This window comes from Lepeophtheirus salmonis, chromosome 12 (assembly GCF_016086655.4).
Source record: "Lepeophtheirus salmonis chromosome 12, UVic_Lsal_1.4, whole genome shotgun sequence".
Taxonomy (NCBI): Eukaryota; Metazoa; Arthropoda; class Copepoda; order Siphonostomatoida; family Caligidae; genus Lepeophtheirus; species Lepeophtheirus salmonis.
In genome coordinates this window covers 8,829,860-8,972,924 of record NC_052142.2, presented here as the reverse complement: position 1 = coordinate 8,972,924, position 143,065 = coordinate 8,829,860, and the positions used below count along the sequence as shown (strand labels likewise).

Sequence of the window (143,065 nt, the reverse complement as noted above, 5' to 3'; positions counted from 1 at the left end):
AACGTATAGTTCCCTAGCACATATCTAAAAATGAAGAAAATCGGAGAACCTTGGTTCAAAGCCCTTGTTGATTTGACATGGATTTACTGAAAGGATAAAACACAGAGATAACATAGTCTGAGGAAGCACGTTTTGCATACAAAATATGATTAGCCTATGTAATAGCTGCATTAATAATCTTCTACTTTTTTCCAGAGTTTAAGGGTAAGACATCATCCTTCTTCGATTTATAAAAACAAAATACTCCTTTAAAAGTTCACCGATGGCGATATTGGACAAAGCGTCTTGCATTCAAGGAAAAAATGATCGCTGATCTCGTCTTTGGTCTGACAAAAGCCACATTTACGTTTTTCTCCGTAGAAAAATTTTGCCCTTACTTTCAGAGTTCTGGAAATTATTCAAATACTATAGCCATTTCTCTGATGAAGATAGTAAGGAATTTTTCAAAACACTCAAGCTTTTCCTTAGTATTCAATTTATGATCATAATATTTCATTCAGTTCAAGACAATATTTTAAATATCATGATTGATAATTATCAAATATTGTGTAATAAATATCTTATTCTCTTTGTGAAAAAATGTTGACCAGTGGAAGTTTTATTGATTATGAATGGTCTATTTTAAATGATAAACTAGTTTTAGATGTGCTAATATTTTATGTAGCCATTTTATAATTTATCTTATTTTAAACATCTATATGTTGGTTAGTTTGAGTATTTGTTTGTTTTAGATGGTAGTTATGTTGCTGTTACTTTTATGTGTTTATTTTGAGGAGAATAATTCGCCGTAACTCCGGGGCAAGAAGAAAAAAAAAGATTTATTGTGCTGAAGTTATCATTAAAATAACTATTGTCACAAAATTAATATGTTCCCATAATTATGACTGTTAAGATCCATTTGTGATTGAGAAAAGTCTTCGGTGTACTCAGAATCTCAGTATCTAATGATTGGAGTATTAAATTAAAAAATTGGAAGTATTGTCCTTTAAATGTATTCGGAACATTTCAAAATCACAAAACCTACTCATTTGAAAATTCCCGTATACCGGAAACTTTCCACCTCTTTGCAACTCTAGTTCTGACCAAAGTGAAAGTATACGTAAACTCCCGATCCATGAGTTTGGATACAATAGGGGAATCTGTAATGAGATTCATTTTCGGTACGGACACTAGAAGGGGCTCCATGAACACACTTAGGGCTTGACTTGAGGCTAATTTAAATTGTACTGCTTATTTTTCCAAACCTAATTTCAAAAGATATAACGTGATATAGGTATTGAAATCAGGTGACTATATTTTGACTACCAACATATAGGACACTTGGTTTGTGATTGAGAGGGTTTAACATTTTTAAATTAATAAATTCAAGAATAAGGGATTATTGATTCCTGGTTTTTTTATACAAAATATTTTGTATCTTATTTTTTTTCAATATTGGATTTGGTTTTGAAAAATGAAATCAATGTTTAACATGCATATTTATAATCTACAATATTATAGTAAGAACATTAATCCAAGAAATGCAATTGATTTACGAAATTTTGAATTTTTTATGTATATAATTCTGCATTTTATAGCTGCTATTTATTATAATGTGACTCATTACTATAACTCTGCAATCTAAGAGTGATCTAAATAATGGTTGCAGTGTTAAAAAATTATCAAATCCATAGTTAAAACCTCTACAGATTATTATAAGGTTGTAAAATTAGTATATATCCATTTTTTTTTTTTCATAAATAATTTATAGGATAAATTATAATTATTAATCAAAAGTGATCTTATAACCAATGTGAAAGCAAATATGTATTTCATGGACTTTTTATCGTAATTCCTCACAATTTGGATTAGCATATAACTAAGGGTGATAATTTTGGTCAGGATACAAAAGCGTGCGAGGAGAAGAGAAAAAATACTTACGGTATCATTGATTAAATAATATACATCTTCTTCTATCAATCAAGAACGTTGTCATTCCCGCCTTTATTATTCAATATTAATATTATATTAAATGCTGATAGTCGATAAAGAACTGAATAAAATGCCTAAAATAACGTCGCCTTCTGTCTGGATTTCTAAAAATGAAAGCCCAGGAATTTGGAAAATACTTACCGGATGAGAAACAGACGATTTGTCGGATTTAACGATATAAATGTGCCTTTAGTCCCCTTTCTAGAATTACACGCCAATCATTATCCTCACATCAAGAGCATGGATATTCATCTAAAAAATCAAGTTAATGATGCATACATTAAGTCAGACTTTAACTATGATCTCACAAAGATGCTTATTGCATGTATATACCCTTACCCATTGCTAATCATCTACGTTCAAAAAATTTATGGAGAAATACACGGGTAAACATATCCCTTCCCGAGGAACCATCATTAAATTAATGGAGGATGTTGGTACTGATATCATTTATATAAATACATATAAAAATGTTTTGAGTCATCCACACCAAATGACGATCAAGTTATCAGTAAAAAGTATAAAATATTTACTAATTTCGAAATGGAACTCTGAATTTTGTACTATCTAACAGTAAGTATTTAATTTTTTGTAAATCTAACCCTTAAAAATAATTCTATTTTAGCCAAAATTATCAATTATTATCAATTATCACAACTCATTCAAAAAAAAAGTGCTTAAATTGTCACAACAACGGTGGTAGTAGCTTTGGATGGTTCGCAACTAATTGTTTGAAACTAGTTTCTTCACTTAAAGACTTGGGTATGATAATTAGGTTTTCCAATATTACATAGTCAATAAATATTACTTTTGTATCACTTAAGGATTAGCTATGGTTGATAAGCCCCAAGAAATGATGTTCAGAAAACTCATAAAAGGCAAAAACAACTGCTTAAATGGTCACAACAACGGGGGTAGTTACATTGTGTGTAGCATTATAATTAGCAATTTTGCATATCCTTCATGATAATAGTATGTTGTTATATAAGCATAAATAACGGGGAAAATATCTTTTTTGATGCTCTTAATAAGGAGTAATATCGCCGGACATTACTACATAATTAGCTTTTGCTCTAAATCTTTAAGATGGATTTATTTCTAACCTGTTTTTATTAGTATATTTATTGTCTACTTTTATGATTTTGACATTTACTTTATTATTAATAATTAGTTAGATCTCATCGGTAGAGATATATCTATCCTGTGCACAATTGTATATAGCAACTTCCACATGAAGAAGAGGGGTGATTATCTTTTTGATTAAACTCCACGTCTCGCTTGTGTTTTGCAATCTAAAGTTATGACATATTTAACTGGATTCTGGTGTCAGAACAAGAAAACATTATTTGTTAAATACCAATGATAAATATGGGTATCTGCCAGTACGTAAAAATACTGTTGCATGGTGTAATATGATATATCCCTTATCACTGTCCTCCAAGGATAAATGATCCTAGACTCTTCCATATAGATGCACATAAGGATTTGGAGCAATTTGCTTGAGACAATTTGACTTTTTTATCATCTTGCAAACTAATTGATAACTCTCGTCCTCTATCACAGCTTTGTAAACGACTTCGATGCTGATGTCTTATGCTCCTTTGCTCTCTATATAACTATATTTAAATTTGAATTGCCTCCTCTTTTGGCTTATTCAGAGGAGCCCTATACAATGAGACTTGCGTTTGAACCAATTGATTTCAAATGTTAAGGGAGTTAATTTTTTCATTAACCTCTATAATCTAGGTTTATCAATAGCACCAATATATTTACTGTTAATGTATTCAGATTAATGGTTTATGATCAGTAAAACTTTGAAAAGTTTCCCTATTAGTTTTCTACATAGTTTTCCCCGCAATATATATTCTATTCTACTAATTAATAAATGTATTTCTTTATAAAAATGTATCATTTCATTTTGAATATGTATAACTTACATTTGTAGCCAATAATTTGTTGAATCTATTTCTTTCATTTTATATTAATCACTTATACATCTTGTCATTTTTAATTTTTCTGATTCTCCGTATATAACTTCTTTAAAAAATTTTAATTAATACTTCTTTCTTAAAATTTTTTGTTTTTTTTCATTTTTATATATACCCATACTTATTTAACTTTCTTCAAAAATATACGTTATAACCCTTTAATTTATCAATTAACTAGGAATTTACTGCTATTGGTTGTGATAATCATTATTTTTTCATTGTGAAATTGTTTGATTTTCTCCCAAAACCTAAATTCTTATTAATATTTTAAAAATAGTTCATCGTTTTGTTTAGTTCTGTTTTTGTTTAACCATTTAGATAGAACATGGAGTAACTCAAAATTTCTGTTGAGTACGCTTTTTGAGGTCCAATTTTATAACACTTGGAGATCAAAGGGCGAACCTCCGAAATTGCCATTATTATAAATTATATTTATTAATTGTATTATGGCTCAGACTAAGAAGGTAGAAGCTTATTATTTAAAGAATAGTTATTTATTATTATATACAATGTCCGTAGGACTTTTTTTTTTGGAGGGGGGAGGGCTTTCATTTTTTTACCATAACGAATCATCTTTTTTTTAGAAAAAAGTTCCTAAAAAATTTTAATGACCTTGTCATTTTTTAAAATTTCTCCATTTGGGGGCTATAGTCCCTCCAGCCCCCTCCCCCCCTGCTCTTTTTCCTTCATTTAACTATTTCCCTTTTTTCATTCGTATATAATATACGTTCTCTCTTCTACCCTTTGTAAAATAATTCATTTTTTTTAAATCTTTATTTATTTTTTTTTCTACATTTTTGAATCTATAACCCATACCTTTAAAAAAAATGGAACATGGGGAATTAATCTTATTTTATTATAAAAATCAACTTATTTATGAAAAAAAACTTTACCTCAATAGCCCAATAATTTGGTATGATCAGAATAGACATGTACTTAACTCAGAATTTTGAACAATTATTATTTTATGTCTTAAGTCTATATTGTTTATCCAAACGGACGAACAGAAATCAGACACACGCATAAATTATTTTAATACTATGTAGAAAAAGAAGTGTTACAATCATCCGGTTTAAGACAAGTATGCCTTGTTCTTTTCGATAACTTGTTGCTGAAAGAGGCCTACTTCATAATATCCTTCTCGTAGAACCCCTTGTCCCCATTGGAAAAAAATTCGGACAACTAATTTTCACAGGCATTAGTTGAGGTCAAATTTTTACCCCCAAACGCGTTGGCTATAGAACAAGTAACAGATAGTAGTACTTGTCTGCATAAGATCTTTCCATCCAAGCTCCCTGAGCTTTTGGTGTGTTATGAAAGATAGGCAGGGCCAGGTGTTTTCTTGATGATATCTTGTTGTCTCCTATTCATCCATACTCGCCGCTTTTGCTCAATAACTAGCTTCAAACAGTCGAATTATTCACAGTAGAGGACATAATTGAGAGTAAAAAAAATATTGCTGAACCACTGTTGTGCAACAAGAACGGAAAGATTATCGGCCCTGTATACTTCACAAATATTCTTGGTATCTCTCAACGATTTTTCCCTTTCAGGCAGTAAAAATGTAGAATATGGCGAAGTTTTTCCTATAAGACCTACATACTAGACACATCATAAATCACAAACTATTGAACTGTTCAAGAGCAAGTGTTTTTACATATATTCACACCTTTATTACACCTTATCGTATGGTCCGATGTCCCCTGTACTTAACTTTTTTAAACGGCAGGAAATACAAAATTAATGTTCCACCAACTTAATATACTAAAAAATTATTAATTACAGTGTACATTGATTCTTTTCTATAAAATTTCTTAGAGTATACAATTTACAAACCACTGGACTATGGAATGGTTGTGTATGAAATAGGTATTCTAGGTTAGATAGGGGTGCAATTTTATACAAACCATTAGCTTCTTATTTTTATTGCTGAGTATTTCATTTCAATCTAGATTTTATTTAAGAAAAGATCGTGAATATAGTATAAAATCAACCAAATTTAAGGGAATGCATGTAAACACGCAAGGCTGCAATTTCATGGGGCCTTAAAGTAATTGATCACAGATTATGTATCAACAGAATAGTGATATAAGGACCAAAAAATGGGTAATAAATATTGTTTTGATATTTTGAAACAACATAACAAAATATTATTGATTCTTCCACTTCCCATTAGACGTGGACTGAAATATCGGATCGAAATCGGAAACCCGATATATCGGGCAAAATATCGATTATCCGCATTGTATGGGTATTGTATAAAATTCTTTTAAATTTCAATATTCACTCCAATTTTTTATATATGATGTAATCAGAAAAACAGAGGAAATGGAAAATAAATTGTCGTTCATTTTTTTTCCAGAGAATGTTTTATACATAGAGTAGTCACACTTAGATGAATGCATCTGTTGTGATTTATATACTTCTTACTAGTATAAGCCTGCCCGTTTCACGGACGCATAGGGCGGGGACGCATTTGAACACAAAATGGAGGTTGTCAAATAATATAAAAATTCAAATAAATATTGTTATTCCTAACTTATGTTGTCTATTTGAATCGAATATTAAAGTACCTAATTTATTCCAGAACAACAATGAAAAAAACCAAAGAACGAAGAGAAAAAAAAATGTTAGCCTCCTGGGATTGATAAAAAAAAAGTTCTGTTCGACAGAATTCCGTCCAACCAGGTATTGCATTCGGCCATACGCCTACATTTACGCATGCTTTGTAGACAACCCAAGAAATTGCAAAGATATCAAATAATCACTAATAATAGACAATCAACAAATAGCTACGTAACAATCCTCTCAGTATGTAGCTGAATAAAATTTATCCTTAATAATTTTTTGTTGATGTTTTTTTATATCAAAGATAAGAAGTTTTTTATAATAACCTTTGTAAATTAAACCATGTTCAACCCCATGTCAATAAATGTTACTAGAACAAGGTTAGGCAACAAGAAAAGGGCTGGGCAAGTATAACAGATTTATTAAAAAAATCTCTCTCTCTTTTTATTTCTGGTGACGTCATTGGGACGAGCCTTGGTTATTAGCTATTCATTCTATTACATAAATTTAAAAAGTAAAAATTTAAATAATTGTTGTTATTATCATAGTAGTGGCTATTTTTCCAAACCCAAGAGGCCTTTCATACCACCGATTCCCGAAAGACCGTGCAAGAATGAAGGCTGAACTGATTTTGGCTTGTCGAAGAAAAGACAAATTCAATACTGATGAAGCCAGAATTTGTGCTCATCATTTTGATCTTTTGTGTTTCAAAAGAGACTTGAGGATTAAGCTTTTAGGACTCAAACTAAAAAAGTTTTGGGAACCTAATACAATTCCAACCTGTCACTTTGAAAAAGAATATGTAAGCCTAAAAAAAGATAGGGTTAACAGAGTTGCCGATGGAAGAAGGAAAAAAGGATGTACTGGGGCTTATAAATTCTATCATTCTGTCAAATAAGATACCAGAGTCTGAAGATTTGAATAAAAAAGCTGCCCTAGATAATAAAAAAGAAGTATTTCTTAATGACAATAACATTCAGTGTAACATTATACAGCCTAATTCAATATATATATATATGAAAGCTATATTTCAAATTTGTGTAAGGAAAACAGGTATATGAAAAGTAAGAAACATGAGATATTTATTTTTAAAAAATACATTGGTAGCAAGCTTGACCCCTCAATGACAAAACGTATATTATCAGATAAGATTACCAAGTTCAATCGAGGTTATAAAAGTGATCAAATTATATCTACTCTTGTTCTAAGATGTATGAGCTTCAAAAATTTTGAATATCTGAGGAAAAATAATTCTTTAGCTCTTCCAAGCCGACAAACTCAAGAGAAATGGCTTCAACGATTTTACTGCTCGTGTGGATTTCAATATGACAGTATTAGAGCCTTGAAAGAGATGCTCCTGATTTCTGAAGATAATGAAAAATTAGCTATCTTAGCCTTTGATGAGATGGATATCAAGAAAAGATAGGAAATGCATATTAAGAAACAGCAAATAGTTGGTCCTTGCAAGAAATAGCAGATGGTAATTATGCGCGGCTTAGTCAGTCTCGGGAAGCAGCCAATCTTCTTTGATCTTGATAAGACCATGACAAAGGAGTCACTTATTTCTATAATGAATGAAACGGAGAAGCATGGGTTTAGTATTCGAGGAATCACGATGGACATGGGAAATGTGTCTCTAATATCTCAACTGTCATTAAATGACAAAAGTTACTGGTTTGTGAATCCATATGATCCCTCACGCAATGTTTATGTATTTCCTGATTCATGCCATTTATTGAAGAGAGTTCGTGATCATTTGCTAGATAAAGGATTTGTTACATTTTCAAGGGATGGACACGTTCAGCTGAGCTTAAGAAGTCGGATTTTAAAAACCTCTAATTCAAGATGGCAGTGAGCTTAAGATAGCACATAAACTCAGTGGCATTCATTTAAATTGGAAGGGAAATGCTAGAGAGTGTGTTTCATATAAAGCTCAATTACTATCAAGAACAACTGCTAAAGCAATATCTTTTACATTAATGAAAATTGATAAAGAAGACACGAAACTAAAAGAAGAATTAATTCTTGCATTTGACTCTTGGTTCGATGTTTTAAATTCCAGTAGAACATTCGATAAGAATAAAATGTGATGTAGGTTTGGAATACATTGGGAAGAACAGCGATACGTATTAGAAAAAATGGAAGTTCTCATTCATTCTATGAAAATTATAAGTAAGTCTTGTGATGGATATTTAAAAAGTTATCTTCCATCGCAAAAAGGCATACTAATGTCAATCAAATCTTTAAAATCCTTATATACTGACTTAGTAGAAAATGGTCCTCTTAATTATATTTTTACTGCCAGATTAAATCAAGATTGAGTGGAGAGTTTCTTTAGTCGGTAATTTAAGACGAATTTACTCTAACACATACATACTTAAAGTAAAATATTTCTTAATTTACTCAATTTTTCTCCATTTAATTAATTATTTTTTATGAAATAACTATAACTTAATTTTTAATACTAATAATAATAAAGGTTTAACTATTCTTCAGAATTTGTGGTATATCCGGTGATCATTCCCAACCAGGACCAGTCGAAATTCAATCAAGGATACAAATTTTATTACTTGTAAAAAATGTACAGTTTTATGTGCAAGATCCTTCAGTAAAAATGGAAGAAAAAAATGATAATGGTCCTTGTTTTACTGCCAAGATATTTGAAAGTGTTGGGATAACGTCGGAGTCCATAGATGTACATATGGATCAGCTGAGCCCCCAGATTGATTCATGGAAATTTCAAATGATTTTGAACTTATAAAAGCATGTCAAGTATCAAAATCATTTGAAAATTCTGAGAATGCAAAGTGGGATTGCAATATTCAAGGACTGAGCTATGTAGCTGGGTATATTGCAAGAAAATTTAATGAAAAATATCCAGCACTTGGTAGCATTTCCTCGCAAGTACATCGTGATGAAGCATTGCTTTCACCCTGGTTAATGCACCTCTCAATGGGTGGTCTAATGGTCCCAGAAGATTTTTTTTTAATTACTGTAAGCTTTATAATAAAGATTTTTGTCATTTTCATAATGATCTAGATCGTGACTCTAATGTCATCCGCCGATTTGGCTCATATTTAACACAAAAGTATGGAAAAATATTTCCAGAAGAAGTGCTTGTGTTTTTTTCTAAAGTGCGAACATTTATTAGAATTTAATAACTCAATTAGAATTTAAGAGTGCAAGAAGCTAATACTAAAGCTAGAAGGCTAAAACAAATAGCACAATTTAGTTTTTAAAGTTTAATTATTATCAATTTAGATAATCCCTCATTCATAATTTTTTATGCTTTATATTATTAAGCTATATCACTCTAAATAAACCTTAATAACTCTCTGAAATAAGACTAAGTTTTTCTAAATATGATTTTTGGGTATCTCAAATCCTTCCCTACAAAATGATATTTAACATTGTTAGTCTTTGAAAGATAAATTCATAGAGTTTTCATCATGTGTTCAGTAAGTCGAAAAAGCTTGTCCGTTTCCGTAATATCCGTAAGGCTGAGTATTTTGTCACTTATCTGAAAATCCAAATTTTTAAAACATTTCATATTGCAGGCTCATCTTTATACCAATATGTGTAACTAAAATATATATATTCAATTTTCTAATTCAAATCAATAACTTGTTATTGATGAGCTTATTTTCCAAATTTCTCTCTGAATGTAACGTCCATAACGCTGGATTTGGCCACATGTTTATATCTTCAACTTATTTTATTATTTAAATAGACTTACAAAATAAAACTGAACTAAAATAATTTAAAATATTGAATAGAAGTGGACAAATTTCAAAGAATATTAGTAGATTAAAGTATATCACTTTTTTATAAAGCTAAAAATTGTATGTTCCTTCTTTTATTAGACTTAAACTGTCGCCCTGTTGCTCTTGTTGGTGGTATTATCATATTGGGATCACTAGCCCTTTTTTGTGAGTTTCATGCACTCCTAACGTTTCGAAAGCCCTCGCCCCTCCAGCAAGAAAACAGTATGGAAGCCAGCATCGCTCCTGTACGTGAGTATTGGGAACCCAACAAACATCATGTCTAGTAGCCCAATGATAAGAGGGAGATTTATCTATACCATAAATCGATAATTAACTAATTATAAAAATGACAGATTTGGCTCCAAATTATTGAAAGGATATCTTTGACAATAAAGTCACCCATATGTATTACTGTTATCTCTAGTGTTGCTCATTTTCCCCAATAAATTGCCCAGTCAGACTGGATGATATCCTGGTACCAACACTATTCTTAATTGTCATCAATAATCTCTACGAAAATAATACATAAATAATTTGAATATTAATTTAATAAAAACGGACTACTTATTTTTTAAGAGTCTTATCTATGCCAATGACTTGTCTTTAATCATTTTGGGAATTAATGGTATGGCAAGAAATTCAATCAAAGCACTTTTATCAGTTCTAAAGTAATTCAAGAATTATACAGGTTTAACAATCGACGCCAAGAAGTCGATAATAATGTCCACGATTACTAGATTCCCAAACTTAGAATACTCTACAATTTCCAAATTAATTGGTATTCACATATCCATTCCATGAGTTTGACCAATTTGCATTTTAAATCAAAATGATCATTGAAAATATTGATTCCGACCAGAAATAACTCTAAATTTAAGAAATAATTTTTTTTTATTGAAATTTATTTGGGGCCATTTTTTTTTTCAGTACTTTTTATGAGGACAAGTGATCCAGGAGACGGATGTACATAAATGTATTATCCGAAATATTAATTCCTTAAATCTCCAAAACCCGGACTAGATGACTAGTACTAGTAGGAGTATGGATAAAACCGACGACAAAATTAAAAATATGTAGATGTTTAAGTAAAAATATAATTTGAAAGTTTAATTAGTCAAAAATCATCTTTGGTATTGTTCTGTTCTAATATAAATTATTAAATCCTCACTAAATCTATCCTAGCTGTAAGGAAGCCCGCCCAAATAAATTTTGATATAAAAACTTCGCCATGTCGAGCCTTGCTAAAAAAATCTTCGATATAGGAAGCAGACATCATCAAAGATATATCGTAATCCATATATAAGGTTGATAATTTTGGTAAGAATACAAAAGCGTGCGGGGAAAAGGGAAAAAATACTTATGGCATCATTGATTAAATAATATAAATCTTCTTCTATCAAGAACGTTATCAATTCCAGCCTTTATTATTCAATATTAATATAATATTGGATGCTGACAGTCGATAGAGAACTGATGAAATGCCTAGAATAACGTAGCCTTCCGTCTGGATTTCTGGAAATGGAGGCCCAGGAATTTGGAAATACTTACCGGCCGACAAACAGATGGATTGTCGGGTTTGTCAATATAAATGTACCTTTAGTCCCCTCTCTAGAATTACACGCCCCTCATTCTTCTCATCTCATATAAAATTGTTTAATTTTGTATATTTATATTTTTAGTATGTAGATTATATTTAATTTCAGCCCCCTTTTTAAACTTGGAACTTCAAATATATTTCAAAATACTCTACTTTGTCGTTTTCATTAGTTATTATTCTGAGAATATGGTTCATAATTAATTATAATTTCATGGAGTGTGACGTTTTCAAATCTACTGTAACAGATAAAAAAACGTCGTAGTATATCTTCATTAAACATTTTGCTAATAAATACTTTCGTTATACCCTCAAAAATCACAATAAAGCAGGCAGCTGATAATCACATCAGTATTTTAAACAATGATAGCAGAAGTCTTTCTCCCCCCTTCTCCTTACACGCGTTTTCCTTTTTTAGCTTTTCCTCACGTGGCTGGCAAATATTTCTTGATGTTAAAGACTAATTTTTTGACAAGGTTCTCAGGAACTATTTAGATATTTTTCCTGAGTCGTGTTTTATGTCGATTCAATGGATCATTAAGAACTTTTAATTCATATAAATAGCTGTAACGCTGATGTTCCATTTTGACAATTATTTACTTTGTTGAAACTGAATAAGTAACGGTCCAGTTGTTAACTAATACGCAATTAAAGTATTCCCAATCATAAGTTGCAATAAAGTTCTTGCCCTCGTTTATTTTCCTAACTAATTCATCTTGACCTAGCTACATCCCCCCTGTGTATTAAACTCCTACAGTATATATAAATATAAAAAATATTTCAACCTATACACATATAACTATTAAATTTTTTAAACTGGTTCCTAAAAATTGTAGATATTTTATATTTATCAACACTTAAGGCCAATGTAGTTTAAATATATATTGCCATAATTCTATATTAATTCTCTTTTCTAATATTTTAAACAAGTTTTTTACATCACCTTCCTGGTATTTCACTTATAGGGTTGATCCAAATTTGGATATAGCCCCAAAAACTTTTTGTAATTATTAAAAAATATGTTCACGGCTATTTCATGAAAATTTGAAGTATAATAAGTTTGAAAATTTTAAGGTCAAAGATTTGACCTCGTGACCTTAAGGTCAATCAGGCATTTTATTGGGTAATAATATAAATACGGAATAAAAAATCTGTAAATATATATCCAATTACGTTAAATTAAATCAATAAATAAAAACACAAGAGAAATAGCTATTTTAAAACATGGGTGCTGACCTCGAGGATGGAATTTTAGGAGCCTCTAACTCCTGTGATGGAGGTCATGGGATACTAAAATTTTCGATTTTGGAATTTTTATTGAATATTAAGCTATATAACAAATTTCAAATAAACTTCAGATGGTGCTGTCTGCCAAGTGATCGATTTGACGTAGAATGACCCATTATTGGAATTGTTTCTGATATGGGACCCAAAAATATCCTCCTTTTGACAGAATTAGTATTATCTACTGATAACACATACTTTTACAATCCCTTCAACAAAGATAAACATGTATATGCGTTTGCATATGTCCTTCATCTACTGAAGTTACTGATTAATCATTTCATTACTCAGGGCTTTAGGGGATGAAACTTTCATTTTAATCGAGACAATTACAAAACTATTAAATAAGGATAATGAGGAGCTTTGAACATGTCATAAATTAATTTCTTATCGTTCAAATGTAGTTGGAAATGCAGACAACGGGTTCGGCTAGCCACTTAATTATTCAACATACAACAGCTAGTGTCATTCGACTTTTAAATGATGAGGACCAATCAAAACATAAATTTGCTTATTTGATCGAACTTGTAGATAAATTGTTTGATGTCATGAACAGTTTGCAACCTATAATACATAAAACTTTTGGATGTGGTCATGGGGTTAATTTGGTTATTTTAACGAAGTCGATGATTGCGTTGTGAGAAGATTTAAAAAAAAGAAATTCAGCTTCTCTATGTTTTGACATCTCGCCTGAATCCGGATTGCCTTGAATTTTTTTTTTCTAGAATAAGATATATTGGATGAACTAACTCTCATCCTAATATTATAGAATCAATAGATCGTTTTCATATTACTGTAATCAGTGGTTCTGAAAAAATTATTGTTGAAAATGCTCATGTTAATTTTAAAATTTCGATCACTCTTATTTCATGATTCAACAAGTCACAAGGAGTATATTGAATGAAAAAGATTGAAGAAAAAATCACGAATATATAACAGAGGAAAAGTTCGAAGACATTGAAGATTTTGATTTTACATTTTTTTTAAGAGCAAGAAGAACAAAATGATCCAGAATCTGGTAGTCAAGATGAAAATATAAACTACAATGTAGGAGATTTTGCAAGTATTTCCAACAAATCAACTGTCACGAAGAGGGATTTATATACGTTGTTGGGTATGTAGCCAAAACTATCCTCCCTAAATTCCCAAAATTAGGAATACATACCTCATATATAAACGTTCTGCCTAGTCCATGGCTACAAACTCTATGAAGATGGGGATTAATTCAACCTTCTACAGAATTTATAAACTTTTCAAAGAAAATGGCAGACAAATTTAATAAATTCCACCGCAACTATGTAGATACTAAATCATTTGTTATGGATTGACTGATAAAAATTATTCATAATAAATAGCATAATGAACCTCATCATATTATCAAAAAAAATTATACGTACTCCAACATTTATTCGACTCAAATATATTAATAAATTAATTAAGAGCCGTATAAAAAATAAATTAGCTAGAAAAATAAAGAAGATTACTCATTTTGTCTCATAACTTTTAAACTTATTAAATATCAAATTTTTATCATACTCAAATTTATTTTTATTGCACGTTTTAAAGTAATTATGTATTTTTCTGTGTTTTCGAAATATAGATTATTTCCCTATATAAAATTATATTTCTAGGCAATGGTAGTATAATAATGATGGCTCATCTTCTTGTTGCAGCATTTAAAACCCAAAAAGTAAAGAAGTCTTTGGTGACGTCATCGAAACTACAAATTTCGATCTTTTCATATTATATGTATATTTAAAAAAAAAAAAAAAAAAAACTTACGTACACTCACAAATGAAAATCAAATAATGAGGACAAAAAGAATTCAATTTTATAGGCTTAACAATATTCATAACTATAGTAAAAATATCAGAATTACAACAAAATAGTCCAAAAATTGATGGTGGTATTAAAAACATCCATTTTATAGTTAAAAGAAATATCTTTATCATTAGGCGATATTGAATTTTTCGGATATAACAATTTTCGATGATCGCACCATACATCAGTATGAAGGGGCTCAGAAAACACCACAGTATGTTATTTCAAATTCAATTTCCGAAATGGTGGGCGAGTCTTTGGAGACCAGGCCTAAGGCTGTTGGTATGATAGAGGGTGGATCAAGCCAGAGAGACGTTGCTCGAAGGTTACAGATTCCTCTCAGGACTATTGAGAATTGTTGTAAGAAAAGTAAGGATGGACAAACACTTGCAAATCAGAAGGGTCGAGGAAGGAAGAAAAGAATTAGCAAAGTTCTCAAACTGGTGATTTCAAAATCTTTGAGCAAAAAAAGGCAATCCACAAGGAAACTTGCAGCAAGATTTACTTCAAAGGACTATCCCATATCCAAGTCATCTGTCCACAACTACCTCAGGCACTCCTTGAATGCTTTGCCATACATATCTTGTCTGCACCCCCAACTTCCAGAAAACCAAAGGAATGCCCGGCTTCAGTTCTGTCGTGAGCGGAAACGCTGGACTGCAGATGACTTATCTTAGATATAAAAATAAGACTCATTTATAACTGATAAGACAATTCAGGCAACTATTCTTGACCTAATGTAGATTTCTAACATGACATCGTAAAGATTTAGAGCAAAAGCTAATTATGTAGTAATGTCCGGCGATATTACTCCTTATTAAGAACATCAAAAAAAGATTTCCCCCGGTTATTTATGCTTGTATAACAACATACCTATCATAACATATCATAAAGGATACGCACAATTTCTAATTATAATGCTACACCAAATGCAACTACCCCCCTTATTCTGACAATGTAAGCCGTTGTTTTTGCCTTTTTATGAGTTTTCTGAACACCATTTCTTGGAGCTTATGAACCATAGCTAATCCTTAAGGGACAAAAAAGTAATATTTATTGACTATGTAATATAGGAAAACCTAATGATCATACCCAAGTCTTTAAGAGAAGAAACTAGTATCAGACAAACTAGTTGCTAACCATCCAAAGCTACTATCACCATTGCTGTGACCATTTAAGCAGTTGTGTTTGCCTTTTATGAGTTTTCTGAACACCATTTCTTGGAGCTTATGAACCATAGCTAAGCCTTAAGTGAAGAAACTAGTGTCAGACAATCTAGTTCCGAACCATCTAAAGCTACTACTCCCGTTGTTGTGACCATTTAAGCAGTTGTTTTTTGCCATTTAATGAGTTGTGTATCATAATTCTTAATATGTTTAGCTAAAATAGAATCGTATTGTATGGTTAGATTTACAAAAAATTGAATACTTACTGTTACATAGTACAAAATTCAGAGTTCCATTTCGAAATTAGTAAATATTTTTTACTTTTTACCGATGACTTAATCTTATTTTGGTGTAGATGACTCAAGACATAATGAAAATTATCTCAACTTCACAATTTACAATGGGGGTATTTCTATAAAAGACATCATTACCAACATTCTCCATTAATTTAATGATGGTTCCTCGGCAAGGGACGGGTTTACCCATGAATTTCTCCATAAATTTTTCGAACGTAGGATGATTAGCAATGGATAAGGTTATATAACATACAATAAGTATTTTTGTGAGGTCAAAGTTAAAGTCTGACTTGATGTATTCATCATTAACTTGATTTTTTAGAAGAATATCCATGCTCTTGATATGAGGATAATGATTGGCGTTTAATTCAAGACAGGGGACTAAAGGCACATTGATATCGACAAATCTGACAAACCATGTGTTTTCATCCGGTAAGTATTTTCCAAATTCCTGGGCCTCCATTTTTATAAATCCAGACAGAAGGCGATGTTATTTTAGGCATTTTATTCACTTTTCTATCGACTATCAGCATCTAATATTATATTAATATTGAATAATAAAGGTGGGAATGATAACGTTCTTGATTGATAGAAGAAGATGTATATTATTTAATCAATGATGCCATGCGTATTTATTCCTTTCTCCTCGCACGCTTTTCTATTCTTACCAAAATTATCACCCTTACTTATGAGATTTAAATCTGTTCAATAATTTTTCAGGTAGTAACATGAACGGGAGACTTAATTTATCAGTTAATTAGTCTGGAATTGCTGCAATTCAAATAAACACAAATAAGAATTTAATCTGTTCAATAAATCCAAATAGTGACATTGTATAACTAATTTGGCATATTACTTAGGTAATATTTTGGCGTGCCTATAGCCATAAGCATTGGATATTACGTAGGATACTAAATTATTTGCAAGTTAAGTAATTTTAAAGTTGTTATGTAGTTGGTGAATGTTGAAAAGGGTTTAATTAATCAAAGGTTATTATAATAATAAAAATTTGTGATAAAAAAAGACAACAACAAAAAAATCAAAAAAACATTAATCATAAATTTGGTTTAGCTACATACTGAGAGGATTGTTATGGAGCAATCTGTTGATTGTTTACTCTGACTGATTATTTATTATCTTTGTAATTTGTTGGTTTGTTTTCTAAGCATGTGTAACTGTGGGAGTATTATCGTACACAACACCTGTTTAGGAGTAATTCTGATGAACTTAAACTTTTTTTTTCAAAACCAGGAGGCCATCACGCAAAATGTTTACTTGGATTTTGCTTATTTTCTGGGTTTTATTGATATATTGGGATTTTTGGGGTTTCTAATTATTGTTCCGGAATGGATTAGGTATTAAATTATTTATTTGAATTTTTAAATTACTTGACAGACAAAAACATTGACTATACACCACCAGCCTTTTATGTCCAAATGCGTCCCCCTCCCCGTTTGTCAATAGAGCAGACAGGCTCATACTCGTCATTAAATACAATTTCAAAGGTATTTGATAGTGATCGTCATACGAAGTTGAAACTATAATAAAATGTCAACTTTTCTTTTGCAGTATTATCTTTCTACTGGACATTGAAAGTTGAGTATATATCAACTGGAACCAATCAATCATTCTGAATCCGGCCTGAAGCGTTATATTTTATGACACTTTTAACATTGAGCGATTTACTTTCAATGATAAAAATGACTTCTTTTAAAAGAAAAGTATATGCTAAATAAGTCAGAATTCGTTGTATTCTACTATGGGATGGAGTTTCTGACAGCATATCTATGCACATTGTACACCCTTACTCATAATTAATTTAGATGCTATCACAGAAATGAATGATATATAGCTACATCAATTCAAAAATATACATAATGAATATTAAAAACACTCGTTATAGTATTTGCTTGGAGAATTGTTCCCCTTCAGCAATATTGATTTTTTTTCTTCGTAATTGTTTTTTTTCCTTCTTTTACTTCATAAACAGCTTCTCTTATTATCTGTTGTCCAACTATGTGTATATTTGATTTTGAAACTCTACATAACATTAATTTTTGTAACTTTAGTTACTTGCAATAAAATTTAGGACTTATACTTATTTGATTCGATTTGGAGGTCCATTCAGTGTTTCTGAACGTTTGAGCATCCGAAGTATGTCTTTGGGCTAGAATTGGTTTTTCTTCAAAATGAAAAATATTGATTATATTCATCTGTACCACTTGAAAAAAAAGGATCTTTAATGGAACTTTTGAAATTCAGTAACATAACATTAAAATTGAAACTTCCAATCCCTTATATGTAGAGAGTGTGGTTAAAAAAATTAAGTTTCAAATGACTATAGAATTAAAAAACACTCTTTGAAGACTGAAACTTACAAACATAACTTTTTCATCAAAATAAATAGAAAATCAAATGAACAGGTCACTTTAATCAATAGTACCATACGTCTTGCTCCTACCTTCTCCTCACACTTGCTCGTATACCCATTCCTAATAATGAAAGAGGGATGTGTGTAAATTAAAAACCAATTATACCGATTAGAAAAGGAAAAACTGTTGATACGTGTGCTTTTTCTTCTTTTTTGTGTATTATTTAATAAGTCGTGGTGTGCTAACATATTTCTATAACGGAAAAATTCTGGCCTATCTTTGTTGTAAACTGATTTGAAAATAAATATATATAATGTTAAATATAATTGTAATATATTCCCTGTACTAATGCTATTTTAAATGTAGAAGGTTCTTCTTTTTACAGTAGTAATTCATTTTTCCCTTCAAAATTATAAATCAGGCAGCCGATATTAGCTAAGGTCTTAATTCAGGTGTATCATATGTCTTGCTCCCGTATTCTCCTCGCGCTCTTACAAAAAATGTGATAGAGGGAGAGACATTAGTAGAGTTGAGTAGTTTGTAATGAAAAACCACATTTAAAAACTAGGAAAGGGAAAATTATTGTTGCGTGAACTCCTTCTTGTTTTTTGTTCATTATTTAATAGTTCGTCGGGATGTTAACTTCTCCCTCTAAAAGAAGAATCCCCACCTATCTATGGGGTTTATTGATTTACGAATGCATAATAAAATAAATATAAGTGTATGTAAATATAATTACAATATATACTGTGCACTAATGCTAATTTAAATGTGGAAGGATCTCCTCTTTATAGCAGTAATTCATTTGTTTCACCAAAAATCATATAAATGGCAGCTGATATTAACAAGGGTCTTTATTCAGTAATACCATATGTCTCGCTCCCGCCTTTTCCTTGTGTTTGTTTCCTTGCAAAGATATCAACTCTAGATATTAGTAATGCCAATGTATCTCCTTCTATTCCACCCTTAACTCCTTTTAACTTCTTCTTCAGAGGAAAGAGGGCGCGTTCTAGGCAAAGTGGTTGGAGTGACGTTATTAAAGTAAGGTTTTGTTAAAATATAAATAATCTCAAGGAAGGGATGCTTTGGTATTTGGCAGTTCATAGCAGAGGCGGAAAAGAGGAAGTGTAACTTAAGTATCATAGTAGAATTCCAGCGTAGTGGGATCCTGCCCTAATAAACTCAAATAGAAAATTTTCGTCAATCTCAATATATGTTTCGATCCAGAGTACAACAAATATTGCAGTACACCCACCTATATTTTGAATCGTCATTAGAATGCGGTGTGTCCGGAATTGTGTATAATAAGACGTCGGAGCGATATTTGTCATTTTTTAAATTCATTCTCCAGAATTAGCCACGTAGTTCAAAAAATCTATATAAACCTATTATTTGAAAGATTGTAGGTTAAATATCACAAACATTACTAAAAAACACTTACATCATGTCTAAACTAAACGCAGAGTAAGCAATACATTTGTAGAATTGTAATGTATTAGTTTTTTCTTCCCTCTTGTTCTCTTCTCTTATTTTCTTGTATATATATGTGTAAAGTACAGTCTTTTACCTCGTTTTAAGTATAAATAGTCGTGTATTTTATGTATGTATTAGAGTAGGTTTTGTATTAAAATAATACAGATGTTCTTTTAAATAAGGCTTGTATTATTCCTCCACGCCTTTCCTTCTCATTTCTCTCGGTCATCCTGGATTCCTTGGTATAAATAATTGTGTCTCCTCAAACTCGTCAAGACACAACAAGAATACGCAAAAAAATCATCAAAGATACTAACTATGGACTTTTCTAAAGCTTAATCCATTCCTTATTCGTCAATACAAGTGGAAAGACGCATTTCATTTCTCTTGAAAAAGTTAATATTTTTTATATTGCCAGTGAGAATGAAGGATAAGGAATGTTCAATATATATGCTTGATGAGGTTGAATAGGTAAATTTTTATTCCAACGTTCTCAGTATTTGTAATTTTTCTAAAATACTTATAGGAAACGTTGAACATTATCAATTTGCTACTTGAAAACTATTCCTTATATTATTGAAAAATAGAACTATTTCCCTCTCATCAACGCACTCATTTTTCTATCTTCTTCCACGTATTATATACAAATGTACAATGACTTGATTTGATAGAAGATATTTTTTATGAGAAAATCTACATTGAATATACAATTAATATATTTATCACTACATTATTTGATTATTACTTTATATATATATATATATTAAAATAAGAAATCCGTTAATATGCAAAAAAAAAAAAAAAAAGACTAGTTAATGTGCATAATAGCTGAACTAGACCGTTAATGTGCAAAAAAAACTGAGCAAGACTGTTAATGTGCTAATAACTGAAAAATATTGTTTATGTGCAAAATCATTAAAATCATAAATTTCGTATTATCTTCAGAGACCCTTTTCAGATTCAGAATTTGATGCTCGGCCCATAGGATATGCAGTATTTAGGGACATCACCCTTCGTCAATTCATTTATTAAAATTAGGGATGCCATCCACTGTAACGCCAGTTGACATCCTGGCCCATGGGTTGCCTTGTCTGCCAATGCTACTAACCAACGTATTGGAACCCACCAACAATTCATATAATATGATCAGAAACGCCATCCACTGTAACCGCGATTGATATCCCAGCCACAAGTTGCGTTACATGCCAGCACGACTAACAAACAGGTTGGAACCCACTGCCATTCCATTCTCGGACAATAATGGGAAATTTATGATTTCAATGATTTTTTCAGTTATTATGAACATTAACGGTCTAATTCAGTTATAATGCATATTAACTAGTTTGTTTTTTTAATATTAACAGAATTCTGAGTTTAACTGCAACATATATAATTCAAAAATAAGTGAACTTAATAATTTAATTATTGTGAAAGAAGTTCTGTTGAATCGTATTTCGCTCATTAGCCACTCAATGAATTCATTTATGTTAGATCATTTTTATTATCAAACATGTGAAAGACAATATTAATAATGAATATCAAAGAAAGAAATAATAAATAAATATTATTTATTATATTGACTAGTAGATATTCTTAAATGCATTATGATATTAATATATTTAGAATATTTTGAAGAAATCTTCTCACGACGTTATATTTCTAAAGACTAAATTAGAGATATTAAAAACTCTACTATTCATTTTTTTAAGACTTTTTTTCATTGGGATCCTAACAATTTAAAAATTTCAATAATTTATTTAGGCTACTAACCTATTAAAATAATGTATTAAATTGTTAATAATAAATAAATCAAATATTAATTTTTGTTTATTAATAAATTTTGATTTTTTTTCCTCAATGAAAAAATATATTATCTTCCACGGCGTTACCTAGCCAAGACAAAAATTTATTTTTTATGTATTTTGTTTTCAGATGTTGACTCCCTCTTCTCCCTTCATACGTCATGGCTATTTCATAATTTATTCTTTTTGATAAATAAACACGGTAATGTGTCATTCTTAAAGTTGATAATATTGTAGAGAAAAACGCGTGCAAGGAGAAGGGGGAAAAAAATACATATAGTATCATTGTTTAAAACACTGATGTAATTATCATCTACCTTCTTTATTATGATTTTTGAGGGTATAACGAAACTATTTATTAGCAAAATGTTTATTAAAGATATACTACGTATAATTGACTTAGACGTTTTTTATCCGTTACAGTAGATTTAAAAACGTCACACTCTCATGAAATTGTAATTCATTATGAACCTTATTCTCAGAATAATAGCTAATGAAACGACAAAGTAGAGCATTTCGAAATATATTTGAAGTTCCAAGTTTAAAAAAGAAGGCTTTAATTAAATATAATCTACATAATAAAAAATATACCATAATACATTTATGTTAAATATACAAAATTAAACAATTGGAATCATATAACTAATAACAATAAATTATATATACAGAATATTGAAATAATAGATTGATCCAAATAATGTTTTCTTGTTCTGACACCAGAATCCAGTTAAATATGTCATAACTTTAGGTTGCAAAACACAAGCGAGACGTGGAGTTTAATCAAAAAGATAATCACCCCTCTTCTTCATGTGGAAGTTGCTATATACAATTGTGCACAGGATAGATATATCTCTACCGATGAGATCTAACTAATTATTAATAATAAAGTAAATGTCAAAATCATAAAAGTAGACAATAAATATACTAATAAAAAAAGGTTAGAAATAAATCCATCTTAAAGATTTAGAGCAAAAGCTAATTATGTAGTAATGTCCGGCGATATTACTCCTTATTAAGAGCATCAAAAAAGATATTTCCCCCGTTATTTATGCTTATATAACAACATACTATTATCATGAAGGATATACACAATTGTTAATTATAATGATACACCCAATGTAACTATCCCCGTTGTTGTTACCATTTAAGTAGTTGTTTTTGCCCTTTATGAGTTTTCTGAACACCATTTCTTGGAGCCTATCAACCATAGCTAAGCCTTAAGTGATAAAAAGAGTAATATTTATTGGCTATGTAATATTGGCAAACCTAATTTTCATACCCAAGTCTTTAAGTGAAGAAACTAGTCTCAGACAAACTTGTTGCGAACCATCCAAAGCTACTACCCTGTTGTTGTGACCATTTAAGCAGTTGTTTTTACTATTTAATGAGTTGTGTATCATAATTCTTGATAAGTTTGGCTAAAATAGAATCATATTTTAGGGTTAGATTTAAAAAAAAATTGAATACTCACTGTTAGATAGTACACAATTCAGAGTTCTCTTTCGAAATTAGTAAATATAACTTATATATAGTAACTTTTTACTGATAACTTGATCGTCATTTGGTGTGGATGACTCAAAATTTTTTTATATGTATTTCTATAAAAGACATCAGTACCAACATCCTCCATAAATTTAATGATGGTTCCTCGGGAAGGGATAGGTTTACCCATGTATTTCTCCACAAATTTTTTGAACGTAGATGATTAGCAATGGATAAGATATTACATGCAATAAGCATCTTTGTGAGATCAGAGTTAAAGTCTGACTTGATGTATTCATCATTAACTTGATTTTTACATGAATATCCATGCTCTTGATATGAGATGAGGATAATGAGTGGCGTGTAATTCTAGACAGGAGATTAAAGGCACATTTATATCGACAAATCCGACAAACCATCTGTTTCTCATCCGGTAAGTATTTCCCAAATTCCTGGGCCTCCATTTTCAGAAATCCAGACAGAAGGCGACGTTATTTTAGGAAATTTATTCTGTTGTTTATCGAATATCACCATCTAATATTATATTAATATTGAATAATAAAGGCGGGAATGATAACGTTCTTGATTAATAGAAGAAGATGTTTATTATTTAATCAATGATGCCATGCGTATTTATTCTTTTCTCCTCGCACGCTTTTCCATTCTTACCAAAATTATCACCCATAGTCATTCTATACATATGTTCTGTTTCCAAAAGAAAAGGAATACAATTTCTTGTTGATCCTTTGACGTATATATATGTATATATGGTGTCAGGAAAAAATGTCAGCGTAAAAAATGGCAAAATAAAAAAAAGCAAAAGTGTCTAAATTGAAAAAGTGGCAAGATTCTTTAAAACTGATATAATATCTATCACCAATATAATATATAATAGGAGAAAAAAAAAAAGCAAACACGACAGCAGTTCTAATGGAAGGAGCGCTAATCACTTAATTCTCCGTTATTAATTACAATATTATTAGACATGATGGACTATTCATATTGAACAAGATTTCCCACCCAGGGAAGGAGTCGACTCTCCTCTTTTGAGGCTTAGCTTGGTTTCTTCTTCAGATAAAGTTTCAATCTGCTATAATTCCCGTAGAAATTGAAATTCAAGCATTTCCTGTTGAGAATAAACTATTTCTGTACTAATTCTTAGAGAATACGGAAGTATTTCTGTCTTTAATTAATGAAGATCGATCTTAGCATATGAAAAACACTTTTAAATTAAAAATGTGTCGCTTCATTTGTCCAACTGTTTATGGGTATTATGTTTGATATGTTTCTACATTAAAATAATAACTAATATATCATATTCATAAGTAAACATATTTATTTAATCACAAATTAATAGATGTAACTCTTATGATTTTTATTGATTTTTTCCCATGGAATAAGATCTAAATTACTGGAAAGTTACGCATTTTTTAAACATCCATAAGCCGAAAACAACGATTGAAAGGACTAATTTGAAGATATATATTTTATTCATAAAACTTTTTAAGGGCCTTTGAAAAAATATTAGTGTATTTATGATCAAAAGAAGCGGACTTTTCTCCACCATGATCAAAAGAAATAAAAAAGATTCTATTTCTCTGTAATTGAAAGGTAAACCTGAGCTAAATACACACAACAGTTTCACAAATGCCAAACTTTTAAAATACAATATAGGTAAGAGAAATATAAGGCACCTGGAATCTTTGAGTGCCTGAAACCTTCCCATAGAGTTGGCTCTAACTATAAGTACCTAAAATAACCAAATTAGATAATTACATGAGTGTCGAATAAATTTTTTTAGGGCCATTCTTGTCGTATAAAATATGTATTTAAATTTATTTAATAAATCAATTAATTGATGGAATTAACCATTGACAAAGGAGTTTACATTAATATTTGTTTTATAAGTTAGTGAAATTGGAGCTGGAGTCTCATTCTAAATTGAAATGAATGAATATATAGAGCTATAATATTAATATTCTTTGATAAATATCACTGAATACTATTATTATTTAATACAAACGTAGTTACATATTCAAATGTCATTATATCATACTAGAAAAATACACATAAAAATTCGTTGAAAGAGCCTATAAGTCACTTTTTATGGTTCTCATACTTGGCTTGATACATTGGAATTATGATAAACAACTTCGAGAATTCGAGTCCTTTAGATAACTACATAATGGAGCCTGTTTCGTTCTCTTTATGAAAGACAGAAGGTTTATGAAGAGACGAAGACCATCGTTCTATTGCAATTTCAGATTGCTCCAACTGTACTGAGTTTTACAGTTTTCCTCGTACTCTCCAACGACTCGACCTTTGACTACCAGCCCAAATCCTCTCATGGTTTGTCGCTCCACAGCAAACCAACTTTTCTTCTGACACATCCTGGATCATAACGAAGTAGAAATCGCTGCTCTTGCATAGTATTTTGCAAATGCTTGTCCGTCAATCCAAGAGTCTTGTCCAATATGAATAGTCCATCATGTCTAAGGATATTGTAATTAATAACAGAGAATTAAGTTATTAATAGTCCTTCCATTGCAACCGCCGTTGTGTTTGTTTATTTTTCTTTTCTCTTATTATATATTATATTGGTGATAGATATTATATCAGTTTAAAAGAATCTTGGCATTTTTACCGTTGACATTTATTCCTAAAATCGTATATATTGACCATTTTATTATTTTTATGAATATACTTTGGCTACCATATATGAATAACTTCACTTTTAATAAAGTATTACTTAGCAATATTATAATTCAGTATCGAATAAAATACTATGAAGATTTTTAAAATATGTAATTCCTTTTAAAAATGATGAGATATAATATGACGGTGATAGTCTGGGAGTATATAAGAGATAAATAGCAGTTGGTGTGATTGACTTATTTGGCTAACTATTAGATGATTTTAGGATTTTTCTTTCTTTATTTTTAGAGGAAAGACTGCATGATACAGTAAAGGTAAGGATGTGCTATATTGAGATGTAAATAAGTAATTTTATTGTGTATATTAGTCTAGGTTAATTTAGTTATATAACTACAGAGTGTGGGCGGGAATTGGAACTAACAATCCTTAGTTTATATATTAATTTCCTAAGGTTTTAAGATTTAATTCTGTAAATCAAAACCTAATATGTCAACTATTTATTGTTAAAATTGAGCCCAAACACTAATATTAACTAATTGATGATAATCTTTTTCTAGCAAATATTCAAATTCGTTTAATAAATAAAATAATATATTGTAAAATAAGCAATATAGTATTAACTAAACTAAAATTATATCTGAATTTATAAGATTAATAAATTATATATCGAAGGGTAAGACTATCTACCTTTGATATTCTCAATACTTCAGCAATGCAATCTTCCCTGTCAAGTAATGTATACTGTAATTACATGATACAAGTTTCAGTAACAGTTTGGTTTTTGTAAATAAGTAAATTTGAATTTCAAAAGAAAATCAACTCAAATATGTGGAGAAAAAAATTATCTTTTTAAACTCTAAATTTTCCCTTAGGGTAAATTCATACCTAATTTGGATCTCGCTATTTAAGATAAAAGAAATTCATGAAACATTACAAACATTTATTTCCAAATATCAATATACAATAAATATAATATGCATAAATATTTTGAAAAAATACAATTTAAATTAGAATTTTTGTAAATTGACTAGTCTATAGGAGTAACTTCAAATCTGGGATAAAAACACTCTAATTTATTACGAATTTCATCAGAAATAAAATAAGAAATAATAAGCTAGGGTAAGTTGACCAGGTTTTTGCAAGTACGTTCAGTGGTCTTTATTTTTTTTTTTTTCTCCCACAAATTTATTAAAAAAATAATTGATGAATATATGTAGCCTATTCAAATCAATATCACCATAAAGATTTTCGTACTATAAGTATATAATGTCTCTGTACAGATGTAAAAAATGCTTAACTTGCCCCATGATAGAGGTAAGTTGACAACTATGTTTGGGTAATATGATCATTTCTAAAAAAAAAAACATATAACTAGTCACATAGTAATAAATAAATAATTTTAAAATGATGAATGCTTTTGCTATTTTAATCTCTAACTATTGGATAGGATTAATCAGTTAATGTTCCATAGTTCCAAATAACGCGAAAAAGTGAGCTAATTCATTAACAACACAAGGAAAATGAAGTTTTACTAAAATGTCTTGTTTCTGGAACGTAACCTTGTCGTTATTGTCTAGGATAAAATATTGTTTGTCTGTTATACGGCTAAAAATCTTTCGAAGTTGATTAAGTTATCGCACCTCTGCCATGTTTAAACTCTGCCTTCGGTGTGCTAAAATTCCATATTTTACATGCAAGCTAATGTAATAATGCCATGAGCAAATGGATATAGTATTTTAAATATATTTATGTTTGATATAAACACGAGCACATACGAAGTACCTAACCTAAAGTTCACTGATTTTACTTACAATTGATGCGTTCAGTCACTTCGAACAATTTGTAAACATAAAGAGAGAGGCCAAAGGAATTAAAACTATATGATAATATCATGGATAAACAACTCCCTGGAGGAGTCAGCTAAAAAAATATATAAAGGAAGCGAGTAAAGACAGGGTGATCATCTTATCCCACTCCTCAACTTACCCTAGTCTCTCCTGTCTCATGATCCTGGGAGAGATGAAATACAAATTAGATTTGATGTTTGTTACCTGTATTACAGATTTCGAGTCAAAATCATAGGATCCTATTATAAGTCTAAATAATTTAGGCAACATGAAAACTAATGTTAAGAGTAGTCCTTGTTGAAAGGTGAATAGTAGTAAACAGAATTGGGAAAAAATCCTTATATTGTAAGCCCAAGTTAAGTCTCAAGTGTTTATTCACAAGTCCAAGTTATATGAGACATCAAATCTCAAGTATAGTGGCCACCTAAAACTTGATAGACATCTTTTTAAAAAGGGTTACTGAGTCCAATCTTTCGACTTTGTGAAGAAGTTGAGGAAACACTATTTCATATTACCCATGGCTGTGGTCGTAAAATGCAGGAAATGACTGAACTTGCTATGGATTCTGTGGGGGAAAAAAATAAGGTCAATGGAGGAGCAACTTTTGAGTATTTATAATTTGTTGTATAATTATGATATATTTTATAATAATAAAGTTAGAAACTCATATAGATTAACCTCTACCGGCTGATATCGGATTTATTTCCGTTGTGTTATATCTAGGAGCTAAATAAACAAGTCTAACTCCTTGAATATTTTTATCGATTCCTCAGATTTCTTTTGAGCCATTTTAAGTCTATAATTATAATATAGTTTCTATAGAGGGTAGGCTTTTATTGAGTTCAGTATAAACCAGCTATTGAGTCCAAGTCTATTCCCGAGTCTTTGATTGTGAGATCAAGTCAAGAGGAAAGTATTCTAAATACGAACTTAAGTTCAAGTTGAGTACAAGTCATCACTTTTGGTATTCAATGAATTTACAACATAATTAAAAGACGCAAATTCACAAAACTGACCCATGGAGTTTGAGTTTTATAAGTTAAACTTCACAACACTCAGATATTAGAAGACTGTTGTTGATAGTCCTCGCATATCAATTTAGGAGTAGGAAATTCCATAGCTTAATTTTTATTTAGCGGGATATTTTCGTAATAATTAGGCTTAATTACCGGGTTTTACAGAGGACTAATTGAAATATTTCTATGATAGAAGTTGTAGAATAATGAGCAATGAATGTTTAACTGTTTTTCATTTTTAGGAAAAGACTCTAAATGTCTTCCTTGTTTTCATCTCCTATATTTAGCTATGAATGGGAGAGAAGAGGGGAAAAAAGAGAAGGAAGAGGGAGGAAGAAGAAGAAGGAGGAGGAGGAGGAGGAAGAAGAAGAAGAAGACCAGAAAGAAGAAGATTTGCTTATGCTATTGGGTTTCTTTGGTTTGGTATGGACTATTGAGTAGTTGGCGTTGGGAGTGGAGTTTGAATTGTGATTTGTATGTAGGGTTGAAGGTGGATGACTCATGAGTAGATGATATATGGTGATGGATGATCTTCAGGCCTCTGGGGTGGATCCACGGAAGCAAGCCCTGCTGGAAGCTCGTTTCATTGGGGGTTCCAAGGTGAGTGTTTGCTCCAATTGGATCTCATTCCTTGATTGCCTTTTGTGTTTCTAGGGCTCAACGGGTTCGAATGACGGAAACGGGAGTGGGAATGGAGATGTGGGCTTGGTGTTTTCGAACGTCAATTCTCTGCCTGAGCCCCTGAGTGGGTCCCCTGGTCTTTGTGGAATTGGGGTTGGCGCTGTGCCCAGTTTTAAACATGTGAAATTTAGTTCGGAATGTCTTGAGAGTGTAGCAGGTAGTCTGGGTACTCCAGGACCCTCTAGTGTCAAACAGGGGTCCGGGTGTACTGACTCTCTGGCTTCTTCACCTGGGATGTCGTCTTCTATGCCTCACTCTATTTCCACGCCGATTCTATCTCAACCTCTTCTCCCTTCAGGCGCAGGCCCTTCTCAACGGGGTTACTCCTCCAAATCAGACATTGTTTCTTGTATTAATCCTGTAAAGAGACCCCGGAAAATATCTGGTGCTTTAGTAATCTCCAAAAAATCTGCTACTGGTAGTGAGGTAAGTTCATTCTAATTAGCTAAACTTATGCCATAAATATTTTCATTTAATATTCCATTTGAAGCTAAATTCTAATGGGCCTACAGTACCAATTGGTTCCAATTTCGTTCAGAACCAAGATTCAAATATGAGTACAGGTAAGATTTTGTTAATCTAATTATCCGTATATGCGTGGTTTTCCAACTTCTTATAATCCTTATGATTTCGATTGTATTTTAGCATGAATTAGTTAGATTAGTTATTTCTTTTTATGATCTAGATGAGCTTCTAAAGTTAAAGAAACAATTTTTGTTGGAAATTACGTCTGCTTTTCGTTCGTTCTTCACTTAAAAAGGATGAAGTTAGGGGTATCGGGTTGTATCTTATAAGTATTAATGGGCAGAATATGTATATAGAATAACGAAATAATCTTGATCTGAGGTACTCCAATACAAATCTCTGAGACTCGGTTACACAATCTCAATTTAAATTGTTCTAATGACGTCAATACATTTATGCGGTCTTGAATTTAAGCTCGGCTTCACTTTAAGTAGAATTGGTGCAATGGGTCATAAGTTGTTGTTTTTTTTCACGAAGAAATGATCCATTAATTCAAATCGATATAATGTACATACAAAGCTGTGATTTTATGAAAGTTCGAGAACTATTGGAAACTTTTTACCAACTAAAACAACCAACCTTAATACAAATGGTTCCCAATTTAACTTTGTATCTTTCGCTCATTTTTTATTTCCAGAAGTTTACTTACCCTATTAAAATCCTAGGGTTCCAAAAACTGAAAAAACTATTTTATTATAATTTCGTTTAAATACTCTGATGTATATAGCTCATTCCATGGTAAATTTAAACTTTTTCTATTATTCCATCCGATTTGAATTAAATTTGGTATCTCGAATAACCTATTATTGGAAAACTCTTAAATAAAATTTGAGACCTATAACTCAATCCAACTTTGAGTTCTGAGCTCTTTTTCATGATGAATTTGATCGAAACTCGTCTTGACAACCTTTGTGTTTTGAATTGTATTTTGTAAACTACTCATCTTATACATCTCATTTAATACATCACTTGATAGCTATTGAGTTATACAACAAAATCTTTAACACATTTTTATATTATTCTGTCATGAAAAAGTAAATCTTGTGATTTTCAACCAATTCACGGGTAATATTTATTCTCATAAATAGTTATTGATAAAATTTATTTATCACCCAAAACCAATAAATTGAATTAATGTAACGAAACCTTAGAAATAATGAAACTAAGGTCCCATTTTAATAACTAAATAATTAATGCTGTATATTTGAAGTTTGACGATACAACATAGACATTACTCATTTAGAAACCATTAAATGTGAAATATGTGAACAAATTAAACCTCTCATATCGGTTATACGGCATCTTCAATCTTTAAGTTACACTGCTTAAGATACTATCTAATTTTGTTGTATATTTTGTTTTGTTTTATCAATACAACCAATGGTTAAGTTTATAATTTTTTTTTACAGAAGTGGTTCTTGCTGTGATGATATAATTTTTGAGTCTTTGCTTCTGTGTGCAATAGAGCACCATTCTCCTATGATACATTGTTTCCTTAATGATAGTTGGCCTTGATCTATCGAAGAATAGTATATGAACCTCAGTATCTTGTAGTAGTAATCAGTTCAAATATATTCATACTTGAAAAGATGGAGCACATTTCATATGGGCTGGATATTTTGTCCGTAAGACACTTTTGATATTGTAAGTCATCGTTCCTTTCGTTATTGTATACCTGATGTACAGTTGAGATCTTCTTTTCATATATTTTTTTACAGTCGACCCATTGCATTTGAAAAACATCAGGAGTTTCTTGCAACTTTTCATTCTTTTTTTCTTCCAAGCGATTGTCCAATGTTTTTAGGAGATTGTAAAAAATATTTTTCTTTGCTGTTCAGTATTTTTTCGTCAGATTTTGGTCGAACTTTCAAAAACTAATCTTAATTGTTTATAAATAAAGAATATATAACAGATTCACAAGATATTTAATGTTTGTTAGGAAATATGAAACAATTTATCCGTACATTGTTGCATGCGTCTTCTGTGTATGACATTGAGATAAATTGGGAAAATGTCAAGTTTCGAATTCATATAAATAATACCTGTTTTCTAGACCAAATTTTTATCTAAATTCAAATCTGAAGTCAGAAATACAAAATATGGAATTTTTTTTTTTAGATATACTCACTTTTGTAAAGGTATGCCTAATTTGACGAAAATAAACATATCTCTCTAGTATTTTCAAGTTCTACAAATGAATCAATTAGTCCAACACCTGCGGTTTTGAGAACCTGTAGTTGTTTTGTGTCAAATTGGACCTTGATTTACTGAGTATCAAGTAGCTGCTGGTCATGGGATTGCGTAATATCACGCGTTCAGAAACATGGATTTTTTGCTCAAAAATCGAGTTTCTGTTGCTTCGTATAAAAAACTACATCAGAAATATTAAGTACTTAATATTGGGTATCATCTTCATAATGAAGTATATCCTTGGCATAGTTGATTAACTTTTCTCGATTATCGCTCATTCCGTATTTCTGTCATGGCCTCTCGTAATGCTAAATTTTGCATAAAATTTAAAATGCGTAAATTGTAAAAAAAAGATCGGAAATATTGCACCTGCTACGAGAAAATTAAATACATCAGCCTAAAGGATACTATTTCAGGTAAAAACGATTAAATTTTAAAGCATATAGCTCCAAACATTTTTTAATGACTGACTGGATTTTTTCCACAAGTAAATAAAATTATGGAGTAGGGGTAATACTTTAATTTTTTTTGAAAAGTTCTTATTCTAGAAATAATATACATTAGTTATCAATTTGAAGCTTATTAAATTACCAATAAAATGATACGTGAATCAAGTTCGTAAGCCTTTCCTATTCGTAGATATGGGTACCTAATCCAGGCATTTATCAAAAAGTGTTAATTTTTCATTCCCGTTTGTCACTTGAGACATATTTTTTAAACTGCCATTGCACAAAAGTTATGGAAGAAACAACTGAACATACAGTTTCATTTTAGAATTTCTGGTCATTATATATCATTTTAATATAAATATATATTGTAGATTCTATAGGTCTACAAAATTGGGATTTCAAAATTTTTGTCACGCAAAAACAGTCTTTTTTTGTGAAAAAATTGGTCAGAAATTCAAATTTCTTAGCTAAACGACACAAAATGCAGGATTGAAAATTAAAAGACGTTTTTACTCTTTTTCAATGTTTATTTTTACACTAAATATTTTTTCACACTTTTGGCAGTGAAACCGAGATCAAATCTCCTACCATATCGTATGGGTAATTATATTTTTCAAAAAAAGTGATGAATAACAAAAATAATTCAAGTTGTACTTGACGCGATGAATACGAATCTGTAATTTTTTTTACCTTACCAAATCTGTTTTTGAGATTTTTTAGAATATTTTCATCCTTTTTATAGGTTTGAGCCAACTAATGAGTAAATAATAATAATAAAAAATCAATAATACTCTGGGAAATAAGTAATTTTTAAAATGCTATGCTAATTTCTAAAATACATTTATATTTTATATGTGGCTAGTAAAGGATTACCCGGCGTTGCTTGGACCAAGAGGGGAGCGGAAAATCACATTGACAATTATCAATATTATTATTTCTTAATGTTTAGATCTTTCCAGTGCGGGCAAGCATTATAATATATGTATTATTGATAGAAATACGCGAAGAAAATTGTAAAAAAACTTTCTGTACTAATTTTGCAAAAAAAAAAAAAAAACTACATCTAAGGACAATAAGAAAAGGATTTAACTTTGTTATTTCAATTTTAAAGTGAGAGGTTGAGCATAGCTTTAAGTTAGTTGCGCAACTTTAAATTCAAAACAAGTATTTACGATGGATGAGACCCGTAGGAAACCCATCATCGAATTGGCTGCGTGGGACATACGCCAGTGTAAATTAAGAAGATACTCGTGTACCTAAAGATCACAGTCTACGACGTCTGCAACCGCTGCAAGGAGGAGGGTGATATAAGAGAAAAGCCCACAGTCCCTGAGTGACAAATAACGTACTTTCAGATTCTTCGTTAGGCTCATGACTTCTATGAAGGCATCTCCTGGGACTCTGATTATGTTCTTGCCAAAACACACCAAGTAAGCCGTATAACAGTCTCCATCGCCATAAACACCGACCTAAGGATGAAATTATACCACTTCTACATTAGACATATCCTTACAGACTAAATACAGGCTGCCCAAGTAAGAAAATTGTTGAATGATTTGAAGTCCCATAGTAACCGAATAATCTTTTAATCGGATGAAAAACACTGGACTGTCGACATGTCTCCCCACCACTTGAAACCAAGTTTCCGTCCAGCATCATGATCCATCCTTGGGGGTCATTTAGAGCAATGGCAGTTTCATACCCCTCCCCCCCCCCATCTTCTTTGAGCCAAAATAGAGGGAGTACCGACGGGTATTTTGAACTCTTGTCTGACCAATTTTACCTTGGATGAAAGCTGAGGCCAATTGTTTTCGCATTCCTGTTTCAACCAGACTTGCCCCTCTCAAAAGTCCCGCAAGACTCAAAACTTGTTTAAAGAAGATAAAGTACCATTTTGGGACCTCCATACCTGGCCTTCTAACTTCTCGATATGAATCCCATGGATTACTTCTTTTAGAGGGAGTTAGAGAGAAAAGTCTCTGCTAAGGCGCACATCAGCATCGACTCCTTGAGGGCTCCCGTCATCAAGTACTGGAAGAAAGTCTCCCCTACTGACAGGGTCAATGCCTGTATATCCTTTAGGTCTCTCATCGAGCGAATGATAGGGGAAGATGGCGTACACATTGAGTGATTTTTTTCTTTTGTATTATAAATTGTTGTTAAAATTTCAAACATCTGCTTGTTTCCCTTATTGATCAGGATGTAGTTAAAGGTGATTCGGATTTACCTGAACGCCTCTGTATGTTAGGATTTGAATAAAATATATGCTATGTAAAAATGTACGCAGCATCGATACAGGGAGTTCTGTTTTTTTTAATGAGACTTAAGTACTCATTAGTTGTAACTAGAGATAAAATTTTTGTTAGATAAAAAAATGGCGGGAGGAGAAGGCAGGAGTAAGACACATGATACTACTGAATTGAGACTCTGGTTAACATCAACTGCCTGTTAAGTGGTTTTTGGGCAGAAAATGAATTTCTGCCATAAAGAGGAGAACCTTCTACAATTAAAATTTCATTAGTGTAGAGTGAATATTTTAGTTATGTTTACATTCATTTTCTTATGGATTTTTAATACAATTGACACCAAAGATAGGCAACAATGCTTAATTCAGAGGGAGACGTTAACACTACGACAACCTATTAAATAATGAACATAAAAGAAGAACGAGCACACTATTCTTCCTTTTTTTAGTTTATAAAGATAGTTTTTTCGGTTCTAGTCAATTTTTTGCCTCGAAGAGATTTTGCCACATAATATATTCACGACCTTTATATTATTTTTTGTATTATCGGTTCGAACTTTACTGTTGTATCTCGATCATATTAATTATATATCTTGTAGAAGAAGAAAATAATATCAGTAAGATTGACTTATCATTTATCAACCATTGATTAATGAATTTTATAATTAACCCCGTTCTTCTCTGATTTCGAATTTTATACATCAGTTGATCCATCATTTTTTGATATTTCAAATGCTATCCTAAAATGGAAGAGTTGTTTAAAATACCATCTAATGTTGATATAAAATACAAATATTATAGCTTTATAATTGCACCATGTTGATATGAGTTGACCAACAGGAAGGAATATCTTATCGGAAATGATCTATTTCACTACAACAGGTTGCATGATTGGGACTTGTGCTAATCCAGATATTATTAGAATTCAATGACTATTCCTATTCTATTATTTTTTTCATAATTATTTGCATTGTATATGGGAAATTCCATGCAAATGTCAACCTCATCATGAAAAAATGAAGCAGCCATTATTAATAACAAAACCTACTTAAAATGTACCTTCAAGTTCTATATTTTGAAGTACACAATACATATGTTCGCAATATTCATGCAAATACATATTTTTCTCATTACAATAAGAAGATACAAACTATAAACATTTATTTTTCAGTGAACAAAATTTAATAACTTTCACAATTGTCATTATCACAAAAAAGAAGAAAAAAAATCACTTACGAATCTATTTGTCTTCTAACCTGACTTTCATCAGCAAGAGCTGTTGTGTAAATATGTAAATCAGTAACTCATGTAACGTCCATTACGATGTTTAGGAAAAGTTGTCATAAAAAATCCATTTCGAAAGCAATGTCAGCCAAACTTTCCAAGCAAAGCTAACTTTTATAAAGGTGACATATTAGCAACACTTGTCATCCTAGTCTTATTATTTTTTTCCCCGATCGTTATGGAGATCACTTTTGTATTGTTGAGCCCCAGTCGTATGGGTGTACCTTAATTACACTGTATCACGTTAATGGTTGGAACCCACTGTTAATATGCTACTGCTCTTGTGGCTCACTGTGTAGTATTAGTTTACCAGTCCTTCTCGAAAGTTTTTTTATAATATAAATTTTTAATATACCGCTAAAAATCTCATACATTCAATATTTTTAATCTCATTTTTTTTAAACATTTTCTGTCTAATTTGGGGAGGAACCAATCAATTTCAAATTTCTTTTTTTTTACACAGTTTCATTTAAAACTGTCATTTAAATTATATTTTATATGAAAACATTTTTTTTTTTAATTTAAAGAATATTTATTCTCGAATGAAGGAAGTTGGAACCCACAAATATATTTTATCTTTTGTCAGCAGACTTTGAAATATTTATTTGTTTTTTGAAAGTCGGCCCAATCTTAAAAGAGATCATTCAGATGCTCGCTCTGAATAGATCCCCAATGGCACTTATTTATCCCAAAAATCAATTATAAGACATATGTATAATTTGAGTGTCTGGTGTTTTGTTAATTCCTAAATATAAATATTCTTTTTTTCTCATAATTTTGAATTTTGATACAAATTTTTGAAAATATCGATGTCCTTATGAAGTCAAGCTAATTTAAAAGACTAATATTTGAAATATCATTCAATAAATAATTTTCCCAGCACTTGCCGCTCATGTCTATCTAATTTTGTTAGAAGTTTCTTGCATTGGTTTCCATTATGCCTATCCCCTCTCCAATTTGTTCTAACAATATTTTTTTACCTTAACAATCTTGAAATTTGGCCCATATGTGTCCCTTGAATATATTGAGCAGAACTTTGTTGACAAGAAACATTAAAAGATGTAGCTCAGGAGGAAGTATTTTTGCAACGATTGTTGATTCTATTCTATTAATCAGTGGAAGTTTGATATTGAGATTTCGAATCTTTGTTTTGTTTTTTGATAACCTATACATTTTCGTTACAGGTCTTGTTTTCTCCCAATTTATTGACGTTTTTATAACATATGTAGCATGAGTTATTATATGAATGACTTTTAATACCTGTCAAAATATTACCAATTTTGCAATCATGTAAAGTTATTTTTTAAACTTTATAATTCCAACAAGTTCATATTTTAAAATATATATTCGGATGGTTTCCTGAAATTTGGCCATAAGAAACAAAAACTATGAAAAGGGGTTTGATTCTACTGTCTATGAATGGACTCTTCCATAGGTTGAGGAAAATTGTCTGAATTGAGGATCATTGGTATTATTAATGGAAGAGCCCCATAATCTAGTATTTAAACTTATTGAATGCCCTTTAGATTTTTGTAGAGGTGTGAAAATGGGGTTTCCGAGTTCTTTTTGGCAATAGGAGCAAAGGTTTTTACGAGAAATATATTATAAAGTTTTTTGTTGGCAATAAGTTATCAAAAAAATGGGGCATACTTCCCTTAAATTGGATGGTTGTAACACTTCTTATAAAGCATTTAAATAAAGCAAAAAATATGAAATTACTTTTCCCCTTTACTAATATGTAAAGAAGAGAGAATAATAAGGGTCACAAAACCTCTTATATTCAAACTACATGATTGGGTACGACTCGACCTTTGAGTGCCTTCCCGAATATTCTCAGAAGTTAGTCACACTACAGTGCCTCTTTTTTTGGCACATCCTGGATCATAAACGAAGTGAAAATAACTGTTCGTGTATGATATTACGCTTGTTTATCCGTCCATGAATTTTTTCCAATATGAATGATCATTCTGTATAATGATAATTGATAAAAGGGAAGACCAAAAATAAGCAATAACGACATATAAACCTAATTTATTTATATTTTAAGGTGAAATGTTCTGGGGCAAAATAGTTTAAGGGGAAGGTAGTACCTAGCACTGTATTTGTAAATATAGTAAAACCCGGTTAAGGAGTAAACGCTAAATACGGATATTTACTTATTGTGGACATTTATGAAAGCCTCGAATTAGATGTAATGGAGTATATAATTAATTCGATAAGATGGATTTATTTTATATCGTATATATATATTAGATGTTCCTTTAATTATCAGATGGAGTTGCACTGATTAAGTATAAGTAAACATATTATAATAATTACTCCATCAGACCTAGGAATTGTCATTGAAGTCCTTATACATCAAGTACAATTACCTTCTCTAGGAGTGACTGAGTGCGTTGTCCATGGTCACTCCAAACACCTATTGGTAGTTCACTTGTGGTCAGTGTTTAAGTGGGTACTACTGTATTTAAATTATACTTAACTTGTATTATGTAGTAATGATGAGTTAATCAATATTCATGTTGATATCGATTTTAAAAATAGGTAAAGTACATTTATATTTAAAAGGGAAATCAAAATTTTGATTAGGCTCATACCTATAACAAAATTTATTTTTATCTCCTAAATTTATAATTGGCGTTGAAAAATAATTTTTTTATTCCTTTTGATAATATCCTTGTATTTCAATCAAGATGCAGCATGTTGACTTTGATAATTATTGTTTAGTTAAATTTGCTCTTATTTTTTGGTTAAATTACATTTCCGTATTCATATTTGGTTTGTTTAAGGTTCTTCACACTCTGACAGTGGAAAAGAGATGGAACAGTCTCCAGAAAAAATGTCTAATCTTTCTAATCAATCAGTCCAATGCCAGTCTCGTACCCTTGTTAACAAACGCAAGCGAAAAATCAACATAGAAGCTACCACTAGCAGAAGTGCACCTGTTACAGTACCTCCTCCAGGTTCTTTGGTTTCTAATTCTCAGTCTAATTCTGTTAATCTTATAAGTCAAACGTGTTCAGATCCGAGTAATAGGAAAATAAATGATTTTTTCTATAAGCATTCCCCTGCTTCTCCCGTCAGAGGGCAGTCTGGATCTACTCGTTCATCACCATCTGAAATCATACCTGCATCTGGTACTCGAAGTCCTTTACCTACAGTGAATTCTTCATCATTTTCCCATCCTGTTTATTCTCCTCAAGGTAGTATTGATTCTTAGTTACAATTAATGTTATACTCTTATTATTGTAGGTAAATATCCTGGGCCACAAAACGAATACTTTCAATCTCCTAAACAGGTAACTAAATCAGTACAAACAGATATGTTACTTGTAGATGTACGGAACCTTGAGACTCGAAGTCAAAGCGAACTAGAATTGAAAGAAAATCGAATAGAAGAGCTATCCAGAATGAATGAAGAGATGAGGCGTCAACTTACTCAAAGTTCAAAAACTATTGAGGAACAAAAAACAACTATTAATAAGTGCTTAGATGTAGTAAAAGAGCTTTTAATCGAAAAGTCAAAGATTGAACGTAAAGAAGCTCGAGCTAAGTGCATGCATAATCGATTAAGATTAGGACAATTTGTTACTCAAAGAGTTGGTGCAAGTTTTCAAGAAAATTGGACAGATGGCTATGCATTTTTAGAATTAGCAAAGCGACAAGAGGAAATTGCTAATGAGAAAGAGGAAATTGACAGAAAACGTAAATTACTTTATAAGCGTAAGCCAACTGAAAATGGTACAGGGGGTAGAAAACGTTCAACTTCCAATTCAGGAATAAGTTCTTCAATTTGTACGAGTGGAATCCCAAGTAACGTTGGAAGTTCAACTGGTAGTTTACATAATGGAACTGCAGATGAAACTATGTTTACTAAGCCTCCCCCCAGGGACGGTATGACCATGCAAGAATATTATGAGGCAGAAGAAATTTTACGATTACGAGCTAATACTCTTAAAAAGGAAGATTCTGAAAAGCAGGCTGAAATGGAAAAATTAGAAAGATCTAGAAATCTCCATATTCGAGAATTAAAAAGAATACATAATGAAGATCAATCTAGGTAAGAGTATAATTTCTTATGTATTTTAATATTGAAATTGGTTCCCATATCGCAAAGTTTTAATTTAATTTTGTCTTCTATATTAGAAGATTCTTCATTTTATTATGTAATATTTGGAAGTACTTAAATATTTAGGCTTATATTTTATATACCGGGCCGTGCAGAATTATTTACCGATTTTTGTTCAGAACATATCGCGGACAATAATGAAATTTCGAATGACTTGAGAAACAATTTATTCATACATTTTTAGTATAATAAAATAGTTTGTGATCAAATTTAATCAATGTAGTCACCATTTGACTCAATGACACTGTTCAGGCGACGTCTGAAGCTGCCACATACTTGCTGGATGTAATCGGCGTCCATGGTGGCCCAGGCCTTGTTGACAGCAGCCTTTAAGGCATTTATGTTCTTGTGTCGTTTTTTGCAGGCCTTGGTCTCCACGTGCGCCTAGATAGAGAAGTCTAGTGGGTTCAGATCTGGGCTCTGAGGGGCCAGTAGTCCTTGGGCCAAAAGTTCATATTGTCTTTGAACCACTCCTGAGCTTTCTTGGAAGCGTGGGCGGGTGCTCCATCTTGTTGAAAACCCCAAGGAGAGTTGGCGACTATGGATTTGATCCACGGAACAACCTTGGACGCCAGAATCTTCACATAATCCTCCCCTGTTAATCTGTAGCCAGTAGGGAACCATACCGGCTTGATGACCTTCCCGTTGGAGGCCACGAGACCCAACATCATCACCGAAGCAGGGTGCTTTGTTGTTGCCACATAGCGGTGCTTATCTTGCACATCCTCACAACACGGTCATTTTGCCTGTTGAAAACAGGATCGACCGTAAAAGTTTTCTCATCTGAAAAAATGATGATGCGTCCAGATGAGCTCTTGATGTAATTCAAGATTTTCTTGACTTCTCGCTGACGTTCAGTTAGCAGAGGGCGTTCAGTACCCCTCAGGGACTTTCCTCCAGCCCTTTTCAATGCCCTTGAAACAGTTGATCTCGACGTTCCCATCTTTCTGGGCATGTCGGCAATGGACCTGTTGGGAGTCCTCTTGAACACTGCCTTTACTTGCCTTGTTGAGACAATGGGCTTCCTGCCAGCCCCAGAGGAATGCTTGAGATCACCCCCAGCCTCCAAGCGCTTGGAAACGTTGTAAATTGTCTTCAACGAGGCCCTAACCTGTTCCTTAATGTTGTTATGAGGCACTCCCGCTCGGAGGAGGGTTGCAATTTCGATCCTCTTTTTTTTACTGATTGGACATGGTCTCACGTGTGGAAGTTGTTACGCTCTCACAGGAAGGATTTTTGTTTATTTTAACAGTAAAAATACGAAACAATCAGATTGGTTGCCACAAAACCTCTTAAAAAAGTATACTTACATCATCGTTAAATAATTTTGCACGGCCCGGTATACTATATGGTAAATTCATATACATATATACCATGGTATTAGGCTCTATCTAAAATAATTTTTGATGGAGAATCAATAACTAAACAACACCATGGGTTGAGAATAATTATTAGATTGGGTAAAATTGTGATGTAGTGTCTTGGAATTTATGGTCTACTCGGAGGTTATTCTCAATAACAAATAACTATTAAATAAAATAAGAGGAATTTTTTAAAAATGTGTGAAAAATGCTTTTTTCCATCTCCTTAACTTAATAACATGGGGGCATACAGGGTGAAAATGTATAATATTGACTTTAATAAGGGATGGAGTTCATCTTTGAGTGCAAAATCCAAAACTGAGATCTGTTTTTCTCATATAGATTTGGTTTATGAAATTACCGTATGCATTCATAATAATTCAATATAATTTATTCATTCTTCACCACTAAAAACTTTCACGGCTTAAAAAAAGTCGCTCATAAATTAAATTAATTTTCTTGCAGCATTATTAGATATTATGATAAATCAATCAAATGAAGGAATCAGCTGAGTGTTATCCACTATCACTCTATCTTTCTTAGATTAAATTTTTCATTTCACTAGGACTAAATCCTGTGTGATCACGTTTAATTCTATCTAGTGTATACTTAAAGACATGAGTGCTTTCCCTGCAAAGTTTTGGTAATTCAATTCCCTGTAGCACCATTTTGAGAAGCTCATTCTAATGTCAATGATCTCGTTGGAGGTTTAAAGACTGTGGGTAAGAACATTGTTATAATTATAAATGCAAACATGAATGGTTTCTTATATAGAAACTCTCGTCAGTTATAATTATCTGCAAATAACCTGAAGTAAGTTCACAAGACACCTTTTTTTAATTTTTATACGTACATTTCTTACATGTTTTCCTACCATTTTGTCTGGCAAACAATGGAAAAATTCACAATGTTAATCCAAAACAAAAACAAATTAAAATTTTAGTAATTTCAAAATATTTACCCTCTCCCCCCTAAAATTGACACTATTTGAGCCGAATGACAATTTTTTGGAAATTAAAATATGGACACACACCCTAGTAGCTATATGATAATTATAAATTATCAATAAGTGCCCCCAAATCAAAATTATTAATTTCTATCTCCTTGATAAAAGATTCATTCAAAGAAAATACATCTCATATAATCGGAGTATGCTTCCGAGTACATCTCCTTCAGTTAAAATTGATATTTCATTATCAGCCCTACAGGGACCCAACGATTGAATCTTGGAAAATATCTTCGAAAACTTCAGATTTTTTGCTTCGAAATTTCCCCTGTTTTGAGCCTTTTTTTTTTTTTTTGTTTAAGAGAGTTGGATAATCTTCGTCACTATCATCCTCAGTTTATCATGTTTATGTTATATTGATATTATTATTCGTGGGTTGGACTTAAGTCCTTGAGGGTATTGCTCTATGAATAAACATATAACTCAGTGAAAGATAGGTTTCCTTCTTATGTTTTTAAGTTTCGACTCAATTAAAAACAAAACAAACGAGAACTAGTAAAATAGAGCAACAAAGGAGTGAAATTTTTAAGCTTCTCTCACGTGACATGTCCCTGATGGCCATATCCAAGGAGATCGAGTGCTGCTTCAGTGAGACATGTCTTCAGAACAAAAAATCTACCCAGAACCTTAGTCATGGGCGTTGTCGCTTGCATTGGCAAAAATTTTCCTCCCATTTTTGTGTGGAGAGGAAGGAAAAGTTCAATGAAGATGCTTACATCGAACTTCTGGATAAGAAAGTGCTACCTTTGGCAGATATAAGTTCGGGTGCAACTTTGTTTTCACTCAAGACAGAGCTCCGTGTCATCGCGACGCTAAGACTCAGACCTTCCTAAGGGACAACTTTCAGGACTTTTTGGACGTTAACATGTGATCCCTTCTCTACAGACGCGAACCCCTTGGACTCCTCTTACTAGGCACGTCTGAAGAAGAGGATGCGTACTACTCCTCACAGAAGTACTAGTACCTAGAAGCTTCCATCAAGAAGGAGTGGACCAAGCACTTATCTTATAATATAGTCAAGGCCTGCTAGGTATTTAGGCTTCGTATTGATGTAATTATTAGAGCTGAGGCTTGAATATTAAATAAAAGTTGTGCTGAGCACTAATCTTAGATGGTTTGGTTAAATTAATGACATCACAAAGCCTCTTCTTCAAATTTTGTTCTCGAAAAAATGAACAAAATTATGTGTACCATTATATAAGATCAACCCTGTATTTAAGAAGTAAGGAGTAAATATAAAACATTGTTCAATGCTTAACTTGTATATTGACGTATGTCATACAAAATCTGAACGATATTCTAGATCCACTTTAAAATTTCGTTCCGATTTAGATAATATCCTAAAATGGTCATTCTACACCAGAGCAAAGGTCGTTTAAGTCGGTTTGATTTTGACAAAAACATAAGTGTATTGTTTGAGAAAGTTGAATGCAGACTTGATTCTACGAGGAGGATCTGATATCAATCGTGAAGGTGTATGCTTGAAATTTTTGTTTCGGCCATTTGGAGTTGAAGTAGACTCCACAAAAGATAGCTGAAGACGTGTTGCTGATCCCAAAAGATGCTGAATAGGAGAGGAAGTGCCAGGGATTGAAGCCACAGACACTTTAAGTCCAAGGAGGACGAAAGTTAGTGGTTGTAACCTCAATTCTCCTTCCTGTTGCATACTGGACGAGATGGCAGTTTTTATTGCTTGATGGAATCTTTCAATTATGCCATTCGACTCAGGAGGGTAAGAAATTGTAAACTGGGTTATTGCACCGAATAGTTGTTTGAATCGTTACCATAATGTCCATGTGAATTTGGCCCCTCCGTCCGATTCTATTGATTCGGGTACAACAAACCTTGAACCCCAGCCAGAAAAGAAGGTACTAACTATACCTTCGGCTTTCGTATCTACCTTTGCAGGGCCTCATTCCATCTACTTGCTCTGTTGAGGACGTTCAGGAGAAATTGATAACTTTTTTTTCGGGGGGAAGAAGTAGTCCTAGCACACCAACACGGATGCCACCCAATGTACTAGGATTCTTCTCAAAGGGAGTTGATACTGATGGTCTAGGATGATTAGTGTTTTATTCATTTTGCATACGAGGCCAGCTTCAACTAAGTCTTCTATCGTTTTTCAAATTTGTCTATGCGAAAGACTTAGCTATATCTCACAGTGTTGACTTAAAAGCGGAATGTGAAAGATCATAGCAGTGTAATAATCCTTCTAAAGTTACTGTCAGATACCGAAGTTACTCGTTGCAAAGTCCGTTCCCACGCAGTGTTTTGATTTAAATTCTAAGTTTCGAAGATTGGAAGTTGTTTGGTATCAAGCGATGTACTTCAAGAGTGAAAATTATTCAGTTCCAGCTGGTGCCAGGAGCCGGCAACGGTGTCTGCGATGAATTTGTGGACCCTCCTAAAATGAAATTGAGATATAAATGAAAATGATCTTAATTGTTTGGAGGTTCAAAAAGGGGTCTTAGATTCTAGGTCTGAAGTTAAAGGTTTGTATTCTGAGAATGTTGTGAATTCCACTTACTCTAATGCCCAACAAAAGTGAGATAATGCTTCCCTGAAAGCAAGGAGATCCCTATCAAAATCTGAATTTACTGTCTCAAGGTGAGGGATCTCGACCAAAAAGTCAGAGGGACTCAAGTGTTTTCACACCATTTCTCAAGGAAAGCGTCCAATCCAGATAAGAACGTATCAGTTGTAAGTGCCAACGGTGCAATCTACTGTCTAAAAGCCAAAAGGGCTTGATGTTCCATCCATAAGTTTTTCTATTATCCCTCTAAGACATTTCCACTTCTGGGCCTTTTTGGATGTCTGTGCGGGGGCACCATCCTGCTTTAACACCAAGTTCATGTCCGGGCAGTTGGTTTGGACCCATGGTAGCAACTTTTCCTCCAAGGCCTGTACGTAGTCGGCCCCTGTGAGACTGTACCCGACTGGAAAACAGATGAGTGTAATTCCGGAGAGACTCATTAAACTCCCCACAGGAATTTACTTGTCATTTACGTGGTTTCGCACGGGGTCCACTGTCCATGTCTTTTCATCACTGCCACTGTCGCAAATACAAGCAAAATGGAGGAAACGCGTCAATGAAATTCAAGTCAAGGACTTTGTACTTATCTTAGCTATGAATGGACGTTAGCTCCTGTTATGGAAATAGTTGTGGGTCCAGATGGTGCTTTGTGATTATTTTTGCTTATATTTCCTATTAATAGTTAACTTTATTTTTTAGTTTACTTTATTCATTTCGCTATACACTTCCAATTACTCGAAACTATTTTAACCTGATAGTAAATCGAAAACTTTACTCTTTTTATCTACTTTGTTTCATTCAAGAGGAGTAAGGTTCTTAACATTGTTAGTGGTATAGTTTCTGTCAAAGTGGTGTCTTTTAACAGTTAGGCTGTTATTTGTCTTTTGGGAAGTTCAAGTACTTATTAGGTGTTAATGTTCTTGTTCGTAATTGCAGACTAGGCATGTGCCTATCTTCCAATTCAATGAGGGAGGAAAATAATATCCGTAAAATTAATAATATTATTTTTACTGTACACTTTATATTAAACTCCTTTGCTGTAAGAACGATTGAAAACTGAGGCTTTGGTTTTTAGAGTGGTCTATATTTATACTTAGGTGTTGATATTGAGATTTAAGGGTCTATGTTAGCAAAATGAAATTTTGTGGCTTTTACAATATGGAAATGGGGGCCTACATATATGGGCAGATCACTATAGATTGTAATTGATAGTTGTTTATCTTTATATGTCTTGGAAAGGAGCTTTAGTCTTAAAATCGACCACAGTTCTATGGCAAAGAAAAAAAGTTTGGCAATCACTAGTCTAGACTATTTAACATTTTTCCATGTGGAAAATTTCTTGACGTTTCCTGTTTCAAGTTTTAGCAATAAATTCTGCCAAAAATGGATAGAGAGGCATTCTACTTTTAAGTAACAAAATCATAATCATAGAAAATATTATTCTTAGTGTGAAAATCACTAATGCTTTCCAGAAGACTTATCTGCAATGACCTTATAAATTTTTCTGTTTATTGTTCTTGGCATTATTTAAATATAATAAAAAAAAAGTATGCCTTCAACAAAATTAATTCAAAGAATTCTTTGAGAAGCAGTGCTAAATCATGTGAAAAGATTTCATATATATCAAATCCTTTGCCCTAGTTTCCATGAGACTATGTTTTTTTTCTTCAATTATTTATGGTATAGATAATTTATATTTCGTTGAAATGCTTATTATAACTCGATACGGAATTTGCACCCCTTAATTAGATGATATTTAATTGCAAATGGGTTATTGATTTTACAAAATATTATCTTATAATTTTTCATTCAGATTTGATCAAAAACTAATTTTAAAGATTGACTATTTTTTCAATTATTATTTACGTACAGTTGATGTGTCAAATAATTAACCTAGTGGGCGTTATAGAATTAAAAGTAAGAAAATAGTTAGTCCTCATATTTTATTGATGTTAATGGTTAACAGAGTCATTAGTGCAAATATGTATTTTCATAATTTCAAAAGTTATTCATTAAATGGTCATGATTATGTTTAATTTCAGATACAATAACCACCCTTTACTTAATGAGCGTTATCTTTTATTGATGCTTTTGGGAAAAGGAGGATTTTCAGAGGTTCATAAGGTTTATTCAAATATATTTTTTATATAGTTCTATCATAAAGGTTACTTTCTTTTAGGGATTCGACACTAAGGAACAACGATATGTTGCTTGCAAAATTCATCAACTTAATAAAGATTGGAAAGATGATAAGAAAGCCAATTATATTAAACATGCCCTTAGAGAATACAATATACATAAGAATCTTCAACATCCTCGAATAGTGAATCTATTCGACGTGTTTGAAATTGATCCTAATTCATTCTGTACTGTGTTAGAATATTGTGATGGCCACGACTTGGATTTCTATTTGAAACAGGTAAACCCATTATATTTTTTTTAGGAAACTGTTTTCATTTTTGACATCTTCTATTTATTTGTTAAATTTTTATAAGTTTGTCGTATGAACTGTTTGTATTTTATGTTCCAAAGCTTTTATTGTCATTCTTGGGTAGCGAACTTCTAGTATAAAGTAACGAGGAGTATGTATGCTCCTGAGAGATGGAGAGTATCACAGAAGACTTATAAAAGAGTCCTTGTTAAGATTAAGAGTATAATTAAGGATAGACATTAGGATAATTTCTGCCTATATTCTCGTAAAATAGTGTGTATTTTATTTATTTCCTTCTCATGGCTGCTTGCAGCTAATCTAATCAAATTTCATGACGGCTAAGAACCTTTTTGGATCATTAAAACAGAAGTATATAATCTTAAACGTATGAATTATGTTTTTTGGCCACAAATTGAGAAGATAACTATAAACTTTCAGAAGATAAGTGTAAACTTTGCCCCACAAACATCAATGCCCTGAGCGCATAGTCAATGATATCCAAGCTACATACCAGTACTTCCAAAAAGATTAAAGTCTGTTCGTGTAACCTATATGGAGCCTATATTGAGTGAAAAATATTCATTGTAGCTTAATTAATGTGTGTCTCGTGTTCTACAAGTGTGATTGGATTACGCTACCTGGTGTTGAATTTTGTACTAAAAAAACTTCATGACAGTTTTGTGAATGTTTGACTAACTATTGGATGAGTATAAAATAGATTTTTTGTGATTATACCAGTGTCTGTATTGATTGTATATCTTGTATACAAGACATATCGATATAATATAACTTTTAAAATAATATATCTCGTATTTATAAAATTGTGCTACCGCAAGTACAAATTTCAAAACTCTGCATATGTCCTACGCATTTTAAGATATTTTTTTAGTAATTTGGCAACAAATTTATTGTATTTATATATAAAATTGATCCTAAACAGTGTATAAAAACGAAATCTGGCACTTTAATCCATATATTTTTAATTAACATAAAAATATTTTTTTAGGATTGATTGAAAAAACAAAAACAGAGCAGCAGATAAAATAATTGAGATTGGCTTCAATAACTGCCTCGATTCGAATCATGAACCGTGTGCAGGCCTTGGAAACTAGAACCCAATCTAATTTCTTGCATTCCAGGACGATGGAGTCGATCATGGACTTCGTGGTGGTGTGAGGACTAATGTTAATCTTTGACTCAAGGTAGCTTCAGACAAAATAATCCATCAGATTAAGGTGGGGGGTTGGATGGAAGTCGTACCAGTATTCCTGGACCTCCAAGTAGACTCCAGTGTTGATCCCTAGCCTTTTTCAAAGATGTGCGGTAGCATGACATCCCTCTCGTTTGAGACTCCTCCGGACACCATGGCAGTAGCTGGGAACTTTGTTTTCATAACTTTAGGTATCCAGCAATGGTTTTGAGCATTATGAACCTGACCAAAAAAAAAAAAAAAAAAAAATTCATCAGAGATGAACCTGAGTATCTCTGCTGCCTTGGGATTATTGAGCTTGTTGTATAGATTAATCGCCTGGACCAGCTAGTATCAATCATCTCCTGCATCTTGTTTATGAACTCCTTTTTCCAGACGCCTGTACTCTGGCACTTCACTTGTGATCACTCCCCTGGGATCCCTGGTTTCCACAAGGTCCTTTCTCAACTCTGCAACACTTCTCCTCTAAATTCCTGTCATCTTTGAGACCTCAGTGTTACTTATATCCAGATCTTTGCATGCCAAAATCATCTCAACGTTCTGCCTTGGAAGATGTAATAGGCTTGAAATCTTCTGTTGTTGACTTCATGGCGCTGTTTTTGTTAAAAATTGAAAAGTTTATATTTATAATTCATTAGAAAAGAAGCATTGTACAATTTTGTCATCATATATGCCGGAAATCTGAAGTGCTGGACTTCACTTATGTACCCCCCTCCCCCTACATTTATATTACAGTGAATATACATATACAAAAATAAACATAAGCAGAGAGGCATTCCATGTCAAGTATGGTATAAATATGTCACTCATGTGTCATAATTGGATAGTTCATCACTGTATCTTAAGTTTATTTTTACTAATACGAATAATCTAGTTTCAGGTCGAAGGGATGACTTTTACAGGTTTTATTGACACTGGAATTTGTCAGAAGATTATACGTCTTCGAAACTTTGAGGTGTGATTTTTTTTCTCCCTCTCGTTCAATTTTTTTTTTAAATTGATATTAATTTGTCCTAACCAGATTTAATTTTCAAATTATATACTAATGTTATGTTAAAGACAATTTATGTTGGTTTTATTCGTGATCTTACCCTTTAAATTTTAATAATAAACTTGCTAGATTATATCTATATATTAAATGCGAATGTTTGTGTGTGGCTGGGTGTCTGGGAAACACAGCCAAACCAATGAATGGCCATGTTTCTATATTTTCTTCAATGAAAGTCATATTTAACTCTAATAGATCTGTGGTAAACCAAGAGTTCTCATTGACTTAATTATCTATTGTTGTATTGTACTTTATCTTTGGAAAAAAAGATTTTCCACGGCCAGACCCATATCGGTTTATTGGAGCGCACGGCAACTTTTCATGCAAGTTCTTAAGGGACAAATAATGGATCTGATAATATATTTTTTTTTGTCTTCAAGGCATTTATGGTATGTATGTTCTGTTTACGTATATTTTCTTTTTCATTCTTAATTAATACTTTTAAAAATTTATATTATAACTAGGATGTAACTTTATTATATATTTTATTACGAATTGTTTTACTATGCACATACTAAAAGAAATTCGTATATCCTCATCCTTCCCTTTATTACGAATTATTTTGTTATGCACATAGTAATATAAATTAAGACAAACTTGCTAATCTGCAGACAAACGGACAAACCCCTACTTCAATATTACATATTGATACTGTGATATTTTTTCACAAAATAATAGTATTATTAATTATTATAATATTTAAAATAAATATATATTATTTATTTAAATTTATTAGTATAAATATAATATCTTATATTTATACATAAGACAATATAAAAAAATTGTATTGCTCATTATTATAATTAATATATTAATAATACTATTCCTTTGTGAAAAATATCACAAATCAATATTATTATATAAATTTATATGAATATATTCATAAGTATTAATTCAGATTTTTAAAAAAATTACGTTTATTCAAAATTAAGATGAATAATAAAAATATTATTTATATATTTAATCATTTTTAAATTAATTATTGTATTGATAATTGTATTTATTCTTACTTGATTTATAGTGGGTTTTTTTTGGTTTTTTTCAATTAACACTCACCTTAATTTAGTTAATATTCACATTTCTTATGATAACATTATATTTGTTTTTCAATAAATATTTTATTAATAATTTATCTCTATCAACTTTCTTAGTTCTTATAGGAGTAAAGGATAATGCCATAAAAGATCTGACTGACGTATTCTTGAGCAAATTATCCACGAGGTTAGAAGTCACTGTCACAGACTTATATTTTAGGGTATATGCATAATTAATGGTAATTCTATTAAAGGAGATGAGATCCACGGTTCCCTTATGTCAAACATTAGAAAATCATTGAAAAAGATAAGGTCCTTTAATGTCAAGTTCGGGACAGGCGTATGGCTTTAATTAAATGGACCTATGGGTGGACTAAAACCATATATCTGGATACTGCGGGGAAAATACTACTACTGTAAACACTCGTGTTGAATGATATTACTATATCCGATCCTTATTTTAATTTCCGCTACTAAAGCTATCGTTCATAAAAAAAATTCTAGAGGATACTTCGATTTTACCTTTTCCCACCACTCAAACAATATTGAAAGATTTCCATGTTCCTTCAGAATTAGGACTAATAAAAATGAAATATTTTATACTCAACAAGAGATGTTCAATTTTTGAAATATACTGGGATGATGGCGGAATGACAATTCATCCTAGAATATAACCAGACCAAATTAAGCTTTATACTGGAGTAGTTCTCTATCCATCTGTATATAACAATAAATATATTCAGGGGTTGAGACTATAACGGGATCCATTCACTTTCAAATTCAGATATTAGAGATATTTTTTAAAGTTAAATATTGAATATTTTTCTATAATATTATAAACAAATAGTATTCCTCATCACTATGTATGTTTAATATGTTGTAAGATTATAAAGAAGAGTTTTGGTTTTCATAATTTTTCATCCTAAAAATATAAATATGTCAATTTCAGAACAAGATACAGAACCAATATAGACACTGGTATAATTATAAAAAATCTCTTTTATATAAATTTTATTTATCCTACTTTTAATTTAGTTATTGTTTTAAGGGTGAAAAATGACTTTCAAGGATAATAGTATAATATTATAATCCTAAATATTTCAAAATTTGGACGACTAGGAGAAAACTGAGTTCAATTTGGGATTTTTCAAATATAGGTTTCTTATTTTGCTTGAAATCTTTTCTACAAAATACCCACCCCACAATTGTTGCACTGTGTAATCCACGAATCAATCTGTTATTTCGGCGGCTTTGGACCTGATTCAATGTAAAGATGTTCTTGCTCTAGAAAATTTCAATGCCCATATGATCGGAGTCGTTGTCTCTTTTGCTTGCTGTTAACTTATTTTCGTCTTATCCCAAAATATCTAAATTTATAAGATAAAGGAAAACCTAACTTGTCATATCTTTTTTTTTTTTTTTTGCATCCCTCAGATATACTAGAATTAAATAAAACTGGGTAGAAAAGATCACAACTAATTTTCCTTTTCAAATTTATAAAATTAGTTTTTTGATTAAACGGATTATGGATGAAAATTCCCCAGTCTTCTCGTCCACGAAAATGTATTCCTTTCCAAACGTTATAAATTGAAGGAAGTTGTTGATAAATACCATCAAACGTGCTAATTGGAGCAATTCCTACTTTATTTGGGCATGTTAAAAAAAACAAAAATTAACATGGTAATTGCAGCTTAGCTATCGTGAACCATGGTATCGAGTGTACCATATTCTCAGGGGTGAAAAGATAATAAAATAAGGGGAATAATTGAGGACAGTCTTGTGTGTATGTTTCAAGAAAGGCATCAAGACGCCTATCGAAATTTTGAGGCTCGGCTCGACCAACGCAGAAGCCGTGTGGAAGACGTTGAATATATCATGGCTCAAAAGGTTTTGAAAATATAACTGTTTCTGGGGTGATAGAATTCGATTTGTATTTCACTGCGGTTACGTTGGAAGTTTTCAAAGCCGTGAATAGATCTAGACAGTACTGGACGGAGATATCCTCATCATGGAGATCAATTATGGACTACGTGCTGCTACTTTTGGGGTCCGGTGAGCCCATCAACTTAAACACTCGTCTGAGAAGTCGTGATTTGCAATTCAAAAACCAAGGGATAACTTTAGTTGGTCAGCTCCATTCAAAAAGCAACGTTGTAAGCAATTTCATACTTTCGCCAAAGGCCAAAACACTGTTCAGGATCCAAAAAGCGGATAAGAACCGTTTACGCCCTCCAACTACGGCATATATTGCACAAGAAACATTATTTAGTAAATTCATAAGAGAAACCTTTTCTGTGGAACACCCTTCCGCTCTTTATCGTAGGAGAATGAAGTGGCTAGACCTACAAAGCCTATAAACATTAAAAAAGTAGACTCATTCGTAATTCTCAAAAAACCTTGAACGATTCATAACAGAAGTGGCTTAGGTATAAGTTGGCAACATTCTCACTTTTTACTTGTAAACCGAAACTTCGGAACTGTTCATATGGCCTCAAATCAAATGCTTTGATCCGTAGTCCTCAAACATCCATATTTTTTCCAATTCTTCGCATAACATCTTTGTAACCTGTTTGACAGTTTCCTCTTGCCCTTTGACATTAGTACGATGTCTACTGGCCCCTTTTGAATGTATGATAACCTTTTTAGGTTACTCTCCGCTTTTCATGCGTTATTTAATCTACTGGATGTTCTGGACATTTACCTGGACGATGTCTGCAATTTCCCTACAATCCAATTTACTGTCCATTGGCTTTGTAGTCTTTGCATAGACGTCTTTACTCCAGCTGAAACATATGGTATACCCTTAATATCTTATAACCTAAGCATTTCAGTTGTACCAACAACTTTTAGATTTCAATAAAATGTATAATAAATTTTGCAAGCAAAAAAGGTAAGGTATGATAACCTACACTTTAAAGGCTATTTTTCATTTTTTTATTTAATGGCATATGACCATAAAATTGATATGTTTTAAGCCAACAGTCTATAAAAAAACGAATACATTCATTTATTTCATGTCTACTTCTGAATACGAGGAAACCTTTGAATAAAATGTTAAAAAGTTAGAAATTGTACTATCTATACATAAAATATAAATATAAATTATGTACTTTTTATGTGTATAAGAAAAGCTTAAGTCAGAAATGCTTATGTAGGAGACCTAATTTCTATAAAAACATTTTTTGGTGAATTTTCCCGAAATTAATATATCTGATTTCCTCCATATATTTATCTAATTTATACTTTGTAAGTATTTGGGTTCGAGTAACTTCCGATTTCTCAAATACATACGTCCACTTTCACCCTTGACAATATAAGACCGATGATTTTCGCAAATAGAATCTATAATCCCAATAGAATCCCATTCTATCTTAATAGGATTTCGAACTCGGACCCGATGTCCAACTTCAAGTATTGGTGAATCCTGAGCACCCATAGAATTCATATCTCCCATCTGCTTACGTTTTCTCTCCTTACGATCTTAATTATGGAGTTGGATATTCTTTGATATTATGATTCATCTGCAGGAATCGAAGCTCGTAGTTTTTTTCGAAATAACCACTCAGCAGGTAATAGACCAACCCACTTTGGTGTATTTCTCCACTCTAGTATCGCTGAAGTAAATTGGTATATGTTTGCACTTCTATTTTTCCAGCATTTTTTAACAAGATCTTTCCTTTCTTTAACGACTGATTCAGCATGTCTGTTGCATTGGGGATAGTGTGAACTTAATTTTTCATCTTCAATTTTAAAATTATTACAAAATTCTTTTAATTCTATGGATTTGTATTGAGGTCTCCCATCGGTTCTCAAACGGTTTGGAATTCCAAATATCGTCATGTGAACTTTTAACGCACCGACCACATTTTTTGTATTTGGAGCCTTGTGAGATTGGATCACAGAGGGCCATCCGCTGTATCGGTCTACATAAAATTTGATATATTTCCCTCCATATTCGAAAATATCTGCTGAAGTCACTTCATATGGTCTCTTGGCAAATCCTCAATAATTGTCTCAGCAGGCTGACTATTTCCAAATCGTTGTCATTTTTCACAAGTCTGAATTTTTTGACCAATGTTATTCTGAAAATTTGCCCAATAGTATAGTATCTGGCTCTTTTTTTCGCTCTTGGCATCCCCAAATGGGTTTCAGGAAGTCCTTCGTAAAATTTGGTACGAATTTTCTTTGGCACTATAATTTTACAATTGTCCACTAATATTAATCTTCCCCTAGCTTCTTTTTCCACGGATTAACTGTCCACATTTTCTTGTATAGATGCGATGGATGGGTTGGTGGTAACTTCCTGATGTCCTTTCCTTCTCGTAATGACTGACATATTAGTATATAATCTTCGTCTATTTCTGCTGTGTCAAACATTTCATCTAACTCTTTGTCTTCTTTTTATATTTTATAACAAATGACTTTGCATATTTTGCTCATCCAACTGTAATTTTGACATAAAATTCAAAGAATAAAATCTGCGGAAAGCCTTCATCCAGTTCTTGAAATTTTATAAGACTATCGTTGACTTCTAGAGGGTTTGGTTTATAGTGAAACATCTATTCGGGTTCTTCTATCGACTCTGTAGTAATATATTGAAAATCAAGTTAGTTAAATTAAACTTAACTAGATTAAAAAATAAATAAGAAACTTAAAATTAACTTTAACTTAACTAGATAATTTTCTTTGAAATCAAAATTAACCTTAATTCAACTAGTTATTAAAAAAAATAACTTCAACTTAACCCTTTAAAATGATAAGTTATCTTGCCCATCACTGCTAAGACCATGACGAAGTCCAACGAGGCCACGTACTTATTTCAGCAGGACGGGACTTCATCCCATACTGCTTATATTATACGAGATATGTATGGGTATTAACATGAACTTCTGTTCCTAGAACCTTTGGCCCCCTCTTCCAGATCTTAATCAATGGGATTACTCCTTTTCGTGGCAAATTGAGAAGAAGGCCTGCAAAGTCCGCCACCCGAATATTGTTGCCTTATTATTGAGACCTCCGTGTACCAACAGTAGAGGTTCAAGTTAAAGGACTACGTTGCCAAGTGTGGAGGCGGTTGGAGGCTGTCATTTAGGCTGATGATGGTCAGATTCATAATTAATATGTATTGTTATAGTAAAAAATATTATAAAATAAAATTTTCTATGTACAACATCATTCTGATCAATTATGAGTATTTTAATGACTACTTAGAGGCAGGTCTCAGTACTTTTTCTACATCTGGTATAGTTTGCATGAGATTCGATCCATTGAATTGACGTTGGTCACAGTAGACTTGATTTGAATTATATTGTCTTGTGAAGTAAAATTGAAAGTAACGTGCATACTTCTCCAACAGTGTATCTGAGGAAAAAATGGGTAATGAGTCGGTAATAATTTACTTATACTAGTTTTTTGGGTTGTATTTTTGATTTCTTCATAATAATCCAGTATTGATCGACATGTTTTACTCGCTATAATACAATATTTCCAAAATGATATTTCAAATATTCATATTTTTCGGATATTATTGTTGAAGCATACTTTCCCTCATTTCCATGTTTTCCCCTATTATATATGTGTCTTTCCATGAGGAATTTTACGAAAAAACGGATTTGACTCAAATTTGATTTGTGGTATTAGTGACAAGGAATAATTTTTTTGGATTTGTAACTCAATCCAAGTATAGTCCAATCAATGGTATTTTCGTACATTTATTATATTTTACTTTATAAATGAAGTTATTATCTTTATAAATTTCATCATTACCCATAATTCTATAAACTTTCCTCTACACTTATTTACAAATAGGTGTTTAATCTTTAGATACTTATAATTTCAAAAAAATTTAAGATTAAAAACCAAAGTCATGGTTTGCTCCTTTTTTCATTACAAAAAAGAATAATACAATTTTAAAAAGTTTTGTTTAGCCATTTGATAGTTTTTCTATGATAGATTATACTTGTCTATCATTCCTTTGGTTTACAAGATATTGGTAAACAAAATTTCATCAAAATGCTAACTTCCTCTTTAATACTTGTCAATAATACCACATACCAAATTTTAGTAAAGGTATCTATCCTCGTGAAAATTTATCATGGAATGACTCAGATATATATGCATATTTCTTTCGGGCTTAGTGTATTGTCTTATCAAATTCAATTAGAAAAAATAATTACTCAAACTAATATACTTTTTTTTTTAGTGGTGACAAGATAAGTTACTTTCTTATTTTTTAAATTATATTTCCAGCATAAAGTGATATCAGAAAGGGAGGCCCGTTCTATTGTTATGCAAGTTGTATCAGCTTTAAAGTATTTGAACGAAATTCAACCTCCGGTTATTCATTATGATCTCAAACCAGGTAATTCTATTTAGATTAATTAAAAATTTTGACGTTATAATATTTGTATGTTCGTTTGTCCTGTATGGATATCCAACCCAAATTTTGGATGACAATCCTAAATCTTTAAGACGTCCCATGGAACATTATTTGTTAAATGACGTCATCATAGAAAACAGTTAGTGACGTAATGACAAATCAATCTTTACCAATTTTATGAGGATAAATATAGTTTAGTTTGCCCTAACTTTCGAATAAGACCTAATTACGTAAGCTGCTATATATATTTCTGCCATAGGCTACATTAAGTGTTGCCAGGAGTAATTTGACATTTCCTTTGGTAAGTTTGCCATTATTATTGTAGCATAATCATACTCAGAATGTTTTGACGTACGCCCATCATTTGTGTAGTGTACAGTGACTTGAAAAAGTTAATATGGTAATAAAATGGAATTAAGTCGTTAACTTTTTTGTGCGATCATTTTTTAACGTTCCACGTGGATTATCACAACAAGAGTACATTGACTAACTTAAATCTTTGTATGGTGATGAAGCTCCATCCTACAGCACTGTAAAAACTGGTTTAATGAATTCAATCGTTGCCGTCGCTTACTCAAAGACGAATTCCGTGAAGGTCATCCAAAAACGGCCGTTGTGCCAGAGAACATTTATGCCGTAGGTGAAGTGATAATGCAAGTTTGTCAAGAGACATACCGTGAGATAGAATTATCCTTGGGCATTTCTTTCACCAGTATACATTCGATATTGCATGTACATCTGGCCTTAAAAAAAAAAGTTTGTTCTTGTTGGATCCTGCACAATTTGACAATCGTGCAAAAGAAGGGTCGTGTCGATTGGTGCAATGAAATGTTGAAAAAAATACGCTCGCGGTGCTTCAAAAGACGTTTATAAGATAAGCACAGGTGACGAATCATTGATCTATGCGTATGAGTAAGAAACAAAACAACAATCGACTGTGTGGGTCTTCGAAGAATAGCCAAATCCATCGTAAGTTGTTCGTGGAAGAAGCACTTTGAAGCAAATGGTCGCCTGTTTCTTCAGCCAAACTGGTCATGTGGCGACTGTTCCACTTCGTAGGACGGTCAATTCTGAGTTGTACATCACAATTTGTTTGTTTGCCTGAAGGCTTCGGAGAATTTCGAAAAACGAATAAGAAAATACCAATCATTGTTTACCATGACAATGTGAGCTCTCACACATCGGCTCAAACCAGCGCCTTTTTGACAGGACAAAACGTTGAATTGATGTGTCATCCGATATACAGCCCTGACTTGGCACCCAATGACCTATTTTTATTCCTGCACATCAAGAAATAAATGTGTGATCAACGATTTTCGTCACCAGAAGATGCTGTTGAAGTGTTTAAAAACCATGTTTTGGAGGTTTCTCAATCGGAGTGGAATAAGAGCTCTGACAATTGGTTTGAGTGCATGCGAAAGTTTATAAATCATGCTGGATAGTACTTTGAAAAACCAGAAAACCATTTTTGTTTATAAATATTTGCATTTTCATCATTAGGTCAGAAATATATATATATAGTCTACGTATTCTCGTACATTATAGATACTTTTACTATTTGAAGTATTACTAAACTAATTCAATTGGTAATTTGAGATGTTTTACTATAATAAAAGTCAAAAAATATATATGTTATTCATGAGAACACACACTTGTGTTTAAAATTTACTCATGTACTCTGCCCATGAATTAAAAAATAATGATAACAGTTTTTGAAATTATTAGGATTTGCAACTCTAACAATAGTTCCACAAGTCTTTTTCTGCCCTTTTCCATACACTCTACAAAAATATCATCCCTACACATAAATAGCTAAGAGTCTATTTAAAAAAATTACCTGCTGTTATGCTGAGAAAAAAAAATAGTTGAAATAATTTATTTTTCAAAGCTGTTATCATTTTTATTTTATTAATTAGAAAATCTGAGTATAGAGTAATTACTAGTACATGGGATCATAAAAGAGAGTAACACTGAAAATTTGTTTGGGAGTTATAGGTTGGAGTACTTGAATGTTGACATCGAGTAATTGTTACCAATATGTCCTTGCTATATTAGGATTGGGATTTGTGTTTATTTCCTTCCTCCCACGACTGATGCGACTGATCTAATAGAAACTTCATCACAGCTAAGCTCATCTCCTCCCAAAAATTCTTCAAATTGTCATGATCACCATTTGTACTCATTAATGACAGAAAGCAACACTAGTGTAAAAATGTTGGATATATGTAAGGGTTAGTCCTTTTTGGACTCAGAGTATAATTGAGGATCCAGATCGGATTAATTCCTGTCCAAGTCATTATGTCTCGTCAATCTATAGAAATGCAGTCGGATTAGTGTTTATTCCCTTTTTTTTGATCAATCTCGCAGCTAATCTATTCACTAAGCTGCTTTTTTTACTTACATTATTGTCATGGCCTGTGTTACATAACTTTTCAGTTGCTTATTTTATAGCATACTGGCAGTTCATATTTTCTACACCTCGATAAATAGCTACCTATGTGAGTAGGAACCAGCTGTTTCCCATTATTGCCACGTTTTTGACATCATCATGAAGTCAATTTCTTTACTCATCGAAAATATTTTCTTTTGACAAAATTTGTCATTACTACATGTGTTTAAAAAAAAGGCCCTTTCTCGGCCAGACTCGATCTCTCCAATATTTTCTTTTTTTCTTATAGAGGACTCATTATGCTTGGATACAAATGAGTTAATAAACTGCTTAAATCTCATTCCTTCTTCGATGAAAAATATGACATCCGACGAGCGCAAGACCATTATCACTTTTTAATTTCGATTTTTATTTTATTCCTGAAGAGAGAAAACCTAATTACAAAATATCCGAGGAGTAAAAGTGAGGATTTGTTGCCGAGTTAAAAGTAAAGGTTATTGCTGAACTCAGAGTATAATTGAGAATTGGAATAGGGCAAAGAGAGAACGGAGCGCACACCTCAATAGCAATTATACAAACTCAATCCTATTTTTTTTAAAAAGAGAAGGAGAATAAATAAAAAGAGTAGTAATTTCCTAACGATAAACCATATAAATATATCACCTTTTATAACATAATTTTAAATTTTAAGCAATTTTCAGCAGCTTTAAATGCCAAACATTTAGAGGTTGAAAGTTTTAATTGTCATTTTCCTGTTCTTCTGCTTAAATAATGATAATAGGTCTGGGGTTCAGCCTGCAGGCATTCCAGGATATTCATTTTTTTGCATAGTGTTATAAAAGCTATTAGCTTGGGTCCCATGAAAAACACTGAAACCGGAGTAAGTTAAGATCGAGCATATAATGCCAAAATACCACGTTAATACACTTAGATCCCCTTTAGAAGTTAATAAAATGTTAATATTATACCTGATGCTATTACCGTGGGTTACTACTCCTATGCAATAACATCTCAAAAGACGGAACTGCCTCCCCCCTCTCGCATTTAGCGACAGGATTTTTCCAATGCCCATATTTTTTTTCAATATTGCTATCATTAAAAGTATATTAGCTGTCATGGTATATGTTTAGAAAATAACAACATTTCTTGTTAATTATCATGCAACACTCTAAGAATGGATTTCGGACTTGTAATGACTACATTATTGATAACAATGTACTTTACCAATTATTAAGTTTATTCTAATGCATTAGGGTAAAAAATAAATAATAAAATAAACGACAAATCTAGCTTTTTGAAACTTTTAGGGGTGTTTCTTTAAAGTAAGGTGATAACCTAGAGGTAGGTGTTGATCGTTTAGAGAATCAAGCTAGTTATCAATCTCGAGGATATTAGATATTCACAAATAGTTGCAAGCTTTTTGAACTTCTTTGGTTTTGTTGATATTTCTGCAGGCAAATTCTCTATTTCTGAAGAAGACTTTTCTGGAAACGGATTGAGAGCATCTGTTTGTGATGATCCCGTCCCTCTCTGAGTCAGAGGATTAGCTTTACTTATATAATTTATACTTCCCTCTCTTACAATTAGTTTATTACATGTACTCTTACCACAAGAATTACTGTTTCTAAATAATTAATTTTTTCCATTAGGTATGGTCTTTCTCCATTAATGTTTATCAGTTGCTTCAATTAAATTAGCACAATAACTCTCTGCTTCCTTAACTTCTTCCACTACATTCTCCAACACGATTTCTACATCGTTTTACTGAGAATTAATAACAGTTGCTACCTTTGAACTTTTATTTTGGATCATATCGATAGGATCATGCCATTTAACAAATCGGTTCTCACAGTCCCTTGCAAAGTGTCCTGTCTTATAATATTTAGCACAGGCAATATCGTGCCCAGCATAAGTTATTTTGGGTTTGAAACCCTTAATTGAAATAAAACCAGGTATTTCATATCTAAGGTTGCTTTTATCATGAAGTTCCCGTTTCTCACATCTCCCGTCTTGAATCAACATTCCCTAGCAGGAAAAGCTATCTCTCCAAATTCATTCATGACATCTCCAATATCCCCAGTTGTTACATCCTCATGTAGAGAATGTATTAAAATACTTTTATTATGTATAATTAGATTTCCATCGTTGTCCTTATGTTGACTCTTAAGACCTCTGACAGCTCTTGAAAGTCCCTTAAAATTCCATTCCTTTCTTCTAATAACGAATCAATCTTGAGCATTTGTCAAAGACACACCAATATCAATTGCTTTTAAAGAAGCATATTAGTGGGGTATATTTAGCACTATTTTTGTGAGTGAATTTGGACAGCTTTGCCTAGTTTAGTATTATTCGGGGTTGCTAAACCCTCTTTGTCTATGTTATATATATATGACGAAATAATAAATTTTGATTTGGGGGTAAAAGTAATTGGCTATCTGTGGTATTGGAGTAATGAGCTGCCTCTTGCAGATAGATTAGTTTTAGATGTTTTGATGGTACCTAGTGAAGATACAACTTTTGGTCAAATACGTTTATTAGAAAGAGATGTACCCTTAACTTTGTCTATTAAGAGAATACTACAGTTTATGGTTTCATCAAAGGATGTATTACATGCAAAGACTTGGGGTTAAAATAGATAATAGTTAAAAATCTTTTTACACCTAGGGTATACACGAATTCCTTTGACTTTTTTTGCTCTAATTTAATAATTGATGTTCTCAATGTCATAGTTGGTAGGTCTGTTAGGAAGCTGGTCACCTATTATAGACTTCAGGTCTATAATAATCCTGTTCTTATTCGCTTTAAATGCAAAGGTCCACTTCAGAGCTTGCAGATAGGTAAGTCCCGCAGTATTTTCATCTGAAGATGTACTCATATTTTAACTTATAATTCTCGCAATATCATTAGTTCAGTCTTTAAGCCTCAAATGGTATATTGTACATTAGAATGGGGCACTTAGAGAAGGCCTTCCAGGTAATAGAATTACCAAAATTTAGTTAAAATTCCCGTTTGTCTTAATATATATACTATGGATATTTTTTAATACGATCACAAATGCTTTAGTCCTAGTTCAAACCTAGATTAACAAAGGACAAGGTTGATAGTTTTTTGACATTCTCCGTTTCTATGGATTGTAAGTAAACAAGTGAAGAACTTTCAGCCAGCTAAACAGTTGTTGTTATAAATGTTAGATCTTTATCTATTTCCATCTAAAGTTGGGGTAAACTTTATTGTATTACACCTATTTCATTTTTACAGGAAGCACACAAATTCTTTACACCTGTTCAGCGTTCTATTGTACAGCTTATATCGACGAATAAGAAGCACTCGATGTACCAAATAGATGTCTAACGTAACATTTTTCACAAATCGGATTTTCCATTCTTTCTCTCACAAAGAAAAGTAATTAATTTTTATCATCATTAGTTATGGCAACTTGGCTTAATATCTTTTTCACATCTGACACCATAGCAGCATTACAAAACGACCATATAAATAATTAATCTTTCAAATCATGCTGCTTCTTGGGACCTACGTAGAGACAATTGTTCAACGAAACCTCATGTTTTGATTTTGTTGATCCATCGAAAATAACTCTTAATTTTCTCGTCAACGGTGCTTCTTTTCTTAATCCATGATGAGGTAAATAACAACAAAGACTACTCTTCAATTTGCTTTGAAGCACACTTTCTATAAATAATAGCTGTGTTTATATATGTACTTTTTTTTTAAATATTGTTTTGCAAATTACGGGTATTTTCTAGTGAATTAATTCTTCTCACAGCCTTCCTCCTTGTAATGATTAAACTCTATATTTTTTTCTTAAAGGTGTAGAAGCACTTCAATGGTAGCATCTTGAAGTCTTCGTAACCTACTATTAAATAATTTTCAGTTTGTTTCTCTTCTACTGAAAATACCGATTTGAACTTAATATGCAGTCTTCCATCTGCCAGAATTTTGTTAAATTTGGTTCTCCTTCATTATTTGTCATTAGAGAAAATACAAATCTCTAATAAATTCTTCCTTTAATGTCAGTAGTAATAATCCATACTAAACTTCTACCATATCTTAATGGATTATCGAGGAGAAACAATGGAATTTTTTCTCCACCAATTAATATATCTAAATTTTTTGGAAAGTTGATTTTATTGGCTAACAAAATGTTTTTCAAGTTAGGATTATAAACTACTATTCGAGGGTCACACATTATAATCCGATAATTCACTGACTATATAAGCTTAAAATTTCACCAAATTTAACCACATGTCTTTTAACGATAAAAAGTGTGGATCGTATTCACTTGTCAACTCTGGCATATCATCTACCCCAGTGATTTCGAGTATTATCATACTCCTTTTATTTCTTACAACTGTAAGTAAAAGCTGCACCAGATTTACTTAGCAGTGGTCTTTATTATTTAATTCTTGAGTAGTACCATCCTTTCCTAAATAGATTCAATTATATTCAAAACCTGATTGAATATTCGTGTGTGGTCATAATAGGCAGACCGTAACCTTGAGGATTTCTTCGGGAGTTATAATTGTAAGTCCTTGTTTGACTCATAATATAATTTTGGATCGACATCAGAGTAATTCTAGCAAGTGATCTTATTTCTTTCCTTGTCTCCTTCATCCTTTGTCACTGGGAATTGAAGCTCATGTAATAAAATGTCATGAATATTATATCTTCTCTCCTCCAATACTTCCTTCCAATGGTCAGGAATACCATGTTGGTCTTTAATTTCTTTTCTTTTTTATCTTGCCCATTCTACAGGGGATTTTCATCATTAATGATACCATTGTTGTGAATAATAAGGATGAAATCCTTCAGAGTCATTACAAATATATATATATATGGATTTGAATTCTTCCTTGATCTTCCAGAGTGGGTTTTTTCCCAATTTTGCAACATATAATAATCAATAATGATAACCATGCATTTCTTAGGTCCGGACTTCGACTCAAGTCCTGATCCTAATAATTTTTTCATGGACTCCTCTGAGACCTGGAAGCATTTGTAATCTGAGGCATGATGACAGAAAAGAAAAAAAATTTGGACTTTACTTAACTTCACTACTGGCTCTTACTCATATTTCAAAAATAGTTCAAGCCCTTAATAATTATTTAATATAATACACAACTTCTTCCATATCATTCTCTACGCTATCCTACAACGCTGATTTGAGTTGTACTAATAATTAAGGGCATCTATTAATTATACTGTCCAGAAAATAAAACTCCAGTTCTGATAACATTCCAATGATATCTATACATAGAAACGATGTAGCACAATAGACAACGTGTTCAGGAGAAATTTTTCTCTTGAACTCAATGTGAGAAGGTTCATATAATTATGAATTAAAAATAAAATTATGTTATGACCTTCAAATAACATACCAAAATATATATATCAAGTCCATCTTTTATTTTTGGCAAAAAAATTTCAAATCGGAAATCTGGAAGAAAGTTGCTCAAAACTCTTTTGCACTAATTTTGTAAAAAAAAAATAAAGCAGGAAAAATATTTATTGCATCGTAGGAAAAACACAACTCTATGAATATTTGTTGCGTACTACTTCAAGGAACAAAAAATTTGTAGGCAATAATGCTGATAAAATTTTCTGGAAATTGACAATTCTATGATTGAATCTTTAAAAAAATTGTGCAAATGAATCGTTTTTTGACATTTCTTAAAAATTGAATATTGGCGTTTGATTAAAAAAAAAATGAAAAGTTATTCAGAAAAGGACAAATATTTCAATTAAATATCAATTTTTAATGTGTCATAGTTATATGCAAACGAATTTCCAGACAAATTTCTACAAACTTTTATTTTATCTACGAATCCGAGATTGCACTTTGTGCACCTTAAAAAAAACTTATATTTTCACGGATTTCTTATTTTGCCCATATCTTCTTTAATTTTGAATAAATTTAGAGAATGTCCTTATTTGTATAGTTATTCTTTAAGAATCCAGTTAAGTTTTGATTTATAACTAAATCCCCTTTCTAGTCTCCTTGAGCTCCCAAAAAACAATTTTTGTGTTGTGGATATAGTATAAGACTCTCACACCACATCGGGAATTTTCAGCCCTCTAGGTCCAACGGTTTGGGCACACATAAAGAACACACACACAAACTCTATTTTATATATGTATATACAGATGTTCAAAATATAATATTAAAATATAAAAATGGTATAAAACTGTGAAATTTGATTATAAAAATTGATTGATTTTTTTCACAACATTTACTAAATTGTCTAGCTCAACAAAATTGGTTAAAAAAATATATTAATGAAGTGATTATAGATAACATAAATTGACCAATTATGGGTAAAGAATATAAAAAAAAGACAAGTGAAATAGAAAATTTAAGAAAAGACAAGTGAAATAGAAAATTTAAGAAAAGACAAGTGAAATAGAAAATTTAAGAAAAGATTATATCATAAAATATTAATAACAGTATATTAAAACGAAAAACGTTACAATCAAACATAATTTCCGTAAATTGAAACTTGTTTTTTTATTTTTAAATTTTAATGATGGTTCCATTTTATTTAGAAAACATCTTAGAAATGTTTACAGTACATATTTGTCTTCTTTAGGGAGTTAACATCTCTTGGTATACTGAATACCTCTTCGAATCGGAAAACTAGTATCACTATTATTTATTCCAGGTGCAATGTCTCGTAATTTCATGTATCCCACATTTTCTAATATTATCTCAGATAACCTAATATTAAATTACTCTAGTGTTAAACAATTGTTACACATGTAAGCAAGGGGAATCTTTCTTTTAATGTTGTGGTAGTTTTTGGAAATTCATTGTTTTACAAACTAAGCCATATGTATCAAATGCATTTTTTGATGACATAGACAACAATCTTTGTAACTTTGTTGTAGTCCCAGACGTTATGGCTTACATTGATTAAATTCTAAATACAAACGGCATTTTAATACTTTAAAGATGGCCGGGAATAACGATTAATACTATAACAGAACGGTGTAATTTAAAAAAGATGAAAAGAAAGAAATAACGTGCTATGCAGTATTCCCATTGAATTTATTATTACTTTCAGAGGGAAAGTTTTTATTTACGTCACTTTACATATGCAGGGTGACCCGTAAATCTTAAAACTTAAAGGTCACCCTGATCTAACAAGATACAAGATCTAACAGTTAAATTCTGACAAAGTTTGACATCATCAAGATCAATAAAGAGGGTTAACGTCCAAATATGAGAGTATTAGTAACCATTTTGTTCCGATTTTGGCACAAAAATATCGAAAATAACCATATAAACGACTATTGCTGAATTAACTCCAATAGGATACGGTACCAGGCAAAGTTTCCGGGGCAAAGCCCTTAACTTTTCTCTAGATGTCCAAGGGGTTAATGTCCAAGAAGCTGGAGGCATAATATTGGGTAACTCAAAAGTGAAATTTCAGATCTGTATCTCAATTTAGGCCTGAGCTCTTTTTCATAACGAATTTGGAATAAATCGACTTGAAACACCTTGCTTTTTTTATTGTAGTTCGTGAATCAGTCATCTGATTTATACATATAATACATTATTTTATAGCTATTGAGTTATGCTACAAATACTTTAAACAATTTTTGTCTATTCAGTTATAAACAATTATGGCTGACATTGACCACATTTATACTTTAAATATCTAAAGCTAATGTCTACTGATTTAGATAAAACTTTTATCCGAACAAAATAAAATCAATATCTCGCCTTTAAAAAAAAAACAAAAAAAAAAAGCGTGTTGGGCTTGGAGGATATGAAAAGTTTTTGAAATGTGAGCATCCTAATAAAAAATTATAACTGTAAGATGGTGCAACCACATTGGGCGTAGTTCATATTAAAGAACTCTGGGAAAGAGTGGACCGACAAAATATCAACAACGACATAAATAAATGGGGAAGAAACAAGATTCTCATCTACAGATTGAAGGAGTACTAAAAAACATAATTTACATGGAGAGTGAACGATTTTCAGGAATATATCAAATGAACGAGCACTAAGTTGTATTTTGACATAGGAAAATTATATTGATAATTATTTACAGATTGTTTTCATTTAATTTCTCATTGTCATTTTCAATCCTTGGTTCAAAAATGCTCCTATCCATTTTTAATCAAATATTTAAAGAAGCGTTGGAATCTTCATCATCATTTTTCTGATGCACTTCATCTTCCTAAATTATGAAATTGTGTTCATAGTGTGGAAATCAATAATAAAGTCGATACCATTCTCCCTAATCTATACTAATATTATAGTATTCAAGCAAGTGATAATTTGAAACAAGCAATTCTTTTTTAATTATAAAGATATAAGTTAAATCAATAAGTTGAAACGGATTTCAATATACATAAATAAATTTAAAGTGACTATCTGGATATCCTCAAATATGTACTAAATGTTCACATTCTATAAAGAGAAAAAGTAATAGTTAAAAAAATCATACAAAGTTGTATGAGTCAAGCTTTGTGTAGGATGATAACAATATTTCAAGGGTATTGCACCATTTTGAATTGACGTTATCAGATCAATTTGTTCAATTATTATAGGGTCATATACATGATAAAAGAAATAAAGGAAAGGAAAGGGTAGACAAGAGAGAGGAAGAAAGAAGAAGCGGTATAAATCAAAAAGTTTATTTTAGTAAATCCATCTTGAGAGTGGAATCTTGAATCCAAGATCAGTTTTCATCAATGGAGAGGAGTCTTCATATGAAAATGCAACCGCTCTTGTACTATGAAGGATTGAATTGCTGGTCCCACTCAACTGGCTCTTTCTACTAAGATTTGATTGGAAAGGTAGAGAATCCACTGCGAGGACTCCTGTAAATGTGATTAAAGGAATATCTACTTGCTTCGTCCTCGGAGTGGATTATCTAATGACTAATTACCTATTTAGCGGGTATGATGCTGTAAGAAAATACAAATATCTACTCACACTTACCAACAGGGTTGTTTAATATTTTGTAATTTGTATAAACAGATGCAATTTTTACGTCTCATTATGCTTCATTAAATTACACTTTGTAAAAAAAATCAGATCTTCAAACACCCACTGGCTAAACCCCTCATTCATTATTATTATTTAAGCCATGGAATACGAAATGACGATTAGTATATCAACTGTCCAAAGAATATTCGACTTTCACATTTTTCTCTTCACAAGTTTTCTAAATTTATCATTTAAAATCATTGATTCTCATTTTTTTGTCTGTAACTTATTCAATTTGTATACACAAGTTACAACTTGTACACAACATATGTGTACAACTTATTATATGTACATACATATATAACAAAATATATATTTTTTACATATATGTACAACTTGTTATATAACCGAGTATAAATTATTAATGAATTTTCAATGAATCCTCTTTTATTTTGATCTACAGCCTCAATTCACTGTTTTAATGATGATCTACAGCCTCAATTCACCGTTTTAATGATATTTTAGAAGCTTTAATAATTAAGTAATGGAGTCTAGGCTCGTATATTTTTATTTTTAACGGTTTTTATAATGGTCTTCTGTGACTTTTTTTTAGTTATAATCTCACTGTTTTTTTTTTCTTCTTGGCTTTGTAAGGGAGCTTTAAGTTTCTTGTCCTCTTTTAAAGCCATTTATCGAGCGAAATGTTCTTTTAAACTTCATTTAATTACTTCAAGCTTTTTCTTCATTTTAAAGTTTATCTTCTGTGGTCCTAGATCCCCAATCATGTAAATATTCTTCTTTTTTTGAAATTTTTGGATATTATTAAGAAACTTATGACTTATTTTTAAAATTCGATATTCTTAGCTTTCCACTATAGGGAAGTAGATGAATAAATTATTTATTTTGAAAGTTTTAAAATATCTGGACATAAGGCAACATGCATTTTTAGTTCTCTTTATGCAAACTTTCATCTTGGCATGCATTTACATTTTCATGATTGTTCAAATGGGTCAGGGGTCTCCAGGTCTGAAACGTACCTTATTGACTGATTTGAATGCGGTTCTATGTTTAACGGGTTATGGCGTGCTTCTGGGTCCTTTTGTCCACAGTCTTGTGAACCCCTTCATTTTGTTGAATACAAACCACAGAACCCTCTAGATGTCACGGATCTTTTTTCTCCCATTCTTCCTATAAAGATATCAGGAATTGAAACAGAAATATCAACAAAATTATAATAAAAGATCAATATACCATGCTGATTTTTGTACATTCGGGGTTACATTAAAACACATCATTGATTATATTATTTGATAGAAAATAGTATCTCAATTGCTATTAATTTTCTTTATTTTTTGCTCCATGTTTGACCTATATCGATTAAAGAAAGACCGACGCACGAAATATCTATTTGAATCATCTTGTTATTTAGCCAGCGTACTATTAGGAGTATCATTGTTGACAATTGATCTAGTGCTTCTTCCTAATTTATAAAGGTATTTTTCAGGCTTTAGTTTGAGCTCATCTGGGCAAGACTTTTTTATCCTTATTCTGTCTGTACCATAAACTATTTTTTGCTTCAATGTCTCTTAGGGTAATCTACTGGAAAAATTTATACAAGGAAACGTGATGGTTTTAATTTTAATGTCCTCACAGGGCTTCATAACTACATCTTCTGCCACATCAGAGCATTAATTATGTATTCAAAACAAACCAAATGCATCATTGTAAAGAAAGAAAGAAAATAGCTTATTTATGAATCAGTCATACAAAGTTCTTAATGTATGATGTCCACTATTGTGGAAAGATGGAAAAATCAATATTTTTTGCTAATGAATATCTAAAATTATGATTTTCCCCCCCGCTTAGGTGAGTTAGTGTGTGTTACTTGAGGTTAATATGTATTATTTTTTATCTGATATGCTTTCGGGGGATATAACAATTTGGCAAGAAGGCTCTGTATTGCACTCACTTATACATCATCGTCAATGATTTCAAATAAATTTTTCAAAAGTGGAGAGAAATAGTTACCAAGTAGTGTAAAACCCCATGATCTGATACCATGATATGTGGGATTTATTTAAATATTAACCAGATGAAGAAATTATCATGTAAGAAAATGCCATTTCAATAGTTGTCCACTGTAGTGAGTATGTCTCTTAGAAAAAAAAGAACTAAATTTGTCTGAGGTTCTTGAATATTTAGATGTGCTTGACGAATGTGATCTCGATATCGAACATAGGAGGGTAAGTAATGTATTTATCTAGCAAACAATGACAAACTGGACCGTGCCGATAAATTTGCAAAAGTAAATCCCTAACTAAAAATGGTCAACGAAAACTGCATCAAGAATTTTATTCCAGAAGTGAATGAAAGTATCGATGAATTAATGGTACTTTGTTATGGGTGTCATAGCTGTAAACAGTACATCCAAAACAAACCAGTCAAATTTGGAAATAAGTTATGGGTTGCAACGACACCACTTGGTTACGCCATACCATTTTACCCATATGTAGGATTAAAATTGGAACAACTTGCCCCAATAGAATTGGCAATATACCCTTGATCACAGTCGATGATATGAAAAAGAAAAAAAAAAGTTACGGGAGCTCTTTAATAGTAAACAGAAGAAAGTATAACGTCACTCTTGTTCGATGGAGATATAATAAGGTTGTTACTGTTGCTTCAACATTATATGGAAAGGAATCAGTAAAAATGGCACATCAAAGAAAAAGGTGGTAGATTCAACGTAGAACAGCCAAACATAATTTCAGTTTATAATGAATATATGGGTGGAGTTGACAGATTAGACCAAAATTTGAGCAAGTATATGATTAATTTACCAACTATCAGGTATATGCCTATGAAATGAGACTTTTTAAAAAAATTGAACATTTATTGTGAAAAAATGGTTAGAAATTTAATTTTCAAAGTATGTCCCTTTGCTAGCCACACATTTTCCCATCTTTCAGGCAATTAATTGGGGGAAAAAATGGCTCGTCTTTGTCTGTAAACCAGCCATCGATCCATTTTTTTGGTTTCAAGGTCAGAATTGAAGCATAAACTATTGAGTGCGCGGCCTATCGATGCAAACAAGTAATAATCGGGAGAAGCAGGTCTTGTGAGTAAGCTGCATGAGCAAAAGGTTCCCAGTTATACGATCCAACAAGCTGGCGGATGGCTATAAGGACATGCGGGGGTGTGTTGTCATCAAGAAAAATTACCTTGTGTTCTCTGGCTTCATATTTTGGGTTTTTTTGTCGTATAGCATGGTTCAAATCAGCGTTGTTGGTAGCGATCACCATTAACGGTTTGACTAGTATTTAGAAGGTCATACCATATGACACCACACTGGTCCCAGCACAAACACAGCATTACCTTCTTTCCAAAGCGATCTTGCCTCCTGATCGGTTTGGTCTTGCTGCACTTGAAGCACTGTATTTTGCTTAGAGCATGCCCACCGTAAGCTTCCACAAGCATTTAATGGGCTTGAGAACGTTTTTCTTCAATTGGTAAAATAAATTCAATGATGTCCGCACATCGTAGATTGTAGGCACATAATAAGATATACTTACAAGCGAAAAATTGCGTTGTTGAATGAAATTATACAATCAATGAATTAAATATTGTTGACACATGTCGAAATAAGCATTTAGATTTTTGGACCGGCTTATAATATCTAACTGGCGAAAGTCTCATTTCATAGACGTATAGCTAGTAAAAAGTGGGGGTGGCTTTCTTTTCCGATTTTGTGTAGATGTATCGGTCAACAATGCTGATCAGCTATACCCTTTGCAGCCTTTAGACGAAAAGGACAAACGAAAGGTTGATTTTCTAGGATTTAGGAGAGTAATAGTGGAAGTTTACTGTAAAAGATTTAAATCATTAAAGAGGAATATTATGTCTTTATCACCCAAAACAAAACAAAAGGTAAATTTTGATAATTGCTATGACAAAATGGACCATTTGTCAAAGAAAATCAGAGGCGATATGCAAAACGTTTCAAAACAAGTAAATATTATTTTCAAAAATGTAACGTTTCAAGGATTTTCACATTAAATAATTCAAATAAAGTTATATATAGGTAAATATGTATATATTTATCAATATATAAATTTAGATATCACAGTAGAAATAAAGGTATTTTGAATTTCTAATATTGCTTTTCATTCACCTAAAAAAAAATCATTTCAAAAAATTGCATTTTTGGACGAATTTTTATTTATTATTTTGTATGAAAGGGGAGGGGAATACGCACCCTTATGTTACCAGTGTCAGTTGGAATTAACGTAAAGAAATCAGGCCCTTAAGGTCCCCAAAAAGTCCAAACTTTACAAAACCTGTAATTTTACATTTAACACACCAAGATGCTTCAAATCTTTTTTATCTTTAGATACAAAAAACTTATTTGGAATAATATGAGTTAAAATGCATTTCTTTCTGTACCGCATAGAGTTTTAAGGGCTTAACAGATTGTGTTCTATTTAGACTTAATTTAAGTTTTGATAATTTAGATGGTATTTTAATTATAAGCTACTCAAACATTTAACATGAAGAACAACTTAAACAACTTTTCTTACACCGACAGCAATTTGGCTTGCTACTAATTCTGATTCATTTGAGCTTATAAAAAGTCCTTAAACACTCAATGGTTTCAATTCATGGGAAATAGTTCATTTTTAAAATTGGAGTAACATAAATCTGAATCACAATTACTATAATTTGTACATAATTTTTACCGAATATTTTTACTATTATTTTTTTTTCCTTAAATGTCTTGTTCGTTTTTATGTCCATTCGATGAATATTTCTTTTGGAAAAATGTCTCAAAACAAATTAATTTGTTCCAAGAAGCACTTTTCAAAAATTGATTATCTACACAGTTACCTTTTTCTGGCGAAAGTGTGTAGTAAACTTTCGGCACACAGTATCAAAAAGTTCCATTGTTGCTTTATTTAAATTTAAAATGAATATTTTTATTTTATTTATGCATTGTCATTATCATTTTTGTTTTATTAATATCTGTAATACCAGGGATATTTTTTTATCGTTCTTGCGTTGGGTAGCACAATGTTGATAATTTTATGCATTGTTTAAAAAAAATATATAAAACGTCCCAAAACTGTCTCTATAAGTATTGTATTAATTTGATAAGTGAATTTCTGATATATCATTGTCTAATTAAGAACCCCCCCCTCATAACAAAATCTTTTCGAAAACAACGGCATTTTATAACGTAGAGTTACATCAATGCCATTGTGTGAAATAAAACACTAAAACGTTAATATTAGCTTATATAATGAACTTAATTTTTAATCAAATATTGATTTTTCTAAATTATAAGATACATATTGTTTTCTTTTGCTACTGATAATTTTTACCGAAGTGGATATTATGGGGTGGCGTTTTGATATATTTTCCTCATCCATATTATGTATTTCTTTTTATTAGATATAATTAACTGTTTTTAATACTTTAGGAAATATCCTATTAACCGGTGGTAGTGTAAGTGGAGATATCAAGATAACTGATTTTGGTCTTAGTAAAATTATGGATTCAGATAATTATTCCCCCGAACACGGTATGGATTTAACATCACAAGGTGCAGGAACTTATTGGTATTTGCCACCAGAATGTTTTGTTGTCGGTAAAACACCTCCCAAAATATCATCAAAAGTAGATGTTTGGTCAATAGGTGTAATTTTTTATCAGTGCCTATATGGGAAGAAGGTCAGTATTATAATCTTTTTTGTTGAAGTAAGTCTCTTTATATCTTACTTATAGCCGTTTGGGCACAATCAATCTCAAGCTACTATTCTTGAAGAAAATATAATTCTGAAGGCCACCGATGTACAATTTCCTAATAGACCGGCTGTATCCCAAGATGCGAAGAACTTCATTCGTAAGTGTTTAGCTTATCGAAAGGATGATAGAATCGATGTTCAAACCATGGCTGTAGAGCAATATCTTTGCCCACCACAAACGAAGCAACAACGATTAGCTCAACAACAACAACAGCACAATACGGTATCTACCCAGCAATCTTCATCTTTTAGTGGTCATTTTGGACAGAATTCTGGGGATTCTTGATTATGAATTACATATCGATATATTATGAGTCAATTTATCGATATACGTCGACTTTAATTGTTTGGTCTATGTTTTCCGTTCATTTAAATATGTATACTGGTTTGTATCTAACGAGTATTAAAAGATTTGAATGGGATATACACATATATATTTATTTAATTTTATATTTAAATATATAAAAGTTCCTAATGTCAATATTGTATTTATTGAATTTAAGTAATATTATGCAATAAAAATAAAAATCGGAACGGCTACTTCTGTTACATTTTGAAGTAGTTTTAAATTAACATTTTCTAAAAAATTACATAAGGAAGGCTTCAATAATGTTCAATAATGATTTTTTCTTCCATCCTAACAAATTTGACTATTGATTAAATTGAAAAAATAATATTTTAATTATAAAGCAGTTAAGGTAGTTTGGAGATTTGTGTGTTTGTTTGCTTTAAAGTATAGTGCAGCTGACTCAATCGTGATACATATTCGTCCTTAAGCAGTAGCTCAACTATCCTACCCACCGACAATAAATCTAAATAACATTACAGCTTTCAACATGTTTGGCTGAACTTCTACGATGTTAATCGATAATAAATCGTTAAATTCTTTACTATTATACAGTATAGTCAATAATGTTATGCAGTCTTTAATTTTATAACTTCCTGCAGTCTATGCAAGAAAGTATTATAATTGGAGATCGGAAATTGGGTCCATCATACACTAGGGATTTGGATTGCAGTTTTCCGATCAAGGTAAAAAAGCATATTGAGATCGAGATCATCTACTGAAAGTATTTTCTCATGAAGGATATATTTTTAATTTTCTTGGGTTCCATATATTCTAATCAAACTTCGGAGTTCCAAACGAAAGAATTCTAAAAGCAGTTTCCTATTCACTGGAAAACTCATCGACTGAATCATCGTAGATATTTGATCCAAACATAATAAGACATTAATCGAGAGATTCCCTGAGGAAAGGGGTCTTCTCGTAATATCAGCAAATGTCTTGTTATAAGTTTTTGTAGAATGTTCCCCGATAATGTTAGGCCTCCTCTTGACTGCGAATGTAGTCTCTTGCATACAGAAATACATCCTTGAAAGAAGATATTTCCTCTTATTATATAACCTTCTCCACAACCAATGAACAAGCTGTTATATCAATAATTCTAGATAATAATTTTTTTTTATATCAAATCTATATTACTTGTTAAAAATATAAGTAATCTTTGTAGTACCCTTTTCCACGATTGTAATTCACTTGAATAGAAAAGGATCCTACAAATTGGTGTAGTTGGTAGTACCTGAACAACTTTTGTTATTATTATAGTTTTATTTGTGACTGATCAAAATGCAAATGTAAAATAGATATGGTAAATTTTCTTTAGGATGTACTAAGGAGGAGGACCTGATATTTAAAACTATTCGGCGAAGAACAAATGACAAAACGTTTCTTAGTATTTTTTTTTTGAGAAGGGTCATTGAACTAAATCATTGTCCACCTTCCAGTTGAGCTCTGTGGCTTACGGAGGATAGTTATTTGACTGGTGTTTAGATTCTTAAAGAAATATATATATTTGGAGATCCCGTCTTTAATGATGTATGATTGATACAGGTATTCAGGGTAGGGGAGCAAAACATGGCTTCGAGAGATGGATTTAGAAATACAGCAATCATTTTATTGATCTAATATAACACAGATAGGAAAAGTCCTGCACCTTGATGTAGATCCAACAGGATTAGAATATCTGCATGCTATTGACTTCACCCTCAAAGTGGCTTCTTCAGGGAAGGTGCGCTTTCAGGACCCTCGGAACGTGCCCGTTACTCAATAAAGTGAGGAAATTGCGGAAAAGATGATAAACCAAGAGGACATACAGACGTTTCACTGTTAATGAAAAGAAGAGTTTCCTCTAAATATTTAGTTATTATAAATATTACACTTAATTTCCAATTAAGAGATTTAGAAGTTGAACTAAATATTAATCATAGTAAATTTTTATATTTCACATACAATGAAAAGGTGCCTAAGAATGATTAATGCGCTATCAAAGGATAGAATAGGGGGTTATAGGGTTACATGCTCATTTTATACTCTTACACCTCCAAGACGGGAGGTTATGTTCTCTTAAGTTTGTTTTTGAGCATTTTAATAATAAATAATTTTCTTATATTTTTACTAGAAGGAGTCACATTTGTGTGAGTTTAGGTATAGGTTTACTTTTATAGTTAGGAAGACAAGTTATTTGTTAAATTTATCAAAGCGACTATAGATTTGCTCATTTAGTTCCGGGGGGCTAATCTCCCTTTTAGTTTTAATTGAAGTAGTTAGGAGGTTAATTCGCCCCCTAACTTTGCGAGTACGATTAACGGCTAATATAATTGCAGGGCATTTATTAATAATTTTACTAGGAAGGAGCGCAAGCGATTTAGTATTTAGTGTAGGTTTATTATGAATACTAATGTTACAGTTATAGGTGAGATTAATTTAAAGCTATTTATTCGTATTATTAAGGTCTTGGTATGTTTCGGACACTTTACATTAATTATATTTTGCTATCGTCCTAATTTCGACCTAGGTATAGGCTTAAGCCAGTGAAATTGCTCTATTTTATGTTCATAAGTGGGGAGTTTAAATTAAATAAAATCTCAATTGCTGTAGATATAAAGTATCGTTATAATATTCGTCCAATGGACTTAAAAATTATAGAATATCCCTTCATAGTTCATCTGAATAAGGTAGTAATAGGCCTACAAGAAAGTAAATAATAGTAAAAATTTGCACTAGTTTAATATAGTCACATTCAACGGGCATTGTTCCAGTCCAGGTTCAAAGAAAAAAAAATCTAATAAAAGATGAGAATATAAGTATTTTTATAGGATTAAACGTTGCGGGGATAGTCTTATTTTCATCTTGTAGTAAAAAGGGGAAAATAAACGAGATTCTGAAGAAAGAGCTAAAGCAACTTATTTGGGATTGAGCGTAAAATAGCTTACGCAAACAGAATATACCACTCTGGCTGGATATGAGCTAGAATTACTAAAAAGTTGGCTGGAATAAAGTTTCCAGGATCTGCTAGTAATCAGGGGAGTAAGAAACTAGTCCTCCTATGAGACAAAAAAAACAACCCCGAATCCAAAAGCATCCTTAATGGTGTAGTAGGGGTCAGAGGGGATCTTATGGTAATTAATTGGGACACCTGAAGGATTTGAAGATCCCGTAGAGAGGAGAAAGGTTTTATGAGCTATGCCCCCTACCGAGGATAGGATGGGAGTTAGGTAGTGTAAAGCGAAGAATCGCCTTAAAATGGTTTTATCTACCCTAAATCCCCCCTCCAGTCAAACGACAATTTTGTCCCCAATCGCTGGGATAACCGAAAAAAAGGTTAGTAATAACTGTGGCCCCAGAAGGATATCTGCCCTCAGGGTAAAACGTATCCCAAAAAAGATCTTGCTATAATCAGAATAAAAATTAAAGACCCTTCTATTCAAAGAGGTGTTAGTTTATAAGAAGAATAGTAAATCCCTCGGCCTCTGTATATGTACAGGCATATAAAGAACAATCTTGCAATATTTCTGTAGATGGCCGAATTCCTCACCCTTAGTTAACGTCTCGCATAATATGGTCGACTGATAAAAATACGGTAAAAACTTCTCCAGAGTAATGTATTGCTAAAAAGATTCCTGTTAGGATTTGAGTGATAAGACAGAGTCCTAATAAAGAGCCGAAGTTTCAACCTGGAGTAAAATTAGCAGGGGTGGGAAGTGTAAAGAGATGGTTATGTATAGAAACGTATTTATAGGAATTCATTAGTATTAGCTAACGTGCGTTAATTATAGAAATTAAATGTAAGTAAAACTTTTAAGCTATAATTAATAAGGGTGATAAATAATTTTAATATTATTTCTGTACTTATTTATATTCATTAAATGTAGGTTAATGTGGTTAAATACAAATACAAGTTAGAGACATTCTTATTTTTTATAGGTTATCTATAAAGCTAATAATTAGAATTTATTTTAGATTTGATGAGTATAGCTTATGGTTGAAATAGTTATCCCTACTAGCAATCGATTTTTTTTAATTCCTTCAAAAATCGATTTGTATTACAGAGGCTAGCAGCAAATGTAAAGGTGAAGTTGAATACTATTTTTATGTATGTAGATTAGTAACTCCAATTTACATAGTAATGTCTAATATAAATCTTTAAGCAATGTCAACCAGTACTCAAGAGGTCCAAGTCCAAGAATATATCTTTAATTTTAATTATTTATTTGTTAACGCTTGAAGGAAGAGAGGTTGATGTATATTATTAATAAATAACTCCTGCAAAAATAACCATATGTATATTATTTAAATCTTGTAAAATAAAATTTATGGTGAGGTAATTAGAGAACATCAAGCCCATCATTAAGATCATTGTTCTTAAAGTTATCTTCAAAAAGAGCGACTTCCCGCCCTCCTCCTAAATTTGAGAAGGAGCTTAGGGGAACTATGTGGCTTACACCAAGCTCCTCAATGAAGTTGTCAAGCTCTGGATGGACAAGGTTACCAATGGGCACCATATGCTTAGCACCAGGACGGTGTTCCAGCTCCACTTCCAATGTGACCCAGGATTGATGGAGGATGAACTTCCCACACTTCTGGTCTCAGGATATCTTTCCTCCCAGCTTCCCAGATGTTAATCTGCTGTACTTCTGTATATGGGTTGCGGATTAGAAGGACTCTTATAGGTAATCCCACATCACCAATAACTCCCTCATCAAGTCCATCACGGAGGTCTTCGCCCGTTTCGAAAGGGAGGACTGTGTTACTGTTCCAGGGTCAACAGCAGCCTGAAAGATATTATTGAGCCAAATGTTGATTTTATTAGATAGCTTGTCCATTCTATGTATAAGAAATATAAGTTTTTAAATTATTCTAATATGTTGTTTCATTCTTTAGTTATCCGCGTTAGAAAAAATGTTCAAAACGTGCGGCAAAAGCGTATGCACACTGTATACAGGGTCGGGCAGCAAAACGTGGACTGTTAATTATTGTTTATTCTCTCATTACTATGAAAAGGTTCTAGTTAAGAATTTATTGTTGTTTACCATACATGCATTATAAAATGGTACAGATATGCATACATTACAGAACTATACATACATTCGGCAAAGAAAACGACCACAGAAAGGGGTATATCTGTTACTACTGCAGAAATTGATCTCAAGTCCTACTTAATTTTATAGTTATTATCAATAATTTGTTTCATTTTTGTACATTTAATAAAATTATGAATACGAAGATACTTTTCCTCTTCTTCCACGGCTTAGTATCTCTCATATGAGAGCAATAGACATCTGTTAATAAGGTCTGCGCTTTGTGGTTCTTCCAAGCAAATATTGTACATTGCACTTGTATTCTTCCATTTGCTCAGATAGGCCAAAAATTTCCTTATTCCGCCTTTCTTTGCAATAAAAGTGTGCGCCCATACAAGAAAGACATAGGTTATGATGGGTCTGATTATGGCTTCGTAGAGACGGAAAACTTTATCTAAGGGTAACCCACACTTTTGCCCTATGACTGCCTTTGCCATGTTCCATATACTGGAACACTTTGCAGCTTTTTCTTTCAGGTGTTCGGTCCAAGTGAGTCTTTCATCAAACACCAACCCTATGTACTTTAGTTTTGTTTGTATATTTCATAGCTTTTCCATCCATATATAATCGTCAAAAGTATTTAACTCCTACTTTATATGCTTTTGAGAAGACTATATCACTTGATTTTGATGTTTTCCCTTATTCCAGAAACAAATTTATATTTACTGGCCCTAAGATGATTATGAACATTAGGATCAATAACCATAAGAAGACGTTTTTGTAGGTGTTCAATAATGTTCAATCAGGCGTAACAGTGTTTAAGCTTTATAACAAAAGTTAATAAAAGTGGGTTTTTTGCTACATATAGGCAAAGTTCATAACCCTGTAGAGAAAAAGTCGTGCAAGGAGAAGGGGGGCTTAGAAAGACTTATGGTATCTTTGTTTAAAATACTAATGTGATTATCAGCAGCCTGCTTTATTATGATTTTTGAGGGTAGAACGAAAGTATTTATTAGCAATATGTTTAATGAAGATATACTACGTATAATTGTCTTAGAAGTTTTTTATCTGTTACTGTAGATTTGAAAACGATACACTCCATGAAATTGTAATTCATTATGAACCAAATTCTCAGAATAATAAGTAATAAAACGACAAAGTAGAGTATTTCGAAATATATTTGAAGTTCCACGTTAAAAAAGAAGGCTTAAATTAAATATAATCTACATACTAAAAAATAAACCATCATACATTTATGTTAAATATACAAAATTAAACAATTGGAATCATTAACTATTAATAACAATGAATTATAAATACAAAATATTGAAAAATAATAAATTGATCCAAATAATTTCTTGTTCTGACATCGGAATTCAGTTAAATATGTCATAACTGTAGGTTGCAAAACCCAAGCCAGATGTGGAGATTAATCAAAAAGATAATCACCCTTTTTTCTTGATGTGGAAGTTGCTATATACAATTGTGCATAGGATAGATATATCTATACCGATGAGACGTAAATAGTTTTTAATAATAAAGTAAATGTCAAAATCATAAAATTAGACAATAAATATACTAATAAAACAATGTTAGAATGAAATCCATCTTTAAGATTTAGAACAAAAGCTAATCATGTAGGTAATGCCCCGCGATATTACTCCTTATCAAGAGCATCAAAAATATTTTTTCCTCGTAATTTATTCTTATATAACAACATACTATTATGATGAAGGATACACACGATTGCTAATTATAATGCTACACCCAATGTAACTACCCCCGTTGTTGTGACCATTTAAGTAGTTGTTTTTGCCTTTTATGAGTTTTCTGAACATCATTTCTTGGAGCTTATCAACCATAACTAATCCTTAAGTGATAAAAAAGTAATATTTATTGACTATGTATTATTGGAAAACCTAATTATCATACCCAAGTCTTTAAGTGAAGAAACTAGTTTCAAACAATTAGTTGCGAACCATCCAAAGCTACTACCACCGTTGTTGTGACAATTTAAGCAGTTGTTTTAGCCATTTAAGGAGTTGTGTATCATAATTCTTGATATTTTTAGCTAAAATAGAATCATATTTTATAATTAGATGTGAAAAAAATGAATACTTATTGTTAGATAAAAAAATATCCTTCCCTTCGAAGTTTTTTTTTGATTTTGGAGATGACATCATTACCAACATACTCCATTAATTTAATAATGATTCCTTGGGAAGGGATAGACCCACGTATTTCCCCATAATTATTTTGAACGCCGATGATTAGTAATGTATTAAGCTTGGTGAGATCAAAGTTAAAGTCTGACTTAATGTATTCATCATTATCTTGATTTTAGAGATGAATATCGATGCTCTTGATATGAGATGAGGATAATGTGTAGCGATTAATTCTAGACAGGGGACTAAAGGCACATTTATATCGAAAAATGCGTATTTTCAAATTAACCCAATAATCAATATTAAGGTAACCATTGAAACAACTATTAATTTTTTTTTTAAATATTCAAAAAAATTTAATAGCTATTGCCATAACTATTACTTTGCTACGACTTGTCTCTTAAGAGAGTGACGGACCATTTCAACTAATTACTAAGATATTCATCGCTTTTTAGCTTACTATTAAATACTTTATTCAACATTATAATTCAACCTATTAGTATTAATTATATCAAATATTACTTGAACAAAAAACAATTTCTTAATGAAGTTAGATACTTTAAAAAAATTAAAATATCATAAGGAATTTCAATTAATACAGGTTTCCTTAATTTGAGAGATAATTCTGCCACTTGAGTTTAGTTTTCTATTCAGTACTACTAAAAAACTTAACTTTATTACGGGGGGACTATTCCGATTCACTTGACTATTTCCACTGAAGTTCACTAATCTTTTTTTAATTTGACCCCATGAAATATTAGCTTTTGGTGTTCAAATACCTATTTTTCTGAAAGTATAACTGCGAATGCTGGCACTTTCTTATTCAGAACTTTAAAATCTCTACTTAGTTTTAGCTTTTTTTCAATATAAATAAAAGATTTTACTATAATTAAGTCATGGCTACCCAATCTCCCTATTAAATAACTTTTTTTACCAAGCGGCAGAGAAAGTGCATTAGCTTTAAGCGCTAAATATTGGTAAACCTTTTGAAAGTATAGGGTGCCCGAAGTATAGTCGTTATTTTGATAGAATAATTATGCAACTTTTCTCCTATTAGTTATTCATTTATTAGGCTTCTTCACATATTTGACATTATAACTTTAAAAATTATAACCCTGTTTACACCAGTAAATTTAATCTTATATATCTTCTAAATTAATTTTATATATTTCTTATTTTATACAGAATAAATAAGTTGAGGATTTCCAAAAACATAGTAGAACTTTGTTCTATATATCTACCCAATAAATTTTTTTTAATGGCCTTAAAGTAGTGCAGTAATTAGTTTATAGATTGTAAACTTGTATGAAGGATAATAATGTTTATTTTTGTAAGTTGAATCTTAGCTATTAATAAAAACGCTAAAGTATATCCTGAACACGATAAGACCCTAAGACCTTTACCAAATTTGGCTGGGATAGCTCTTTAAATAGAATAAAAAGTTTTTAGTCATTTTTAAACAATTTTTTTGCTATATGTATATAGGTACCTTAAGGATAATAGCGCAAAATATCTTTAGTACTCGCATTTAAAGAATATTAGTGACCTCGATGTTAAATTAAATAATTTGGGCCTGTAGAAGGTCCAATTTTAAGTTTGTTCGACTTATTATATCACATGACTTGTGTTAAGATCGATCGACGTAAGTAAGATTGGTTTCCATCTCGGAATCTTTATTTATTTTATTTGTACAAAAGGAAAATAACTAATTTTGAAGATTTTTTTAATATTAATTATTTTGCTAAAGCTAACTGAAGAAAAGAATTATAAGAATGTTTATGGGGGAGGGGGGGGGGGCAAATGTGCTTAAACTCAATAGACCTGTCCCTATCAAAGATAGCTAATACAGGACGCAACCTCACCATGGACTTCCAAGCTATCCCAACAAATACTACTCCAGAAAATAAAGTTAAGTAAGAACAAAACTTGCTACCTGATTTCACAAATAATAGAAATGGGGATAATCTCTATAGCGCCGAGGTATACTAGCCAAATCTAGGAAGTGCATAGTGAAAAAAGTCAAATTTACACCAATAAATAATACAATAAACTGAGCTTTTCTTATTGGTAGATTTATTGTAAGCCCAGTAAGCAAAGGATACCAGTGAGTAAACCCCGCCATTAAAGCAAATGCGGCTCCTATTCTTAGCACATAGTGGAAAAGGGACAACTACGTAATATGTATTATGTAAAGTTATGTCTAAAGCAGAGTTAGCTAAAATGATACCAGTCAAGCCTCCCACAGTAGATAAAACCCCACAACTCAATAGATTAAAGGAGTATAGATAATTTTCCTACTCTACAAAGTACCTAATCACCTAAACAACTAATTCCTGTGAGAATTGCAATAACTATAGTCGCTGCTATAAAGTAAGTACGAGTATCTGAATCTAACCCTACAGTAAATATATGGTGTGCTCAAATAATAATACCTAAAACACCAATTGCAACAATAGCGTAGATCATACCTAAAGAACCGAGGGCCTCATCCTTACATATTTGTTGTGTAATAATTTGTGAAATTAGACCAAACCCTAGAAGAATTAAGATGTACACCTCAATGTGCCCAAAAATCAAAATAGGTATTGATATAAAATAGGATTCCCTCCCTCTCTTTGGTTGAAAAAGGATGTGTTTAAATTTCGATCGGTTAAGAGTGTTGTAATATCTCCAGCAAGCACAGGCAAAGAGAGTAAAAGTAAAACAGCAGTAATTAATACGGATCAAGGAAATATAGGTATCTGCCCCACTAAAAGACACAAACACCACAAATTTGTGATGGTCCTGATAAAATTTACTGCCCCCCCACAACGAAGACACTACCGCTGAATGTAAAGAAAAAATAGCAAAATCGACAGGAGCCCCAGAATGAAACACCCCTGATGATAGAGGAGGGTAAACAGTCCAACCCGTTCCTGCCCCACTTTATACCAAAGCTCTTATCAGTAATAAACTTAGAGAGGGTATTAAAAACCAAAATCTCCTATTATTTAGGCGAAAGAAAGCCATGTCGGGACCCCGTAATATCAAAGGAAGTAACCAGTTACCAAACCCTCCGATTAATACAGATATTACTCTAAAAAAGAATATAATAAAAGGATGAGCAGTAACAATAACATTATATTTTTGAGAATCCCCTAAATATGCCCGGGGCTAGGATAGCTGGAGTCGAATTATAACTTTTATACCTAGGCCAACTTAATAAATATAGAGTTCCAATACCTTTATGGTTACAAGATCACAATCCCTTTTTTATAGTTGACAATTATATTTTTATTAGTAAAATCCCCCTCATTCTTAATACAATCCTAGGTAAAAGAGACTTTCAACACAAGTTTATTATTCAATCGTACCGAGTCGGGGATAAGTGACTCGTCTTCAAACTCAAATGAAACACCCCATGCTTCTAACTACATAAAACATTAAACTATTTCTTTTGAACAGTAATAACCTAAATAATCTCCCCAATAAATGGATGAAAGCATACTCAGGTATAAAAATTAAAGCAAACCGACTCCCCCACTATTCGTTGTTAAAGACGGACACTAATTCTCTCCCTCTCTGAAAATTCGAATGGGGTTCTGTTGTTTCTGCAAGACCCGCTAAAAATTAAGTATAAATAATTAAAGGTATTATAAAATATATGTAAAAATAATTCCTGAATAATATACTACCCACTAATACTAAGCTACCTCTCAATCTTATTAGTATAAACACCAAGACAGTAAACACCATTCGTAGGAGAGTACTTGAGCCACTCCCCTCACACCTTCAATATGAGAATAAACACAATTAGATTTTCACCCTATAAGAAATAAAGGATAAACTTATACCAGCCAATAAACCAATTCAGGAAATACCTCAAGGACTAAATCTTATTTCTAGAGGATAAAGATTCCAAATCAATCAAGCTACCCCAAAGCCAATTACCCTATAACCCTATAAACAGTATAGTTGACAAAATTGAATCTCCCCACTCCTTTTATAAATAGCTTAATTACGTCAGAAAAAGGCTACAAGACCAGAAAGGATCCCTTATTTGGTACCTTACGAGCTTGAGAGTACCCGATGATCTTACGCTCTAACAAAGTGACAAAAGTGACATTTACCGACGCGGGAATCCTAATTATTAAGAATCTACAAAATTTTAATAACAATGCCCGTTATACTTATTCTTCCCTCACTGGTTTTAAACAGCTAGCAAAATCCTCTACACTTACTATTTCTAATAAAATAGGCATGAACCTGTGGTGAGCTCCACAAATTTCTGAACATTGCCCAAAATATAAACCGAGGCGAAAACTATTTATAGACAAAGTATTAATACACCCCGGAACTGCGTCCATTTTAACCCCAAGCCTAGGTACAGCTCAAGCATACAGTACATCTCTTTCTAATAAGTGTATTTGACCAAGACTTGTATCCTTACTGGGCACTATGAAAACAATCTAAAGCTAGCCCCTCGGCATGGGCTATCTCGTAACTTTAATACCACTGATAACCATTTACATTTACCCCTAAATTGAAATTTGTCATTTCGTCCTACATATATAATAAAGATATTGAAGGTATTGCTACCCCAAATAACACCAAACCCGGCAAAGCTGTTCAAATTCACTCTAACCACTAAAGTAGCCAACCCTCTAGTTGAAATCCTTACTAATAATGTAAACCTTAATCGTAGGATAAACCTATAGTAGAATCTAATTAATAAATAAATACTTGCGGGAACTAGAGTTGAAGAGTGGAAAAAAGAAGATACAGGGTGGAATCAGCCATAGCTGTAGTAAGTCAATCACTTAAAGGCAATTGAGCCCTTTTAGTGCAAGCCACAAATAACAGTAATTCATCAACTTCCCGTGAAACCCTCATGAACCTAATCACAAAATACCTAGAATTAACCATCACATGCTAGTCAATTTAGTATCAAAGTCAGTGTTCCAGCATTTGAAGAATTTATATTATTATAATAACAAACTAATAAATAAGAGCTCAACCCTAAGCTGTCCCAACCTAAAATTAATTGAACCACATTTCTTCCATAAATTAGGACCAGTATACTCAAAACAAATAATCTCCCTAAGCTATAAAACGATTAAATATTTTTCTTTTTCTATATATCTCAAAGAATAAATGTAAACGGCTCCCCCAATTATCATTACAGTCCCTCTAAATGCAGCAGAATAAAAATCCCCTAAGCTTCCAAACCTCCAAAAATAAGTTTGACACTATAATTTTTAACCTTAATATCACTAGCACGAATTCCTTTAATATGTTGAAGGAATAAGTGAATATAAATACCCCCAATCTAAACCTTTCTAAGACTAATGCCTCGAAAGGTTTCATTAAAAATTTGTAATTTGTACACCTAGTACTATGAGGAATATAATGCAACCCAAGTACCTTTCTAAACTGCCCACCCCATCAACACTTAAAAAAGGAAATAAAATTACAAATTATAAATCAAAAACTAAAAATACTAAAGAAATTCAATGTAACACTAATTATATAAGTTATAATAATCACAAACACTAAAAGGCATTTATTGTCAGTTTTGAAGAATGACTGTTTTTGTTAACTTAAGTTTTCCAGACTAAAAGAGTTTTCTTTTTTTTTTGCTTGACAAAATAATATTTTATATAAATTATTAATTTATAAGAGAACTTAAATTTTTCTTTAATTTCCAAAGTTAATATTTTCTGTAAAGTACCCTAATAACAGCCCCCCTTTACTAAACAAGAAACCCCCAGAAATAAAAACAACCAAACGACATCAACAAAGTGTCAATATCAAGCAGAAATGTCCTAATACCATTCGTAGGTAACATCACCCAAAAAAGTAGCCCCCACTAATACATTTAGGCTATGGAACCCTGTTGACAAAAACAAGGTAGAACCATACATCCTATCCCCACTGCTAAACCTCGCCTTCAAATATTATAGGTAAAATAAGACCCCAATAATACAGTAATTAATAGCCTTAGAGCAGCATTTTGAAGGTCGCGTTGTAGCAATCTGTGATGACTTCAAGTGACCCTCGCTCCGACCTTATTAAAACAATAGTCTTCAATAGGGGGATTTCTCGAGACATTAAACCTATTACAACCAAATGGGGCCACTTCTCTCGACCAATTTCCACCCTTGGGACAAGTCTTTTATGAAAATAACCTCGAAAAAACCAAAAAAAAAAAAATCCACAATAATCACAATTAACATAAAAAAAAATGATGAAGTAAACATTAAAAGTTTCTCCCTATTTATGAATAATCTTAATAAACCTAAAGCTACAACCCCCCACCACAAATGACCTTATTAAAGGTCATGGAGACTCATCTACTAAGTGGAATGGGTGACGAGTAATATTAGACAAATAGCTTTGAAGAAAATCCAGTAATTATTTTCAAAATAATCTTTTAAAGCTATGGAATATCAAGATAAGTCCGGCCATGTTATCCTCTGTCGTAATAATATTACATTGAAATTTACTCCTGCCACTTTTGTAAAAACGAAACCTCCCCTTAACTTGGTGTATAAAATGATGTTCAAATAAACATAAAATATAAACAACCTTAAAAAAATGATACCGCAATAATATAAAACTCTATAGTTTAACCTCAGTAAAACCCTAAACTTCTAAATTTATTTATAAATCCCAACCTAGAAGAGGACCCCCATAGAGGCAAGAAAGCTAATAACCTACACCCTTAAAGACACTTGCTGGATATATTCGACCCCCAAATTGTTTAGTAAGCCCCAGCAAGGTAGTTATAATTGCCTATATACAACAAAAAATATTATTATCAATGAACAAGAATTAGTAAGTAAAATAAGTAAGCTTATATTAAATAAAGAGGAATAAAATATTAACTCCTTCAATATACTTTTATGCAGCCTCCCTATACATGTAACGGCTAAATTTGCTAAAACTAAACCTCTCAATAGAACACACTCTTCACCCAAATTTATAACTAAGTATAAGGGTAAAACCTTTTGCAGAGTTATTAAATGTAGCCAGCAATTTCACCCTCTATTCATCACTAAATCCAGACTTCATAAGTGAAAATGGAATACCCTAACTTTAATAGACCCCCCACTAAAAATAAAGGACCTTTATTACCCTCAACTCCGACCCTTTTCTGCCTTCTAGTCCCAATATAACAATTAATAAGATAGTATTTAATTCTCCTATTCCCCAAAAGTTAAAAAACCTGCTTCTTAATAACCCAACGAATACACTAAGACTTAATCCTCTAATCAAAATCAACATTTTAACTTATAATTTTATAGTTATTTTTTTCATTTTATCGTCCTTTTTACTCAAAACCCTTATAATTGTCTATATGGTATCGGGGTTATTCCATCTAATTACTTCAGGTATATTGATCCTAGCAATCCCTATAATATTTGTTTTATAGAAACTTCTATACCTTACTACTCACTTAATTTAACTTTAATATTACCCAGTAGGAGGCTAATCTAAAACCCTAAGCTGACTTTATATTAATTTATATTTATATTATTATAATTTCTTTATACACCCACATATAAAAACTAATCTTACCATATTTCTTTAATAACCTCCTCTTGAGTACTGGCCCGATTAAAGATTTATATTAAACTTCGCTATGTACATTGGAGCTACAGATTATTAATTTACACACATAAAAATATTAATCAACTTAAACTTGACGTTTGCCCTAGCCTGTATAATATAAATCAAGTTTTGATTTTTGTTAAACAAATCGATTGCTTGTAAGTATGACTATTTCAATCATAAGCTTTAGTCGTCAAATCTAAAATAAATTCTAATTATTAGCTTTTTAGATAACCCTCAGGCTTAAGGTTACCTATAAGTCTTAAAGGCGATTGATGCCCATTTTATTGATTAACCCACTAAGGCAACCCCAAATGTATGTATTTATTTAATATTTCACTTAGAGTAATGTCGAAAAACTCCATTACCTTCACCCTGCACACAAATGTTTATTTATTATCCGTTCAAATAACTTTTATTAAATATTTTATTTTATAAGGCAGATTCCTGGTGCAGAGAAATAAGATTTTTCTAATCAGTCTCCCAGTTATATTTCTTTATATTTAATCACGCCCTCTTGGGTACTGCCCAACATTGTTTAAAGATTTATATAAGACCTCACTATGTAAATTGGAGTTACTAATTTACACTCATAAAAATGGTAATCAACTTAAGCTTTACATTTACCGCTAGCCTGTGTAATATAAATCGATTTTTGAAGGAATGAAAAAAACAAAACGGTTGGTTGTAAGGATGACTATTTCAACCATAATCTGTACTCGTCAAATCTAAAGTTAATTGTAATTATTAGCTTTCTAGGCAGCCCTCACAGTTATACTAAATATTATCAGAGCTCTCAGATTTCTAAGAAAACTTCTGTCCATACCCCCCACCCTCATTCCCCTTGTGCTAGTTTGATACCTTGTCCCATCCTCCTAGCCGTATCTATAGGACTTGAGATCAATTTCTGCATTAGTAGCACATTTACCCCTTTCTGTGGCCGTGTTCTTTGCCGTATGTATGTATAGTTTTGTAATGTATGCATATCTGTACTATTTTATAATGCATGTATGAACTATGGTAAACAACAATAAATTATTGACTAGAACCTTTTCATAGTTATGAGAGAATAAACAATAATTAACATTCCACGTTTTGCTGCCTGACCCTGTATACAGTGTGCATACGCTTTTGCTACACGTTTTGAACATTTTTTCGAACGCTTTCAGAGCTTGACAACTTCATTGAGGACCTTGGTGTATACCACATAGTTCACCTAAGCCCCTTCTCAAATTTAGGTGGGGAGGGCGTGAAGTCGCTCAATTTGAAGACAACTTTAAGGACTATGATTTTAATGATGGGCTTGATGTTCTCTAACCTTTCCAGCACTTCAAGGAATCTTAGGAGGAGTCTGTTCAGACCAATAGATATGCCAGAGTTGTGATTATGTACTCCATTTTAAATTGATATCTATGTGTGGGTGTGACATTGCAAGCTAACCCCCAATCATTATTGCTAATTTTTTAATTCTCTCAAAAACTTAGTGGCTATGTGAACCACCTTTGGGCAATCCCAAAACAGATGTATTGAAGTCTGTATACCTGACTTACAGAATGTGCAGTCTCTCTCTGTATCTTCGACTCTCGACTTATTCGTAAAAAGGGTTGAAGTAGACATCCTGTAGAGGAACCACTTTTCTTTTGAGCCCATGAAAGGGTTGAAAATTATATTTTTCTTAGTTTTTGAGTACATCTTCCGGATTTATGGAAGGTAAACTTATGGACTACATTTCCTTCTCTGTACAGAACTCCTCAAATGATGAAGCAAAATTTCTGTGATCGCTCTATATTTTTCCAAAGCCTTTTACACGCTAGCTTAAGAGTTCATCATTCGTTCTTAATATTAGAAAGGTTTAGGCGATTTTATTATTAGAATGGTCTGAGTTACCTTAATAGGATCTTGTCCTATTGTGATTTGTGGGAATTAAAAGCTACTTTTTGAGAAAAGAAGAGCAGTAAGGTAAGGGGACACCTGTCTACATTGCTGTTCAACCTAGGGATTAGCAGATTTCTTCTAAATATTCAGCAAAATGACCAAATCGATGTATTTTCGGTGGTCATAGCACATGAAAGTGCCTCCACTATACTAATGACATATTTTTATTCCTGAAAAATGACATAAATTTTCAATCTCACTTTAATGTCTTTTTACTAGACGCTATTATTTCTTGTATATTTTTTTATCCAAAAGAGCTAACCTCTTGAAATTTGGCAATTTCTAATCAATATTATGAATTACTTTAGAATAATTATATTTTTCTAGTCTATATAAATCCTAAAATAAGTTTAAAATATAAAAAAGTAAGTAAAATTCACCAAATTTCCGGAGAAAAGTAATCTAACTTCGAGATCCCATCCTGGGAGCTATCATAAAAATCCAACACGATTTCTGACACACAGAACATGTTGCCAAAGTTTCATATTCATAAGAGTTGGGCAATATTTTTTATTGTTGATCCAAGTACAGTTTCCTAGTTCATTTCAGATTTAAAAAAAAAATCAAGGCTATTAAAAATTAAATATTCTAATTTTGACTTCATTCTTGAAATTCTAAAACTACAAAATAATTAAGTACCAAATTTCATGGGGTAGTTATTTTGAATAAAAAAATTTACACAAAAAAGTAGCGTCTGGTAAAAAGACATTAAAGCGACATTGAAAATTTAGGACTGACACGACTATCTATATCTCAGAAACGACTCAGATTTATACCTGAAATTTGCGATACTTAATCTACTTATGAATTTGAGGTTGTTTGCCAAAAGTCATCCAAATCTGAGGGGTCGGTGACATTTTTTATTGACTTTGGTTGATTTGATATGGAACAAACTTATAATTTATTGTATGATACAAATAGTATTAATTGTCATAACAAAAAAAATAGGTTACGAATATCAATATACAAGGTGGATATAACAAATTTTAAATAGGATGTGAGTAAATGAAATGCAAACTTTAATAATTTTTCCGTAATAATACGTTTATTCCTAAAAAGGGGAGGAAACCCCATTTAGATAAAGAAAAATATGTCACGGCAGTCTTAGTGTAAGGAGGGGAATAGCCTTAAATTTGGCATTCCCCATAATATTCGAAATGCTTATACTTTGCGAGGAATTTAAGTGTTATATGATGCAATGAGGTAATGGTAGTGTGTGAGCCCCGATAATAGAAATCATCCTAAGAGAAGTGTTGTATATCATTAATATATAATTTACGTATAAATAACTATATAAAAATGTTTATTATATTCTGTAAAATTATGTAAGACAAAATATATTGTTAGTTAACCCATCAAAGTACAATTAAATACCTCTGTACTAATGGGTTAATTATATAAGTTCAAACATATCATTACATCACGCAGTCGGTAGTACTTAAAAAGCATATATATTCATCGTTAGACCTGAGATACAAGTAAAACTCCTATTTAAAGAACATTCAAGGATGATGTATAATAATGAGATCAAATTGACCAAAGTCTGGACATTTAGAGAAGCACAATTAAGATTATTTGATGATACAAATAAAACATACAAAGGATATATTAATGGATATCAGTAGAAACGGCAAAGAATATGCAAAATAATGATTCAGTATGAAAGGGTATAAACGCAAATACAAAGTTAATTGGATTCAATATATATCGAAGAAGAAGTCAAATTGTGGAAAAATAGTCAAAAAAGATTGAGTAGACAGCGTGGTATCCAAATTCCTCATAAGCTTGGTAAAGTTATCACTGCAAAAAGCGTAAAATGCACAAGATATGCTTAGAGAGGCCACTATGGAAGAGTGTGCAGGTGTCTAAAAGATAACTATTTCGAACATCAACTCTATTCAAAAATCTGAACGGAATAAATTACACATCAATGTCCGTGGAAATTACTTCAAAAATAAACTAGCCTAATTTGACAGTGGTGCAATGGTATCTGCTGCTCAATCAAGAGTTCAAAAAAAATATCAATTTCAACCCAATTAAAAACGTATCGTTTAGAATATAAATTTAACTTAAATTATTTATTTATTTAAACTTGAAGGAAGAGAGATTTTTGTAGTTTATTAATATATAACTTCCGTATAAATAAAAATATGTAAATTCATATTATATTCTGTAAATTTATGTAAAACAAAATATATTTTCAGTTAATTAAAGAACATCAAACCCATCATAACATCATCACTCATTACTTCTTAGTGGACATAAAGGATGAATAAATAACTTTGGCACGAAATCTAAAGAATAGAAATAAGGCAAATAAGTAACAAATTATTTAAAAATATCACTGATATTTACTTTTGATCAATTAAATGTTTACAAAAATATTCATTCCATTTGATGATCAATAATTCCCTAAGTTTCTTAGTACTTAATTTGGACTTATTTTTCGTATTTCTCAAAAAAAAGACTCTCTCAGTATCACAATTGACAATGGGAGTATTTTTGTATACAAGGTTTTTACTTGTTCCTTTAGTTTTGTGTAGCCAGGGTTCTTTTGAAGCAATTTTTTTAACTTGACCTTGCACAGTTCTTCTTTCAAATCTTGAGTCGGATTCTCTACAATGGTCAGGCTGGTAAGGAGAGGCCATTTTTTCCTCAAGCGCAGTTATTGCCAAAGGTATCTGAAGAAAATTTTCCTGTATAAATACAATTTCTTCTCGTATAGAATCATTATTAACTATTTCTTATGGTTGTTGCCAAATTTTCGTGAAAGCTGTTTAAATATTTTTGAAGAAATCAAATTTATAGTAGTAGTACTCCACTGCTTTTGGCGAATTATAATTGGTGATTAAGGGATGGTAATTTTTGTATACTCGCTTTCTTCTACCAAAATTCAAAAAGATTTTCTTCAGTTGCTGGATTAGACGTCCGTATACCGAGTTTAAATAGCCATTGCCACCAACTCATTTAGTCTACACGAGAAACTTTACGCCAATCGAGGAGTGATCTCTCATATTCATCTCAGTTTTTGACTTTTTGGAGGAGTATCTTCCTTGCTTGTACCGGAGATTCCACATGACCGTTGGATAGTGAGTTTTATAGGGAAGATAATTTTCACAAAAAGTTTCAAACATTGAACAAAACTGGGACCTTCTAAACTGTATGTGTGAACGAGTGTAGAAGTGTCTTCTTTTGCTCCGGTGTCAAAATATCTTATCTTTGGACATAGACAGAATTCTGAAGCACGTCAGATTTTTCTTTCTTTGTTGACTTTTTGTAGTAAAACCTCCGAGAACAGAAAATAGGAGCAATACAGCGCCAAAATCCATTGTCATTATTAAAGAGACGATGATTTAAAAGGGAGTTTTATCTCTCGGGCTTGTATTCTTTTTCTTTCCTTTTTAGTATTTATAGACACGCCGCTCTTTTCTTGACTAGTTTTCTCCTGAGATTATTATTTTATTATTATTTTTTTCTTCTTCTTGAGTTCATCAAAAGGGAAATAAATTTCTTCCCTACTCCTGCGTATCTTCCTATTGAACTAGATTCCATGGAGTCATCTCTAAGGGTGATAATTTTGGTAAGAATAGAAAAGCGTGCGAGGAGAAGAGAAGAAATACTTATGGCATCATTGATTAAATAATATACATCTTCTTCTATCAATCAAGAACGTTAACATTCCCGCCTTTATTATTCAATACTAATATTATATTGGATGGTGATAGTCAATAGAGAATTGAATAAAATGCCTAAAATAGCGTCACCTTCTGTCTGGATTTCTGAAAATGGAGGCCCAGGAATTTGGAAAATACTTACCGGATGACAAGCACATGGCCTGTCGGATTTATCGATATAAATATGCCTTTAGTCCCCTGTCTAGAATTACACGCCACTCATTATCCTCATCTCATAACAAGAGTATGGATATTCATCTATAAAATCAATTTGACGATGAATACATCAAGTCAGACTTTAACTTTGATCTCACAAAGATATTTATTGCATGCAATATAACCTTATCCATTGCTAATCATCTACGTTCAAAAAATTTATGGAGAAATACAAGGGTAAACATATTGGTTCCCGAGGAACCATCATAAAATTAATGGAGGATGTTGGTACTGAAGTCATATATAGAAATACATATAAAAATGTTTTGAGTCATCCACACCAAATGATGATCAAGTTATCAGTAAAAAGTATTTACGAATATCGAAATGGAACTCTGAATTTTGTACTATCTCACAGTAAGTATTCAATTTTTTTTTAAATCTAACCATAAAATAGGATTCTATTTTAGCTAAACATATCAAGAATTATGATACACAACTCAGTAAAGGGCAAAAACAACTGCTTAAATGGTCACAACAACGGGGGTAGTAGCTTTGGATGGTTTGCAACTAGTTTGTCTGAGACTACTTACTTCGCTTTAAGACTTGGGTATGATAATTAGGTTTTCCAATATTACATAGTCAATAAATATTACTTTTTATCCCTAAAGGCTTAGCTATGGTTGATGGGCTCCAAGAAATGGTGTTCAGAAAACTCATAAAAGGCAAAAACAACTGTTTAAATGGTCACAACAACGAGGGTAGTTACATTGGGTGTTGCATTATAATTAACAATTGTGTATATCCATCATGATAATAGTATGTTGTTATATAAGCATACCTAAATAACGGGGGAAAATCTTTTTAGATGCTCTTAATAGGGAGTAATATCGCCGGACATTACTACATAATTAGCTTTTGCTCTAAATCTTTACGATGAATTTATTTATAAAATTTTTTTATTAGTATATTTATTGTCTAATTTTATGATTTTGACATTTACTTTATTATTAATAATTAGTTAGATCTCATCGGTAGAGATATATCTATCCTGTGCACAATTGTATATAGCAACTTCCACATGAAGAAGAGGGGTGATTATCTTTTTGATTAAACTCCACGTCTCGCTTGTGTATTGCAACCTAAAGTTATGACATATTTAACTGAATTCCGATGTTAAAACAAGAAAAAGTTATCTGGATCAATCTATTATTTCAATATTCTGTATTTATAATTTATTATTATTAATAGTTATATGAATTTAATTGTTTAATTTTGTATATTTAACTTAAATGTTTAATGGTTTATTTTTTATTATGTTGATTATATTTAATTAAAGCCTTCTTTTTTAAACTTTGAGCTTCAAATATATTTCAAATGCTCTACTTTGTCGTTTCATTAGCTATTATTCTGAGAATAAGGTTCATAATGAATTACAATTTCATGGAGTGTGACGTTTTCAAATCTACTGTAACGGATAATAACCGTCGAAGTCAATTATACGTAGTATATCTTCATTAAACATTTTGCTAATAAATACATTCGTTATACCCTCAAAAATCATAATAAAGCAGGCAGATGATAATCACATCAGTATTTTAAACAATGATACCATATGTCTTTTTTCCCCCCTCCTCCTTGCACGCGTTTTTCTCTACAATATTATCAACTATAGTCATCTCCTACAGGAAGACCCCCGGTCAACAAACAAAAGAATAGTGGTAAAAAAAAATTGCTAAGATGTCATATGCCAAGGCATTAGCCAAGAGGCAGTAAAACATCAATGAGGCTACAACCAATATTAAACTGAATTCTTCATTCGAGTGGGAAACTTTCAAATTCACTTTAAATTTAACCAATAATGGGAGAGGGTTTAACAATAACAACATGAAACAAATTTTTATTTAAAATGCTGCTCGGCACTTTGGGTTTTTTGAAGAGGAAATCGACGGTGCCCAAGCTCACTATGGCTATGGATACGCCTCATTGAATAAAATCAAACCAATTGATATTTGTTCTCGGATATCACAACTGAAAAAATATTTTGCCACTGAGTTGGAGGGACCAAATGGTGAATCTAAAATGATAACTATGAAACCAAAAGGGATCGAAAATTTTGAAGTAAGTAAAAAGAGAAGAATTCAGATAAACACCATTAACTCGTTCAAGCGTGTGAATGAAAATAAGCTAAAAGGTAATTTTGGGGAAATTTTGGATTCATATCCCGAAGCTAATCCAGAAGACCAAGACGCTGAATTGAAATTTAAAAAGTATAAATCTGTATGAAGAACCTCAAATTATATTGTCGACATGAATGCAGATCCGCATACTATTCCTCAAATAGTACCCATAAATGGAAATCTAGTCATTCTGAAATTTTTAGGGGTACGTCTTCAATGTCAAAATTACTTTTTATTTGGACATACCAGAGTAAGTTGCAGCAAATCACGATTCCAAATTATTGAATACAGTTCAGTTTTAATGCAAAAAATCAAAGAATGAAAAATAATGAGAGATAAATATTGGACAGAAAGGAACTCGGGGAAAACAATAAAAATAATAGGTCCAATATTACTAAAGAGAGTGTCGAGATTATTGTTTGATGGAAGGAAGGAATCGGAATGTACAAAGAAGGATACTACCGATTATTCCGATTTTTCTAATCCTCCACCTACAGAGAAGCCACGTCAGGAGTCAAATATATACTAGGAAGAACACTCGAACATAACTAATGATTTACAAGAGACTTTGAGCCTCTCTCCCGATTCAGGTGCGTGTAAAGGGCAAGTAAGAAAACCGCCAGACATTGGAACTCCCAAGAACTCTCTTGGCACTATATCAAAAAGAAACATAATACCGTCCCGATCTAGATCTGGATCAAACTCAAAAATAACATTATCATTTTCCCAATCGTCACCCAGTACGTCATTAACAAAACAACAACAAAAAGAATGAATTTATCCTGCTTATCACTTAACATCAACTTATTACAAAGTCTGAGTCGAAAATACGACTTAGCAAGACTAATAGAGTACGTTCAACTACTAGACATTGTAATTCTATCTGATACCAGATATAACATGGAGAACCACTTCTCTATCCCCCAAGGATATAGGTTCTTTTCGTCCTTCAAGAATAAGAATCCACACCCATAGTTGGAGTAAGTTTGTTCATAAAAGCGCACCTAAGCCCCAAAATCTACTTCTGTTGTGCTGAAGGTAACATAATAAAAGCAAATTGTCTCTACAGAGACTTAACTTTGGATCTAATTGGTTTATATGGACCGAATATTGAACAAAATTTTTACCAAATCAAATTATAAACAATTATTTCGCACAGATCTATAATAATAGGAGGCGGTTTCAATTTTAAGCTTAAAATGAGTAGAGGCATAACTACCAATTCCTCAAACTCCCATCCTCGGTGTACAAAGATATTGTCCTCGATAACATCTTCCATTGGTTTCACGGACGTTGCCAAGAAATGAAGAATCACAGTCATACCTTTCTCTCAATAAACAAAAACTCTGTTCCAGTGTCATCAAGAATAGACTTGTTTTTGATAAAATGATTTTCGAAGGATTCAATTATCTCATATGACGTATTGGACACTAAATTATCAGACCATAAAGCTATCCAGCTGATATTAAATAAGTAAGTGTCTGTGGATTCTTAATTCAAGCATAGTAGACGATCCCGAAGTGAATGAAGCGATAATATCCATAATTCTACAAACACATTAAATTGTAAAAAATGGAAGAGACCCTTTTCTGTTGGTTGAATCAATGCTTCGAAAAATCAAAGGCGGAAGTAGGCAAAAAGGAGTTATTATGACAATTAAGAAGAGCAAGTATTTGAAAAAAAATCGGAATCGATCTCAAATAGCATATTGTCAGAACAAAAAAAAATAAAGCTAAATTGGACAAGATTTACAGAAAGGATGATCTGAAGAACAGAATCAAATTAAAATTTAATCAAATAGACGATTTATCATACTCTAGATTGCAGCGTATGAGACAATACAGATCGAGAAACAGAACAAAAATTTAAAATTAATTGACAGCAATAGCCTGATATCGGACGACCCAAAATACATATGCGAAGAGATTCACAAATTTTACTATAAGCCGTACTCTTGTTACGATTTCCAAAATGATAAAAAGTGCCCGAAATGCGAAAAAAATACGGCTTCGTTTTGTGAAAACCTGTGGGCTGAACCAAATGATCAGTTCAAGAAATCAGACGTGGAGAAGGATAAGACTGAAACGCATCTATCATTTTCGGAAATTGAAAACGCTATTCCTAAAAATACTAAACAGAATAAATCTCCAGGGCCTTCAGGCTTCACATTTGAGTTTTATAAGAAATATGTGAAATACGTGTTTCCGGTTCTTCTCACTTTTAATGAAAAAGTTATAGCCGTTGGTTTCTTTCCTGATTTTGCTTCTGAAGGCAGAATAGTCTTGATTCCAAAAGCTAATAAGGATCTTAGATATATTGAGAACTATAGACCATGCAAAACTGTCTATATAAAATCTATTCATATTTAATTGCAACCAGATTCAATAATATTACAAACACCTACATCCCTCATTCTCAATATGCTTTTGGAAGGATAAACTGATGGCCCACATCCCTTTTTCAGTACAAACGATACTAGAATCACGGAATAACTCCACGATTATGGCCATTGATTTTGCCAAAGCTTTTGACTTTCTATCACACGAACACATCGTTCGTTCTCTATATCGGAAAGGACATGATGACTTTATGATAAGGATGGTTGGAACAATTCTAGCAGGTGCCCGTCCTGTTGTCAGATATGAAAACTAAAAGACATTATTTAAGAACAAAAAGGAGGCCGACAGGGTGACCCCATATCCACAATTATCTTCAATATCGGCATTAATAGAATTCTGCAAGAAATTCATCGAGATAGTCAAATTGTTGGTATCTCATAGATTCCTAAAAACCCTCGTGTGTCTATGTTAAGCTGTTGACTTGACTTTAATTGTGTGTGGGAGTCCCCTTGACACCATTAAGTCAATTAAAAGAGTCTTAACTCTTCTCAAAGGATTTGTTCTTTCCTCAGGGTTAAAAATGAGTCCAGAGAAAACAAATATCTTGAATAAAAAATTGAATAAGAAAAGGATGGCCATATTTCCCAATCTCTACGGAAATCTAACTCCTAGGGTCTTGGGTGGGGACAAATGGATGCCAGAATTATAACACTGAGATTCTGAAAACTATTGAGAGATCCTGCACCCTCTTCAGGAACTTAAATCTAAACGTTTGGGACAACATAATAGCATGGAACACCTATGTTGTACCTAGAGTGATACATCTTTTAAGAGTAACACCATTCACTGAGAACACGTTTAAAAAATAACTCTTACTAAAGATTCATTAATCAAAATGTACAAGAAAAATAATATTTCCTATGACAGACCCCATGCTCTATTGAGGATCGCAGGACTATCCTGATGGAGTTAGGCGAAATGTGGAAGGTTTTAAATTTTCATTGAGTCAGAAAGATGTAAGGGAAATGCAAGGAGCCCTGGTTCTATGTCTTTGATAATTTTCTGAAAGGCGACTTTATGGATAATCCTTGCGCAGGTTACCAAAAGGTATTACAAACTCTAGAATGCTTCTCCAACCGAATGGAAAATTTATGTAGAGCAAGAGACATGCATCCATGCATGCTAAATTTTAACTCAGATGGGAAATGCCTAATTGCGAGCGACTTAGCTTTCCAGAAGTAAGAACTCTCTCAGCTGAGATTGCCGTGGACGTCGATTTTTCAAGGTTCCTCATCGACAAGATTGCTAAGCAATACTTCAAAATTATTCTTGGCCCTTATAGAATTGCCCAAAGACCTTTGATACCTTTTAGGATGAGAACCTCAAGTGTTTCACTCAAGAAATTTGAAGGTGTGCCACAAAAAATGTATAAAACCGTTTATAGACCGTTTAGTCAGAAGAGGCATAGTCAAAAGTCCATACAATATCATCAAAGCTATTAAAATAGATATATGTCGGCTGCTGAAAAGTGGTTTAAGTTCCGACTTCTATCTGGAACTTTGGATGTAGGAGAAAAAAAAATCGCGACCAAAGAAGTCAGTGTATCTTCTGCAAGAGGGAAAGTGAACCCATAGACATCTTTTTTTGGAATCGTGCTTATCTAAAGGAACTATATGACAATCTCCTACGAATTATTTCGGAATTTTGGAGCTACGATCGGTAGAGATGAGATGCTTGCTCAGTACTATGGGAAGGGAGAAATAAGATTAATGCCATAATTACCAAAACTCAGCAGAATTTACGTAAAAGGATCAGCAGGAAAATAAGATATCATTGGCGTCATCCCAGCAATCAAATTATTAAATGAAGTTTAAAAAAAAGATAAGTTGATTTGTGTTTTGTTTTGATTTTATCTTCGGTTGTTATTATTTTGTTTTAAGTTTTGTGTATGTATAAGTATTTCTTCTTTATTTAGGATAACTGCGTCCATTTTAGTATAAATATTGTTGAGACTAGTTTTGTCTCTAATTGTTTTACCATTACAATTTTCTTATATTTTTTATCACCATTAAGACTAATAGAATAAAGCAATGCCAAGAAAACAAACAAACCTTCATCACTTTGCAAAAAAAAACAAAAAAAAACAAACATTATACATTTTTCAATTACGAACTTTTCTACTATTATCATTTTCGACTCTATTTCTGACAAAACATTATAAAGGATCAGTTTTCTTCTATTGCCTTCTGTCTCTCCCGTAGTTCATAATCGGTTTCAGATACTATGTTTGAAAAGAAGTAACCTCGTACCTGTTTGGTCTATAAATTATTAAAATTCCCAAGACTTCGCCTGAAAGGTCAATATTTATCTTTATGTAATAACCTTTCCTACCTGACTTGATACGCACACCGGAAAATTATTTTTTTCACTAAAAATCAAACTCCCCGAGATGGATTGGATGCTTTTAATATGGCAACTGACTCAAAATGAATGACACTGAGGGAAAAAATGAGACCATTAAGGCTACTACGTCAGAAAAGCTTGTAGATTTCAAATAATGGAATATTGAAAACACGTTTTTCGGAGAAGTAATTGAGTTTACATTAAAAGCTGAATATGACAATTTCATATTGAACAAAAAGGGGGTTGTTGGGATTCTTCTTATTAAGTTTTGTTTTTTGAAGATTTCTTTCTCCACACAGGTAAAAAGTTACTCCTTTTTTTTTATTAAAATATCTTGACCTAGATATTCCTTTTTTTACCTACCTGGAGTTTTGGTGGTACTCTTTTCAATTTAAGTTTGTACATTTTTTTATGTTACTACCTAGATATGGTAAATATCTTGACCATCAACACTTCATTTATTGTCTTATTATTTTACTTTTTGAGCCTTCTCCGGTCCTTCTAAGGGATCAGTGTCGATGAGCGTATTGCGACTGGATTATGAGTTTAAGAGTGTTGATGAGTCATTAAAGGGATCAGTTATTATTGACTAAGAAGCTGCTTCCACATTAACTTCTATAATTGGATACCTTGAAGAAGAATCCTCTACAATATTACCAACATTGTTCAGGACATCGTTTGAGTAACTAGTAAGACAAATAGAATGCATCTACACAAAATTAAATATGACTTTTCATTCAATATGAAGAAGTCTATTAACGTTGATTTAAGATATGGTACTTCATCGGGTGTCATGCTCTCTTTACATTGGGTTGGTGTGTTTATTTGACATGGCTCAAACTTCTCCATCTTTATTTCTATTTCGTTATTTATTCCAGGTCAAATTACAGATTCTCTGGCTCTCCTTTTGGTTTTGGAGATCTCTTGATGAGGAGAATAGAGTTCAGAAGCGCATCTTTTCACAGTTTTTGGAGATGACGCATTGGATACCTTTCGATATTAAACCGTCATAAACTAATAAGTTCTTTTTCATAATTTTTAAATAAGTAGTCCCCTAAATTCATCTCAGTTTTTGACTTTTTGGATGAGTGTCTTCCTTGCTTTTACTGCAGATTCCGCATGACCGTTGAATAGTGAGTTGTATAGGAAAGATAATTCAAGATTGATATTATTTTTTTCACAAAAATTTTTAAACATTGAACAAAACAGGGACCTCCATCACTTTGCATTCATTCCAGAATACCATAGTTTGAACCAACATGAAAGAATGGTAGTAACTGCATCGGTATTTAGAAGACGGAGTTGTGCAACTAGAGGCCATCCAGAAAAGTGATACACGGCAAATATGGTGTCCTTCGTGGAGCACTTGAATAGATCCCATAGACTGAATGCATGAGATGCCAAAGATTATGCAAATCGTTCTGATACTAATCATGGTTTGTATTACTTACACTTACAATAAGAGTTAAAGGTATGTGCAATGCAATTTCCCATTCCAGGCCAGTAATGTAAATTTCTCCCAAGTTCCCTTGTATGTCGAATACCATGCTGAGATATATGAAGTTTATGGATAATTTCTTTTTGACTCATATTTAAGACAATTATTTGGTTTGGATTTAAGAAAAGGAGGTCTGAAACGCCATTTACAGATAAATGATCTCACACTTTGAAAAGGATGTGCCGCGACGGTCAGGAGGTAGGTTTCTTATATTGAAACCTTTCAGAAGAGAGTTTATTAGAACTTGAAACTTAGAATCTTGTTTAACTAAGCTATCAGTGGTTGTAGAGATGGATCTGTATACTGAGTGATTAGACTATTTAAGGATATTTCGGAACTTTGTAGGGATCAAAAACAAGATTTCGAGGTAGAACTTTAACAATAATGTTGATTTATTTTCTCAGGTATATCCTGCAAGTTTCTCCATTATTCTTTGAAGTATTACATTTTCTATTCCATTTATATTCCTAATGATTTTTTGCAACAGAACGTAGCAGTAGCATTCCGAGATTCCTTCCCAATGCTTTGTAACCTACGTATTATTTATATACCATTAATTAAGGTTTGAAGAATTATTATCATCTAGCTTGTTTACATTTTTGTTTCTAATTTCTCAAAGCTGGAGTACAACGGTAAAAATTGAAAATAAATATATAACTAAAAAGAAGTTGTATTCCCTCTTATTATTTCAAAGGCAAAAAAGTCTCAAGGCGAAAACGTCGCAAAGCTAACCAATACAAGGCGAAAACACCTCAAGGTAAAAGCAACACTAGCCAAACATGTCTTAAGGCGAAAGCATCAAAAGGCAAATACGTACAGGACAAAAATGGTCAAGGCAAATCCTCCTTACACGATATAACGAGTCCAGTTGAATCCTGACTTAAAATTTTATATAGAAATTCAAAGGGGTGATGATCTATAAAAAAGGATGTACTTTGGCCTTTAATAATATATTTAAAATGTAATTGTATCTAAGAAAATAAACCGATTGGAACAGGTGTTTCCTCAACCAGTCCATCCAAATCGGAATAGGCGGAATCAAATTTTTAAGGTCCTAGGAATTTGTTAATGAGATGCTGGAAGACTGCTCCTGCGTTCTGCAAACCATAAGGCATATAATGGAGTTCTTAGACCAAAAGGAGCGATAATGGCCGTTTTTTTCTTTTGATTATCTTTTAGAGGTATATTAAAATATGTACTGATCAAATCAATTGTATTACATGATTTGATGCCATAAAGGAAAGCAGACACATCATGGAGAAGAGAATAAGGATCTGGAACAGATAGTCTCAAATCATACAACACTCTACTTTATTCTTCTTAAGCACAAAAAGTAGGTTTGCAGCCGAAGATGATTTCTGTCCCTTTTTAATTTTAATTCATTCGAAATCCTGTTAGGAAAGAAGTCCAAAAAAATCTATATATGAAAGCTTCATTCAATTATATGGGGGGTAGGGGAAGATAAAAAGAGTGGTCGACGAGCAATCAACAAGCACCAGACTCAGAGCTCTTTGGCTGTTTCTTCTCTCTTACAGGAAAAATATATATATCCGGTTTATTTATTTTTACGAAAGAGAGACCACAGCCCAGAATTGTATGGACGTCTAGATGAGGCTTGAATTGTTTCATTGGATTCTTAAATTCACACTCCTTAGTTTTATAAAAATTTTTTACCTCTATATTGGAATAAGAATTTTTTTTTTTTTTAGATTTCGTTATTTTCAGTCCATGATATATTTCCCTCTTAATTACAAACCATTTTTTCATGATGATGTTCAAAAAGTAAAAAAAAAAACTCTTGTTTGTCTCATTTTCACTATCATCAGTATAGATTGCTTTATTAAAAAAAAATCATCTCCTTATATGTAGATTTGTTATCAAGTTCGTAAGAACAAAAAAAAATCAGTATAGGTATAGAAGATATTGTTATGTAAATAATATCCCCCATTTGCAAATCTAGCTAATATTTTTCTTCATTTTCCCCCAAAATTATATACAATTTTTTTGATTTAGTTATTAATAATTAAGCATCTTTTAAAAAAATGTACAAACTTAAATTGAAAAGAGTATTACCAAACAATCCAAATAGAATTAAAGTCCGATTTCAATTCGTTCAATGTGTATCCTATGAATATTTTTTGTTATTGCTAGTATTAATTTCATTTAAAAAAATATTAATAGATTACCCTAAAATGAGTTTGATTCTACAGAGGAAAGATACATGTAATAATAAAAGTAACATTTTATTAACATTTTAACTTTGTAGGGAGCAAGAGACTATGAAATGAAAAGGGAAAAAAGGAAAAAAAAATTGACAAAAATTAATTGCTATCAAAAAATAAAGGTTGTATTTACTTAGTCTGATTATGCAATATTTGATAAATCCATGAATAAGCACAAATAAGGACTTCTTAAATATCTGGACTACTAATTAAAAAGAAAAAAGAGAGGAAGTGGCCCTACGTCTTGTATAAACATAAATAATATGAATGGTGTTTTTAGCAAAAGTAGTAGATTTATTTATTTTAAACCTTATAAATAAATAAAGCAAAATTCATTTTAACAAATCTTTTTTCATTAATTAATATAACAAAATATTAAAAATATTTACACTTAGAAACAAAACAGTCGATAAATTATTGAAATTGAGAACTCAATTTAGAAAATATATTAAATAAGGTGCAATTAAGACTAGCAGATCGTTTCATTGTTCTCAAAATAAAAAGTTGAAAGAAAACATCCAACAATTTATGAAAGGAAATAAATAACAATAATGTTGAATCGGCATGACCTTTTAAATAGGTAATTTTAATGAATGTATGGTAGCAATATATAATAAGTAAGCAAAATAGACAAACCCATCTCTGTTGATGAAATTGGTGGACCCTCTATAAGTTCATATGAATCGAGAAATTCCTCTTCAAATATTTCACTATCTCGAGTTACCAAACTTAATGAGTCTCAACTATCAACTGCTTGGTTTTTTTTTTTTACAGGTTTTGCTCCATTGTAGGCAATCAATTTCAAGTAATATATTGGAAATACTTTTATCCGGCATTGAATCAATTGTGGACGAAACTATGTGCCATGTTGAGATTATAGTTAAATATCTGCCAAATATTTGATTATCCCTTCATGATCTTCAATGAAAGTAAGGAGTCTTTTTCTATCGGGTAAACGAATTTACGATGTTATAGTTGTACATAATTTTGATTAGTCATCAAACATATTTACACTGGAGCCAATGAATGGAATACCGGAAAAATATAAATAAGTAAGAGCTATACTATAAATATTATCTTTCTCATAAATTCTTACTGTTATAATTCTTATAGTTTTTATACAACTATATTATATTACGATAAGTAGTAATGCACATATCCGATATAAAGACATGTTTCCAAAATCCTTACGTATATTTCAATATAATTTAGTGGCTCAAACATAATTAAAAAAATGTAATTTAGTGTAGCTATTATTATCTTTACAAATTATGACTTAATCAATTTACCTATTTGACCCTTTTGTAAGTAGAGAAAACTGTAGAGTTGTATCATCTTTTACTTGGACTATTTTTAATGATAAAATTGAATTAGATAATTTCACTAAAAGATTATGGAGAGTAAATATTTTATCTGGTTGAAGAAAATCCCAATTTATCTTTTATATTGTGAGATTTTCTTTGATATTTCTTTTTTCTGCTGTGGTATTTGAAATTCTTGACTTCTTTTGGTAAATATTCTGGTCCAGGAAACTTTGACGTTACTGTTGTTATTAATAGAACATTTGGAATTCTTTCTAAGATCTGTATTAACAAAATGAACGGAACATACCACAGCACATTTAAAATTAATGAATCGACCATCTATTAAGAAATATTTTAAAAATAAATAGATAACTACATATATAATGGTTATATGGTGATGCCCGGTTTCTAATCACAGTGAATAATCCGTAGAACTAAAAATATCGATATCTATTAATTTATTTTATATTTGCTATTGCTTAATTCACGGTAGGAATCTTTTTTTTATGCTTATATGAAACCAAATTATTCGATTACAAACCTCTTTAAACATAAGAAACAACTTACTTATCCATTAATTGACTAATAGCTAAAGTTGATATATATTGTAGAGAAAAACGCGTGCAAGGAGAAGGGGGAAAAAAACATATGGTATCATTGTTTAAAATACTGATGTGATTATCATCTGCCTGCTTTATTATGATTTTTGAGGGTATAACGAAAGTATTTATTAGAAAAATGTTTAATGAAGATATACTACATATAATTGACTTATACGTTTTTTATCCGTTACAGTAAATTTTATAACGTCACACTTCATGAAATTATAATTCATTATGAACCTTATTCTCAGAATAATAGCTAATGAAACGAAAAAGTAGAGTATTTCGAAATATATTTGAAGTTCAAAGTTAAATTAAATATAATCTACATAATAAAAAATAAACCATCATACATTTATGTTAAATATACAAAATTAAACAATTGGAATCATATAAGTAATAACAATAAATTATATAAACAAAATATTGAAATAATAGATTGATCCAAATAATATTTTCTTGTTCTGACACCGGAATCCAGTTAAATATGTCATAACTTTAGGTTGCAAAACACAAGCGAGACGTGGAGTATAATCAAAAAGATAATCACCCCTCTTCTTCATGTGGAAATTGCTATATACAATTGTGCACAGGATAGATTTTTCTCTACCAATGAAATCTAACTAATTATTAATAATAAAGTAAATGTCAAAATAATAAAATAGACAATAAATATAGTAATAAAAAAAAATGTTAGAAATATATCCATCTAAAAGATTTAGAGCAAAAGCTAATTATGCACTAAAGTCCGGCGATATTACTCCTTATTAAGAGCATCAGAAAAGATATTTTCCCCGTTATTTATGCTTATATAACAACATACTATAAGTATGAAGGATATACACAATTGCTAATTATAATACTACACCCAATGTAACTACCCTCGTTGTTGTGACCATTTAAGCAGTTGTTTTTGCGTTTTATGAGTTTTCTGAACACCATTTTTTGGGGCTTATCAACCATAGCTATTCCTTAAGTGATAAAAAAGTAATATTTATTGACTATGTAATATTGGAAACCTAATGATCATACCAAAGTCTTTAAGTGAAGAAACTAATGTCAGATAAACTAGTTGTGAACCATCCAAAGCAACTACTCCCATTGTTGTGACCATTTAAGCAGTTGTTTTTGCTATTTAATGAGTTGTGTATCATAATTCTTGATATGTTTAGCTAAATTAGAATCATATTTTAGGGTTACATTTAAAAAAATTTGAATACTTACTGTTAGATAGTACAAAATTCAGAGTTCCATTTCGAAATTAGTAAATATTTTATACTTCTTACCGATAACTTGGTGTGGATGAATCAAAACATTTTTATTTCATGATGATTCCTCGGGAAGGGATAGGTTTACCCGTGTATTTCTCCATAAATGTTTTGAACGTAGATGATTAACAATGGATAAGGTTATATTGCATGCAATAAATATCTTTGTGAGATCAGAGTTAAAGTCTGACTTGATGTATTCATCATTAACTTGATTTTTTAGGTGAATATCCATGCTGTTGATATGAGATGAGGATAATGAGTGGCGTGTAATTCTAGACAGGGGACTAAAGGCATATTTATATCGATAAATCCGACAGACCATGTGCTTCTCATCCGGTAAGTATTTTCCAAATTCCTGGGCCTCCATTTTCAGAAATCCAGACAGAAGGTGACGCTATTTTAGGCATTTTATTCAATTCTCTATTGACTATCACCATCCAATATAATATTAGTATTGAATAATAAAGGCGGGAATGTTAACGTTCTTGATTGATAGAAGAAGATGTATATTATTTAATCAATGATGCCATAAGTATTTCTTCTCTTCTCCTCGCACGCTTTTCTATTCTTACCAAAATTATCACCCTTAGCTATTAGTAATATATATAATTGTCTAATTAGCTGTCTACTTGTACGTTCATTTTTTGGGAAATTCATATTTTGTGGTAATATTTATGTATTTCTAAAAAGCTAATTTAAAGCGTATGGTAAAAGATGTACAAAATGTAATCGGTTTACATTACTCACTTTACTCAGTTTTGTAAATCCTATGTCAGTAATGCAATTCAAGTTAATGTCTCTACAGCAATAACAAGTTAATGTCTCTACAGCAATAACAAGTTTGACGGATGAACGGGCGTTTGATGACCTTCGTGTCAATGGAAGGAGGATCAAGTTATTGCTTGATCTGGGTGCTAATGTGAACATTCTTCAAAGTTTTTTAGTACGCTAGTCTGTGGATCGTAGGAATGATGGATCTATTAAATTTTTTGGAGCGGAGTAGTCCCTACGAAAGGATCGGTAACCCTTCCTGTTAAGTATAATGGATCTTGTAAAGACAAGTTACAAATTTTAGTAACAGACATTGGACAACAAATTCTAAGTTATAAAACTTGCATCAACCTTGGGTTAGTATCTCTTAATAATGGTAGTTCTCGTTTTCATTGCAAGTCCACAACTTTACGAGAAACTTCAAGAAATTTTTTAATTGCTGAGTTTCCTTCTCTTTTTGAGGACTCTGAAGGTCAAACTGTTTCTCATGCAAAAGCTATTGTCCATATCAAAGATGATGCTAGGCCTAAGTAAATCAGGTACGACCGGTACTTCTGGCTCTTCGAGAGAATGTTGTCATTATCTGAAATGATAAAACGTGGCACTTAAGAAAAAGTTTATTACTCAGAATGGACCTCACCTATTGACACCGTATTAAAGCCAAATGGTAAAGTCAGAATTTGTGCAGATTACCCTTAAACTATCTCTCCGGTAATAAATAAGCAACTGTATCCTTTACCACATCCAGATGAGTTATTTTCTGGTCTTGCTGGAGCAAAGTTTTTCATGAAACTTGATTTTCGAAGATGTTACGAGCAATATAACTTGGATGATGAGTTTAAAAATTTATCAACTATCAATACGCCACTAGGATTGCTGCGATATAATTCACTTCCTAATGGGCTGTCTTCTGCTCCAGCCGTAGTCTGATGCGCTGAAGATAAACTTCTTGAAGACATACCGGAGTGAAGGTGTATATTGATGACCTGCTCCTTTATACTGAGACAGAGGCTGAACACAGGCCACTTCTTATGCATGTATTTAAGTGTCTTCCTAGCGTAGGTGCTCGCTTGAAGCAGAGCAATTGTATTCTCCTTGAGTGGGAACTACTTAGGATATAAGATTCCTTCTACAGGTAGATCATTAGATCCTGATTTAATACGTCCTGTCGTTGACTTTCCTACTCCTAAGTTCGCTCCTAATGTTAAGTCCTTCCTAGGACTGACTTGTCCAATATTATGGTCAATTTATTTAAAATCTTTCTTCTACTGCTGCTCCTCTTCATGAGCTAACGAAAGCTTCAGTGAAATTCTCATGGTCTAAAAAGCTTTAAAACAAGAAAAAATAACATTGCTCATTCTCCATATTAAATGATTTTTGATCCAAATATTCCCTTGATATTGGCTACGGATGCGTCACCGTTGGGCTTAGGTGCCATTCTATCCCAAGTTAATCTAGAAAGCTGCGTCCCGTTGCATCAAGAAAGCTGTCTCAGCGGAATGAAATTACTTTCAAATCGACAAGGAGGGCACAGGGATTGTATATGGAGTAAATAAATTTGAACGCTGATTCAGGGGCAGGCATTTTGTCATTCGAACAGATCATCAACCTCTGAAATACATCTTCAACCCGAATAAACCTGCAGTGATTTCTGGACATACTTCAAGATACGCCATTAGATTGTCAATATTTAATTACACCATCGGGCATGTTAAAGGCTCAAATAACTCTCATGCCGATTCTCTCTCAAGTGGTCCTGTAGATTATCCTATTCTGGAGAATGATTCCACGGACATGTTAATGTGTATGGCTATCGATCCATCAAGTGTAAAGGAAGATGAGCTTCTGAATGTCACACGGAAGGATGATTTTCTCTCCTTAGCCATTGAAGCAGCCATATCAGGTGACTGGTCGAAAGTTACTGAGATTGCTTTTCTCAGAAAGGCAACTTTTTATCTACGAGAAATGTACTCCTCTTTTGGGGAATAAGGTTGGTCGTACCTGCTACTCTGAGGAAATTTTTTTGGCGATAACTTCATCTGTCTCATCAGGGTATAGTTAAAATGAAGTCAATAGTTCGAAGCTTAGAGTGGAGGCCCGAATCGAGAGATTGAAGAACTTGTAGCTGCTTGTCAAGAGATATCACAGTCTCCACAGCCTGGATTCTACCTATTTCCACCTGCAGCTGCATGGGAACTATGAAAAATGCATTGGACATGCTAGTTCCTATCGATGCAAGTTCTAAATGGATGGAAGCAGCATTCATGAAATCGACAACGACTTTGGCTACCCTTTCGCATTTGTTAATATGGGTTTTAAGATTCACATTTCCCTTAAAAATACACTCTCATAATGAACCTCTATTTACCAATGAAGTCTTCCGTATAAAGTTAACCGAATGGGGGATTCAACATAGTTTATCGCTTCCATATCATCTTCAATCCAACAGTTTAGCTGAAAGGGCGGTTCGAATTACGAATTAGTGAGGAAAAATCAATAGATGAACTTCTATTTACATATCGTTCGACTCTTCTAGCAGAGGGGGAATCTTCTGCTTCTTCTTTTTGGTCGTCCTATCCGCACACGAATAAATGCTATGATACCACTTACGTCCATTTCTGAAGACCGTGCTGCAAAATTTCGTCCAAATATGAATGTCTGGTGTAGAACCTATAATAGTAAACGAGTACCTAAATGGATAGCTCGTGAAACCATCGAAGGAAATGGTAACGCTTTATTGAGTGTCCGGATTGGCGAGGACACTTCAACCCGCCATATCAACTAGCTCAAGCCTCGTTAATTCGTAGATTGGAGCTACTGCAGTGTCTACGCACTCAACCTGCTTGACCCTTTAATATGATTCTACTCTTTTATTTATTTGATAGGTGTACCTTATCTTACTTTTTACATATGCACTTTCAGTGTGTGAATCTCCACGAGGATGTTGCCAGTCCTCGTGTCTATTATGTCTTTATATATAATATATTACCTCTTTTGTTATATCTCCTTCAAGCCGCATTCTTTCTTCCTGACGTTTATATTTTCCTGGTTTTCATGATTTGGGCCGTCACTGTTTAAGATACTATTGAAATTGAAGAGTAAATATTTCTTCATATTAGCATTTCTGATTCAATCTGTTCTTAACGACCCTTTCCCATAAATTCTGTAACTTGGTAATCGTATAACTGATATCAATATTAAAACTCCTAAAAATACCTTCATGTCATATATTGGCAAGTCCGTACCTAGCATCGTTTTGCATGCAATATAGTTTTGTTGAATTCATTATGTTCTAAATGATTCCTCAAATATAGGGCTAAAAAAATAATGGAGGCTTCCGATACCACGAGTCGTCTACTTCTCAACTATCCTTCCATGTAATATCATCTTAAGTTTCAAAATAATTGTTCACAATTTATATCAATTTCTTGATGTACTTTCATTGAATCGACATGTTCCCTTTTTCCTGTTCAAGTGGAGTTTCAACTTCTACATTGTTCATCAGATCAAGAAAGGATGTTAAGTCTACTTCTTCCACAGTTATATCTTCTCCTTCATTTACTTCAGATAAATCTCCATGACCAGAAGACTAAACAAGTCTTAAAATCTCAGATTCACTCAAATATTTATTACGCACTTTGATACTTTTCCTTATAGAACTTTCAATTTTTAATAAAAATATCAATTCAAGAAAAATGTAGAGATAATATTATTGAGGAATACCAAAAATACATAAGTGAATCATATTCCAAATATAGTTATCCGGCAACAGAAAATAATAAGGAAATATTAGTTTGTTAAAGCAACCGAGGGGTATATATAACTTAATAAATGAATTGATGGCAATTAAAAGGTATAACAATTTAATATACCCTTTTTAGATGTAGAAATAGAAGGATCTATCGAACTCTGAATAAAAATACATAATGAAAAAAGTTCGACTAAATGCGCCTTAGTCTTATTTATGGCTAACCTGACGAGTTAAAGTACTTCAAAATGCACTTCAGAAACTGTGTAATAAATTTATTGAAATAATAAAAATCGCACCTGTTAAACATATCTTAACATATCATGCAACATTCATGTTCCCATATGAATACGTACGCCCTCTTAGAGTTAATTTGAATATTATGTGTTTTTGAAGCACTACGAGATGTGAAATTTCGGATATTTTATATTATTTTAAAAAGAGTTGAATGGATTCTAATGACACGAGAGTTGAGAATTAAACCCACAAGGGCAGTTATTCATTTAACAATTATACTACATTCAGCAAAACCACAAATTAGTTAGTTCTTTATCTAATACTTTTTTTTGCGCGCGCGTCAGATTACAGAACTCAAAAAGCAGAACCCATGAATGGGAACTATGAAAAATGCATTGGACATGCTAGGCTCTAAAATACAACCAGTGCACTATTAGTAATAATAATATAATATATGGGTAGGAATGCCAATGGAATAAATCAGATATGGATCATAACTGTCGAATGAATAGCCTGCAAGTATGATATATTCCACTTAGTTAATCGAATTGTATAAAAAGGGGGCGACATATTATTTTATTCCACTTCCATACCGAAGCCCGCAGAAAAATTCAATTGCACTTCTCTGTAGACCCATATTTTAATGAAAACGAAAAAAACCGTTATAAACGCTTGAAATGAATATCTGAGAAAAATAATTGCAGATTCGTGATTGACAAGTCAATTAACCTTTTATTTAGATATCGAAACTAAAAGCTTTTCGAAACAGTAAAATTTGTTAACTTGTGTAATTATCATTTTATTCATGTGATGATGTTCTTACTATGTTAATAATAATACAAGCAAAAATTTAAGAAAGAGAGAGAGGGAAATTTAACAAAGTTAAGACATTTTTCTTAGGACTAAATATATCTGTTTGTTTGATCTTTATCATAAATCAATCATAGAAATCCCTCCTTCAGTCAAGAAGTAAAATACAAGGGCCAACCAGTTAACTCAAAGGTTACGTTCAATTTATTAAAATAATACTATCATCTGAAATTGGCGAATTCATATTTTTTTAATTAATATTTTCAATATGTATTATGTTTAAATCATGCATCCTAAATTTTCAAGATGCGATTTGCTCGATTATAATTGGTTTTAACGACGAATCTGAAATAAAGAGATACATAAAATAAATTAAGAGTTGACCATCAAAAATATTACTCACTACTTAATACAGAATATTAGGACCTGCAGAATCAACTTCTTCTTCCATATCCTCCTCTCTGTCCCAATTGACCAACAGTACTCCCACTTCCTCGATTCTGCCCTTGATGACCTGAATAAATACCGCCTCTATTTCTTGAACCGGGGCGCGTACTACCTCTAACAGTTCTATCAGAAACGTTAATACCACGGTTACTTACTAGATCTTGACTACTTCTTTCAAAATTTGATCCAACAGCAGTCCGGTTTCCACTGGATATTTGTAAGTTTCTAATATCTTCCCCTCTTCCCTGCAACAAATTCACGCCAAAATTAGAGTTAGTATAACACATTATAATTAAAAATGATATTTAGAGGTCTATAACTCGGGTATTTTTAATTTTATATTAATTATACTAAAATTTAGTATGATTATAGTTTGGTTAAATGTCGGCGAGTAGATCAATCCAAAATCTTGAACTACATATTATTGTCTCCTATTTTTAAAAGTTACATATCATCAGCGATATACTTGTCCAAATGAACATATCTTTAAGACATGTTTACATGACTAGATTGATCATAATCAGTATGCCCACTAATTACGTTTGACTCTTAACCGTTAAACAACGTCAAATTTGTATAATGATCAACTACGTATACGAGTTATTTTAGAACCACAACACTTATTCAAATAATTGATATCTGATATTTAAATATTAAGCAGTCCAATCATCATATATTGGAAAGAAGCATTAATATTTAAATTTCTTCACAAAAGTTCATTATCTAATAAGACTATGCAGCAAAGTTCATGTCTTGGAAAGTCCACAAAGTAAAACCTAAAATTATTATTGTTATTAAAGCTGTAAAACACGAAAATCCCTATTAAGACCTTCAACCGTAAAAGGTTTGCCCTTAAGAGCCTTTTGTTTATAATCAATTTTTATCGTGTAGTTACGATTCAGAGTCATATTTCGAAACGAAATAATAAGAATAAAAATTAAAGGTAATAATAATTGATAAAAATATTTCAGCATTAGGATGATTCCACGTCAAGTGTATACACATTTTTGCAATTTACGACATGATCATCTCCGATTTTGATAATTTTCTATAAAATAAGAGTGTGTAAAGTTAGAGTTAGTTCTGTAACTCACTTGGGTTGTTCGATGGCCGCTCAAAGTAGGGCCTAACGCGTTGGACCAGTGTTGTTTAGAAGACCATAATTCCGCTTGCAGTGGTTCGATTTTAAAAAAATACGTCAAAAGATGCACAAGAACACAAGTTTTAACTTATATTCAATCATAATCTTATTTTAATCAAAAATACAAGTTTGGGGCTCTGTTGCAGCCTTCAACATGGCGCCCCCGCCAAGAAGCAGCCCCGATTTTGTTTTAATTTTCGTAGAACATGTGTCAGTATAGGTTTTCAAACATTATATAGAGCCGCTATTATAGCATATTGGTATGATTGTTCTATATTTAAACTTATATTATATATACATATTTTCTGCATGATTCTTATTTAAGTATAACATAATTGAAAATTTATATATTTTATAAAATATCAATATGATTAAGTGAATCATTTTCATTTTAAACTTAAATTATATAACAGATTCAACTTTTGACTCCTCTGATCCACTATACAAGCAAACTCATAGTGAATCGGTCTAATTAGGGAATTAATGAATGAAGTTTTTGTGTACTATAAATGGATTTTGCAAAACTAAACTTTTCTTTTAAAATAGTCTTTTCTTTTTCATAATCTTCTTATGTACAAAAATATATCTTCATATTGCCCCGTGCATATTCGAATACATCATTCGGGTTTATTTGATTTTTATAAGGACGTTGGAGGCTCTCTTTCGTAGATTCTCTTTTGAAAATGCCACCTACGCCATCTGAAGGTCCCTTGCCGTGACTTGTGGCAAAGAAATGCCACTCAGCAGACAATTGAATGTCCTCTTAGTGGAATGTGAGGTTCAAGACGGCTTTAAAGTTTTTATATGGACCCGCACACCCGACGGAAAGTAACATATTTTTTTATTATGACTTAATTTTTCGTTTAAATGATCTACAAGTCGTTTCTAGTATAAATGTACAGCTATAACATCGTGATGGTTGTTATCGGATATAATAGTGCAAAATTGGTGACATAGCTTACCATTATTCTTATAATAGTAAACCCAAGGGTTTATTGTTGCCCGTGCTTTATTCCAATGAAATGCTTGAGGCGCATCCTGGACAATAAAACTGTAATTTTCTGAAAAGTAACCAATAACCACAACTTCTTCCTCCGTAATTTCTCCTATTTTCTTTGTTAAGAAATTGCTTTGGGTCTTTGAAAATAAAGTCGTGTTTTACTAGCTTGACGGCTTTTTCAAAGAAACGCTCAACAAAATCTTGTATTGGAAGTAATGTAGAAGTTAATTAACATTTATCAGTGGATTCCCACTGTTGAAAATGTACCTCGTCAATGTTGTTGCTTTCAAATTTGTTGAGAAGTATATTTTCATGATCCTCTGTACTTTTGCTGGAATCACAATTACGAAAGTACAGGGTTGCATACAATAGATGCAATAACATGACGGTACGTTTGGTAAGTTGTTATTTCGGCCATTCTCGATCCTATGATCATAATTTTAATGTTCTGATGAAAGTGCAAACACATTCTTCTGATCGAAGGGAAGCAAATTTTGAAAATCCAATGCTCAAATTTGGGCCTGTGTCTTTAAATCTATGATAAAATTCTCTTAAATTTTTCAGAATTAATCGCTTTTGTAGGTATTTCTTGCAAGTAGGCTCTCGTATTACAACATTATCTTTTTTACCAGGATCATTAAAACGATAAAATTCGACCACTTTGTTTATTAAATCAGGTGCTAGTGGCTTGCTCTCCTTTGGATTATGAAATGACAACAAGCCTCTTTAATCGAGTTATTTTTTGCTTGAACTGCCATTCGTTGTGAGCAATTGAAATTCTGCATCATTAATCTGATGCTCATAGTCTTGGCAAAAATTGTTAAAATCTAAATTTTCTGTTTATTATTTGAAACTTAATAGTTTTCTTTTAGGCCTTTAATCACTTCAGGCATGCAGTATTACTCACTTAAAGGAACATTCGACCTATTTTCTTCAAGCGAACCAATCACTAAGTCCAGTTTTCTTTTTACGGATTCCTGTAATTTTTTTCGCTTTGATAATGCATAGGTTTTTGATTTATCAGCTTTTCGTTGGTCAAATGAACTTTCCCCTAAAAGAGTCAGTGACTGATTTAAAGTATCCATTTCAATATTTTTCTCCAAAATTTCATCCTCAGTAAATATGCTATCAATTTCTGATGCTATTGGAGAAATATTAATTTCTGTTTCTGTTGGTGATATTGGATAATCTGTTTTATAGTGTTTTCCTGCATCCAGTGCAAAGTCTATCACCTGCCTTTAATAACGAAGAAAACTGCACTAAAAGGTATTTGAAACATCCCGAAGATCTTCTTTCGTGCGCTTTTAAAGGATCCACACAATACTTACGAAAATCCTTTTTATTTGCAGATGCTATTTTATCAGCTGGTGATATCAATTTTAGAATGTGTCTGGACTTATTAGTTTTCTTCAAAATTCACACAATTAATGTACAATAAAACTATGTGGAGATTTAAAGTACTTTGAGTGCATAATTTCTTTGTAATGAATACTAACTTATTGACTTTATCAATATCATAGTTTTTTATTGTTATTTTATTAATAAACAGAAAAAATGTATATTTTAAATAATAAGAGTTTAAATGTAGAACAGTTATGCCAATATGCTATAACAGCGGCTCTATTTAAGATCCCACTCTGAATTTTGGATATGTTTGAAAACATATGCTGATAAATGTTCTACGAAAATAAAAACAAAATCGGGTTTGCTGCTTGGCAGGGGTGCCATTTTGAAGGCTTCACCAGAGCTTAATCTTAAAATAAGATTATGATTGAATTTAAGTTAAAGTTCGTGCTATTGTGCATCTTATAAAGTAATTTGTGTTAAAATCGAGCCACTATGAGCAGAATTATGGCCTTTAAACAACATAGGTCCAACTTTGAGCGGGCCTAGAACGACCCAGATGAGTCACAGAACTCTAATATTTCACACACTCTCTTTTTTTATATAGAAAAGCCACCTCACCAAAAATCAGTGATGGTCATGCCGTGAGGGTGTCTACACTAGACGTGGAATGACCCATTAGAAAGATAAAATAATTATTAATTCGATATAATCGAATAGTTAGTACTAAATGTGTTTCATCCCCCAAAATCTAGTAAAATCATCTGTGGAAGCTAAAATTTTATTCACATTTTTTTGAGCTCCATTATATTTTAGTTAAAACTGAAGTATACACCTTTTATTACAACTTGAAATGATTCAGCATAAAAAAAGTTCTAATTTGATTGATTTTTTGCTAAACTTTCATTTTTCTTATCGAATATTTAATAAATAAACAACGAGAAGGTTGCGTGAAGAGTTCCAAAATTTATTATAAATAAGCAGATTAGAATACTTACATCTAATACATAAATACTAATAAAATACATTGGTTATGAAGCATATTTAAATACCGTTTAATCTTTATGGCTCTTAACTATTAATTATGAATTACAATTAAGTCAAATAATCAACTTAGTTATATTTAATTTTTGAACATTTTCACACTACCTTACATTGCTTATTTATAAAATAGTATATAAGAAAATTAAAAAGTATTAAAAATATGCACACTAATACACAAGCAGACAATACTTTTACATGTTCCTCTAATCAAAACCTAGTGCTACAATATATCACATTTGGCATAAATACTACACCACAAACTTACTTATGATCAGCAGGTAATAATAATGCCTAGAGATATATAAAAAGGTATTATGAAAGAGGGCCTGTCTTTTTGCAGTTGTAATCTTAATTGAGCACTACTAGAGTAATCAATAGTAGTCCTTACATGAATATATATTTTTTTATTTATCAAAGCTGCGATATTTTTTTTATTTTCACTTGGCCATCACAAAGTCAATTGAGTCCAAAAGTGAAGTAGTGTTGTGTATGATTAATGAAGAACTTGTGGGAAAAGATAATTTTCTTACCTTACAAGAGAATACAGTTAAACCCCGGCATAATTTATTTCCCCATGGATACGGAGCATATTAACTTCGAAACAGAACCAGAGGGACACGATGCATGAAGACTAAGTATTGACCTGAACACTGAAAAACTCTGAATTTTTGGTCTTATGGATATTTACTTTTTTCTTTATTTATATTTAGCATCAACTATTTGTATTGAGTAATTATTAATAGAATATGAAGAGTATCTATAATACAAATGCAAAATAATTAATGAAAATTAAGAATATAGGTACATACGAGTATCGTATAAAAAAATATCTTGTGTGCACAAATTTCCTTATGATGAAGCTCATATATTATTTATTTATCGCATCACTTTTTTCATCCACACCATTAAGACTGAATTGGAGTGCTCGGTGTAGTAATCAATCGTTTTCGATCACCAGAACTAAGAAACAACCTCTTTATTTCAAAGGTAAGAGTGTTGTATTTCCGATCTTATTAGGACAAAACGTTGCTGTTCTGTTCGGTTGATATGCAACATCATTGGGGAAAATTGATTAACTGCTATTATACAATAAACTGCACCATAGATAATGAAAAACTTAGTATCTCGCCACAAAAATAGCAGCCAAACACGTTATTGAGACTTCGGCTTCAATACTTGTAATTATTCAGTTGTCAGCATTCTCAACATCTTCCAAATTTATTAAATAAGGGCAATCTAACAACGACAATACAGAAGAACAATCAACATTGCATTATTGGTCGTAGTTTCGTCTGAGACAAGAAGATTATCACTTCATAACATTTGACAGTACTACTTTACATTGGGACTCCATTGACTTTGTGATGGCGTAGCAAGAAGTAATGACTGCCAGAATAAAGTTCCATAAATTTAACATTATTTGGATGACTATCAAATGGAGTGGGACATTGCAGGAGACATGCATCTTGTTTACATTTGACATCAAATTAGAAGCATGATTCAACGATAGTTTTTTAATAAAGCTTCAAATTATTAATATGAATAATACTTTTTTATGCCATTGAAATTCGAATTTTTTAAAGGCTTGGATCTCAAAACCACTAAGGCCACATGACAAAAATCTGGAAGTTTTTGCCATAAACCTCGACTTTTTTTGTTTCATTATCGTCGAAAAAGGAATCAATATTATATATATAACAATTTTATAAGGAAATGTAATTGCTATATTAAAGCTGTCGAAAACTGATCTGGAGACAAACAGAATTATCGACCTTAATATATGGTTTTGTGATTTTGATGATAATTTACCCAACTTCTCTATTGGTTAGAAGGTCTTAGCGGTAGGAATTTCCAGTATATTCCAAACTTAGATGTACGTTTAGCTATTGAACACCATTTTTGACTCATAAATTTGGATATAGCCGTAGATGCACCAATAAAATTCTCACCGTATTCACTCCACATGACCCTTCCTAAAACACGAAAAAACCAATCCATTACATCTGATAATCAAATAATATTAACGCAACAACGCATTTACTAAACTAGAACCCGCATGAAGCTAACTGTCGTTTTCATTTACAATAATTATTTCGATATTTTCAACTCCTCCACGATGAGGACTGGGTGCCTTAATGTCTTGCATAAAAAAATCCATATTTCGAAGACGGCCTCAAACACAAATTAATTGATCTTTCCAACAAATAGATTGGTCTAAATTAATTAATTTATCACTCTATTTAAGCAAATCCAGAGATTTAGTTTTTTAAATGATTTCTCCCAATACGGTATTACTGAGTTAAAACCTTTGTTAATATCACCTGCCTTTTATATGATTTGGAGGAGAGAGAAGAAGACATGCTTCTATAAAGAGGAGATTATAATTATATTTAAGTTGATAACATGTAATTATTTTATACTGTTTTAAACAATTTAAACCAAAAGATAGGTGAGAAAGCTTACTTCAGAGGGAAAAGTTTACACCAATGCTAACTATTAAATAATGCACAAAAAACAAGAATGAGTACACTCAACAACCGTTTTTCCTTTTCTAATTGCTAAACTTAGTTTTTTCTTAACACACTTTACTGATGTTTTTTAAATTGTTGAATGATTTTTTTGAGTATTAAACATTGAGACTTTATCACAGGCTTCTTCATTAATATATCTTATTATTTTTCAAAATGATTTCTTTTGACTGCTACCATCGACTTCCATCTGTTCATCAAGGTACCGCAGCACTTTTTGATGAAGAAATCGGACATGACCACCCACTGCTGCTCGACGAAGGCCTTGAGGCTCTCTTTTTTATGACACCCAAAATGTGGAGGATGACCAAACCGACGTTTATGTTTAAACCATGTCAACCATTCCTGGCCTCTCTTGAGATGGAGGGTATTGTATTTTCCCTCTTAAAAATAAGAACATTGCAAATTTTAATAAAAATTGATTACATTAGTTGGAATGAGGTTCTTTATGCTTTGATCAGATGAAAGACGCTTATAGTTAGTGAAGTGTTACTAGTTAATGTTAATAAAACTCACATTTGTTTATACAAGATCGATTTATAACATGAGTTTCCAATACTATCTTGCTAATATCACAAACAAAATAATGTTTATTCTTAGGTTCTCACATACACCCATAAGTCATAGAGCAAACATTTCATAACTCAATTGGAGATGTTACATGAACTCCTTTCTACAACTTCCTTCCACCAGTCTCTACTCAATATATGAAGTGAACTCTTTAACTGTTAATGGCTGTGAATATCCCAACTACCTGTTTAATGTAGACTTTGGAAAAGAGCAATTTCTGGATCAGAGCAAGAATTTCGTTGGAACCAAAGACTTGCTTTAATCTGGATTTATTTTTACAGGTTGAGACATTGAGCTTTATGAAATAATATATCTTTATTTTCAATGGAACTATTACATAAACATTACAATTTATAGAAATATAAAACATAGGCTTAACACATTTCTAACTCAATCGCATTACACTTTTAGCACTTATGTCTTTGGTTAAAAATATATTAATTGATACATCAATATCTGAGACTCAGGTGATGCATCAAGATAAATAAACACTTTTAAGCAAATCATAGAAAGAAGATTCCAAAGAAGAATGAAATTTTATTCAGAACTAAATAAATACACGCACTCTAATTTTTCTATCATGTCTATGTATTCTTTATAACTATCAGTTATATTGTTTATCAAAGTAGCTAACATTTACTTTTCTTTAGGATAAATTCTCACGATTATGAAGGCAATTTTTACATCCCTACTAATAGTTGATTGGTGTTCGCAAGGATAAAAATTTATATGTTTTTAGGACTGATAAGCAGGACTAGACTGGAATGGGTGAGACTGCAGTCCGACACAGAATTAGTCCACTTTTTGACCCTTAAAAAAGGAAAACTTGATACCTTGGGACGTCATTGAGGTGTTCTTTTCTTATAAATAAATATTATTTACTTGTATTGGTCCTTTTTTTTATCTTCTTAAGCCGTTACTATTATTTTAAATATTCTTGAGGAGAGAAAACATATTAACTTAATATATACATTGTAACCTCGATTGTGTATGCTCATAAATAACAGAGTAATGCAGATAAATTATAATTATTAATGATAATCAGGGGATTTTTATTTTTTTTGAATTGGCAAATTGAAGAGTTAATTTTATTTTCTGAAGTTGCTTTCATTATTATATAATTCCTACAACATACAAGTACAGAATTCCAGCCTCATGGAAGACGCACGCTTTTTTTTTCACTTTGCAGTATGGGTGGACTATATTCTTTTATTTTTTTCAGAAGTTAAGAATAATTGATTAATGAGAACAATCGACCTTCTTTGTCATTTAACATAAATAATATTTGTTTCGTTGCCTCTGTAGAATAAAGCAATAAAAATGTTTTATTTTAGTCAAAATTTCATAAATTAGAAGGTGGTATAATATTTTTCTCCATTTTTTTAACAATCTTTTTTAGTTTACAGTAGACCTTTTCATATTGATATTATCATTAAGTCATTGAATGAAACAAAGATTAAATTAGCTTTAAAATAATGAATAGATGCACAATAATGACCTAAGTACTAATAGAATTCGTAATTTTTTCCCCAACAAATAACAGAGAATAGTCTTCCTAAATTTTAGCACTAAAAAACAACAATTTTGATTTTTCATAATAAGTTGGGGAAAAATGTACAATTTTATAAGCATAGAAAAACAGGACTCAGTAGGAGAGTAGAAACCTCTTCTATTTATTTGCTGAAGAAGTTCGACTTAGGAATTGTTGTTACAAGATTCAGTGAAAGTAACTGAAGGAAAATCTTTAAAAGATACAAGGAGGCCAAAACAATCATTGCATTTGAGCCTTGATGCTCGAGACCTGACAATATACCTCGAAATCACAAAATGAAGGACTCCATCACTTTTTTTAAGCTCAAACCATTTCAAATTCATCCATGAATGCTGAAATTTTAGATTCGATCAGGTCAATATCTTGGGAATGTTGAACTTCAATACTAGTTGAATGAATGCACTGTATTTTCTCACATATTAAGATCAACTAATTTTGCAAGTGAAAGTATTCTTATTCTCTTCTCAGCATCAAGTACTTGTCTTATAGAAACATAATAGTTGGCTCCAGAGAGCTGACGGTACCAGCTAAACTTTGATTTAATAACATCCTTCTGTACTTGTCCAAGAAGAACTTACATAAAGTCACACTTTATTAAGAGGTATTCTGCAAGACTTAATGCTGTACTAGAAGACTTTCACTGCAGTGAACGTTCCTATTGTTAAGACTCATTTTGTGATTTTCTGCTTCTTCCTGCCAAAACTTCAACCAGGAATTTAACCTCGCAAGATACTCCAAATTTCCATGCCCTAAACTAAGGGGTTCTTTAGGAGTATCTCTTTTTCTAATTCCCGCTGAAGGCGTCCTGCACTTGGCAATTTTACAATAACAGAGAGAATGGTTCCAGTTAATTTCCATGTAGGTTGTGACGAAAAGTAATATAGAAGAGCAGCAATGGTACTCTCATAGAAAATACTGTGAGCTAGTAAAACGTTGGTTTTTTCAATAGGCGTTGGATATAACAATTTTGAGGTTAATATGTGAGCAATTTTAACGGTCTCATGTTTTTCCATCTCATACAAGTCAATGACGTGTCGAAAATTAGGAGATGAGAGGTCAAGATCACCAAAATTAGGACAATTTAATTTTTTCCCCGTTTGGAAACAGTTATTCAAGTTTTTGAAACTGTGGGTACTATCAAAGAGAAGAAAGAGGAACTACAGGATTTGCTAAACTTTAAAGCGTTAAAGAACTGTTCATAAGTCCTCTATTTTTCTCCTTGTTCGACCCGATGCAAGCTACGAAACTCGTAACGGATGCTTCAAGAACCAAAGGCTTAGGATTCAATCTCATACAGAAGCATAGAAATGCATGGAAACTTATTATAGGGATCCAAATTCGTTATTTAATTTGAATGGAGATATGCAATGGTGGAGTTAGAGGCTCTAGAAATCAGCGAAGGAGATTGAAGCGGGTTACTTAAACATCAAATCCGCTATACCCTTTGTTTAACAGGTAAAATTTCTTTTTAACTTTTTGACAATGGATAATGGTTTAGTCTTACAGTGTTCCTAGACTTATAATTCCTGTATCATGTAGAAGAAACATCCTTAGCAAACTTCACTCTTCTCATCAAAGCATGGTAAAAATCAACGCTTGTGCACATTTAGCAGAATATCTTCTTGATCTTATCAATGAGATAGAACAAATTATTCAGAAATGTGGCAAATGTAAAAACAAAACAAAAAAACCTTCACTACAGAAATAAACTATGAATTATTATTGTGTTCCTACCTCCATCTTCGAGTCATTAGTGTCAGACTTATTTTCCATCACTGAAAAATATTTCTTCGTTTGTGTAGATGCAATTTATGGATTCACGTTGATTAAGTGATATTCTGAAGAACCTGACACAAATTAGTTCCTGTCAACGTTTAAGAAATTGTTCTCAGAAAAAGGAAAACAAGACATCTTCGTATAATAGAACTGTAATATGCTTAAATTTTTTTCAATATTTTTAAAAGAATAGACAATAGTTTGGTGGTCTAAATTGGATACGACATATACTCAATTGAGTTTTCGAAGGTATCCTTGAATATCAGAGCATACCTTTAAAAAAATGGATCTTCCCCTTACCAAATATTATTTGACCAGAACTTAAGATCGGAGTTATCCACTGATGGTTCTGCAATGAAGCGTAACATTCATGACAAGACATATAATATAATCAAGAACGTTCGGGAGAAGAAAAAAGTAATCTATACTAACGACGAAAAAGATTTGCACAAAATCCCGGAAAATTTATGGATATAAGTTCAAAATCCCCATTTAAAGCTTTGAGAATTGACTGAAAAAGTGGTTAAACATAGAAAGAATCGCAGTTATCGAGTAAAAAAGTCAACCAATAGATTCTACTGGAGAAAAAAAATATTCCTCAAATTATTGCATGAGATAACCTACGAAAAGAAAACTTTAGTCACACAAAATCCAACTACTTTGGATATTAAATCTTAACTCCGAATAAACATTAAAAAAAAAAAAAAAAAAAACACTGTTAAATTTTGATAAGATAAATTAATATCATTAAAGCAATGAAATAATTTCAAAGAACAGGGATTGAATGTATTTTGTATATTCGTATTGTATTATGTATATGTGTATTTGTTGTGTAAAATGTAAGATCTCTTGTTCATAAATATTAAACCAAAAAAATACTCTCGATTGCATCTCTCTCTTATTCAATGGACGGCAGATTACACAGATCTCCTGATTCAAGCATTTAAGTATCATAGGGGGGGAAAAGAACAACTTCAAAAAAACGTTAATTTTCTCCAAACTGAGAATAAAAAGCTAAAATCTGAATCATATTTTGAAGAGACAATGAAAGGAAAACTTTTTTTAGTAAGGTTCAAAGTAAACTCATTGTCAGGTCTGGTAGATGGAATAAAGAGAATATTATTCAGGGACTGGTACACAAGTCTCTTTCTTCAAAAGGTTACACATACATTGATCCAGAGGCCTTTTTCCGGTTACTTGTTAAACAGGTGCATTCGAAATTTTAAAATAATGTCTGCTATTCGATCTAGCATCATTGAAATTCTGTCTCAAAAATTAAAACCAACTGAAGCCCCAAATGGAAATTTTGATAAAAAGATGTAGGAGGAAGCTTCATATATTATTAGCAATCAAAGGATTTAAAGTCCAAAGAAAAATATGCAGGTATAATGCAAAAATCAGCATATTATAAATTTTTCATAGATAAAAACTATTGAATCTTATTTTATATCTCGAATTCATGTTTTATTAATTCGTGGTTTGAAAAGTCCTAAGAAGCAACCAATTTTCTTTGATTATGATTGTCTGATAACAAAAGAGCTACTTTTGAATATTATTTTAGAATTGAAAAGTAATGGGATTCGTATTGTTTGAATGGTTTCTGATATGGTGCCAAAAAATATCAGTCTTTGGACGGAATTAAGATTATCTACTGGCTAATACATGCGTTTGTATATATCCGTCACTTACTGAAGCTACTGAGAAATCATTTTATTTATCAGGGCTTTCAGGATGAAACTCTCATTAAGAGAGACGATAAAAAAATTACTAGATAAGGATAATGAAGAGATTCGAATATCTCATAAATTAAGTTTGAATTATTTATATGTAGTTAGAAATGGCAGACAACGGATACGGATAGCAGCCTCATAATTTAGTCACACAACAGCTTGTACCCTTCAACTTTTAATTGAGGAGGATCAATCTACACAAAAAGTAACTGAATTAATCGTACTCGTAGATCAATGGTTTGACGTAACGTATACTAAATAAACCCTTTGGACACAGTTATGGAGTTAATTAGGAGGAGTATAAGGGAATTCCTTCCTTCAATGACGAATGTTGTTAGAAAAATGAAACTATTAAAAAAGGATAACAATAATTAAATTCTCCCATCCAAGTCAAATTAAATGTATAATCTAAGAAATGCGTCTGATCTTCCAATTCTGAAGAATTTTCTCATATCATTCCATCTGTGCACATGTATAGGACATTTAGTCTAAGCTTGACTTCACCATGTCAATAAATAGGGTTCTTTACGTGTACACTTAATTTTTTTTCTTTTCTAATTACCAACTTAGCGGTGTTTATGATCCAAAATTACACAAAAATCTAACTAATCTAAACCAATAAGATTGTTTCAGATATTAAAAAAAAGAAGTTGCAATTTGACACATTTCAGTGAAATATTTCATAAAAGGGTGTTTTTTTAGTATGTTGGATATGAGCAACAAAAATCATTAGAATTAGGTTTTACAGTATGATGTAATTTTCAAGACCCCAAAATAAAATTCCCAACAGTATTCTAAAGCTCACTACAATACTATTTCGACTTCATACGCATAATTATATTATCTTCTTCGCTAAATTATAATAATAGTTTCATTTTTACTTTCCACTAACTTTGGCTAAAACGGAAAACCTATAGACTTTAGAGACTGACAAGAATTATGAAATACATACCATAAGCCAAGAGTATAATAGGCTTTGTACATTCATTGTTAATAAATTATAAATATAATCAATGGTGTATTTTTAGATTTACTATTCCTTAAAATTATAATTTCATAATAAATAATTAAACGGCGTAGCTCAATGGACAACCCAGTCGGGATAAATTATTCACTTGAACTCAATGTGCGTAGGTTCGCGTCTCGGTCATTTCTAATGAAGGAAACATACTTTATTTATATGTACTGCAAAGAAAATTCCTTGGTCAAAGGAGTGAATGTAATACTATAATGATTACTTATACTTAATTAGTGCAAATCCATCTGACCAATTAAGAACTTAAATACTAAGTCAAGTGAAATAAATATATATCGAAGACGTCAAAGCCGTGGGAAATTGTGGAACATGACCCAAGGAAGATTGTGTAGACGGTGTGGTCTTCAAATTGATCATAAGGATGGAAACAATTCCCCTGCAAAAGGGTCTAATACACAATATGTGATTAGAGAGGCCATTATGCAAGAGTGTGCAGGTGTCTAAAAGATAACTATTTCGAACTATTCTATTCAAAAATTTGAATCGATTCATTAAAAGGCCATAGAAATTATGTCATAATTATAATAGGAACCTGCAACAACAGTGGTGCAATGGTATACGTCGCTGGATCAAAAGTATTAAAAATATAAATATTAGACCAAGATCAACACTTGAAACTTGAATTATCAGGGTTAATGGATCTAAATTAGATATATAAGATGTTATTGCTTTGAAATTGAGACAAGAAGCCCGTATTCACAAAGAGATAGTTTACGTAGTAAGGAATATCCCTAAAAACAAATTATTCATCTCACAAACGCTTGCATCAAATTGGGAACTATACAGTCTGATTTCCGTCGTCCATTAAAAGAAATTGATCTATCAATCTTTAGTAACTGTACGAAGTATGAAAAACATGAAGAATCTTCGAGATAAATGTAGGACAAGAATCATAAATTCAGAAATGGATTATAAGAATACAGAAATATACCGCTTGAGTGTGGATATTTACCTTATCAAATTATTTACGCTCAAATTCTTCGATGAAAGGTCCCTACACATAAAAGAGCAATGAAGAAACCCATGAACGATATTAAAAATACGGTGGAAGATGTATGTATGAAGTCAAAATCATATTAGGACACCTATTCAATCAATTTATTGGAATTAGTAACAGGAAGTACAAGTACAAAACTCAATTACAAAGTTATGGGATAAATTTGGGAAAGTAATTACATACATGGAGAGTTTACGCATTTTCTGGAAACACGTAGGTTGAAATTAACAATCCTCTTTAGTATTTCTAAGTAGCTAAAAAACACTTTGATTTCATCAAATTGTGGCCTTGTGCTATGATTTAATTGATTATTCCACCAAACAACTTCATACTTGGGAATCTATATCATGTATTGATGATAAACGTTCGTTTGCCAAGAGGAATCCATCTATTCATACTCTCCTTATGTTAACCATCCGTTACTATGCGTAGAGTAATTTATGAATGAACTACCTATATTTATATTATCTTGAAAAATCCAATATGCTAGAGTTTAGCTTTCAAATTATACACAATTTAGAAACTCATATCCTTTTCTTTTTTATTATTACTATTATCCTTATCTTGTAACTTTACAAATTTCTAAGCAATTCAATACTTACAGGACATGCAGAGTATTCTTACTGATATCAAACATTAACTAATGGTGGAGGAAGATTTCATATTTGCTCAAGTTGATTTAATAGCACATATACTACTAATACATCAAATACATGTTTTCCCATCCTTAATTTGAACATTTGATAACGAAAAAAACCAACAGAAATGGTTTAAAAACATAAAATTAGTATACAATTTGAATGACCAAATAGATACCAAAATTTTGAAAATTGAACGAGAGGGAGAGGATAAATAGCATATCAGTTTTGAACTTTTTGACAAATTCTAATCACAAAACTATGTGTCCTAGTCATTCCAGTGACCTGAAACTTTACTATTCTTAATATCAAAGTAAACCTAAGATACACGCTAGAAATTGTAAAATCCAAGTGAAAAATTCCTAGTACACTTTATATAGATTGTCTATTTAGTCACCTTCGTTTTACCCTACTTAACGTTTATCCTTTGGGATTAACACTTAAAATTTTATACAGAGTCGATTAGATACATCCAGACTATTTTTGATAAGTAATTAAAACATCATGAAAACAAAAAAGTTTAAAAAAATTATAATCAACAATAAATATGGTAGTATAATTATACATTAGGGGAAATATGCGAGCCCTACTGCTCCCAATGACACCCAGGATCATGATGAAGGCTGAAAACTTTATTTTCACCGTGTGAGAGTCATCACCTTCAAATTCCTCAACACTCATCATACGATCATAACTAATACATTTTCACGATCCAGTTCGCTGAAGAAAATTATTATTCGTTCATTGAGTTTCATATGTTGAAGAATGTTTTAAAATTTGTGACAAATATATTAATTCTTGTGTTAATAATAAAAACTATTGCTTCTTCCCCTCCCCCCCCCAATGGTCAGATGGAGCTGTACCAATTAGGTATAAATATACATTTATCACACCAATTGATCTATCTGACCTAGGAAATTGAAATCAATATGCATCGGTTCCAATGTGTACTTGGAAGTAATAAAGGACACCGTAAAGCCCTGGCTTGAAACCAACTATCTGTAGGGCAATTATGTGTGGCAACAGGACTCAGCCCGAGCCACAAGTGAAAAAAAAGCATGTTACAGGGGAAATTTAGCCAATTTCTGGCCTCAAACCTTGTGGCCTCCTTCCTCACCAGATCTGAGCCCACTTGACTTTGACCAACTTGGATTGGGGGTACCATTGAGGCAAAAGCTTGTGCTGTCCCTAACAGAAATATGGTTAAGCTGAAGGCCTCAATTGAGCGGGCGAAGATGGCTATGTCTGATGAGTATATCATCAGTGTGTGTAAGGCCTTTCCACCTCTTGTGGACGCTACAATTGAGGCTAAAGATGGACATTTTTAATTTTAACGAATAAAAATGTGTTTTTTACAAGTTAATAAATTTCAAAGTGCTGACCTTTATCACGTTAGAGCTCTTGATGATTAAGTTAATGTCCGTAATGATGCTTTTTTGGTTACCGACACTGTACTTGACACAAAATTCTCCTATAACATTTTCATAAATGTTACATAATGCAAAATGAAAATTATTGAACAGTTAGAAATATTTCATAAAAAAAAATAAAAAAAAAAAAAATGGTTGAAATAATATATCCTAACACAGCTCATTTGAATTTGCTAGGAAACCAAACTACAAATTCTACAGTGGAATAAATAATTAGGACAATCATGCAATAATTCATTCCATTAATATGTACTCCTCCTTTCTGTTAAAACAGGAAAAACATAACATAAGATAACATCTTTATAGAGAAAAGGACACTGTAAATATCGTGCTGCTTTCATTGAATAAATATTTCAAATAATACCTCAAAAACTTTTAAGGATATACATTAAACTTTGTAGAATTTGAATGCAACTACTAAAATAAAAAGTTCTTCAGAAAACAAAATAATCGTAAAAATATATTAAATGTAGATATTAAACTTTCAGAGCAATTAATACTACCAAACACGTTCCCAAAATTTTACATTTTCCGAACTACAGCTAACGTTTTTATATAAAAATAGTAACAATTGGAATTAAATACACATAAAAAATTACAAATATTGGGCTCAAAACTATACCAAAATATGTGTATAACACGATATCTAGAGAAGTTCATTCTAAACCCTGAGTTTAAAACACAAAAAGAGACTAACAAACTGTAAAAATAAGTTCTAGTGAAATTTTAGATTGACTTACTTTATTGACCTTCTTTTCTTCAATATTAAGGCGGTGGTTGCCTTCAGGTAAAAAAATTGGCTTCTTTTTTAAACATTCGATGACAGCATTTTCATCTTCAAAGACGACAAAACCGTAATTGGGTACTCTCACACCCGATGGAAGTGTTTTTGTAAGACTCGCTCCCTTATTATTAATGCGAATTTCAAGAACCTTAAAAATCAATTAAATTTCATGTTATACACCTAACTTCTAAGAAACTCCGAATAAAATTGACCTTTCCAAATTTTCCGAAGAGTCCTTGAAGATCTGCTTCAGAGCAATTGTGTGGAAGATTTCCAACAAAAAGTTGTTGAGAATCCGAAAATGGCCCTACACATACAGGTAAACTAGGAGGACCGCGGTCCTGCCCAGTAGACAAACGAGGACTTCCTCTCGGTCTTTCATCTTCAACATCTCTAGTCGATGATGAATAACGCTCACGAGTCACACTATTGCGCCCAACCATCCCACCACCTCGTCCACCTCCTCCACGAAACGAGCCACTTGCACCAACTTTGATACTACTAACTTCTTTAGATTCATTAGATGATGTCATGGAAGTTGCTACAGCTGGAGATGAAGAGGCTTTGAACTTGACAAACGTACCGGCAGGAAGTCCACTAGATGAACTATAACCATGAATTGATGGTGGAACAGGTGGGCCACTTTTAACCAACTTTGCATAAGTTAAAGGGCCATTTGAAACTATAAAAATGCATGTGAATTCGATACAATTGACTAATATATAAATAAGTTTTACCAGAGTTATCGGAAGATTGAGATTCTTCGCATATTTCGTCTTCATCTCCACTACCTGTACCAGTGTTAGCCGTTGAAATGGAATTTTCTTTTTCAGCAGAAGTGCTATGCGACATAATTCCTTGATCTTTATTTGGAATAATTTGATTGATTGAGGAGGATGTGGTCACATCGGGCAATGCAATGGAATTCAACTCTTTAATAACAGAGCCATTTAATTGTATATCGCTATTGACAAGAGAGTCAGGGGAAGGAAGTATCCCCGAAATCTCCTTCCTATTTTCCTCACGTACTTTGGTGTTGATCTTAGCGTAAGAAGATATGGAATTCTCCTCATCAGGTAAGTTAATTGAGGGGTCTAAAGTTTCATTCTCCTCATCAGAGAAAACCTCATCCTAGCAGCAAAAGTAAAGAAATGAGTACGTTAGGCAAGAATGAGGAGTCGCAATTCGCAATTCGCAATTCTTGGGCCTCTCCTACCTGGTACCGGAAGATGTCGTTGTGAACGTAATACTTCTTGGGGCTCTGAGGAGCCAAGACGAACGTTTGCATGAACCTTCGCATTGGGTTTCCCCCATTGGAGAGCTCTCCAGACACTTGGATCACTACTCCACAGTCCAGAGTTGCATGAGCATCCACTTGACGAATCTTGGCGTGGCAATCCCGGAAATTCAATTGCATGATTTTTTCGTGTATCTCTTGTTGTCCCCGAACGGGAAGACTGGGGCCCTCCTCCTCGCCGTCACTCAGGCCGCCGTGGATGAAGGAGGAGTTGTGCGAGTAGAAGCGGTGCAGGTGCAGCGGGGACTGGTTCAACAGAGTGTAATACTGCCGCACGAACTCACGCCCCACACACTGAGGACTCGGCAAACCACTCAACTCAGACATCCTCTTCTCACCAACACTCCCCATCTCCCCAGCCGGAGACATCAACACCACGCCCGCCACAGGCGCAACCACACCACTCTTCACGTCCTCCACTCCCTCCGATACCCTCTCCATACTCTCACAAACGCTTTCGCCTACCCCGACACTTGCACACGCAAACTCCTGGAGCACACCAACTTCACCACGACTCAAGAATATCAATCCCCTTCTTACAACTCCACCAGGAGGAAAAGGGAAAGAAAAGCCAAGAAAAGGGAACAAAAGGCAAGAAAAGGCAACAAAAGGCAAGAAAACCCAAGAAAAAGAAAAATAAAGAAACAAAAAGAACAAAAGGGAAATAACTTCAATGCAATGTTGCCAGCCTAGCTGATTTTACACTACTATAGCTAGCTCAAAAAAATATCGTATAGCTGATCCAATAATGAGTTCTACAAATATTTGGAGTGGAACAAGGCTAAGCCACACAACCTCGTGTCAGATCAAGTGTGTGCTTAAAAATCAAATGGCAACATCTAATTGAGTTTATAAAATATTGCTTCCTTATTATTTCATCAACATTATAGAGTCAAAAAGGGCTTAAAATGACAATATTTTTCGTCATAAAATAAAAATTTCGTGTATTTAATTGGTAATTCGTTTTTTAATCATTAAATATAGCACTTTGGGGACGTATAAATGCGTTTGAGGAAAGAAATGCCGCAATTTTAAGCTTTTCATAAAAATTAGAGATATGTGAAGTCACATTTTACAATTAATATATCTTGCACAAATACAACATTTTAAACTTAAATTTTTAAGTTTTTATTTTAAAAAAAAATTACTTAGAGAAAGTGTTTTAACCGGGGAGTCCTAAAAGTCAATTATTATTTTTATTTTTTTTTGCTAAAAATGAAGTTTAGATCGAACATGTTATCCAATAAGTTAGTAACAATCTTTTTGGCAAAGGATGTATAATATATACAACGTATGTCTCTAAAATAGAATTAAGAAAGAGAGATATATGATCGAAGAAATGAATGATGATTAATTGATTCATCAATATTAATATTATTCCACACAGACAGATTGTATTTTTTTCCAATACACTAAGATGTAGCTAGTATACAGGTTTCACATTCCCTCATCTTGCTGACCGAAATGAATGTGACACCTCCAGTAGTTTAGTTATTCTATTTTTATTTTTGCTATTCTTCTTAATATACTTCTAATTTTTTAATGCAATAATCATTGAAATGTTTTAATAAATCATTAAATTTTACAAAATGTTTTTTTAAAAGATATCCCCATCAGTTTGTTCATAATTAATTGGATTACTATTATTTTTCAAACACAAAAAAACATATTGGGAACAGTTATTAAAATCTTCTGAAATTATAATTTGTATAATAATACTTAATAAAATAATTTGATATATTAATTTATTGGTATAAAAGGGTTGCACCTATAAAAATCATCATCCCCATGAATATTTCTGCAATAAATGATTGCAGCGTTATTATTTAGTTTTTTTATGTTTTTTGTTTTTCTAATGTTCCATTAATTGGTCAGATGGATTTACAATGATTAAATATAAATAAACATTATAGTATTACATTTAGTCCATCTGATCTAGGAATCTTCTTTGAAGTCCATATACATTAAGTATATTTTTTTCTCTAGGAACGGCCAAGTGCGAACTTACGCACATTGAGTTTCAGAGAAAAATTTAACCCTAACGTATTTTTGGTCATCATTTATTCGAAAAATATACCTGATATTTTCATTTGTACATTTTACAATTTAAAATAAAATATTAAAAGATACTCTTTATGATGAATGACTTAGAATTAGCATATCAAAGCTTCATATGTATACAAAACAAAATTAATTAATAATATTCCGTGAAGAAATGAAAATGGCAAGCACACAATACTGTCTTCTATAACATTAATATTATTAATCACTAGAGAAGGTTTGCACGGGACATTGAGAATTCTTATCCTCAATATAAAACAAAAAATAAAGACCTTAAGAATGATTCTCGCTGTATAATTTTTAGAGAAGAAAAAATATTTAAGTTGAACTTAATACTGTACTCCTAGGGATAAATTGTACAATTATAAATTACACAAGGAATTTCCCACGCTTATCCCAACGTAGGAATATTTTATCTGTACTTTTTCTTCAGTAACTAGGGTTTCTAGGGTAAAAATACGGTTTGACTATGACTAAGAGAGGGAAGAGTTAAAATGGTGTTGCATGGTACTTCTGGCTTATTGTTTTCGCTAAATCCCCTCCAGCCCTCCCCCTGCAAACGCTCCTATAAAAGAACTAATATGAGATGTATATTTTCTACCGAACATTCGTATATATGGATCTACATCCAACTATTGTTCCAATGAATTAATATATTTTCATTTAGTTTGAATTAATTTAATATCCTAGCAGCACACCTCATACTTTTAACTTGATGTTCAAGTCTTGTTCCTTAGAGGAGAATCTTTGGCTCACTCATTAGCTCTCTTCTTCATTAATGGAAGGATATATAATTGACTTTAACATAAAGCTCCATGATAGTGACTTATGTTCTCGTAGATCATCGACTCATGAATTAATATACCGCTCCAGCTCTTACACGGAAAGAAAGTATACTCCCATGACGAGTGATGAATTCGACATAGAGCAAGAATAATAGAATAAAAACCCAGTATAGAGGGAGTTCTTATCTTGCAGTTACTTCACTGAAATTCCTGAATCTATTCCTTCTTAAATCAACTATAGTTTGTATTGTATTCTACCCTAAGAAAACTCTTTGATCGATTTGAGTCTTTGAGTATCCTTAATATACCAAAGAAAACAAATGACTCATCTCAGACACATTAATAAGTAATATCAATTCAATTTATAAAGCTGAATTCGTGCTATACAGTCCTTATGGATAATTATACATCCATCACACTTAAATTTCCTATTACTTCGATTTGTGAGTCTTGTCATGTAAAAAAGACGATATTAGACTTTCAAGATCACTACGAAACAATTGAATGGAAAGTATAAGTCATTTTCGCATTCAAGAAGGTGATCATTGAATATTCATGATTAGCATATTTGAACTTTCTAACATATTCTTCAGATGAATGAAGAACATTATTAATTCAAATTGTATTTCAAAAGACACTGCAAGCCACGATAAGGCTATGAATGATCTGAATCATATAAAAATATTGTCAAAAATTGTTAAGTTTAAGACTCATATAACTGAGATTGAAGATGAAAATATATTTTCATATAATGGTAAAAATAATGCAATGATAGTACTCTAAATGTTATATTTGTATCAGTGTTGAAATAAATAAGTTATTTAATTGTACTTATATACGCTTATTACTTAATTTTTAAAATATAATTTCAAGCTATGTTTTCCAAAATTTGTCGATTTCATATTTCGTCATAGTTAGCTTAAGCTAGGATAAAACAAAACGTAAATAATAGAATACAAATGTACTTAAAAAGAGTTTTTTTTTATAAGACATAATATCTATTATAATAGACGAGTTATATAAACAAAGCTATTGAAAAAGTAACGTAAATTGGAGTGAATTAATTTGGTCGAGTAGTTAAGTCTTTGAATAATAATATTTTGATGAGTGGAAGGAAATCTTTGAAAACCACGAGCTGGTCATATCAGGAGTTGCATTTTAGTCTTTGATTGCAACACTTCCTCTTCTATGATGCATATAAATGTATTAGTATTGACAATTTCTTCGTGTTGTTGTTTCTGTTGTAATATCTTGAATAAGCTTGGAGACTACTTTGAAATTCTTATCGTACAAAACGAAAAACATATCCTTCTTAACATTAACAGTAATGTAGATTTGAATTAGTAATAGAGAAAATTATAAGAGGTAGTAAAATGTAAGAAAGCTTCAGTTATCTTTTTAAATTAACGTTACTTGATAACGTTTTTTGACAATTTGCGTATAAATCTTTGAAATAAATGACAAAGTCCTTATGAATTAAAGCTTGATAAACTATAATGATCGTTTAATGTTCACTTGATATCCAAGGTGTAAAGACTAGTGGACTGTATAATTAAGGGTGATAATTTTGGTAAGAATAGAAAGGCGTGCGAGGAGAAGAGAAGAAATACTTATGGCATCATTGATTAAATACTATGCATCTTCTTCTATCAATCAAGAATGTTATCATTCCCATCTTTATTATTCAATATTAATATTATATTGGATGGTGATAGTCAATAGAGAACTGAATAAAATGCCTAAAATAACGACACCTTCTGTCTGGATTTCTGAAAATGGAGGCCCAGGAATTTGGAAAATACTTACCGCATGAGAAACAGATGGTTTGTCGGATTTGTCGATATAAATGTGCCTTTAGTCCCCCGTCTAGAATTACACGCCACTCATTATCCTCATCTCATATCAAGTTAATGATGAAATACATCAAGTCAGACTTTAACTCTGATCTCACAAATATGCTTATTGCATGCAATATAACCTTATCCATTGCTAATCACCTACGTTCAAAAAAATTATGGAGAAATACATGGGTAAATGTTGCGTCTTGACGAGGGAGAGACACAATCTTATTTATAGTAGGAGAGATCCAGGATGACCGAGAGACACGAGGTGAAGGAATGGCGTGGAGGAATAATGTGACACAGTTTATATGATCATGTGTATTCTAACTATACTCTAATATATTTACAAAAGACGACACTATTTATAATACGTACAACACAGTACTTATAATACATAGACGAAGAAGATAAAAACATGTAAGGAGATATTAAATACATAACAGTAAACCTATCCCTTCCCGAGGAACCATCCTTAAATTAATGGAGGCTGTTGGTACTGATGTTATTCATAGAAATACATATAAAAATGTTTTGAGTCATCCACACCAAATGACGATCAAGTTATCAGTAAAAAGTATAAAATATTTACTAACTTCGAAATGGAACTCTGAATTTTGTACTATCTAACAGTATTCAATTTTTTTTTTAAATCTAACCCTAAAATATGATTCTATTTTAGCCAAAATTATCAAAAATTATGATACACAACTAATTCAATGGCAAAAAAAAGTGCTTAAATGGTCACAACAATGGGAGTAGTAGCATTGGATGGTTTGCAAATAGTTTGTCTGAGACTAGTTTCTTCACTTGAAGACTTGCGTATGATCATTAGGTTTTCCAATATTATATAGTCAATAAATATTACTTTTTTTATCCCTTAAGGCTTAGCTATAGTTGATAGGCTCCAAGAAATGGTGTTCAGAAAACTGATAAAAGGCAAAAACAACTGCTTAAATGTTCACAACAACGGGTGTAGTTACATTGGGTGTAGCATTATAATTAGCAATTGTGTATATCCTTCATCATAATAGTATGTTGTTATATAAGCATAAATAACGGGGAAAATATCTTTTTTGATGCTCTTAATAAGGAGTAATATCGCCGGACATTACTACATAATTAGCATTTGCTCTAAATCTTTACGATGTCATGTTAGAAAACTACATTAAGTCAAGAATGGTTGCCTGAATGGTCTTATAAGTTATAAAGGAGTCTTATTTTTATATCTAAGATAAGTAATTAAGGTTTAAAATTTGACTGCATCGATTAACTTTTCTTTTGTTAGATAAACAAGAAATAAATGAAAATGGGATTCTAAAAGCTGTTCGCACTAAGATTGGAAGAAGATATGCATTTAAATCTAACATTATTTTATGATTTTGACATTTCCTTTATTATTAATCATTATTAAGATCTCATCGGTAGAGATATATCTATCCTATGACAATTGTATATGCAACTTGCACATGAGGAAAAAAGGGTGATCATATTTTTGATTAAACTACACGTTTGGATTGTGTTTAGCAACCTAAAGGTATGACATATTGAACTGAATTCTGATGTTAGAACAAGATAATATTATTTGGATCAATCTATTATTTCAATATCCTGTATTTATAATTTATTGTTATTATTAGTTATATGATTCTAATTGTTTAATTTTGTATATTTAACTTAAATGTATGATGGCTTATTTTTTAGTATGTAGATTATATTTAATTTAAGCCTTCTATTTTAAACTTGGAACTTCAAATATATTTCGAAATACTCTACTTTGTCGTTTCATTAGCTATTATTCTGAGAACAAGGTTAATAATAAATTACAATTTCATGGAGTGTGACGTTATAAAATCTACTGTAACGGATAAAAAACGTATAAGTCAATTATACGTAGTATATCTTCATTAAACATTTTGCAAATAAATACTTTCGTTCTACCCTCAAAAATCATAATAAAGCAGGCAGATGATAATCACATCAGTATTTAAAAAAAATGATACCATATGTATTTTTCCCTCCTTCTCCTTGCACGCGTTTTTCTCTACAATATTATCAACTTTATCAGTATAATTCAAAAATCTACCCCGGTAACCTTGTGTATGAATAGCAACCCTTGACAATGAATATGATAAATATTATTACCTCAATATATAAATAAAAACAACAATATTTGTGATGAGAATAAGGCTATTTTATATAGAACAGAAAAGCAATTTAGACCACTTCCTGAAAAAACAAAATACAGAATAGCATTGACTGAAAAAAGGGATAATTATTCACAGTGAAGAACTCCTTTTGTGGAGTACATTAATAGCACGCCAAGTTATAACTAAGGGTGATAATTTTGGTAAGAATAGAAAGGCGTGCGAGGAGAAGAGAAGAAATACTTATGGCATCATTGATTAAATAATATGCATCTTCTTCTATCAATCAAGAATGTTATCATTCCCATCTTTATTATTCAATATTAATATTATATTGGATGGTGATAGTCAATAGAGAACTGAATAAAATGCCTAAAATAACGACACCTTCTGTCTGGATTTCTGAAAATGGAGGCCCAGGAATTTGGAAAATACTTACCGGATGAGAAGCACATGGCCTGTCGGATTTATCGATATAAATATGCATTTAGTCCCCTGTCTAGAATTACACGCCACTCATTATCCTCATCTCATATCAAGAGCATGGATATTCACCTAAAAAAATCAAGTTAATGATGAATACATCAAGTCAGACTTTAACTCTGATCTCACAAACATGCTTATTGCATGTAATATAACCTTATCCATTGCTAATCATCTACGTTCAAAAAATTTATGGAGAAATACACGGGTAAACCTATCCCTTCCCGAGGAACCATCATTAAATTAATGGAGGATGTTGGAACTGATGACATTTATAGAAATACATATAAAAATGTTTTGAGTCATCCACACCAAAAGACGATCAAGTTAACAGTAAAGAGTATTTACTAATATCGGAATGGAACTCTGAATTTCGTACTATCTCACAGTAAGTATTCAATTTTTTTTTAAATCTAACCATAAAATATCATTCTATTTTAGCTAAACATATCAAGAATTATGATACACAACTCATTAAACGGCAAAAACAACTGCTTAAATGGTCACAACAACGGGGGTAGTAGCTTTGGATGGCTCGCAAATAGTTTGTCTGAGACTAATTTCTTCACTTAAAGACTTGCGTATGATCATTAGGTTTTCCATTATTACATAGTCAATAAATATTTATTTTTTATCACTTAAGGAATAGCTATGGTTGATAGGCTCAAATAAATGGTGTTCAGAAAACTCATAAAAGGCAAAAATAACTGCTTAAAGAGTCACAACAACGCGGGTAGTTGCATTGGGTGTAGCATTATAATTAGCAATTGTGTATATCCTTCATAGTAATACTATGTAATAGTAAGGTAAATGTCAAAATCATAAAATTACACAATAAATATACTAATTAAAAAAATGTTAGAATTAAATCCATCGTAAAGATTTAGTGAAAAAGCTAATTATGTAATAATGTCCGGCGATATTACTCCTTATTAACGAGATCAAAAAAAGATTTCCTCCCTTTATTTATGCTTGTATAACAACATACTATTATCATGAAGGATACGCAGAATTGCTAATTATAATGCTTCACCCAATGTAACTACCCCGTTGTTCTGACCATTTGAGCAGTTGTTTGTGCCTTTTATGAGTTTTCTGAACACCATTTTTGGGGCTTATCAACCATAGCTAATCCTGAAGTGATAAAAAAAGTAATATTTATTGACTATGTAATATTGGAAAACCTAATGATCATACCCAAGTCTTTAAATGAAGAAACTAAGGTGAGATAAACTAGTTGCGAACCATCCAAAGCTACTACTCTCGTTGTTGTGACCATAAATGGCACTTTTTTTTTTGCCATTTAATGAGTTGTGTATCATAATTCTTGATAATTTTGGCTAAACTAGAATGAAAATGATCAGATTTAAAAAAAAATGAATACATACTGTTAGATGGTACAAATTTCAGAATTCAAT

The 143,065-nt window shown here is 31.8% G+C and overlaps 2 protein-coding genes, 5 long non-coding RNA genes and 2 pseudogenes across 10 annotated transcripts; 4 read left to right on the top strand and 5 right to left on the bottom strand.

Annotated features, from left to right (window-relative positions):
- Window positions 1-27,161: 27,161 nt before the first annotated feature.
- LOC121126677 (uncharacterized) lies at window positions 27,162-29,351 on the bottom strand. The gene is made up of 2 exons (XR_005867079.2): window positions 28,768-29,351; window positions 27,162-28,648 (listed from the first exon to the last, which is right to left on the bottom strand). It is a non-coding gene; the product is annotated as an uncharacterized lncRNA (long non-coding RNA).
- Window positions 29,352-29,412: 61 nt separating this feature from the next.
- LOC121126676 (serine/threonine-protein kinase tousled-like 2) lies at window positions 29,413-75,326 on the top strand. Of its 4 annotated transcripts, none has more exons than XM_071892008.1 (10): window positions 29,413-29,699; window positions 29,754-30,206; window positions 30,271-30,343; window positions 39,263-39,676; window positions 39,726-40,533; window positions 47,545-47,617; window positions 47,682-47,921; window positions 57,475-57,586; window positions 74,429-74,679; window positions 74,734-75,326. In XM_071892008.1, the coding sequence occupies exons 1-10, from the start codon at window positions 29,616-29,618 to the stop codon at window positions 75,037-75,039; spliced, it is 2,814 nt and encodes a 937-aa protein (XP_071748109.1). In that variant the 5' UTR covers window positions 29,413-29,615; the 3' UTR covers window positions 75,040-75,326. The 4 variants fall into 4 exon arrangements, 3 of the variants coding, with proteins under 3 accessions (XP_071748109.1, XP_040577908.1, XP_040577909.1); XR_005867074.2 differs by lacking the exons at window positions 74,429-74,679; window positions 74,734-75,326 and adding exons at window positions 70,336-70,445; window positions 70,543-71,557 and having other exon boundaries at window positions 29,414-29,699; window positions 47,545-47,626; XM_040721974.2 differs by having other exon boundaries at window positions 29,414-29,699; window positions 47,545-47,626.
- Window positions 50,451-51,617, top strand: LOC121126678 (uncharacterized). The gene is made up of 3 exons (XR_011782497.1): window positions 50,451-50,580; window positions 51,343-51,412; window positions 51,480-51,617. It is a non-coding gene; the product is annotated as an uncharacterized lncRNA (long non-coding RNA).
- Window positions 75,327-77,986: 2,660 nt separating the features above from the next.
- On the bottom strand, window positions 77,987-78,840 carry LOC139906791 (cytochrome b-like; annotated as a pseudogene).
- Window positions 78,841-84,682: 5,842 nt separating this feature from the next.
- On the bottom strand, window positions 84,683-91,486 carry LOC121127034 (cytochrome c oxidase subunit 1-like; annotated as a pseudogene).
- Window positions 91,487-93,863: 2,377 nt separating this feature from the next.
- On the bottom strand, window positions 93,864-95,240 carry LOC121127078 (uncharacterized). Its single transcript, XR_005867505.2, has 2 exons — window positions 94,160-95,240; window positions 93,864-94,098 (listed from the first exon to the last, which is right to left on the bottom strand). It is a non-coding gene; the product is annotated as an uncharacterized lncRNA (long non-coding RNA).
- A 7,865-nt stretch (window positions 95,241-103,105) lies between these two features.
- On the top strand, window positions 103,106-103,570 carry LOC121127155 (uncharacterized). The gene is made up of 3 exons (XR_005867588.2): window positions 103,106-103,245; window positions 103,305-103,371; window positions 103,435-103,570. It is a non-coding gene; the product is annotated as an uncharacterized lncRNA (long non-coding RNA).
- A 1,525-nt stretch (window positions 103,571-105,095) lies between these two features.
- On the top strand, window positions 105,096-105,590 carry LOC139906710 (uncharacterized). Its single transcript, XR_011782496.1, has 3 exons — window positions 105,096-105,235; window positions 105,294-105,387; window positions 105,453-105,590. It is a non-coding gene; the product is annotated as an uncharacterized lncRNA (long non-coding RNA).
- Window positions 105,591-114,921: 9,331 nt separating this feature from the next.
- rin (ras GTPase-activating protein-binding protein 2) lies at window positions 114,922-135,069 on the bottom strand. Its single transcript, XM_040722416.2, has 6 exons — window positions 134,253-135,069; window positions 133,774-134,167; window positions 133,249-133,718; window positions 132,993-133,184; window positions 115,423-115,711; window positions 114,922-115,364 (listed from the first exon to the last, which is right to left on the bottom strand). The coding sequence occupies exons 1-5, from the start codon at window positions 134,772-134,774 to the stop codon at window positions 115,454-115,456; spliced, it is 1,836 nt and encodes a 611-aa protein (XP_040578350.1). The 5' UTR covers window positions 134,775-135,069; the 3' UTR covers window positions 114,922-115,364; window positions 115,423-115,453.
- Between the last annotated feature and the right edge of the window lie 7,996 nt (window positions 135,070-143,065).

Excerpts from the sequence above, each read along its gene's own strand:
- LOC121126676 (XM_040721974.2), top strand. The coding sequence starts at position 29,616 with ATGGTGATGGATGATCTTCAGGCCTCTGGGGTGGATCCACGGAAGCAA. Across the intron at positions 47,922-57,474 it reads TGGATTTCTATTTGAAACAG|CATAAAGTGATATCAGAAAG; the intron begins GTAAACCCATTA and ends TTATATTTCCAG. Across the intron at positions 74,680-74,733 it reads AGTGCCTATATGGGAAGAAG|CCGTTTGGGCACAATCAATC; the intron begins GTCAGTATTATA and ends TCTTACTTATAG.
- rin (XM_040722416.2), bottom strand. The coding sequence starts at position 134,774 with ATGGAGAGGGTATCGGAGGGAGTGGAGGACGTGAAGAGTGGTGTGGTT. Across the intron at positions 133,185-133,248 it reads TCTTCGGAAAATTTGGAAAG|GTTCTTGAAATTCGCATTAA; the intron begins GTCAATTTTATT and ends TTGATTTTTAAG. Across the intron at positions 115,712-132,992 it reads AAGAAAAGAAGGTCAATAAA|GGAAGAGGGGAAGATATTAG; the intron begins GTAAGTCAATCT and ends AATTTGTTGCAG.